The sequence below is a fragment of the Scomber japonicus genome, chromosome 3 (genome assembly GCF_027409825.1).
Source record: "Scomber japonicus isolate fScoJap1 chromosome 3, fScoJap1.pri, whole genome shotgun sequence".
Classification (NCBI taxonomy): Eukaryota; Metazoa; Chordata; class Actinopteri; order Scombriformes; family Scombridae; genus Scomber; species Scomber japonicus.
This window is the reverse complement of record NC_070580.1, coordinates 26,419,619-26,541,514: the sequence shown is the minus strand read 5'-3', so window position 1 is coordinate 26,541,514 and position 121,896 is coordinate 26,419,619. Positions and strand designations below refer to the sequence as shown.

The following is a 121,896-nucleotide window of genomic DNA, read 5'->3' as shown; positions in this document are numbered from 1 at the left end:
CAAATTAGCGTCACATTGTGGATCTAAAGGGCTACTTTCTCGCCTAAAAAGGTTATACATGTGGATAAAGTGGTATATTTACAGAGTTAGAGCTAAAATAAAATCCAGCACCGGACCTGGCAACCCGACTGCTGGAATTACTTTTTGGTTGTTGCGACTACGATCTCGAGACATTAGATGGCGTTGTTCTGCTCATTCTACATATTCTACCTTTAATGCCAACAAAGTATCAAATATATGTAATGCACTTTTATCTGCTTCATCTGATTGATATTGTGTTTTTTATGATTAAGATGACCAAATATATTCCAATGTTATTCATTTTTAAAAAACCCAAAGAGAAAAATGCTATTAAATTTGGATGGTATCTCTACATTGCTGACAATATTCTAATATTATTTATTCTATAATATTCCAAATAATTGTTATAATAATTGGTATACAAGCAGTCCCCTGCAGATTTTTAAGGATTCGATTTTTAAGGTTCAAAGCTTTTGATAAACAAATTAATTTTGTGCTGACATGAATGATTTGTTCCTGGTGATCTTTTAATTATTTCTGGTATAATTGATGACACTAGGGTTATTGTCCTGCAGAAGTACAGAGTCTGAATTTTTGGACTGAAACAATGGAAAATGAGTGAGATCTTAACGAAACACAACATTTCTCATTGTCTGGCCCTCTGTATTTATGTCAAAAAGAAGCCTGTCTATTCTTTAAAGGACAAGTTCACAATTTTCAAAGTCTGCCTTAAAGCAACAGTCAAGTGCCCAAATGAACATTGAAATAGATTGCTATAATCGTTCCTCTTGTTCATACTGATCATTAAAAGATCCCTTCATAATGCTTTCACAATGTAACTGATAGGGTCAAAATCCACACAAGCCTCCTTCTGTCCAAAAATGTATTTAAAAGTGTATCTGAATCTTCAGATGTCCAAATGATCAAGTAGAAAATCAAGTAGATATCTTTCAACTTTACAGTCTTTTTAGTGCCACAGTCTTTCTTTTTGTTACTCCACAACAGTTCATCAGGGAAACCCAAAGAGGGGATTTGATGCTAAAAAGACTGTAAATGTGTCAGATATCCACTTGATGTGATTAACTCAGACTGTGTGATGTGTATCTTTAATGCCAAGAACAAGAACAAACCTTCATAATTTTGATTTAGGACCAAAATTTGATTTAATTTTGAGCAGTCGAAGAAACTAATATGTAACTGTAGTACGTTGTCAATGAACAACGAGTTCCTCAAAGACCAGATCAGACTGTTAAATAAGATTGTCCAAATGTTGAATTGTTGAAAATAACATCTCTTAAGAGGGAAACCTAAACAAACAAAATAAAACAAATAAGATTAATGAATCGAAGCCATCTGCACTGATGAAGTGCTCCATTGAAATTTAATCAGACACAATATTTACTGATGCCTGTAACTACAAAAAAAGTGATTAAATGAAACCAAACAACATCTTAATGAGTAAAGCTCCTGTTTAAATAAGTTGATTGTATTTACCAACAAGCAGGGATCAGAGGAGTGAGGTCTGCACTCTGTTAAGCTCCCAACAAACAATTTTATTCTCTTTTTATGAGACAACATTTCGATCTGTGAGATGAGAGAACAGTAGTTGATCTCTTCTCCTTGGGAAAAAGAGAACAGATGTTTGCCTGAAGAAGGTTTTTTAGGTTTTTTGGGAGCTTAACAGTGAGCGGACCTCACTGCTTCATACTACTTCAATTAATAATTTGTCTTACACTTGAACAGTTTTCCTGGATGTGCAAACTCTTCCTCTCTGTTGTCTTTCTTGTTGCTGAAGAGTTATGTAAATGGAATACATTTAAAAATCTTTATAACCCTTTTAGGCACCATCAACTATCTGACCTATAAATCTAACAGCCACAGAGAGACAAAGATGAACATACTGAAAGAAAGGGTTTTTTTTTGTATTCTCACCAAAACTAAAACTGCCATTAACAATTATTTTCATTACTTCCATTGTCCATTGTTTTCCCAGGCTAATGCAGCATCTTCAATCTAATCTACACATTAACATTTATTCTATATGACCAAAATAGTGTATAGTGAACAACTGTGAAATGAACTTGACTTTGCTGGTGTCCAACTATTGACACTATCAGACCTTATCGATACTAACTGACTGACAAGTTTAAAATGCTAATTTGTTTTTAGATTATTTTTACCGCTAGTGTCCCTCCTCAGATGGAATAAGAAGAACCTGGTTGATAATTTAATAAATTTTTTGGGCACAGGGAGTCTCATAAATCTCATTTTGTTCTTTTGATCAATTATGCAAGTGTTGCGTTACCTTACACAACAGACAAACACGTGAACACACACACACATGTCCAACAAATAGCACAGCGGGCATGACTTCATATTGAACTACTAGTTGCCCTGGCAAAAATCCTCCAATTGCACAAAAATGAAGGACAAATGCCCAGGTACACACATGCAAACACACATTGCAAAGCTGTTCTTGTTAAGACATTGCATTGACTTGGATTAATTGTGGGTGTCTTAATAACCTCAGAAATGACAGAAAGCCTGATTAGGACTGGGTTTTGGTCCCCATGAGGACTACTGGTCCCATCAAGGTCAGTGCCAGGACAAAAATGGATGCACGTGCACACACACTTGATGTCCTAGGTCACTTCTGGGGACATTACGTTCAGACTTATGTTCACTTGCTGGAGACTTACCCTCACCATAACCATAACCACTACTTGCCTAATCCTAACTCTAATACTAATCTTCAAATACCCCAAACCTTAACCACCGACACAAAAATCAACGTGTTAGCAATTGGAAACCTGGCTTGTCCCCGCCCGGACAAGGCGTCCCCAATTAACTGGTCCTAAGTTTGATTTTTTTCCTAAAAGAAGCAGCCAATGACAGACCCCCCCCCCCACCCACACACACACACACACACACACACACACACTGATACACGCAGATGCCAAAAAGTGTAGTAGTTATTTGATCAGGTCATGCTGACAGATCGACCCTTTAATGATAAACAGACGGGCATCTCCTCTGTGCTCTACAGGAGGCAGCGGACCGCAGGGCCCTGACTTCCTCTGCAGGCCATTAAAAGGGAACACAACTCAGGTCAAACAAATAAACATGCTGCTGGCATCACACAGAAACCGTTTTTTTGTTTTCTTACCGTAAACTGACAGCTTGAACAAAATGTTTTTTGACCCTGTGAGCCTCTGAGCCAAAAAGCTTGATAAGCCATTGAAGGATGAAAAAAATCCAATTCAGCCAGTTTTACTCAGGTAGTAAAGCGATGATCATTCAACTTTTAATTTTTATGGACATACAGTGTATTCAGATTGTACAATTATGACTGATTATAGTGACTTTTCAGGGGCAATAAGGCAATTCTAGCAATATTTCAGGGCTATTTAAAACAGAGAATACATCATGCAATTTGGATCTCAGTAGATGTGTTTGCTTTAAGGGTTCTTGTGTGTAGAATTAATTGGCATAAAACAAAATTGAAGCCATTTTTTGTGTGACCAAAAGGTTGATCTGAAGCCTCTCGATGTTCTTCTTTTAAACATTGCAAAGCTAAGGTGTTTTATTTCAGTTTCCTAGACTGAAAAGAAAAGAAAACTAACTTTTTAAAATTTCCATTATGAATTATTAAATTAAGCCTGTTATGTTTATCAGTCACTTAAAGAAATATTTTATCAGCAAATAAGTCATCTATTCTTTTGTAGTCCTTGTATAAAAAAACAAAAAAAAAAACAAGTATGAAAACTCTTGACTCCTGGAAACAGCTACTTCAACTCAAGGTCCACTTACTACTCAAGCTTTGTGCCAGAGCTTTTGGTGGTGGATCTTTACATGTTTAAACTAAACCTTATTCTGAGAACTTGTAGCTCAACCTTTAAAGCCAACATGAAAAAGAAGTATTACATTTTACTCCAAGTGATGGAAAGGTTGAACATCTTCTGTGACAACTTAGTAAACTCAATCTGCTGATGAAGATCATGTGATACAATAGAAAGACCCTAAGATGAGATTTAACTGCAAACATCCCTGTAACCTCCTGAACTCCTGGTTTTCATTTCCTCTAATTCTACATGTCTATCGAACTCTTTAACACACTTTATTTCATACTGTCAACTACACACTGCACCTGAGCACAGTGACAGAGGCCCCACTGAGGTTTAACTTAATGCTGAAAAGAGGCAATGAAGGTTTTACAGCTCTCTTTTGGAGAAAATGACTTCCCCTACAGTGAAATAATATTAACCACCCAATAAAGTGTCAGTGATGCACCTCACAACTATTACAAGACACTTTTACAGCAGTTAAACTACTTAAAATATTCTAGTGATTACAGAAAGGTAGGCCTCAGAGACGTGAGACGCCTAACAGCTTGTTTTTCAACCAGCTGTCCGCAGTTAAAAAAGAGCACAACAAGTTTACAGCAACAAAGTGCAGATCAGAGTCCTCTACAGGGAGACCTTGAGGAGGAGGTTCATGGAGAAATCAATACTGTTAAATGAAATACAGTAGCAAAAACATAGTTTGGAAAGAGGGAGAGAGATGGAAAGAGACTGAGAGTACACACGCACACACACACACACACACACACACACACACACACACACACGCATGCACACGTACATGTGATTACGCAGTGAAGGTTAATGATCAGATGGGCGGCCTCATCGATGTGTAATAACATCTCTGGAGAGGTCAGTCACTCTGTGGCCCCGCTGGCCCCCAACAACCATCCGACATAGACGAAGGGGAGCCTCCACACACGCAAACACCACACACGCTGGACACATGAAGTCCATACATCGATAATTTAAGAAAAACAAGTAGAAGAAGCCCATTATATATATACACCCACTTTTCAAACTGGTTTATATGGCTCTGAATGGTTTAGCATCTCCATATTTGGTCTCCACCTCTGTACTCCTAGCTGCTGCCGTAGATCATGAAACACCACAACAACATTAAATGTACCAATCGTTAACACAAACTGGCATTGAGAGGCAGCCTTTTCTCATTATGACCGAAACTGTGAGACAGTCTACTCATAAATATCCAACGTGCAACTTCTGTTGATTCCTTTTTATTAAGGGATGTTAACAAGTTTAAGAGTCACCTTTTTGTATCTTGCTTCCATGTAACCTGATTCCTCTAACTTCATTTGTATTATTCTACCAAGTTGTATTATATTCTAATGCTTTTGTTTGCCATTTTACTTTGAATTTGTTTATTAGCTTAAATGTTTGAAATATGAGTCATACAATTTGATGTAAAGAACGTTGAGCTGCGTTGTATGTATACATACATGTATAGGTGTTAGGTTTGTTACAATTATTATATCTGTGAATATCCACGCGTACACACACACACACACACACACACACACACACACACACACACACACACTCTAACAGATGATGTGTATATTATGAAACGGGACATTTTTCATCTAGCTGCTTTTATATGTTATACAAACCGGATATTTTCCTCAAAGAGTCTTTTCTTAATTTGGTAAAGCTGTTTTTTTGTATCACATATCCGGGGTATTATTTAAAAGAAAATCTTTTTAATGAAACTCTGCTTTCATATTATTCAAACACCACAAAACATGTTTGACCAAGAGTTTAACTCTTATAAATAGCCTTCCTCTCTCTTGTTCGTGCCTCTCAGGTCCTTTCTTGCTGTGCTTTATGTGAATGTGGTAAATTAATGGTGTGTAGTGTGTTTTATGTGACTATCTAACTGTTAATTGCTCATGCTGACATTTTGGCCAAGTCTATCCGTAAAGAGATAATTTACCTCAAGAACTGTCTCGGTTAAATTAAAGTTGAATAAAAACTGAGAAGAAAATGAATGTTTGTGTTCATAACATTCATGACAAAAACAAGTCTTAGAGGACAGATTTAAAGTAATGATTAACTAACAATGATATTGGTGAGCTTAAAATAAGCTTTACCTACACGATACATGGTAGGATACATGGTTTAAAGCTGAAATCTTTTGATAACACATATGCTAGGCAGGTATGATGTTCAGTTGCACATTTTAGTGCATTTGTTGACATATTGAAAAATTATTTTAAACAGGATTATGTGCATATAAAAAACAATAATTAATATCAACTTTACATGATGAGGTAATCATCTTGCTCTGTACTTCTTAGTAACATTAAGACTCACTGTGTGGATTCATATTCAAGTTGTTCTGAGTTTTTCTTACAATCTTTTTACATCAATCAATTATCCAACCAGTAGCAGTTTATCCACGTCATCTTAAAGACAGTTAAGAAAACATATACTAATCATATTGTCAAAGTGGTTCAGCTTAAAGTTTAAGTGTGAGTATATTTCAGGGTATTATTTACTGCCACTTATTTACTACTAATATGCTCTGTAATATACTATATATCAAACCTGCTTTGCTACTACAAAAGTACACAGTACCTAAAGCTGTGACATGATGCCACTATTATGTTCAGTAAACAATGGTTTCGTTTCCCAATTGAAAAGTGCTTTAATGATAGACAAATGGTCTGTAATGTAGAAAACTTGTTGTGGGGAGAAAAGGAGAAAAGTACACTTAAAAAGCTCTGTGTTGTAAATCTAGGTGCAAATTGATGTTAGGTGTCTAAACGCAAACCATTATTTTGTGTGATTTATTGCCAGTTGCAGCATTAAAGCAAATCCCTGTTTATAGACCGATTTTAATGAGGGGAAAAAAGATCTGTTTGAGCCACAGCTCTTTGTTCCTTAATCCACCAGTTTCTGCAAAAATATTCCTTCCTCTCTGTGAACCCTTAATGTCCACATATCCTTAACCTGACACTGAATCACGGTAATCTGAGGGACCAAGGTTAATGATCTTTACTGTCAAAGACAAGACGTGTTATCAGCTAATTATGACTTTGTAGATATCAGAAAATACTGTAGAGCACTGATAGAGTTAAAAAGGTCTTGTAAATGCTATACATGTGCCGTTTGACCATGAAACACGCAGATAAATGGCTTCTGCCTGTATGAACATCTGTAGGAAATATGATATCTCTCCTGGTGGGTTTATGGAGTGTAAGAGGTTCTCCAAAGCGGGAAGTACTGCATGTTATCACTGTCACATCCACGCAAATAAGTGTTGAGGCCAGTATGGGCAAAGTGTGTGTGTGTTATGTGTGTGCGTGTGTGTTGGGAGGGGGTGAGGGGAGTGAATGGGTGGGTGGGGGGTTGGGGGGCGGGGGGGGGGGGTAAATCACTTTCCACCCTGGTGGCACCAACTGGTTGGCAGAGGCAAGGTCGAACGGTGCATGTTTATTCACTCATTTACTTACCAACACCACCCCTTTCACCCCGCACACACACACACACACACACACACACACAAACACACACTGAGGTTGCAAGAGTTCAGAGCAGGGTACACAAGGACCCCTCTGAACTCAACAAGTTGGCTCCTTTCCAACGAATATCTCACCTCGGTTGCACAGCTCATAACAGAGCAGAGTCTCCATGCCCTCCTTACCGTGTACACACACTGGTTCTCTCTCTCTCTCTCTCTCTCCCTCTCTCACACACACACACACACACACACACACACACACACACACACACACACACACACACACAGTCAGTCACACACACACACGCGCGCGTAAAAAACACAGGTTAATATACTGCCGAGCTTTCCAAAACAACTGAGGTAGCCCTGCCCAAGCGTACTAAACAGCATTTTAAAACCCTCTTTTGATCAGGCAGGATGACCTCGGGGCTTCGTTTCTCTACGACATCAACACATGGCGTCGGCACAGCCTGCACCCTGGCACCAAAGCCAGACAGATGTTGTAACAACCACCGTGAGTGATGAGCTGGTTGAAACCACATCAGACTTTGTAAACACAAGAGAAGATGATAGAAAAAAAACAGGAATGTGGAAAAAACAAGAGGAGAAAGCCTGGGAATGGTGCAGAATCACACACGCAGTCACGCACATATAACTTGCACACATGTTAAAACACGCATGTGTGGTTCTTCATGTTCATGTTCCTCTTCCTACACGTAGCTCTCATATGTACCGTATGACGTAAACAGCACAACCATCACATACATCTTCAGCTAGTTGTGGACAAATAAGCTTTTATTTTTGTAACACTTGTCGAGCAAAACAAGCTTTGCAGGGAGATGGAAATGAAAAGCAATCAAAAGATATATGTTACCATAACAACAAGGAGACAAAACATAAACAAAAAGAAAAATGTAGACATAAATATAAATTAAAACAAATTAAAGAATCATACCAATCCTACAAAAAACAACAACAGCAACAGTAAAAACAAATAAGAAAAATATTAAGACAAAATATACCTTAGCATTTGCACTTGTTATAACACAATTAATTACAAAATGTCATTAAGGCATTTCACAACCCCCCATTAAACATCTCATATTAGCCTAAAAAATGATTTGATTGTTATAACATGATAATGTGTATATGGTTTTGGATCATTCTTAAAGAAAGCTATACAGCATTGGGGAAAAAATGAATAATAATAGGAATAATTTCATTTTGTGAGTGTAATTATCATTATGGAATCAACAAACTATACTCTGCACTAAATAGAGATAATTCAACAGTTTTAGAAAGTTACAAACAGCTAAGTCTTTAACTGAGCAAATCTCCAGTCCACACTAATCACCTCTAAACAACCACCATAGGAAATCATTTAATAGGTAAGACCTTCTGATATTACTGTGATTCATTTTTATTGTATGTAACACAGGTGAGTTTGATCAACCAAATGGGAATCAACTCAGGAGTTTTCATCCTCTGGGATCCATGAGTGTCTCTACACAACTTCATGTTTTTAGTTGTATTTTCAAGAAGATTCAAGCGTGTGTCTCCCGTTTTGGTGCCATCTCCAATTAACCCCGGCCTGTTCCGGGTGTCAAAGTTCACCTTTGTTCAACTTTGACCAGGTGGATGTTCTCAGTCACACAGCTGCACTGAATTATTATTGTAATGTGTTTCATCACCATGTTTAGTATCATCACGACACTGCTGGACTGTAAATTGAGCATCATCTGCATTCACAGTTTGAAGTTTGTAATCACGCTTATCAATATTTGTTCATTATCAGCTTTAGAAATTAATTTTCAGGGCAGAATTTGGGGAGATTTTGTTTGGAAACTTGATGCGACTGTGCCTTTAAGACTGAGGTATGTTCAAAAGGAAATCATTTGAACCTCATCAGACAACAGCAGTGTTCATAGCTGACTGACGCTTCTAGTGTGGCTAAAAACTTTTTCCAAATCTAACTACCAGTGCTGGCTCGAGCATGGGTGGAACACTACAGAAGATCTGACAATGTGCCCAAATAAATTATCTCACTTAAATGTTTGTGGAACAGCTCAGAAGTTAATAACCTGTTGCGCTGGGAATTTAATGATTTAATTAATGAATGAATTCCTGTGTGAGCTGTACATAAAATTACAGATTTTAACACGAGAGATTGCTGTTTGTTTGACAAAGTTCCCCTAACCTTAAGGAAGTAGTCATTTTAACCCAAACCATCCTCTTTCCCAAAACCTAACCAAGTGGTTTTAGTGCCTAAACCTAGCCAGACCTCCACTACAGCGTTGTCACATCATAAAACTTATTTATTGATCAACTGAAAGAATTTTCTTTCTTTTTGATTTAAGAGAGGTTTGAGTGTGTGCCTCAGCCAACAAGCTTTCTGGGTGATGTGAGCAGTAAACATCATCTGTTGACAGCATAGAAGTCACATTTGCTTCTATGAGGAAAAAGAAAATACAATATAGTTTACACATTCATTTGATTATTTGTTGTTTCTCTCGCTCTCCATCTCTGCCTCATCTATTGCCTTCACTGCCTATTCCTAGTGATCAAAAACATTTCCTTGCCATTTTTAACAGTGGTAAAAGTTGTTGTAATAACTTGTTCTTGTTGTCTTTATCTCTGTCCACACGAGAACACCTCCCACATACACACACTCTTCCTGTAACAGCCTCTTTAATGTTAGTGGGAGATTTGTTTGAGCTACTACACTGTCTCAACACGCTTGTTTTGATGGTTTTTATCCCCATTTCCGAGTTACTCTCCCTGTGTTTACTACGTCATTGAGCAATAGTTCTCTTCCCAATGAAACATGATATTGTTACTGTCAGCTCAGGAATGTTTTTCACCCTGTGAGTGGCAGGGTGTGTTCACATCATTCCTGAAAAGCCCGTTTGAGGCTCCCTGCGCTGTTTGCTCACTCTGTCTTTATGAATGAGTGGTAACACATGCCACATGTCATGAATGAGGGTACAACTTTTCCTGGAAATGTGTAAGAGCTTCTCGGGAACTCAGTATCCTGATTGTAACAGATGTTAAATCAGCACAACCCTGCTCTGGGGTAAACAACCATGTCCCAAAACAAGGAGGAATCATTTCTTAACACAGGACCAGTGAAACATTTGGACACACTTTCTATATTGATTGGAAAGAGTTTGTCCAAACCTTTTATTGATAGTGTACACCACTGTTTTATCTTTCTGTGAGTAGACAGAGAGTGAAGTATTCCCATCAATTCAGTGAGCAAACTCACATGAAACAGACTCATTCACGTGAATAATTGTAGATATTAGGCATGTGGAGGCCTGGTATGGATGATAGTAAGTCCCTTCTCCTCAAAACCACATTAGATATAGCTTGTGTGTCTTTTGAAGTTTGTCTCCCCATCAATTTGTGTTTCCCTTTACCTTAATCTGACCTCAAGCATGGTCCAAACCTCAACCAGCTGTTTTCTGCAATGCTCAGTCTCAAACATAACCTGAACTAAACCATTAACCCAACTGCAGAGGCCAGCGATACAAGAAACATTATGGGGGGGGAACAGACTTCTATGTGTTATATATGTAAAAAAAATAGACTGAATTTGACCTAAAAAAAGGAAAAATTAACACAAGGTCTACTTCATTGATTTTTTCCATAGCTTTCCGCCACCTCTTGACCTTCACTAGTGGATGGATTTTGCGCGGTTGTCATCGAGATGGTTCAGTCGGCACTGAATGATTCTTAATATTTGTATCTTATTCCTTAATTAGATAAAAGGCAAGTGAAAACAGAGCTGCTTTTACCTTTATTTCCAACTACAGCTCTTGCTCAGGCAGAAAGTGTGCTGGTACTAATTCTATCTAGTTTAACTGTTTTTTGTATTCAGCACCTATCCCACTGAGGTTTTATGGATGTTCACATGATGTCTCTGTTTTATTACTTATTCTTTGATCAGATATTTCTGTGGTTTATGTCTAAACCATAAAGTTATTTATTCATTTTCTAATTTAAGCTAAGTTTATGTGATGCAGTGAAAGATTTGCTATATTTAGCTTCATGAGAAAGGTGGTTGTTATAGTCCTAAAGTTATGGAAAAATGCTTTTTTTTTTATTGTATTGGAATTTTCCAACGCCACCTCAATCTGGCATCAGTTATGAGAAATGTGCTACTGCAGGTGAGGGTCAGACACCAGCCAACATGTGGCCATACCCCAAAAAAATGCTTCTTACTATTGCAGGAAATATCAGTGCAGATCAAGATAAAGCCAACAACCCATTTGATATACAGCAGCAGGCTAAAATACATCAGCAGCAAAGAATTAATACAAATCATTGAATCTTAAAATAGACATAATACATGTCTACATGACCACAAGGAGTTTGAATGGATGCATAATATAAAAAATGTTTTTTCAAAGCTGAATATGAATATGAAAATGAGATCTGGTTTCAATAAACGTGGCTCAAATCTGACTTCCATGTCCACCTTACATTTGCATCTGAGTCTTTCTAGTTCACCCATTTTACCCTTTGCATTCTGGTATTATCACATTCAGACCTCTCATCACTAATCATGGCACTGTATTAGTATAAAAGAAATACCATCTATGTGTTTCAAGTTATTATCAGAAATGCCATTATTATATTATTAAATCAAGAAATGTTAAACTAATGGTGAGTCGTGACAAAATTACCCCAGAAAACCACAGGTATATGGAATTCATTTATTAAAGGTTAACATTAATTTGGATCAATTTTAATAGTAATAAAACTGGTGAATTTATTGTGTAGTAAGTTCTCATTCAGAGTCAGTTACAGAACAAACATTTTGCTCTCACAGTTCTCATACAGTATGTTCATTGTTATGCTGTATAAGGGCTGGCTGAAGGATGGTTTCTTTAGTCTCTCACCACCATGAAGCTCAAGTGAGGCAATCTGAGGTGTGTTTGTCCACTGCGCTCTGTGAGGCTGACACTAAACTTGGTGTGAATTTTGTTGTGCCGCGCTCTCGTTCTGCCATGCACAGCCTACTTTGAATGCCCACCAGCAGGCAGGCTGACAGGACATTGGTGCATGATGACATCCACCCAGAGCTTCTGTTTATAACGATAAGATAACAGCAGCAGGGCGATGAGTTGATGGGGCCATGGGGGTACACTGTATCTGGGGGTCAAAACTTTGACAAATTTGCCTCTGAGGCTCAGGTCGGTGGAGAGGTCAAAGTGTACCGGAGTGTGCCGACGATGTAATCAACGAGTTGATTGTGGCTGTGGCAGCAAACGTGATGTAACTACTGCAGATATTCAGAGTCATTTTAGTGTTACATTTATTTTCATTTTTATTTTATTTTACCTTTTTACCTTCATCATTTATCACACGTGAAAACAATAATCTACACACATCACATTCAATAAAGTGATCTTTAAAAAAGAAAACAACAACATTTGAAATGATCAGAGATTCAGATTACATTGTTGTATCATAGTAAACGTTGACCTTGTCAAATACTACTGCACTTATTGCACTCACTTACTAACTGGCCTTTAAATTCCATACCTGTTAACCTATTGGCTCCAGGTAACCTGGTATGCAAAAAAAGTAGGGCAGCATACAGTAAGTCAATTTCTTGTAGAATCAGCATAGTCTTCAGCTGCATATCAGATCACATTACCTGTTACCTTTGGCCAGATATTGTTTGTTCCCTCAAGGTGTTTCTGCTCTCTAAACAGCACAACATTTCTGCTATGAGTCCCAGCTCCACTCTCGTGACCCATTTTCCTTTTGAACATACCGGATTGACACATACTGAGCTATATATATGCATAATCATGCATAAAACATGAAGGTTGTATGCTGTTTCAAAGCCTAAGGAGAGTCTAAAAATAATAGCATTAGCTCATAAAACTCCCACAGTGTGCAAGTTTTACTAAATCAATAATAAACACCGGCCAATGATACTCGATGGTTTGTTACACAGAACCATCTGATGGAAACTTTGGAAAACGGCAGCCACTAAAAGGTGATTGGATGTCATCATCATCACCATCTTACATTTCAGCTGGATCGCAACACTGATCCAAACTACCGGTAGTTTGCACTTTTGCTTTCTTGCCAAGAGTTACATTAAAAGATTTATACATTTTTCATTTTTGTACATTAAATATGAAGCTGGAGCTAGGAGACGGTTAGCTTGGCATTACCACTGTTTGCTTGGCTACCTCACAGCACTGAAATTATTCTAGGAAAAAGAAACTTGACTTTTTACACTTTGGGTTTTTTTTTGTTTGATTGAACAAACCAACTGCATGTTAGTTAATGCACTTTAGTAGTTGTTGTTAGGTTGTTGTTTTTTGTACCTTTTGGATACAGCCAGGCTCCTGTTTCCCTTCGTTTCCAGCATTTACACAAAGGTAAGCTAACCATCTGGCTGTAGATTCATGTAAAGACATGTTCATCTAACGCTTTACAAGAACATTAATAAGCAGGATTTCCCAAAATATCTAACTGTTCCTTTAAAGAACAATAACTTCTCTCCTGTTTTTCAAAATACTGTATTATATAACTCAATGCAACAGTATGTCTCAAGGAGTTTTTTTAAACTCTTTTGAAAAACAACCACAAAAGTGAATCATTACACACTTTTATACATTTTTCACATTTTACATTTGATGTGATCTATGTAATAAAAATACTAATGAATTATAATGTGAGGCAAGTAAAAAGATAATAATATGAATCAATTTCTATAATATTCTGTTCTAATTTTCTGTGAGGGGGCTACAGTGGGTTTTCCAGGGCATTTAGTTCACTTAGTTCACAGACCTCTGTTAACTGTACTCTCTCACTGACCTCTGCATCTCTGAATTTGTACTCACAGCCTTTAACCTCAGTCATCCGTGACTCGGCTAACTAATATTTTGTATGAATCAACAGTACTGAAATTTTCAGCATATGAGGTAGGTGGCCATGATTTTTTTCTCAGCTTTGGGCAGAAAACATTTAATTCCAGCATATTTTTGACCCTTTATCTGACTGCACTGCAGCCTATTCAAAATCTATACAATGGCCTCACTCCTAACCCGATGCTTTCCATTTCTTCAGCTTGTTGCTGTCACAGAAGAAGGAGGTGGGTCCCCCTCTATCCAGGGAATCCTGACCCAGATTCTGTGTCGGCTAAAAGCAGCCAAGAGGCAACAGCAGTCTTAGTGTATAAGAGGGGGGTCAACGAGTTCATGGAGATCTCCTTCATCACCAGCTCCAGCCCTTTCCCATCATCTCTATCAATAGGAATGACCTACTTTCTGGCCACAGTCAATAATCTATGGACTATTGTTTGTCAGAATCACAAATCTTTATGTTTCAGGATATTAACACTAGCTTCAATGACTTTTAATGCTCAGTGAATGTCACACAGAACGCACTGAAAAGTGACTAAAGTGACTAAATACACGATTAAGTTATTGAATAGTGACAGTGGAAATCTTTTACCAGTATTTCACCATATTTTACTGACCCATCCGATTCTGTGACCTGCAGTGCTCGAAGAAAGACTCAGATACTTAATTAAAAGTATCAATACCCACTGCAAAATAAAAGTACTACATTTGCAGAAAGTGTGCCTGATTTTCTGCAAAATAAAAGTACATTTACTAGTAGTAGTAGTAAACTTTTACTTAACTTGACTTGCGTAGGACTTTAAATGCAGTATTTTCATTATGTGTTCTTGATACTTTTACTAAAGGATCTGAGTCTATAAACACTGCATATCAGTGTAACACCAGCAACGTTGCTGCTATTTAGGAACATCTCAGTTGACTTCATGGGATCCTCACTGCTGCACTGTGAGCTGGGGCGATGTAGAGCAAAACATGCTGCCAGAAGGTGAAAGGCGGCAGTGAGGGGCTCCTTGCATTACTTCACTCCTGCTCTGTAGTAAATATTTTCATTCTTAGTGTAAGGGTGGGCTTTGAAGAAAGGGGCACCTCACATTCCAGGTCAGTACCGTTATGTGACCAATTATGTGACTGTACAAAGCTTTTACATCTTGACAATGAAGCAAGATAATCTCCTCCTTTGTGGCCTCCGAGTTATTGTCCAGGGATATTAATGCATCTGCCTGCACCTCGCATACAGAGTAGCCTCTGCTTCAAACCCAATCACCGAACTCACTGACCTGTCAGTCAATTTGGACATCAGCGAGTTAGAGTCATCAGGTTTGCCTGCCCTGTGTGCTGATGACTCCACTGCTGCCTATCTCGGTTCATCACTTATCTTTCTGCCTGTTGATGTCCCGACTACAAAGCCTTCACTGATTGTCCCTTTGTAAGAAACAGAGAAAATTGAAGTGCACTGTAATGGAATGATATCTAAAAGATGAGATGATGAGATGAGGTCTGAGTGGGGGTCAAGTATCAGGATTTCAATAAGAGGCATTCAGTCAATTCAGAAAGCTTCAGTTTTATTTAAAACAAAACATCTGGGCCGCACTACAGAAAACAATATGTTTGCTTTCAGAATCAAAAAAAAGTTTATTGCCAAGCACATGCAACAACTCTGCCTTGGTGTTTTGGTGCATAACAATCAAAATATACAAAATCAGAGAATAAATGTTTTATGTTATAGAAGCAGACACCACACGTGAAAATGAAAAAAAAAACAATTTTAATTATATGTATTTTTGTTTACCAGCGAGCTTCATTACCGAAATCAACAAAATGTCCTTAAATAATACCAGAAAAGTTACCATTGTGCCCATATGAAACCTTAAAGATCACAGGCTCTTTGTTTGCACGCACAGCTTCTGCTTTTTACTCCAGTTGATATTTAGATTACAAATAAACCCAAGAGACTCAGACAAAGATTGATCTGCACTAACAGAACCTTTGGTGAACAAACAACATGAACACACACCCTCCGCAACACATTTATTGCGATAAAACCTCTGCCCATCACTAATTCTACACAAGGTCAGAGAGGGGTATTGCGTAGCTCTGTTTGCCTCCAGAGAACATCACGAGAAAACATGTTTTCTCGATGACTTGCAACTTGCGCAGTGCCAGCTTTCAGTGACACTGTTACCTCGTGTTCAATATGCCAGTAAAGACCAGGACACTGTGAGGTTGACGCTCTGGGGTGAAAGCCTTGCTCAACACACTGCTGCTGTCAATTTGGGTGTTTTAATTAAAGTAATTGCAGGAATAACACACAGAGAGAGTTGTTTGTTCATATTATGCACATACCTGATGATAATGCAAGTTTAAAATGTTATCATCTCAGGTTATTATCTCTGTAAAATAATGATGATTTGCTGAAAGTGCTTGAAAATAAACTTAAAGCAGAAAAAAAGAAAGCTACATTTGATTACAATATTCTCCATTTGTCTTTCACTGACTGGGATTTCTCTTCTTTGGTCACTTTCTGTTCAGTTTTACTGCTTAATTTCTTAGTTTCAGTTCTGACACAAAGCTCTCATGTGGGCGGGTGTAACAGCACTGTGTTGTGGCCATTTAACTTCAGGATGGCCAGGTAGCTCCAGGACAACATGACGACATGGGACTGGACACAGGATGGCCTCACTGCCTGCCTAAATAGTGCGTTAGCTTTAGCTTGAGGATGATTAAGGCCAAAACAAACAGAATGTATTACGCCATGTTCTTTAAATTCATGTATTTCCAGCACCCAGTGTATCCCCACCCATCTGTATCTGTATGGTTATTTATAACTAAGCAGCGAAACTGAAAAAAAGAGAATCAGTGAAAGAAAAGTGAGGATAACGTAATAAAATGTAGATCTCTCGTATAGTTTTATTGTTTATTGTTCTGCATTCAATTTTATTTTATTCACTTTAATTTTTTGTTTTGTTTTATTCTTGAGAGATTTTGTTCCATTATTATGATAAAAATTTGATTGTGTACAAACTGAGGGTCTAAGAATAGAGCATATTGTAAAGCCACTTCAGGTAGATGTGTGATTTGTGATATAAATTGCAATATAAATGAAATTGACTTGACTCGAGTTTTAAGGATGGGCATTTATCAGGCAGTGAGGCTTTCTTTTTTTTTAAAATACGCCACTGAATTGCATTATGGGAGGTGTAGGACCCAGTTATTTTTGCAGTTTGAACATAACTAGGGACTAATGATCAGAAAGCTTGAAATGCCAAGTGAAAACAATCAACATGGCTGACCATGAGATTCGTCCTCTCATGCATAGACAGGCAGCATGTGAATATTTGTAATGTTTAAAATTCATTTTGTCATCACTACATAAATAATCATAATCTACAGTATTATTTATAGGAAGGATAAATGACTATATGGTCTTAAGTTGAATACTTATAATTTATTCTGCTTCTCTGAAGTTGGGATGCATGAAATTGACCCAACCAGTCTTCTTCGAGTGTTCGCTAATAAACATGTTAAACAAAAGTTGAGTCACTGTGCTCAGGCAACAAACCCCCGTAAAACTTTTTTTATTTAGCAACTTTTCATCTTTGCAGTCCAGTTTTTGTACGGTTTCAACAAATGAGATGAACTGTAACATGTCAATCAGTGATCTTTACTTTTTGGACAGAGCCAGGCTAGCTGTTTCCCCCTGTTCTCAGTCTTTATGCTAAGCTAAGCTAATCGTCTTGTTGTTGTAGCCTCATACTTAACAGACACAAGAGTGGTATTGGTCAATTTGTCAAACTCTCTACAGTACATCAAGAAGCAAATTTCTCTAAATGTTAAACAATGTCTTTAACTTTGACTGAAACTACTTTTTCAACAGATAGATAATACAAATATATCAGCCAGCGTGCTCTGAACGTGCAACAGTGAGACTGAGACAGAACCACAAAGAACACAGAGTTCGTTTTTGGGTGTGTGGGTGGTGTGTTTTTTTTCTTTCTTTCTTCTTCTTTTTTTTTTTTTGAGGGGTAAGTCGCGTGTGTGTGTGTGTGTGTGTGTGTGGGGTTGTGTGTGTGCTACACCTAGGGAGGTTGACTCTCTCCTCAATTTGTTGCAAACAAGAAATCATGGTTCAAGGTTGTTCTGATGCCACCTGAAAGTCTGTGAATGAGCAGTGTTTACAGGGTAACACATGGGGCCCCTGCACATGTTATTTAAGTCATGCCAGCTTTGAGAGAGAGGTGTGTGTAACATGCATGTGTGTGTATGTGTGTGTGTGAGAGAGCAGGGAAAGAAATAAGCAAGAAGTGGTATAAACCCATCAGTTTATCTGGATAAATCAAATCAGATGTTGGATTTTACAACGTTTGGTGAAACTTGCCATCAAAATCTTTTACTCATCCAGAACTTTTCCATTCTTGCAAAAGCTGTAACAGTTTGGAAAATCTATACTTTTGCCACACAGAACAACTGGAAACCTATGAATTGAGTAACAGGTGTCTTTATTAACATGTATGTGAGGAATTGTTAAAACTTCTGCAGGACCGGGGGCACCTTGCATAACTCAAACTAACCTTTTATGTAATTTTAGAGGTTTTTAAACAGATCTGCATGTGCCACTATTAAACAAGCACGAGATGAGAACTGCACTGAAAATACCCAGTTACCCCCCTTCATCCTTCCACAAAGAACACACACTCCAAAACACAAACAAAGCACACGCGCACGCGCACGCACGCACGCACACACACACACACACAATCTGTCAAATATTTGCCCACGGTGCAGAAGTGTGGCAGTAGTAGCCTATTTGCTTTGCCAAAGTTTCGCTTCTTCCGGTCGTGGGTCGCTCTGAAACACGGTTCAAGCGAACCGCGTCACCTCCACTGTGGCCTGTGTGTTTATTTATAAAGGGGGGGGGGGGGGGGGGGCAAGGGCACTTCCTCGGTCTATCTGGGGTCATACGATCCTCTCAAAGTGGATCCATAAATGAATGGTGGGCTCGACGGCCACACCATGCAGCACCGATCCCTGATTGGTTCAATGCACGGCAGGAATAAACAGTCTCAGGGTATATATATTGCAGCAAGGTGTGACACTTCTAAGAAACGAGAAACCCCCCGAGATAATAAAGAACAGCTTCTGTGAAACATTAGATTACTCTACTACTTTCTTTTTTTTCTTCTTACATCTAAACATTTGAGGATGAGGACGCAGATCCAAAAAGTTCCTCAAATTGTTGAGCTGCTGAAAAAGAAGTCTGTGGGGCTGCAGCACTTCAAACCAACATCCTCAGTGTGCGTCTTGGAGGAGAAGGATGCTGTGGAGGCTGCGCGCTGCCCTCATGCTGCCTCCAGAGCGCACAGCCTGGACGCGATCCCGGGTCCCACCAACTGGCCCCTGGTCGGCAGTCTGGTTCAACTCCTCCGGAAAGGAGGTCTGACAAGACAACACGAGGCACTGGTAGAGTAAAAACTTGTTCTCTAGTTGTCTTTTACAGCCTGTTTTTTCAAGCGTTGCTACAACAAAAAAAGAATTTTAAAGAATTAAAAAAAAACCATTGTCGATTACATTTTATTGTCATTTTCTCTGAGTGATTAATGACTATTTTTATTCTGCTTTAGGTTGATTATCACAAAAAATTTGGCAAGATATTCCGGATGAAACTGGGCTCTTTTGAGTCGGTGCACATTGGCGCACCTTGCTTGCTGGAGGCGCTCTATAGGAAGGAGGGAAATTACCCTCAGAGGCTGGAGATCAAACCCTGGACAGCATACAGAGACCTGAGAGACGAGGCTTACGGACTCCTTATCCTGTAAGTAGGCTTTCGAGTGATTTTATCCCAAAGAAAATGAGCATAACTCGTCAGGACTTGGCTTGAAGTGCATGTAGATCCTGAATATTTTGTATAAAAGCGCGCTGAGTTGAAGCTTTTGGTTTTTTCAGGGAGGGCAAAGACTGGCAGAGAGTGAGGAGCGCGTTTCAGCACAAACTCATGAAGCCCACAGAGGTGGTGAAGCTTGATGGCAAAATCAACGAGGTAAGGCTCTTAAACAAAAGATACTATAAGATTGTTAGATTTGGTTGTTCGTGATTGATGACTTACTATTTCTGCTGGGGGAAAAACAGGTGTTGGTGGACTTCGTCAGCAGAATTGGAAAAATAAACGCCAATGGGAGGATTGAAGATTTGTACTTCGAATTAAATAAATGGTCGTTTGAGAGTAAGTTCATCTATTTTATTATTGATTGAATCTGCAACTAACGATTATTATTTTACTATCAATGTATCTGCTCATTATTTTCTTGATGAAATGTTTTAAATTGAAAAGCTGGAACAAGTGAATGTTTGGTAGTATTGCTTTGAGTGAAACATGAATAGTCTCTGACCAGCTGTAACATGAATAGATTATCAAGATTGTTGCCAATAAATTTTCCACTAATCTGTTAATTGATTAAGTTTTAGCTCTACTGTTAAATATTCTTTAAATCTGTATAATGCTCCTGGAGGTATTAACTGTTTTTATGTTTATGAAATGTTTTTTTTGTCCTAACTTCAAAAAAGGTGATAATTTGTTATGTAGTGTTATTAAGTGTTACTCTTCAAATCTAATCTAAATATAATGTCTTAGTGAAACTGTGTGTACATTCAGCTCAGGATCTGAATCTCATTCTTTGCTCTGTTTTTCTCATTCAGCCATTTGCCTCGTCCTCTATGACAAGAGGTTTGGTCTGCTGCAAGAAATGGTCAACGAGGAAGCCATGAACTTCATCACAGCAGTGAAAACGGTGAGTCCGCCTGTTATTCTTCTTCTCATAGCAGCGGTTTGTAAAGTAGGAGATCTGTGAGACACTGAGCCTGTAGAAACAGCCTAGTTCACCAGGTTCACCTCAGCAGGGGTCAGCTGAGCAGTCAGTGATGCAGCGGACTCTGTATTTACTGGGATTTACTGGGGCAAACCAATATCACCCACAGGCATCAGATAATAAGTGTAGGCTCACAAAGGTCTCACAGGGCAGTGGGTGCAAGAATAGACCTTGAAAAAGATTGCATCAAAGATGTTAACAAAGGCCTCGGGGAGGATGATTAGAACAGCCATTAACACCTAATCTTTTTTTCTCTTTAGATGATGAGCACTTTTGGCATGATGATGGTCACACCTGTGGAGCTCCACAAGAGTCTCAACACCAAAACGTGGCAGGACCACACCGCTGCTTGGGACCGCATTTTCAGTACAGGTACAAACACAGAATTAAAATGACGCTGCGCCACAGAACAACAAGATTACAGCCTCCTCCCTCCACTGATGAGTCTCATTTCACTGAGTTCTAGTACACTTTGTCTCCACTCCTCCCTGATGTTTGCACCCCACACCAGTTTGAGTTCAAATCCAGTCAAATGACAGATAGGGAAGAACAGAGGGAGGGTGAATTTGAACCGGGTGCCTCGGAGCTTTGTGTACTTGGCACTCTGTGTAAAAAGCAGCCAGAGTTGTAGTAAACTGCATGACCTAAGAGGGAGAAATCTGCCAAATATTTGTAGTGGCACGAGGTGGGGGTGAAACACAGAGGGAGGAAGATGATGATGCTGTTTACTTGACTCACACACGCCACACATAAACACACACTTTCCTGACATATGGTCACAAACTTCACAAGACAAAATGACTTGTTGGTCCTGTGAGAGTGTGATTAATAATTAGTTTACTTCAAATATTTTGAGAAACAGAAAGCAGACTGTCGGTCAGGCATTTAAATCTTTTTTTGGGGTGTGTTATGTGTTTTAAATTATGCTCAGGTCTCGTAAACTAAATCAGATAGATAGACGAGGATCAAACAATGTCAAGAGGGAGACCATGAAGTGCAGCATTCAGATCATATGGACAAAATGTCACTTAAAGTTAAAACATTAGACCCGTTTAATTTAAAACTTAGATCAAATAAAAATTGTTTGTCATGCAATTGAACCTAGTCACACTCATAAAGTACAAAAACCATACATAGGATAAACAAACTATAACACACTGCAGAAAAAGGACTTTAACGCTTGAGTAACTTAAGGCTGCTACATCAGTGGAACACATTAGCACTGTTTAATTGATTGGATTTACAATTAATGAGTCATATTTTTTCCCAGAGCCTGGGGTGATGTCTTTAGATGTCTTGTTTTGTATGATCAGCTGTCCAATATGCAAAGATATTTAATTTTAACTTAAACTTTTAAAATTGAGAAAAGCAACAAATCCTCACATTTGAAATTCTGAGCCCAGAAAATGTTTATTCCTTGAAATGATTGCTGTTCACTGTTCTGTTGATTCACTTAGAATATTGTTTCAGCTCTTTGATATATGAGATGTAGCTGCAAATTATACATCACAAAATGTAACTGGATCAGTCGAAATCAGTAATATTGTGTAATATATGATAGAAAACCATCTGTCTGGCATAAGATCTCATTAATCTCCAGATTAACTGCATTTACAAAGAAGAGCAGGGATTAAAGGTGGGAACTGTATGACAGGCAGATACTGAATAAAGGATAAAAGGTTTTTTCATGAAGAGTTGATGCTATTTTGTGTACACCCTGAACCACAACATATTTTAATCCAACTGCTCTCTTTCCTCAGCCAAAGTCTACATTGACAAGAAGTTGAAGAGAAACGCTGTCAGAGCACCTGACGACTTGATCGGTGACATTTTGCACCACAGTTGCCTCTCCAAGAAGGAGCTGTACGCAGCCATCACAGAGCTACAGATCGGAGGGGTTGAGACGGTAAGCATTATTTTGTATTATTGTACACTGTAAATATCTACTTAATAAAGCTACTTCTGCTTATTCTATCCAGTATTTTATTGACACGTTACGCTCTCTATAAAGAAATATTAAAACATGTAGTCTCAGCACACCACTGCGCAAGTGTTTTACCTTTCGCCTATTTCCCTTCGAGTTGAAAAAAGAAAAAAAGCAGTTCAACCTCTAAAACAAACAGGTGCTGCAGTTACAGTGCTTCAAAAGTGGAAAATGAATGTGGTGTGGATGTAACTGAGGAGCCTTTGAGGAACCCCAAACATTCCTTAGCTCCTTTCAGGACCCCACAGAGGAATGCACTTAAAGAAGCTGCCTCACTAAGTGACATCTCCCTCTGCCCTCTTTCTTCTCTCTCTCTCTCTCTCTCTCGCTGTTTTTACGTTTCTCAGACTGCCAACAGTATGCTGTGGGCTATTTTCAACCTGTCACGTAACCCCAGCGCCCAGAGGAAGCTGCGGGAGGAGATAAGAGAGGTGGTGCCTGCTGACCAGGACCCGTGTGGAGAGCACCTCAAGAGCATGCCCTACCTCAAGGCCTGCCTTAAGGAGTCAATGAGGTACAGTCTGATACAATCACAGAAGGCTACTAAGAGAAATAATTAAAAGCTCATGATCAAGTTAAAATAGTTGTAGCTATACATGACATGACCTAACCTTAGATTTACCTAAAGAGTCAGCAGCTTCAAATTAGACTCCCTGGCTGCATCATGATTTCACCGAGTACCACGGAGATTAAGGGGAAAAACATACACACATGACTGAGGCAACCTTCATGAGATATGGTTGCATGACTATTAACAGCCAGGTCTCAACTTAAACTACTGGTCACGTTCAAATCACTTCCTACCCCCTTAAACACCCCACTTTCTCCCTTCATCTCGTGCAGTCACAAGTTGTCTAAAATGTTATTTAAGACTAATACCATAACCACATCACGCAGGGAATGCATATGACCTCTGACTGGAGATTATATCTCACCTCATTTGGCTCTGTGGAAAACATTGGAGTATGTTTAGCTCTCGTTAAACAGCTTAGACATGTGTGTCATGCTATGCTGTAACTTCTCTGTGGCCATATTCCCATGCCTTTTTTTCCTTTCAAATTCTTACAGGTTATCGCCATCAGTTCCGTTCACAAGCAGGACCCTGGACAAAGACACTGTGTTGGGAGATTATGCCATTCCCAAAGGAGTAAGTGGCTTAGTTCTTATTACGATGCACCTAACATAAGAAGATTACATTCCTGTATTTATTTACATTTGACTGATGTCTGAGTGAGGCATATTAATAAAAACAGCTTACACTGTACAACGTTTGAATGCAAGAACTGTATTATAACCTACTGTACTATCTATTTAATTTCTCTGCTCACATTCATTCATTATTTTTGTCTATTTACAGACAGTTTTGATGATAAATACCCACGCGTTGGGCTCCAATGAGGAGTATTTTGACGAAGGGAAGCAGTTCAAACCTGAGCGCTGGCTGCGGGAGAACAGCACCATCAACCCTTTTGCCCATGTTCCCTTTGGCATCGGAAAGAGGATGTGCATTGGCCGGCGGCTGGCAGAGCTGCAGCTGCAGCTGGCCATGTGCTGGGTAAGATTAGTTCAGTTCATACTTTGTTGATATCGATCTGTGAGACCAAATGATGCTGTCACATAAGTGTCTTGAGCCTTTAATTGACATTTCCTCCTCTCTGTCCGACAGCTGGTCAGAGACTATGACATTGTGGCAACAGATAATGAGCCGCTTGACGTGATCCATTCAGGACTTCTGGTTCCCAACAGAGAGCTGCCTGTCGCCTTCATCAAGAGATGAGGTAAGAAGATAGCTAATCTCTGCTTATAGCGCTCTACTTCCTTGTCAGATGTTATCTAGTGCTGTCATTCACTGTTGAACACAAAAGGGCATCAATACTGTGTTCAAACTAATGAATTATTCCTTCTTTCCTCCCCTCTCAGGCTCCATATTAAGCTCTTCTGGACATTGTGACAGAAAGTCGATACCTCTGTTGCCATGGCCCTAATGGTCCTGTGACTCCCTGTATTGCTGCTCTGTAAATAGAAAAAAAGAAAAGAAATGATTATACATGTAATCATGCCAGAAATACCTCAAACCTATTTAAAACTATTACTTTTGACTGTTAATGACTGACCAAAATACCAGTTGTTATGTACAAATTGAATGTTGTACCAAGGCAGCTGCTGTCCTCAAATCTTAGTAAGTGTATGTAGATGTCAAAGTCTAAGTTTATGCTTGTCTTTATTTAGTAACTTATATATATGTGTGTGTGTGTGTGTGTATGTCATATGTTTATTTTTCATTGTGTATATAAAGTGCAATTATAATATTGTAATGATGTACATTGTTTTATGTAGAGACTTATTTTATTCACTGAAGTAAATATATGAATAAATGCATTAAAGCCACATTGACTGTGTTTAATTTCAAACCGGAGCATTGCCAACACTCACAATTGAATTTGTCCAATTTAAAGTTTTTACATTTTGAAGGACTGAGCTAAATAAATATGAAAAAGATTAGTTTTTTTCAACAAAGAATGCGTGCTTGTGTTTCTCTTTTCTTTGTTGAACAAGCTCTATTTTCTTCAGAATTTGGACTTTTTACGTCGAATACATTACTAATTTAAGTAAGTTGAATCTTCAGTAAAAATGTGTTTGGGGGGTGGGGGTGGGGGGGCTTGTAGGTCAGTGGCCTCCAACCTTTCTGTCTTGTGACACCTTAAAATGAGGAGCTGTCTACTTGTGACCTCCTCATCACAGGTTATCACATGCTGAAGTTTTTCTTCTCAGATGGTTTCAGTCAAAGGATTTTAGAGGCCTGAATTCAGTATTTGTAAAACATCTGCCTATGATTAAATCCTAAAAACCAAGAGAGAGAAAGAGTAAGAGAGAAAAACTGCAGATTCAGTCAGAATTTCAATCTGTGGTCAATCTGTTTCTTGATTAAATTAAATTAGCTTCAGAGTCTTGTAACTAGACAGAAGAAGACAGGTTGCAGCTGTAGAATGAAGAAAATTACATTTGATTTTTAAAATATTGAAACCAAATTGATTTACACTGTAAATAAGTAAAAATATTCTCACTGATTCAAGACTCAACAGAACTTTTTTTCCTTTTGCTTGTGGAACCAATCATGCTACTTTTAACTTTTAAGTGGTGGACACTTGTTTTAAGAACTCAAACAACACGCAACACTAACTAAGAAGGAGATGTTTGCTTCTAACCCATTCAGATTTATCTTGAGGAGCCCCTTGAAGGGCCCCAACCCCTAAGTTGGGAACCGCTAGAGTAACTGATGAATTTCAACTGCAAACCGCAGCATATTTTGATGTAACAAGCAGAAACATTAATTTATCTTTCAGCTGCATTGAAAAGCAAAAGCAAAGTCAACGTGCTTTGCTCCCTGCCAGTAGGAAAAGCTGCATGGTGTCCCTCATTATGTCTTCTTTTGATATTTTTTTCACCTTTATTTGACAGTCAAAAGTGCAGGAGACAAAAAACATGGGTAGAGTGAGAGAGTACTGCAGTTTTATGTCTTGACGAGCTGCCGAAACCCCCTTCTGGTTGGATTGCAGCACATGGGCAAATAGGCAAATTCGTAAATTCTAAGAGCACATTTTACATTGAGTGAATTGTTAAAGAACCCGCTGAAGATTACTTGTAATAAGGCTGCAGAAAAATCTTTACCTAGATAGTTAGGCCCTAGTGAGGATTGAACTCACAACCCCTGGTTTACAAGACCAGTGCTCTAACCACTGAGCTATAGAGCCAGGCTTAATGGATATTGTTATCCAATCAAACTCTGAAACAAATATGACACACATGGGGAGCCAATATTTCCATAGTAAACCACTCAGTTGAAGTCAAAATAGTAGAGGAACACAACATGGTGGAGGAAATGGTTTTAAATTGCACATGTTGGGTTAGATCACAAAATTACTGTACTTAAATATAATTAGAAGTATTATACAGTAATTCTGTGGAAAGCTGAAAGTCATTGCTCCACAATTTGATAATAAAATCTTTTCACACGTTTCCTGTATTTCACATGAGTGAAAATGATGAATAAATAACAGATGCTGTATACTTTTTGTATATCCATGTAATCTCTTCCAAGACAAAAAGAAATAATGTTTATTTTAGACATAATCTAATCTATTAGTACGGTGGCCGAGACCCGCCATAGCTGCAAATAAAAGTAACGCTGCAAACAAAAACAAACGCTGCTGCAAATAAAAAGAAACGCTGCTGCATATAAAAGAAACGCTGCAAATAAAAAGACACACCGCAGCAAACAAAAAAAACGCTGCAAATAAAAACAAACACCGCTGCAAATAAAAGAAACACCGCAGCAAAAAAAACAAAAAAAAACCCCGCAGCATATAATAAAAAAAACGATGCAAATAAAAAAAGCCACAACGGAAGTGGATTACCGGGGACTGTTTTTGCCGAAACACCGGAAGAAGAGGCAGCAACAACAGGACTATGAATTGGAAAACTAACTAGAAAGTTTGATTCTCCCCAAATGAGAAAATGAGCGCTCCCCCTCACAGTTTGTCACCGGCAACGTGAGGAACATCCTCAAAGCCACATAAACATTAGGGATGACTAACTGCAAACCAAACATCAATATGGTTTTCAGCATGTTTGAGGGTGACTTGTCTGTGTCAGCCAACATGGGGATGAGGATCGGAACTGCAGACACTTAAAACACGCTGTTCCGCCTACGGGACGGGTCAGAGGTTGGGAGGTAGCCACAAGTCCTTCTGAATGTTTTAAACACCAACCCTTAAACATATATATTCATGCCGTACATTGTTAGAAAGCATAGGTTGCCCTGATTCATTCAAGACCACTCACGAATTATATTGGTTGCTCACAGCCGTAATAGTATTAGCGATTGGCTCGGCTAGCCACTCAGCTAAAGTAAAAACAGCTATAATCTCTACATACCTTCAAAGTCTTCCCTTTATCCACACCGATCATCTTATGACTCAGGACTTTCTGTACAGCTCGCCAAGTATCCATTCTTGTGAAATATGAAATCCGTTTCCATAACATCGAAATACTTTCCTCAATATGTCCATGTATTTAGTCCAACACGTAACGTAGTAACACACTCTCGTTAGTGGTCTCCCCGTGTTAGCCGAAGCTAACAATACACCGGCATTCTCCAGTTCAACTTCAAACCTGGGGCTACATCGCCTGACCAAATAACATATTAAAAAGTACATGTAGCGATCCAATTCGTAGTCCTGTTGTTGTTGTTGTTTCTTCTTCCGGTGTTTCGGCAAAAACAGTCCCAAGTAATCCACTTCCGTCGTGGCTTTTTTATTTGCATCGTTTTTTTTGTTATTATATGCTGCGGTGTTTCTTTTATTTGCAGCGGTGTTTGTTTTTATTTGCAGCGTTTTTTTTTTGTTTGCTGCGGTGTGTCTTTTTATTTGCAGCGTTTCTTTTATATGCAGCAGCGTTTCTTTTTATTTGCAGCAGCGTTTGTTTTTGTTTGCAGCGTTACTTTTATTTGCAGCTATGGCGAGTCTCGGCCATATATTAGCCTTGGTTCATAATCAGTGAGGGCCAATGTTAATATGTATCAAACTAATCTGGAAATCTCAAAATCATGTTACACAATATTATTTTCTATAATTAACGTGGGTGCTTATGTTACCGAAGTGAGTTAAGAGGTTAGGAGCTTATGCCTCATGTTACTATATTTAGAAAGGGCTTAACTGAAATACATGATAAACAAAACAACAATAAGTAAACCAAGGTAACACAGTGGGGTGCTGGAGGGCCTTTTCAGGTCAAAATAAATGTTCATATGGAACAGGTAACAAGGGGTCAAAAGCAAATATTGGTTTATTTTAAGGGGTCACAAGCTAAAACAGTTCACCTGCTATTGATGTAAAGGAGAAGACTGATGGAGATCAACGACCGATGTCAACCTAAAATAACTATCAGACGGGGAGCTGAAATACGATTTATCAACTACAATCAACTAACACAGAAACATTTTATAGTTTAAGTTCAGCTTATGGTTGTATTTGCTCCAATTTTAACCTCATAAAATGTATTCATAGTGACATCTGTGGATCTGTGGATTTTATGAAGTAACACAGAAACTGTTTCTGGGAAAACATGCTGCTGTTTAAACATGAATTACCTGAAATGCTAAAATAAATCTACGAATATGCAAAAGTTACAAGTTTCAGCATCAGACTTGTTTACATTTCATATTGTACCACAATTAGCTCCACACTAGTTATGATGTCTTGTTAAACATCCTGAACGTATAGGTAGAGATTTAAAACTCAGATTTCAGGTGAGAAACTTCCATTTTCAGTAAATTAATATGAAAAACAACCTTTTAGTATCAACTCTGCACAGTGAGCCTTAAACATCCAACTGAAGCAACAAAAAACAAATAATGAGCATTGTTGAGAGGAGAGGGGCTTCAATGCTGTGAGCACCACAAATGATGTTACATTCATCTTCATTGTTTTAGGATGGAGGAAGAAATGTTGAAGACAGATATTTTAAACCACAACTACACTGTCTGTTTGGATGCACACGAGGTAAGTGAGAAAACATGTTTTTTTTTCTTTTAGTTTGTGTGAATTAGCTCTAATATGTGTGCGGGTGGAAGTTGTACAATACTGCCACCTAAAGGCCAAAGTCTGCATGCACTGACTTTTTATTTCATTTTTATTTTATCATTTTTATTGTGAGTACAGATTAATTAGTTTGGGTATGCTAAATAATTAAAAGACATACAATGTAAACAGTGTATTAATATAAAGTCTACAATATTAAATTCAACACGACTTTATTATTCAGTGCAGCTTGCAACACAGGTAAACACGCACAAAAAGTTAAGTCACTTTTAGGGTATTTACATAGATTTAAATTAATTGCTTGAAAAATTATCCTAACCCCAACACTGAACCCAAAATCTGTGTTTTAGCAACTGGGGACAAAAACGTGTCCTCAGTTGAACCAGCTGTCTCCAATGAACAGGTCACTGGAGACAGGTTCCACTGTTCCTCCATCCCCTCGGGTAAAGAGCCTGGACAGCACATTATCTTTCGAAGCCCAGCGCAACAACATTACTCGGTCGGTCTGCATACTTTCACCAACCTGCACTGCTATTGTGGTAAACACCCTGATTAACTACATCCCGTCTGGACTACTGTAACTCTCTCCTCTTCGGTCTTCCGCGGAAATCTCTTCATAAACTCCAACTGATAACGCAGCCGCTCGTATCATAACCAGAACTCCCTCTATTGAACGTATTACTCCTGTACTGCAGCAACTTCACTGGCTCCCTATCAAATCCCGCATTGACTTTAAGATTGTACTCCTCACTTTCAAGATCCTTCAAAACCTGGCACCATCATATCTCTCTGAACTTATTCACATCACCTTCCTCTCCGATCGTCCTCTACTAACCAGCTCTCTGTCCCATCTGCCAACTTAACTACCATGGGGTCAAGAGCCTTCAGCCGATCTGACCCCACCTTTGGAACTCTCTCCCACCAGACATTCACACTACTGACTCTGTCTCCACCCTTAAATCTTGAAAACGCACCTATTCAGAGTGACATACTCTTGTCTCACACTGACTATGCAATCACATTCTTGTTTATTTATTGTTTACTGTTGTTGTGTGTCATTGAGTGCTTTGAAAGGCGCCTTAAAAAAACATTATTATTATTATGATTATTATTATTTTAATTATAAGTCTGGTTTGTGTTCCTGACAGTGATTTAATTCAAAAACCCAGACATACCAGATATAACAAGAAAGAAAGACACTGTTATTCAGAAATAATAACAAAATAAATACAAAACAATGTGATGTGTATTACTGTTCATAGAAAAGGAAATGAGCTGTGCTGGCAGGTAGTGTGCGTGTAGTTTGAGCTGCACACTGTCAACCCCTCCCCAAACACACACACACACACACACACACACACACACACACACACACCCACCGCGCCTCCTGTCTGCTTGTCATCTTCAGCAGTGACAGGAAGCGTCTGTCGGTGCGCGCTTTATTTCAGGTCGAGCTGTTGGATGTTTTATTTGAGCAGCTGTTGATGTTTTAAACGCGTCGTTTCTGTAACTTTTTCGTCCATATATACCCACAGATTAATTTAACTATCTAGTTTGATAATTATCCTAAAAGGCACATTTGTTAAAAGGAAAATCGATCTAACTTATCGGAGTTGGAGATGACTTCTGGAGGTTTGGGGCTCACCGAGAGCCTGAATCAAGACATAGGTCAGGAGGAGCTGGATTTCTCCGATTTATTTCTGTATAATACACCTGGAGACGATTTTAAAGGTGTGTATGAAGCTATTCTTCAACTCAGAGTTATTACATCATATGATTTTCTTAATATTGTATCATTCACGTAGGCTATAAGGTGGTGGCTGTGTGGTGAATTGTAGTCACATGGCTTTGGGATATTTATCAGTGAATACTCAGTTGTCAGATACTGATGTTATGATGTAATCCTCCTCTATCACTGTCTGTAAGAAGTGGGATCAACTAGTTCCCTTTTTTATATACGAGGGAACTAAAAAAGATTATTTAAAAAAAATAGTGGTACAGTTTTCTTAAAATTGATCTCAGCTGGATAGTCAGTGATATAGACACGTGTACACGAGTTCATTCTGGATCTGGTTGTTGACAGATGACACAGGGGCTCTTCTTGAGAATGACACCCACCCTCCTCTGCCGGTGGTCGACCCTAACGCCGCCTACATCTCCAGCTCCTTCCAGAACCCCTCCTCTCACAGCCCCACCTCAGACAACCTGTCAGGGCTGGTGTCGAGACCGGGCACCATCCCTGCTCCCAGCCCCAGGATTGAGATCACTCCATCGGGTGACTCTCTCAGCTCTCAGACCCTGGAGCGCAGCCCTGCCTCCAAAGCTCTGGCAGCCTACCGGGAGTGTGTGAGCCCTGCCAGCAGTAACTCCTCTACAGGCTGGCCAGCAGAGGGGTATTCTCCCTTGGCCTCACCATGCGTCTCCCCTTCCAACGTAGGCGGATGTGGCATGTCCGCCTTAGACCTCTGCCCAGGCCTCCAGGGTATCCACACTTCTTCTGCCCATTCCTCTCCAGGAGCCTCACCTCACAACAGTGTCACTGATGAGACCTATCTTGTGCCTCAGCACCAACCCAATGCCTCGCCACGTACCCACCAGCGTTCCCGCTCTGCCTCACCGCAGGGAAAGCGCGCTTATGACCAGGTCCACCCCTGTCAGGGGGGCACTCCTGTCAAGCAGCGCTCCCGGAGCCCCAGCCCTATCCCTTCACCACATGAGCAGCACTACTACCTCCAGCAGTACCAGGCTCAAGCTGAGTTCCAGCCCCAAGCTCAGACCTCCTCCCCAGTTCTAAAGGAGATTCTGGGTCACCTTGGCACTGATCTAACCAGAGTGGTGCCTTCTGCAGTGGTGCTAGGTGCACATGGGCAGGCCCAGAGACAGGACTGTGTGTATGAAGAGGAGTATGACTGGGTCTCTGAACAGGAGAGGATGGGCAGGGCAGGACCTGAGGTCAAACCTGAGACCCTCTACATGCTCCCAGCTGTGTGGCCTACTCCTCAGGTCCACCATGGAGCCTTCAGGTGTGTTGTTTATCCGTTTTTTGTTACTGATAAAGAATTAACGTCTTTCTAATGAGCTCATACGTATGCACAAGGCACTCAAATAAATGCTGCTGTTTAGACAAGTTAGAAATATGAACAAACTCTGTTTCTCTTTCTCTTTTGTACCCTTTCTCTATGTTTTTCTTTTTTCTGTCAGTGGTCTGTCCGTGACAACGCTTCCCTCTTTAGAGTGGTCGTTACCCAGTCAGTCTGGCCAGTATGAGCTACTGATCCAACAACAGCCCAAGTCTCACCACAGAGCTCACTATGAGACTGAGGGCAGCCGCGGAGCTGTCAAGACACCTAACGGAGGGCATCCGGAAATTCAGGTGCTTTTTTTTACTCTAGTCTGTAGTTTGCTGGGGCTTTTCTGTGTATCTATGCAAGTAGCATTTCACACCTTTGTCACTGTCAATTTCAAAAAATAGAAATGAAGTACAGGGAGAGACTGTAAATGTGGGTTGGTATTTCCTGGATAATGTTGTGTTTATGAAAAGCCGACCGTCATGCAAATAAATGAAAGAGTCTCTCACTGTCACGTCACCACTCCCACAAGGATAAATTAACAAATGCACTGTTGAATTTGCTTAAATAAAGGTAGATAGAGACAAATTAGGTATTAACATGACATACAAATTGATACTTCCGCTTTATTTAGTGCTGTTGTGAGTTCATTTATGAGCTGTTACTATTGGTTTTGATGACGATGATGATGATAACACTGTATTATCAGATCAAATCTGATTTTTTCTTGCATCACAGCAGTTCCATTCGTAACATTACACAAAAGACAAAAACTAAAACAAGAAACAAAGATACATTTAACATAACATTGCAACCACAGAAGACTATATTCAAGGCCCTTCAGCATACATTTATCTGTGATTAAGCTCTGTACTTAATTTTAGAATTGACTGCTGTAGAAAATAGGGCTTCAGTGTGACCTTGTGTCTCCAGTTTGATGCTAGCAATTTATACTCACTGCTCAGGACATAATAGTTCAGAGACAATGTTGTTGGCCGGCCCTAGTATGTTATTATGGTAGATTGATTCATAGAGTTTCTAAAATCTTTGAGCAGATTTTCATTTGGTGGAGCAGTTTTGACTTTCCTTGTACTGTTAGACAAAAGGACTATGCAAAGCTGCTGTGCCAGAAGTGACCGGTGAAATCATCCCCACAGGGAGAACAGATTTACTGTGCAAATTTACTCTCCACAGTCATGGGCGTGAATGATATTACAGTTCATTTAATTCAATTGAAGCAGGCATTTAAGCTCCTCTGTTGCCTTCTCCAGCTCTATGGGTACCAGGGCACAGCTCCACTGATGCTGCATGTCTTCATTGGGACGGCTGACGAGAGGCTTCTGAAACCGCATGCCTTCTACCAAGTCCACCGCATCACTGGCAAAACCGTCACCACACCCAGCATGGAGAGGATGATCAGTGGGACCAAAGTGTTAGAGATCCCCCTGGAGCCAAAGAACCACATGAGTGTGCTGTGAGTAAGACAGAGAAACTGCAAAAAAAGTCAGATGTGAAATCATAAATGCAGTCATTCTGATTATGTGGTAACATTGATCACCACAAGATTTTTTCTAAGTCTAGCACCTCACCATCACCCACTGTAGTATTTTTTTTTCTCACAGAGTTGATAAGTTGCCTGTAGCTTACTGGCATCTGTTTTTATTTGGACTCGCAAGTAAAGAAGTTTGAGTGATCTTTCTCTTCTCAGCTTTGGTTGTGATAAGATTGTCATCTTTTTGTGTGTGTGTGTGTGTGTATGCTCCCAACAAGTTGCTGTTGCTGCAGACGGAAACATTAAATGCATCACATCCTGTGTGCCAGGGAGTTTTTCCAAGAAAGACCAACCAGACACCGGGTGTTTACAGCAGCAAACATAAACGCCTTGACAAACTGGAGGGATGATAAATCTCTGTAAAACTGTTGCTAACAATTACTTTTGATTTTATCTGTCTTATCATTTTAAGATACTGTTGCTATAGTTGGGTTAGGGATACGGTTAGGGTTAGGATTTTGAGTAAAACTAAGGTGACAACATTTGTAGCAAACTCTTAATCTGACTTCTCTTACGTTTCACAGGATTGACTGTGTTGGGATCCTGAAACTGAGAAATGCTGACATCGAGCTGAGGAACGGTGAGACGGACATCGGACGAAAAAACACTCGTGTGCGCTTGGTGTTTCGTGTCCATATTCCACAGCCTGGAGGCCAGTACTTGTCTCTTCAAGCTGCCTCTCATGCCATCGAATGCTGTAAGGAGCCCCTATGAGCTGCATGTTGCTTCCTATTGCTGAATCATTTAGTATTATAGCATTTTAATTTTATCTACTTCTTGTATCCTTTTCTAACTACTTAAAAATGTAAACTCAATGATTTTTCTCTATAAAACCTTTGATGTAAATTTCTTCCAGGGTTTAATTGTCAATATGGCAAAGTTATGGATTTTTGTTTACAAAAAAATGTGCTGAAAATATTTTCTTCTAGATTTGTAAAGTCCTTTCTTCCTGTTTCATCAGCCCAGCGCTCAGCTCAGGAACTCCCTGCAGTTGAGAGGCAGGACCTGGACCGATGCTCAGTGCGAGGTGGACAACAAATGGTCCTGACTGGACAGAATTTCACATCCGACTCCAGGGTGATGTTCTCAGAGAAGACACAAGGTGAGGAAGAGTTGGAGGAACCCTTTTTTAACTTAGTGTTCTGATGTTGGATCTTTATTACTCCTCTAATCCATTACTATCCATCGTGGTACTTAAAATGAGCTACAACTTAAAGTAATATTGTACTTAAAAGAACAGCTCAATATTTTGGGAAATAAGTTTATTTCCTTTAATGCTGAGCATTAAATGAGAAGATTGATACCACTATCATGTCTGCATGGTAAATATGAAGCTACAGCCAGAAGTCGGTTAGATTACTTTAGCATAAAGACTGGAAACCTAGGGAAACAATTAGCCTGCCGCAGTCTTACCTTGCAAGGCAGCAGGATTTGCGAGATCACAACATTAAAAGATCATGCAAGAATCCATCTCGTCAGGCTTCAAGTTATGTGTTTGTGACCAATCAGCATCCTATGAGGATTCTTGTGTTATCTGCAAGGTAAACTGGTAATAAACGGTGCTAGATAGATGGTTCATCCAATCACCTACCTGGTATTTTTTGGAAGTGCCTGCCCTTTTCTGAACTTTTTCCAAGGACGTCTTTTCAAATGGCACAAAGTTCACTGAATTGGCCTACCAGCACCTCTAATGCTATTATTATAATGTTATATTTCTTGACAAGGAGAAATGGTGCAACACACAACCCCCTGTGAAACCTATAAATTAGTGAGTTTTAGAAGTGCTGGTAGATGGATTTTATTACCTTTGGACAGAGAAAAGCTAGCTGTTTCCCCTTTTTACAGTTTTTGTGCTAAGCTAACTAGCTATTGTACAGACATGAGAGTCGTAGCCATCTTTTCATCTTACTCTCAAGTAAATGTTGAACAGTTACTTTAATACATTATACTGTACACCTACTTTATGAAGATTGTTATGTGTATATTATGTTGGCCTGTGATTGTTTTGTGTGCACCTTTGGATTTTTAAAATAGTCTAACACACACCTCTATGGCCTCCCAATATCCGCTGTAGTGTCTCCACCTACTTGCATAGTATTTGTATTTTCATATTATTTGCATATCAGTGGCGTAAGAGCAACTTTCAGTGACTCACATCTTCCTTCAACCCCCACTTTTAACTCCGACAAAACAAATCATTAGTTAAAACTTTTACTGTTTTACTGGAGGGGACAACTGTTATTTATGTCTACATGGAAATTTCTCACCTTGTCGCTGCTTCTCCTGCCCACACAACATTGTTGGGTTATATGGTTTGAGAGCAGGATGGGTACAGTCAACTGCCTGTACAGCCTCTCTGTTGCTTGGTGTGGGGTTTTATGCAACAGGATGTGGTTAGACAGACTGATAAAGATTCAGACCCAGAGCAGAGGCTTTGTTTTTTGTGTGTTTTCAAAGCGTGGGTGGAAAACAGAAACAGCAGGTAAAAAGTGAGTTAGGAATGAAACACTAAACCAGACATGAAGAGAACCCGGTTTTCCACTGTCTCTTCACATGAAAGACATGTTTTTCTGCTTGTTTTCTTTTCTTTTTTTAAAATTGTATTTTTATTTGTATTAGAAATATTTCTCTTTCCGCTGTATCAAATATTAATTCATAAAATTTCCACTGCTTTAATACCTGTAAACTGTCTTCCCTTTGCTTTCAGCTGGGCAGCAGATCTGGGAGGTGGAGGCCACTGTAGACAGAGACAAAACACAATCAGTGAGTTAACACCCAGTGACATGCACATTAAGGCACCATTACATAACCCATGATGTACTTTTAGATATATTGAATCCTTACATCCCCTTTGCATACTCGTGCTCAAAACAGAAAGCAAAACACAAAGCCAATGTCAACATTTTGCTGACTACCTCATCATGCTGATGTATCATGTTTAAATAATTTATTTCTGGTGCTGATTTTGATCTGAAACACAAAAGAGAAGAATTTGGGGCAGCCAGCGCCTCTCTCTCTGCTTCAACATGACAGCTTGTCTGAGGCGCGATCTCTTTCTGTATCTAGAACATGCTCTTTGTTGAGGTCCCGCCATATCGAGACCAGAAAATTTGCCACCCAGCCAAAGTCAACTTCTACGTCATCAACGGGAAGAAGAAACGCAGTCAGCCTCAGCACTTCATCTACACTCCTGTGATAGGTAGCCTATATATTCTTCACTGTTATCTGTCTCCATCTCAGCTGTGTCATTACAGGAAGAGGAGATGAAGTATATTTCTCACTTCTGTAAACATAAACTTCATGTATGATGCATGACACTTAACCTGCATCTGGACTTTGGTTTGACACTTCTGCCATCTATGAAGACATTTAAGTGGGTCTATTTTATTTAAGTAAAAAAGAGGCAAATGTATGCTATGCTGCCCATCTGTGACTAAGTTAAATATAGAAGGTGCAGGAAATTGCAACACTGAAATAAGATTAGATCCAACCTGAAAGCAGCTTTTTCTTCAATCATCATTTTACTCAGATGTCCCACAGTTTCACAAGAAACAAGTCTCAATCACAAGAAATCGCTCAGTTAATCAATTACTGTTAGTAGCAAACTGTGGCCACAACACAGGCTCAGCATGGGGTGGAAACTTTCACTTGTTCTATAAGGGAAATTTTGTCACTCGTGTTTTTGCTGACGCTTTCTCCACCTACATGTAGTACCCAAAGTTGAAATGCAGGCACGTTCTTAGGCATATATTGAAAGATTTTTTTAGGAAACAAACTGATAACTTGATATCAAGGAAAAGTGGGTTCATGAAAACAGCATAAATTACAATCCCTCATCATTAAATATACTGCCATGCTACTGGCTGTATAGATAGTCGTTTTGTCCACCACTTTGGTCCAGACTGAAATTTTTAACCAAACTTTTAAATCAACATATTCCAGCACAAGTCCTGAAATACTATCAACACTGTACTTACAAAAAAACTGAGGATGCAGTTTTTCCATATATGGCTTTAAACTGTAGAACATCCTACCAGCAGACACCAGGTACAGGCCACCTCAGTAGTATCCTTTAAAAAACATTAAATAGTGTATCTTCATACAAACATATCTTTTCATCAATGCATCCGTTTTATGTGCAGCTTTTATATTGTTTTTAACTGGATCAATCAAGTTTTAAACTTGATTTTAAGCTGATTTTATGGGGCTTGTTTTTGTATTTGTGCCTACATTCATTCCTTTCCAATGTCAGATTATCTTTCTTTTTGTATTCCAGCCATTAAAGCAGAGCCACTGGATGACTACCAGTTAAATTCGTACGGCTACTCAGACAATCAGTCTCTGCCTGGCCTTTCAATGAAGTCACTCTACCATCACCTGGAGCAGGACAACAACCTTCAAGCCTTGAATGTGTCTTCAACACTGTACCATGTAGCTAACGTTGACCACAGAGCTCACATGTCAACCCCCGATCCACTGAATGACCAACCACTGTATTACCAGTCCAGAGCCGGCACTTTCATCAATAGCCCCATGCTGTTCCAAACAGCAAACCAATGTTACAGCAACTGCAGTACTGCCTTCCTCAGTGGTTCACCAATGGCTTCCCAACCTGCCAACGCTTCCACTTCCAGTCCACGTGTTACTGCCAGAAACCCTGTGGTCAAACTGGACGAAGGCCCTCAGATTGGCGACTCATTTGAGGCCTGTTTGGCGACAAGACATCAGGGTTTTGTGCAGGCAGCACTGCCACTGGGAAGATCACCACCTTCAAGATACATACAAGGTCAATCTCAAGGGAAGGGTGGCTGCCGAGTGGAGCCAAGCAGCCAACATCTAACCCAGATTGGCAGAGTCAACCATGATGATCCAGGTCCAGAGAGAGTCACAGTCAAACAAGAGAACCTCAGCTATACCTATCTGGAGGATGGTGAGTAGACACAACACAAACTGTTTTCCTGAAGATGTCAGTAGGCTTTAGACAAAGTACTTGTTGTTCGGTCTAAGATCCCCATATCCCCAACTTTATGAAACAATCCGACAAGCACCCCCACTTAATGCAGCAAATATGTAAGCATCTCTTAAAGAGGACACATGATGCTTTTTGGAATTGACAATTGTCAAACTTAACATGAGTGTATGTAAAATTCTCCCTGCAAGTCAAAAACCTCGGCTTTAGCCTGCTATTAGTGCTTCGTTTGCAAAGTCACCTCTACTTCCTCCTTGACATGACATCTTTTGTACATGCCCACAAACAGCATGTGCAAACAATCTGAGCTGTTCATATTGTCCACTTAGCATTTTTTGGATCAGATGTACAAATGTATTTGAGAAGTGTATGTGTCGAGTAAAGAACAAGAAAATGGACCTGAAAATGCACGTTACGTCCCTTTTAAATGCTTATTTTTGCATTCTTCACACAAATAACTACTAGAAACAAATATATGCTTTCGAGGACAGACTTGAATGACAATATTTGTCATTATTATCATTTGAATTATCACATCTCCCACTCTCATCAGCTGCCAGCTTTTTTTCCAACTCGAGTGGCTGTTATGATCACTTCACCGTCAGACACGTTTCGATGAAACTTGATTAGCTCTCTCTTAATCAGTAAGCCTTAATGTTCTGTATTTGTTAGGATCATATTGTGGTGTGTGTAAAACTGTATTGAAAGAGAAACTGACAATACATTTACATGATCTCTCAATCAGTCAGTCACTTTTTGCACTTTACCTTGTGCAGCTTGTGTGATTTTTGAAAGTATTTGACAAGTCAGCAGAAGTTATAGAGAATTGTCTATTAACTGTTTCACAAAAACTGGGAGAGTACACTAATAAAAAATTAAAGAAACAAACTTACAGGTTTGAAGTACAAGGTTTGGGGGATGGGTATTTGTGGTCCAGTCTGCAAACATGCACACAAGCACACTGCAACAGTATGTTTGCAAATCCTGGGCTGTGGTTTCTGTTGGGCCTTTCTATCCACTTTCCTGTCTCATCGTTACTCTATCTTTCACATGCAAACACACACACACACACATACACACACACACACACACACACACACACACACACACACACACACACACACACACACACACACACTCACATGCACATGCACATGCACATGCACATGCACATGCAGAAGCTTCATTAGCATGCCTAGTCTCATTTAAAATACATTTGGACACTCTCTCTCTCATTGAATTGGAAGGTGTGTCCAAACATTTGACTGGTACTGTACACAACCGGCTTATGGTTTCTGATTCATTTGAAGATAATAAAAGAGAAACACTATCATAAATCGTTTATACCTCTGTGATGAGAGACAGAAACAGGAAGTTTATACATAGGCAAATACATGCAGACACACCTGTGGTAAAGAAAGCAACAATGTCCTTTGTTCTAGTTTCTAACAGAGACCGGAGTAATACTGAAAATACGAACAGACTGTTTTATTGAGCATCAGCAGCTTAACCACAGTAGTAAGATCACTTAAATGTAATATTAACAATGGTAATTTTATCTATCAAAAGATTAATATGCAACAGTTTATTCATTGAAGTTCTTATTTTTGTTGAATCAATGCACAGACTACTGCAGATATGTAAATTTGTGTTGAACAAACAGCAACATCTAGTGGACCTTAATATAACTGCAGTACATCAGATGCTCACTGTAGAGATTGCAAGTCATCATTGGAGATTGTTGCTGCATGTCATCTCCCACCCCTCTGATTTGCTGTCACCTCTTTACCGTTGAGCCTGTAATATCCCTTCCAAAAAATCGGACTGGCAAAAATGTAAGAAATTTATTAAAAACATATGCACACAAAAGGGTTTTGAATATATAATGAATGCATTTCAAATCTTTAAAAAATGTTGATTCCTCAAAAATGTCATGAGGGAAGTTTCTCATCGCTGTTTGTAATGTTTTTCAGTGAACGACATCATACGAAGAGACCTGAAAGGCCACAACGGAGAATGATCCTGGAAGCCTTTGGCAGCCCTGATGTCTGAGAGTAAACAATGCACGTAATCTTCCGACTTCAGGAACTATAAATATTAAATCCTGATTGTCTTGACGGAAGCTTCTAATAAACATTTTATCCAGATGGTGGCAAATATTTAAGGCAAACAATAGAAACTGATGCACAAAAGACTTAAACTGACTTTATTTCAAAATGTTTATGTGGGACAAGAAAAGGTGGCTGTTCACTTTCCTTTGTTTGTCTTCAATATTAGCACTTATTTTTCCTCAATTGTATGTAGCCTTAGTAAAGCCTTATACTGTTTATCTATTGCATTGTTTTTCTCTGTTCATATATTTGTACAATTGCTTTTTGTAAGCTTGTATAAAATATTTTATATTAAATACATTTTGTTCATATGAATTTGTGCAATGAGAGCAGAAACAGGCTTAGGAGTAAATCAAATATTCTCAATTGACAAGGCTTTTACATTCTTACATCATTCATTCAATCAATCAATCAATCAATCAAACAAACAAATAAGACAGAACTAATGTGGACTGGAAACAATTGGAGACTAATGCAAAAAAAAAGAAAAAAGAAAAGGTAACAAAATTAAATAGATATTAAATAATTATAATAAAATAGAGTGAAATAATTGTCCCAGCCACTATTGTCAAGATAATGTATGTTATTATTTTTAACCTGAAATAGTGATAATGTTCTGAATATTTAAATGTATCTTATGATCATCACGTGGATACCACCTACCTATTACATTTTGGATAAACACTGATGGAAATTTATAGTTAGATCGTTCAGTACCATAGTACTGTATACTTTCCTCTCACATTGGTGAGAGTGAAATTTTTATCACATCTCCAATATTAGTAATGCTATTTTAGTATTGCAGTGTTCAAATATAAACAATAGGGGGCGACTTTCTCAAACCAATGATCTACTGGGTCAGAGGTGCATCACAAATTGGTGACCTTCATGGTTACCTTCCAGTCATGGATGTATTGTAAGGTTCTGTTTTACATCCATGCCTCCACTCTGTTGTACAATCATTGCTAATCCCAGAACCTGAAGTTGGTCTATGAATACTGAACAATAACAAGAGAAATATATCTGTGGATATAGACAGGGAAGTTAAAAAAATAAATGGAGGTCATATTTACAGATTTCTTCAGATGGCTCAAATGATCCAGAAAGTGGGACAGTGGCATTAAAGTAACCCTTCTTGATATCAAAATTCAGCTCAAATGTCAGTATTCACAGCAGAGATGTTGGCAGTATTATGGACACTTTTGTGGGCCGAGGATTACACCAGATAATTCAGTAATATGCAGTGATTCAACAGCAGCTTTAAAATAAGATAAACCAAATCCAAATCCAGATCTGATATACTGACAGAGATTTACCAGACAATGTACAGAATTCACAAAGCAGAGTATAAGGTGGGTTTCATTTGGGTGTGGAAGGCAACAAGGATGCAGATAACATGGTAATGAATGCTGCTCATGATGATGGAGTAGAATTTACTCTCTGTCCGATAGGCTACAGACTGTCAGAATATTCAGAATATGGTTAAACCAACAGAAGATTTAATCACTGAACTCTACCATATTTGCGAAGACTTCATAAAGGTGGTATAGAGTTCTGTTGGGTACCAGCACATAAGTGGTTGAAAGGGAATGAGTGTGCTGATAAACTAGCAAAAAGGGCTTTGCAAAAGGAAATATTAGACTGGATAACACAGGATTAAATGGTACTTTGGTTGTACTGGGGAAAAGGAACAGTGACACGTGTGAGAGCTGTGGAGTTAAAGAACACATCCTATTGCACTGTACCACATATGAAGTAAAAAGAAAGGTTACATGATAAAGTATGAAAGGTGGAACAGCAGTGGGATCTGATGGGGATGGGGACAGTCACCAGGAAGGCATTCTTTACTTTCTTAAGTGACACAAGGTCAGTGAGTAGAATTTAAGAAATAGGGTAAAATGACATGATGTTACACACTCTTGTGCAGTGGGTGGTGACTTTATGGTTGTTTGCAATGAGCTAGAAAACAAAGAAAGGAAGAATAATATATATTTATATCATTTGTTTTATTTTTTAATTTTGTTTAAATTATATACAAACTCAAGAAGGGTGCAATAGCTCCATACAAACAGTAGAGGGCTCCAATGAAGTGTCTGGTCAGCTTAACCAAGCGAAGAAAAAGATTGCTGACGTCCCTTCCTGTAAGTGCTGATGCCTTTTTTTCTGCTTCATTTGTGAACTAAACTCGCATTTTTGTTTCACAGTGTTTTCCGGTGTTTACTCACCTTTTACTCTACATTTATATTCCTGCACATTACAGCGGAGTGTCGTCGTGGGTAAGCTTTCTGATCCACACACTCATTGAAACCCAGCAGAGCAGACAGATCTCATCTTTGTTAGCTTCAGTGTTTTGCTACGTTGTAAATGTGTCCCAGATTATAAAGACAAAAGATAAGATGAATAACAGTGTTTTTTAAATCAGTATAGGTTTATTCATGGCACCAGAATACATTATTTTCATGCAAAATTGTCTACGTTGTAAGTTAGACTGTGTGTTTATGTTGTGGGTGGGTCCACAGCTGCTAATGAGAGAGAAAAAAGTAAACACATTTAATTTTCTTCCATAAAACCGCCTCAGTTATCCCTGGCATACACATTTACTAAATCAATGGGCAAGAATGTTAGCTTTTTTTCATTTTTGGCAAATTTCATGTACTTAAAATGAATTTTTTAAAGGACCAATAGATAACTGAACTTTACTTTTTTCTAAATGGTGTTGAACAACTTTCTATTTAAAGGTGCACATTTTAAAAAGCAACCAAACCCCCAACATTTTTCAAAACCCATAAAATCATTGACTTACTTGATTAACTTGATCAGTCTGTACCCCTTTATTCATTTTTTCAATTTATGTTTCCTCCTAAATGTGAAAAGCAGTTTGCCCAATCTTATTTTTTTCTTCATGTTTTGATGTTCCTGTTTTTTTTTAATTAGACTATTTACTATAAAGTTTGGTAAAGCAACCAAAGCAACCATTTAAAAAACCTGTTATTGATCTTCCTACTAACTGAGCTTCTGTTTGGTCATTAAAGGAAGCACAACGGACCAAAGGAGAGGAGCATCATGTCTGCAGAACTGGACCTGTCTCCTCCAGAGGTCCCAGAGCCCACTTTTCTAGAGAGTGTACTGCGCTATGGTCTGTTTCTGGGTGCCATCTTCCAGCTCATCTGCATCCTGGCAGTCATCTTCCCCATGTCCAAAGGGCACGAACATGTAAGATGGCAACAAAGACAGGCATAGAATAGAATAGAATATAATAGAATAGAATAGAATAGAATAGAATATTTATTTGTCACATAGAAACTGTACATGTACAATGGTAGTGAAATGAATTGTCACAGTCCCGGTTGTGCAAGTAAGGACTCAGGACGCAGCCTTCGGGGGCGCCGATGTTGACTGTGCGGGAGCTGGAAGTGTTTTTCTTTATCCTCACCACCTGTGGCATCAAAAAGCTCTGGACCCAGGAACAGATTGAGAAGTTCAACCCCAGATCCTTGAGTTTAGTGACCAGTCTGTGGGGGACTATGGTGTTGAGAGGAGAGGAGAGGAGAGGAGCAGAATACACTCCCACACATGTTCTTTATAAAAATGGAGAGACAACATATCTGAGTGATACATCATAGAGCTGAAATGAATAATCTGAAACTGTGATAAAGGATCAGTCATTTCTTAGGAAGGAAAAAAAAATCAATATTCTGATTCCAGCTTCTCAAATGTGAATAGTCTGGTTTCTTAAGTCCTTTATGGGGTTATACTAAGCAGTCTATCCCCATAGAGCAGCAGTTGTGGACTGCTGGTTGACTCAAAATAAGACATTTGAGGACGTCACCTCAGGCTTTGGGAAACGGTAATCAACATTTTTGACAATGTTCTGATATTTTATAGACCAAACACAGATTATTTGATAATGAAAATAATAGTTAGTTGTAGCCCTAATACTCAACAAACATTGCATTTCCTTGAACATCACATCTATATTCTGCTCACCTCAACTTCGCCATTAAGGCAAATGGTGTCAATCCTTCATTGCTTAGTTGTTGTCAGGATTCTCAAAGATTTTTTTAGACCTTCAGTGGGTTTAAATGGTGCTCAATGTTCTCGGTATGATCTGAGGTGAATGTACCTTGGCAGAATAATGGTACAATTATACAGCTGGACAACTAATGGTAGAGCGTCTGCAGTTATATGATTATTAACTCATTTGTTCCCCAATGCTGTTACAGACTGTTATGCAAGTCACTAAAAAGACCAAGAAGTAGTCTCCCAGTCCCTCTCTGTCTCAGTCTCCCTGACAAACAGAGAAATCAGTTGAAAAAGTAGCGGTAGTTATCTAGTTTTTAATGTCCATGAAGACAGAACCACCAAGGGTTACTCCCACCATCTCCATACTTACAATCATCAGGAGAGATTATTTATAGACAAGACCAATTAAATCCACTGCCTAATTATTCTATTTTCAGACATCGTCATCAGATGCACTGATTACTCTCCACAGTATGTCGCCATTTCAGCCTTTACAGCAGCCTGCTGTCATTATTCACTGTCCGAACAATAGGAAAGATTGCAGTCACAAAAACAGTGCTGACAGAGACAGTGCTGAAACATGCCTGAATTTCTTTTATGTGTGACTTCCAAAAACTGTGAATTTCAGTTTGTTTTCTATTTAATTGAGATCATTTTACACATTCTGAACTTTCAAAAGTGATGAAAAACTGAAGTACCAAAATGTATATTCTTGTTATCTATATATAAATCGCTAACCCCCGTGTGAGTATTATATAAAAGACAAACTCTTTCGTGACAAGATTAACTTCTTCAAAACACACTTACCTAATCATGCAAAACAGTCATGTATTTTTAAAACCACATTTCAATGACTCAGAGGATTTCTTTCGAAATGCTGGGTGTCTAATGTTTCCTTGTTTGCTCCACAGGAGGAGATGGATTCTGCTGAAGGCAAATCCACTGAACAGATGAAGAAACCTAAAGGACCAGCACCTCAGATTCGACAGAAACCTAAGAAAGAGAGCAAAAAGAAGCGATAGTGTATATGTGTGTGCGTGTGTTACCTTGTTGTGCGAATGGGCGTGTTAAGTAATCAGTGAGTCAACAGTTACCATTATAGTTATCTCTACAAGCATATGAAACACTACAGTTATATAACAACAATAAAAAACGATGTGTAAAGAATGGGAGACACATCAGAATGACATTGAACCATTCATCCTGTTCACATTCAACAGCATACAAAGAACAAGTGTCATAGCTTTTGCTGACTGTTTAATGCAACTGCATATTTTATGTTTTTTTATAACTCAATGTTGATTGATTGTTTGAATTGAAATTGGAAAATAAATGCAATGTGTTCACCTTAAGCTCACTCAAGTTGACATTGATTGCTAATTTAATCTTGATTAAAATGAGTCATAGTGAACTCATGTCCGGTCATTCATATCTACTCCTTTTGTATGCCAGAATATATACTTTCTTTTCAAACTGGAGTTTTTTTGACACCAGAACAGCCTTATTTCACAGCAGGTAAGCTGTATTTAACTAAAACTTAACTAGTTCCTATCATTGATATTTAGACACAATATATGATACAGTCAGGGGTCACAGACTCAGGAATGGACAATAAAGAGGTTTAAATACATTAAATTGACATTTAACAGACATAAGACGTGAGAGTCGTACGATTTGCCAAAAACAGTATAAGGTTTAGGGAACACTGATAGGAAGCCTTGTGTTTATCAAATGAGGTCATAGATTACAAATACATAAAGATATCGAATCTTAGTACTGAACAGGGGTGGTTCTAGGATCAGACCTTTAAAAGGGTTCAGCTCCTAATAATAATTTGACATACAATGCCCTGCAAGTGTTCAAACCCCTCTGCTAAATTACTCTTTTCACTGGATAATATAAATTACAACAAAAAATATAAATTAATAGTTAAGTGGTCTACTATAGTGTATAATAATAATAATGGTTCAGAATAAAGATTTCTAGAGAGAGGACACTGAGATAGTAAATGAACCCTGAGGGAAAGACTGTAGCCTATTAATGACAACTATCCAAATGACATTACAGCTGTTAAGATAAAAAACATTTGAACCTGTAGCATAATTGTTTGTCCCATCTCTAACAGACACGCTAGCAAAATCATTAAAATCGTATAATACAATAGTTAATAATTAATTTATTTTTAGGGGTGCTGAGATCAAATTTGGATTTGCATGAGCACCCATAAAAAGGGTCTAAAATCGCCACTGGTACTGAACATATGTGAACAAGTGGTTGCTAAGCGATAGTTCCTCGTGTGCATGTGATTGGTTGACACACGTTCGAAAGTTTATAATAGCCTACGGTAGAGTTTTAATGGTTTTAATATTAATACGCAAGCAGAAAAAAGACACTTAAGTGTGAGTCGCTTAGCAACCAATTTTGCCATAGCCAGCAATGGAGCTAACTGGGTTCTGGTAAAAAAAAAAAAAAAGCGAGATTTACTTTGACTTAACATGTGTTGCGTTATAATGAAAAATTAAAAAAAACTTCTGAATCGTGACTCGAGATTATTTTATGAAAGCTAACTGGGGGGGGGGGGGGGGGGGGGGGTGTTGTCGTGCCCTCCAATGCCTCACAGTAAAAAAAAAATACAACGTCGGCTTTTACGCGACTCGACGTGAATGTGGACACCGCCGTTATGTGCGTAGAGAGCGTAACATCCAGGCTCATCATATTTGTATGCTCTCGTGTTTCGTCAGTGATGCACTACTATCCCGTGCCTTTCCCCTTACCGACGAGGCATGTCTTCTCCACACTACACCACTCCTGCTTCGTCGCATGAATTAGCCGCGCCGTCGACTCTTCCCAGCTGGTCAGGCTCCTTCGCCATTTAGGTTTTTTGGTGTGTTGTAGTGAAATCCCGGCAGCTGTGCCCTCTGCTCCTGAACGCATCACCGTCATGACCTCCTCTCGCTGCGATTCCGCCGAAATTCGCTAAATGGGATTCGTGGCTGGCCCGACGTTTCCACAGCAACTGGCCATCCGCTTCCATTATTCCCCTAATGAGGACAGCCACAAGGATTTAACACGGTGCAATAAGACTGTGCGTCTCTGATTTTCGGGCTGAATCTCAAGACGCCTCAAAGGTGAGTTAATTAAGAGTTTATGGCGTTTTTTAATGGGAGAAAAAAAAAGAGATTTGTGGCGGAGCTTTTGGGTTAGCTACTGCGTATTTTCTCACACGGGTGTTTTCTCAGTCAGCGTTATGAGACCCCCCCCCCCCCCCCCCCCCCCCCCTCCAACACACTGACTTGTATTTCATTGTTGCACACAGGCCATTCAGTGTTGCTCTGGCACATTTGGCCAGTGCCACGCATAGTCTGTGTCAGGGGCTATACGTTGTTGACGATTTACTGTAGTACCCACACTGTAAATGCGCAGCCGGTGTGCAAATGTCACATTGCTGTCTTTTTCTCACAGCGATAAACGCAGAGGAAAAGACGCAGAAAATCGACGGCATACATAAAATAAAGCCAACAAGCCATCGAAATTCAAAATGGAGCAGTGAGAGCACCTGTTTTGATTCATCAGGCCGCATATGCGCTGTATGTGAGCCGGAGCCCACGACTGTCTCAGCAGCAGTGTCGCCTTTTGTCTGTGTTCCCATTCACAAATCGCTGTTCGCAGGCCTAACATGGATCACGTTGGCAAGCGTGGATTTTCAGTGTTTTTTTAAAATTTATTTCATTTTTATTTATTTGTTCCTTTCCCAAATTCTCTTCCCTAAGCAAAGACGTTATCATTTTGACAGCTGCTACTCCTGTAGGCAGCTACCCCACCCCTTGCTTCTTTGAAAGCAGCTTTACTGACAACAACTGGTGTTTAATCCCACGGAAATAGAATTTTAATTATGTGGCTAATCTATTTACAGTCGGTTTTGGGGCTTTGGACAAGTTCCAGCTAATTTCCATAAGGCAGGTTTGCTGTGAATGAGACACATGGATCATGGGAAAAGCTCAAAATTGTGTCTTTTTGGTTTTTTGTTTTTTGTTTTTTTTACTAATTGGCAACCTTAAAATATGTATTGATAATCCATCCCTTGTTGATAACTCTGAGCATGAACAATGCATATTTGGATTTGTAAAGTCATCAAAATGACTTCCTCTGCCACTTTAAACACACTTTAAAAAGAGAAATACATGTTTCCTTTTAGAGGGCAGTAAGAGATTGAAGTTGGCTTTAAGGGTGAAACAGGCTCTTGTGGTTCTGTTTTTACCAGAACATGTTAAAATAATATATTTACCAAGATGTAATATAAACATATCAGGAGGAAAACAATTTTTACAGTACTCTAATATTAAAGAGACAAAGTATATTGTGTCAACCAGTATCTTGAGCAACTTGATGCCGTCATTAATGATGATAATAATAATAATAATATTAATAATAAATATGTGTGAGGTCATTATTTGCAAAGAGTGTGGCACCTCTGGAGTGAAATGCACCCCACCCTTTGACCTCCTCCACAGAATTAATCATGCTGTAGCAGCCGTCTCTCAGAGGCTGGATTACTTGCTGCTAGAGCCACCAGTTAAAGATGGACAGAAAACGGAAGTAGGGTTTTATCCTCCTCTTCTTCTCCTACTTGCCTGTTCTCTATGAGTGGAAGAGGGGAGATGAGATGGGACAGCTCGACACAGCCACAGACTTTCTTAAGTGTTTGGGGGTCAGTGAAACAAAAAAGGAAATAGAGAGAATCTCATTTCGGGATTCAGAGTGCTAAATTGGGACACGACTTGTCTTTTCTTTATCCTTTTTTAAATCAACTACCCATTCTCTCTTTCCCTCTCTCTCTGTCTTTCTCTCTGACCGGGCTATATTTAGATGATCTGTGTATTATACATGTATGTTTCATGTTATCGTCCAGCGTATAGCAGAATAAGACAGTGACGCTAATGTGCACATTTCCTCTCGTTTTGATCTTGAGGAACCATCATTGCCCACTACCCCTCACCCCCCCCCCCCCCCCCCTCCTTCCCTCCCTCTCGTCCGCTCCCCTGGGCAAACTGTAATTTTCTCATTCGACTGAAGCATTGGCTCGAGCTCCTTCACTCTCTGCAGCACAGTGGCAACTGTTACCGTCTGTTGTGACTCAGTGAGGTTCGTCACGGCCAAATGTGCTTATGGGCCTGACCAGAAATGTACAGCTTGAACGCTGATCGGGAAAGATGGGGGGGGCGTGAGAAATTGTCGAGCTTGGTTCCTATCTATGAAACATCAGTCTGGAACTTTTTAATGCAGGCAGTAGAGCTGGAAAAATGTGTAAGGTAATCGATTAGCTGATTGAAAGAGAATGGATTACCTAGAATAAAGCTTTTCAATAATAGAAAAATGCCTAAAAATGGTTTGTTTCTAGCTTCTCACATATGATGATTTGTTGTTTGTCTTATATGATTATCAGGTTGAATCTCTGTAGTTTTGCAGACAAAATAAAACATTTAACCCTCACACACTGCTCATATTCTAACCTGTTACAGTATTTCCTCACATAATTAGTCACAAACATGATTAACCCTTAATGACGCTTTCAGAGATCAGGGAGAGTTTTTTTTTTTAGTTTTTTGAGAAACTGTATATAAAACACTATATTATGGTCCAGTGTTACATAACACAGAAGAACAAAACTATTTCATATTAAATTAAATGTGAAGAACACTCTAGATTTCAGTTTTTTGTATGTTCTGGGTCACATTAGGGAAAGTAATCACATTTCAGGATTGAAGAGAAAAGTATTTTTAATGGTCTCAGATGTTTTTAAAAAATGGGTCATATTTGACCCTGAACAGTATGTAAGGGTTAAAGACATCTTGGGCTCTGGGCTCAAGTTTATAGACTAAATTGAATCACTGGCGAATTGAATCTTTGCAAAAAATTACAGAATAGTAAATTCATTAGTTGCATCTTTATCAGTTAAACAGCATTTCAAAACAGAAGCCAGTCATTTAGTGACAGAACTGTAGTATTAAATGAGGGTTTTTTTTTCTTTTTTAATTTTTTTGTAGAGTTACAACAATTAGTCCATTAATCAAGTAATCTGCAACTGTTTTGATCATCAAGTCATTGTTTGGTAGTCTTTTTTTAAGTTAGACTGCCTAATTATTCATAGTTTCAGCTTCTTAAATGTGAGGATTAGCTTTTTTAACTTTCTTAACATTTTAGACTGTTAGTCAGACAAAGCAAGCAAATTGAAGACATCAGTGTGGACTTCGAGACATTGTGAATGTCATTTATTCCACAATTGTTTAACATTTCATAGACTGTGAGTGAAAGTGATTCACTGTCTAATTGAGAAACTAATGTGTAGATTAATTGAAAACATTAATTGCACCTTCACAGTTTTCATTATTTTACTGTTATTTTAGATAGTTGGGCAGCCTGAAGAAAAGGAGCGAGATACTGATGACCTCAGATTTTACCAGGGTTTATATCGAAGAGTCAGGTACGACTTTGTAGGTTTATACCATTGTCCGAGGCAGAAATAAGCACAAATACTGTCAAAGATGCAGTTTCCTTACCGTTAAAGGTGTCATAACGTGCCTGCTGTATTAACGCTAGTTCCTTTCAGGTATCTTACTTTTACTTTCACTCTGTCTCCTGGCAGTATTTGTCCCTCTGTGCCCAGTATTCAGTTCATGCTCAGAGACAGTTTTATAGATTTAGTTAAGACTCAGTCAACACTGAGACTATGAAAAAAGACACAGGTTAGTGATAAATGTACTGCGGATAATGAAGTGCTCTTGAGCTCCATTGCGGTTCTGAGGTAAATACCACTCAGCGAGCAGCCTTTTGAACGGAGCCTGTATTTGCCGAGACTCATATCTAATCCTTAAAATCTCTTTCCCCAAAACACAACCGAGCATAGCGTTATTCACACAGTCGGCATGTCTGTGCCTTGTGTCACTCTGTTAAGGAGTTATGAAGCCATATGTTTTGATACTTCTTCACATTCAGAGAAATATTAGAAACAGAAAGCATTTTTAACTTGCATAAACACCAATACAGTAAAATGAAAGAGGAGTAAAAATGTGTTAATTATGATTTTAAAATGAATTAAGTGATTTCTGATGTCAGGACAAGCATGAAAGGGGAATGCAACAGGAGTTAAAGTTGGGATTGCTGTATATCCTTGGAAACTAGAGCACCGGTACTCCCTCCTCCCTATTCCTCTTCTTCATCTCCCTCCTCGCTTCCTTCCTCCCACCCCGGCCTCCCGCCACTCAGGTGCCTGCTCTTGTTGCAGTCGCTGGCAATCACAGCCGTGTGGCGCAATCTGGCTCTCCTGCATTCCTCTGTGCTTCTGATGAATGGGGAAAAAAACTCACAAAGGACTTGAAATCTCCTCATCTCTCATTCCTCATCATATTTGTAATTCTCTTTTATCTTATTTATCTCTTTTTTTTTCTGTCCGGCATACTTTTGTTTCCTTCATCATCTTCACTCCTCCAGTTCTCCTCCATTTCATATCACATTGTTAAAAAGGAGTCACATGTTAGCACTTCTTGATATTAGGGCACTCTGACACCATATTAGGAAAAGGCGTGAGGCTTAGCTGCGTATGTAAGCTGTTGTTTACATACGTAGGCTCTGAGGCTTTCAAGGGTGCTCTGGTGTGTGCAGACCAGCAGTGGTGAGCGTTGGCCAGTATGTGCACCGTGACTCTGGACGAGAACTCTGCCGTCACCGTGTTGGGATATGTTTTCAGCGCTGGTCAAGGATCATTACCTCTCCTCATTGGTGTTTTCTTCATTCTCCTTCAACTTAATGATAAGTCAGCTTTCCAAATCGTCTTGACTTGTCTTCAATCAAAGGATCAGGGTTAAAATGCTACTTTCTGCCAATTGCTTGCCTCGCTGAACTGTGTCCAAATTCCCCCATGCTGTATACTAATAATCTGGAAGTTTTAACACATGCATATTTTACTGTAAGAAAAATGTGAGTGTGTTCATATGACAGTGAGTGTGGAGGAAATGATCCCTACAGGATCAAAACTGGGCCATAATTCTGTGTGCGTTTTTCTAAAAAATCACTCCAGTTAGCGCTGATTATCTGAACAGTATGATGGACGGAGAGCAGAGAAAACGTTTTGTCACCAGTTAAATAAGACTGCAGAAAAAACATTTGAAAGGGCACTTCTGCTTGATTGTGAAAGTAAAATTGTACACGGTGCATACTTTTGTTTTTTAATAGTATTTTATGTGTTATGTAGGAGCTTATGCTGTTTTGTAACTCAATCTGAACTCCTAGTATCACATCAATACTAGATCAATACACAATTATTTTCACACATTTGCACATAAATACATAGTAACTCACCTGTTGGGATCACATGTTGACATCACATCTAAAGTTGTTTTTGGTTGCTCAAGGTATATCTATAGCAACATGATAGTTTGATATGAGGAAGGAGTACTTTTAGTTCCTGTTTTTGCATTTTATGTGGATTATTTTAGCCTTTTTATATCTCTTGCAATGTGTTGAAAGTGGATTTTTGTCACAGAGTATTACTGAAGAGCAGAAGAAAGCTTGGTACCAGTGATGGTATCAGAGAGTGAGAAACTCGCCTGGAAGCCCTTTCCTATTATTAAGAAAGGTATTATACCAACTATTTGCAGGATGGTGGTATGTGTAGAACTAGAGGATGTTGATGCTCCAAAAATACACATCAGACGCTGGTTTTTAAGTAGACTTGGCTGTCGGTGATAATTTACCAGGAGTATTTGTGCAGATTCAAGCACCTCAAGTATCTGCTTATGTACGTATATTGACAAAATGGACTTGTAAATGTATCTGTTGCATAAGTGCCTCCAGTACTGTTTAAATCAATTGGTATTGCATTCCCGTCGGCCCGTGCTGCCTCTGTTGCCTTTTAAACCACAAGGTGAAGTAGTAGAAGTTTACAGCCAGACTCAAAGTCCAAAGTCCAGACTCAGCTGTCAAATCAAGCGCTTACCCTTCACACAATTCACGCATCCCTGTCAGTCTTTTTCCGCCGGGCCTATGGGTTTATCGCTGTGTGACTCAGTGTTGCACCATGGGATACGTTAACCCCCAAGTGCGCCAGATTACATCCTGGCAGGAGTTGAATCAAAGCTTGTATGACTGTATGTGTGCTTGAAATCACTCGTGCACATTCACGCACACTCAGCAGCTTACACGCCCACACAGCTCCACAGTGGGATCCTTCCATATCTCCGAGAATCCCCATACCTGTGTAATTATGTTATGCTCGCACATTACACTTAAAACACCCACTAAGCCTCAGCTGTCCGAGCGGTACACAACAACCACCTACACGATCTTTTTACAGCTACTGCCAGTTCCTTCCTCCTCGTCTGTTAATAACCCTCTCTGTCCTGTCTGTCAGACTCACTCAAGTGTGTTGGAAACACTCACAAGGGATACACACGTGTTGGAAAAAGGATGTGAGACACAACTGAGGTTGGGGTGTTGGTGTGAGATACAGCCTTGTTCCCTTGTTTCCCAGAGACCAAAGAACAGCTGCTCAAACACACACACACGCACATATACACACAGACATCTACACACATGGCTCGTACCCTCTGTCTGGAACTGAGAGTGCCTTTATTCACAAAGGAACAAGACTGTTTCATGTGTGTATGACTGTATCTGTTTCAGCTGGCCTGAAATAGCCGGTCTCACAGTGAGTCACTCTACAGCACCCTAAAGGGAGGATTGGACTTGGTGTGTGTGTGTGTGTGTGTGTGTGTGTGTGTGTGTGTGTGTGTGTGTGTGTGTGCGCGTGTGCGTGTGCGTGCGTGCGTGTGTGTGAACGCAGCATTCTTAACTTTCTGTGGGTGCACTTGACTGTCTGAGCATGTTTGTCTTTGTCTGCGGCGCTCACGGTGACGGCGCGCTCTTGACTTGTTGCAGATGTAAGATGTATTCAGCGTCGGGGATTGAATGGGGGAGAGGTGGTGGTATGACAACCTGTAGAAGACGAAAACCGTTACTGTCCTTGTCAGCTCGCACAATAATAACACTCGGCTTCATTACAGCTCGCTGCTTCTTCTTGTCTTTTTTTTTTTTGAAGCTTTGTTTTCCTCGTAGATGCTTATTGATTCAGAACTGATTGAATCAACAGATAGGAATGACCTTGAATGCATGTGTGTTGACTGTTTCAAGGTGTCCTGTTCTCACAGCATTTGCATACTAAACAATTCTGACTGAACCTGGAACAGCTCCAAGGCTACTCTGTGGTGGATTTGGAGGGCCAAAATGACTTTGAGGCTCACACAGCACAGCACACACCGCTTAAAGGGAATTTTTGTTTGACAAAGGTGAATGAATAGAAACTGAAAAAGGGTCAGTTCCTGTTCCTGAAGGAAGAGTATTTTGGGATGGGTGGATTAAAACTGTTGCATACAAGTCCTTTTTTACTGATGGAATAGCATCCATATTTTTTCTGTCTGGGGTTTGACATGTTTCCATATAAAATATACATATTTTAAAAACATTAAATATTATCAAGAGTTTAAAAGCAGACTGACATCCAAAAGCCCACATCTAAGTCAAGTTGCAGCTGCCAGAATGAAAGTAGGCCTGTGGGTTTTATATGATGGCAGAGGGCAGCTGAGTTGCTCCATAATTTTTAACCACATTTTATGAGATGAAATAAAATGTACAAGGTTTGTCATTGCTGCGGTTTGACTGGGAAAGGGTGAGATGTTGATTTATGTGTAGCCTATATGTTTTTTTCATTTTAAACATATATTTGCCATAATAATGATAGATAGAAATGTTAGCAGCACAAAAGAGGTTTTTTTCACATCCTTTGGGACATTTAAGTGCCGCATCCTTACTCATCATTGGCTCTCATCCTAGGTCTGCACATGGGGGCGGGCAAGAGCAAGCCCAAGGAACCGGGCCAGCGCTCCATGAGCCTGGACGGCACCATTGGCACAGGCTCAGACAGCGGGCACTTCCACCACCTGGGCCCTGCCCAGCAGACCCAGACCCCTAACAGGAGCCCTGCCGTTGGGACAGGCAGGAGGGGGCAAGGGCAGCACCAGCACGCCCCGACGAACACGCCTGAGCTTGCTCTCTTTGGAGGGGTGGACCACACAGGCACCGTCACCTCACCTCAGAGAGGACCTCTGTCAGGTAGGTAACACCAAATGATGATAATAGTCAAGATTCGTTCCTAAACTTCATGTTTCAGATATTGACCCAGATTACAGTGTTCTTTAATAGTTTGTGTTGCTAAGAGTGAAATGAGAAGATCGATACTATTCCCCGCCTGTACACCAAATATCAAACTACAGTGAACAGCCAGTTAATTTAGCATAAAGGCAGCCTACTAGTACTTTTATGACATCATGTTAAATATATATTTTTTAAATCCATACAAAAACTGAAGTAAAATCATCAGACTGTGGTTTTACAGGGGATATTTCCTCACCAGGCATTGTGACTTCGTTGAGTCTCTGCTGGTTGCATGACAACCTCACAGTGATGACAAGACTGCATGAAGTCACTGCTTCCAGCTAAGAAAAAGTCCCTCACACGTATTCTCTTATAAAAGCACAAATTGTAGTTTTTACACTTTGTACAACGAACAAAAGATAACATCATAATTAGTGAGCTTTTGAGGTGCCTTTTTAAAGCAGATTTTTGTTACCTTTGGACAGAATTGGGTCACCTGTTTCCAGTATTTTTGCAAATCTAAACTAACTAGCTGCTGACTCCACTGTAATATATAAAGCACATACATGAGTTGTATCAATCTTTCTTATTTAACTCTCAGCAAGAAAGCAAATATATTTATATATCAGAATTTCAAACTTCTGTAAATGTGTGTTAAATGTGAGCAACAAAGCAGAAGCAAATACATTTTATATGCACAATGACCTGAGAAAGCACCACATATTCAGATTTAAGTTGAATGATAAAATCTAAAATAATTTCCAAGAATCCAAAAAACTGTTACAACAAGTCACATCTAAAAATAAAGCTGTTTCTTTTTTTTGCACCATCAACTGTCAAACAATCTTAAAACCTGCCCTTTGACTTTGCAGTCCGCTGTGGCCCACCATCCAGATTTCACTTGACATTAAGCTGTAATGTGTCTAGACTGGCCAGATGGTTTGGTTAATGTTGCTCCACGCAAACAGCTGAGAGCTCCTGGTGTTTCAGGAGCAGCTCCTCTGGCCACCTCTTCCCATGCATGTAATGAGCCAATCAATGATTAACCGGAGAGTTCCCGAGTTTAGATCACAGTTCATTAAAAGGAGGCGGCAGAAAGCTGCACACACAGACGCTCAGAAAATAGAAAGCCGCTGTTATGATGACTTTGTCCTTCATGGCCTATCGGTCACAGCAGTCTGAATGTCGATATTTCTCATTAAGGCGGAGCAAATTGCTACTTTTATACAGATATATAGAGAGGGGGGGGGGGCAAAATAACTAGATTTATAGCTTTGCATTGTATAGAGCAAATTATCATCAAGGGTTTGACCTGCAATATGGAACTTAGATTACAGAAGTTAATGTGGAAAGCGTTTTAAAAGGAAGTACAATTGTCTTTAATTACATTGTTCCCTAAATGTGTATTTGTGTGGGTGTGTGTGGGTGTGTTTTTCTTGCAGGAGGTGTCACTACATTTGTGGCGTTGTATGACTATGAGTCACGGACAGCATCTGATCTGACCTTTAGGAAAGGCGACAGGCTGCAGATTGTCAACAACACGTAAGACACAACAGTCATCTATCTTTCTCTCCCTTCACAAAAAAATCTAAATGAACAGATTTGTAGACGCACATGTGAGCGTGAGTGGGCACAATGTGTATATGAATGAACGCAGACAAACACAGCAAGAGTCAGAGCTGGTAACTGCCGAGTGATCCAGACAGTGGAGTCTGATCCTCCCCATCTGTCGACTAAAAACAGAGCAGAGCCACATTTTACTCATTCTGTTCTCGTCATTATCATAACCTTTAAGACACTTTATAGAGCTTTTCATAGCAAGATTGACACTCACGCTCCTGCCCTCTGCACAGATACCAGCTCTGAAATGTGTTTAGGTGTGTCTGTGTGTTGGTGTGATTTGTGTGAATTGGAATAGCACATAGATTTCAGTAGTAGGAAATGAAAAAGGGGGAAATTACATGCATTTTAAAAGCTGCTGTTTCCGAGTCAAATCATGTCTAGTAGTTTCCCTGCAGGTGTTTAAAAATCAGAACAATGGTGATTTTTTTTTTTTTTTTCCTATGAGCTCTTTCCATAATTTCCTGCCATAAGTCTGTTCTGTTGTTCTTTATCTATAGTCTGGCACTACACAGTAGGGTTAAGATGTTATGAATTCATACTTTATTTATACTGCATAATAAAACAGTTCCAGTATCTACACTACAAAACAGTATTTGGCGAATGTGAGTTTTTATTTAAAATTTGAATGTAAATAATGGATTGGACGCAGCGAGACTCAACAAGCGTGTCCAGAAATCCCAAATGATATGTGGATTTGATCATTTATGGAAAATAAATGGAGATTATTCCATAATTCTCTATTGAAATTATTACAAACTGAAGTGACATTGAAGACGGAGCTTCATGCAGCCCTACTGTGTAGTCCCACAGCATATTCGGCTCTTCCACTATCTGTCTGTGCTACGTTGCTTTGCCTTGCTGAGTCTTCTTGCCACGTTTTGATGTGTCTGCTGTGTCTGTTATCTCTCCCTCTCTCCTTTCTTTCTCATGCTTCATGGTTTCTCCTAGGAAAAAGTACAGCTTCAGGTCAGTAATACTTAATGCAATAAAAAAAAATCTTGTGTTCACTGTCACTTTCCTGCTGCACTGATTTGTCTGCACCAACTGTAACTGCATTGAAAGATTTTACATAGGAGATGTAGAGTAGATAACGTATTGTAAGTCACTGGACATAGAGCATCAGCTAAAGGTCCAAAATGTAAGCTGAAGGACTGTAAGGCTACGTTCACACTGCAGTTAAAAGTGACGTGAATCCGATTTGTTTGCTCAAATGTGACCCATATCTGAATTGTTTCTGACAATGTGAACAGCACAAGTCGCACTGAATCGGATGATGATCGGAGATTCCTTCTAGGACCTGTAATTGCAATACCGCAATACCGTGAAACCGTGATATTTTTGCTTATGGTTATCATACCGCCAGAATCTCATACAGGCCCATGCCTAACCAGTGTAATGGAAATTCTTATTATTCATCTTTGAATAAGATCAAAAGAGTAGTTATGGTATATGATTAGATGTATGTGTGTGCGTGACGTCATTAATGATCAACTGAGCATGCGGGTCACTTCAGGAGTGTGAGCTGTTCACATCGCAGTCCGCAGACAGGCCACATTTAAAAGTGTAATATGAACAGTCAAACAAAAAAATCAGATTTGAGCAATGAATCAGAATTGAGCATTAAAGCCTGCAGTGTGAACATAGCCTAAGTGGATTTAAAGGCTGCTTATGTTTCTGTCTGCTTCCTCTCAATTAGTTTTTCCTCACATCACTCTGTCTTGGTGTGGGATGAGATGTGTCAATCGTTAGGCTTCTTTTATCTTTTGTAAAGAACATTAAAGGTCTTCAAACAATCTGAGGACACAGTCTGAAGCATCCTGTTGTGCAGATGCTGTAATACATTAAGGATACACTGATAATGCTCTTTATTTTTCTGCACCAAATTCCATCAAAAGACCAAAACGTGAATGAATTGATCTTATTACAAGTGATTTCCCTGATAGCTCATGCCTCTTAGCTTACGTGACTGCTGGATTAATGAGATCACTGCATCACAAGATCACGCATGAATCAATCTTATCAGGCTTCAAGTTATGCGATTTTGTACGACCAATTAGCGTCCTGTAAGGATTCTCACGTGATCTTGCTGATCCAGCTGCCTCGCAAGGTAAGACGGTGATAGACAGATGGTTCGTCCAATCACCTGCCAAGTATTTTTTTTGAAAGTGACTGCCCTTTTTCTCGTTTCCAAGGACAACTTCTCAGACGGGTCTCTGTATCAAACCATCTGGCGCGTCAGGTTAATAGACCTCCATTAACACCCAAAAACTATTAAAAACACATCAAGGAGCCACACTGCTGCACCGAGTGGCATGTTCCTCTGTTTTGATGAATGACAGGCAGCGTAGTTTGTCATTTGAGTCAATCACTCAAATAACTTATGAATGTAAATAGTGACCAGCAAGCTATATTAATCCATGACTAAAACTAGCCTTTTTTATTAAATGAAATATATTGTATTTTTAGGACCCACTTTTAAAGATTGACTGCTTCAGTAGAAACCAAAAAGCTTGAAGTCAATGTATTTGAGACAAACTAATGCATTTTTATTTTTGGTCACCTCATGGAATTTGTTGACAAGTGAAAAATGTACAATAGCACCAGCCGTATCCTTCACGTGTTCTTTCACCATCAAATATCTCCTCTCATAAGTGGGAATACACCATAACATCTTTATATTAAGAAATGCTTTTGTTGCCCATGTCAGCTTTCTGTTGATGATTCACTCTCTTGGTCTCGTGTGTTTTGTTGCTTCCTCTCCTCTCTCTCTCTATCACAGAGAAGGGGACTGGTGGCTCGCCCGCTCGCTGACGACGGGAGAGAGCGGTTACATCCCCAGCAACTATGTGGCTCCATCCGACTCCATCCAAGCAGAAGAGTACATAATCCTTCTCTTATTTCACTATTACAGTTTATTTCCCCCCACAGCTTTCAGGCAGTTTTCAGTGCAGAATTGGAATGTATTCTTATGCAAAGCTGTTTCTACAAGCTAACGTTAAAGGATAGAGATTTTTGTCCTGTACATTTCTATATGTTGCCAGAAGTAACTCTGTCTGCTCAGCAGTGCTGTCATGTCTTCTCACTGATCTTTTTCTCTGTGGCCCACTTTGGCAGGTGGTATTTTGGGAAGATCACTCGGCGTGACTCAGAGAGGATCCTTTTGAACTTACAGAACAGGCGAGGAACCTTCTTGGTGAGGGAGAGCGAGACCACTAAAGGTGAGAGAGCAGACGTCTGTGTCTCTCCAAAGAGATCCAATTAGCTCTTCTGCTTTTTTCAGTGTTAGTTTATAATGAGCTATCAAATCTGTGATTCTCAGCCTTTTTGGAGGATAAAAAAATCATGTGTGAAAACAACTTGCCAACATTAGCCAAAGAACTGAAAGAGTCTGGTCTTTATTGAACCAACATGTTTTCAGCACACATGCTTTCATGAGGTAGTTTTTTGAAGGTAGTTTAACCAAATTGGTTTTTCACTTTTTGTCCTTATTTCAACATGTAGTTTATTGATGAGTTAGTGATGGTTAAATGGTTAACAATAGAATAGTTAAAGAAAAGGTTCACAATTTTTTAGCCAAAATGAACATTGAAACAGGTTTTGCTCACTGTAATCATTCCTTCTGTTCATATTGAGCATTAAATGCTTCCCTCCAAATGTACTTGGATGAATAATTCATTCATATTATGTTCAGATAATCTTTTAAATACATCTTTACATAGGAGGGCTGTGGATTGTGTCCCCCATTTCTTAAAAGGGCATTATGAAGGGCTCTCTTAATGGACAGTAGGAACAGGAGGAATGTTTACAGCAAGAAAAATATGTCAATGTTCATTTAGTAACTTGACTGTTGTTTTAAGACACACTTTAAAAATTGAGAATCCATCCTTTAAATTTAAATGTGTGGAAATTATTTTAAGCTATGTCACCCATTCTAGGCCACACTACTTAGATAATAGCAAATATTACTTATTTATCAAAAGAAAACATTTGTGTGAAAAACAAGAACGAGATGCAGTTATGAGATTGTGTTGAAATATTCTCAGAGATCATGATAACACGCTGAGAATAAAGTTGTATAATGATTGTAATGTAACAGCAGACGCAGCCTTTGAGATGTGTTGTTGGAAAATGCACACAGTATCAAAGAAAATTATGACTCCAAAACACATTTAACAGAAACCTGACCTTTCTATTTTGCACTTGTTGGGTATTTAAAATGTGTAAAAAGAGGAAGTAATGACACTCTGTGTCTCAGGAGCTTAGTGTGCACCGCAGATGAGATGTTACTTTGAAATAAGCAGATCTTTGGGGACCTAATTTGAAAGAGGCAGAACCTCGTAATTAAGTCATTTGTTAACTTTCACACACGCCTGTGGCTCTGTATCTTTGTTCTCTGGGCTTGTGGCAGAGTTTTACATCTTTCTCAGAAAGTATTAAGTCAGTTCTGGTCCCTATGACGTAGGTGAGCTCTTCAGGGGGTTGTTTTGAAGGAAGTGCAGAGAAAAAGGGAAAGAGCGGAGTGGATTGGGGCTTGTGAATGGATAGGGGTGAATCACTCTGCCAGAAGTAGGTCAACCTATGAGGGTGCTGGATTTCCCCCCGGCTATAAGTCTCTGTTCTCCCAACACACACGCACACACACACTGAGAGAGAGGGGGGGGGGGCATGAAAAGAAGGAAGAGCAGTAACAGAGGGAGGGGGGCTCATAGAAAAAAGGGGTAGGATCCGGGGGAGTGGGAGGTGCTCTGGCAGGAGGTGTGTTGGCCTCTGGGTGCGTTCTGTATTAGATATCAAATGTGAAGTTCATACAGCGTGACACAGATGAGCAGATCTTATGTTGTATGAAGTGTAAATTATGTCATGCTGTGCAAGTTAGAGATCATTTATGGGACTAGGAGCACAGAAGTGACCTAATTAAAATCTTAAAACATGGGAGGTGAAAATAAATCCATCCTAGCTCTAGTTAGAGGTGTTTGTGTGCCTGATCTGTTGTATGTGAGTGGAAAAATCGCTGTGAAATGGATTAAATGTTGTCATTGTGTCAAAACATAATGCAGCATTATATTCTGCACACATTTTAGGAAGGTTTTAGTAAAGGGTTATAGTTGTCTGTCAATGTTGATATCAAGTGGTACATCAGGTGGATTTACTGTCAGTGCAGTGGCTAAAATCTTTGGGATGTGTGTCTTTACTCCACTGGATTTTCTTTCAAAGAAAGGGAAGACACACAGTGAACATCAGTCAGCAAAACCCCAGATCAAAGTGGATTGATTTTTCATTTTCCTTTACTGTGAAACCTCCCTGTCGAGCTTATATTTGCTAAGTCTGCTCAGTCTTTTGAATCAGTAGGATTCCTGTCACATCTGCAAGGTTTTAAATGCTTTATGTTTATTTTTACTTTATGTATTGTTTTAATTTAAGTTTCTTTTTATGTTTCATGTTTTAATGCTGATTGAACACTTTGCGAATGTAGTGTCCTGTACAAAACGATAAATTAAATTCCTGAAAGCACTAGTGAGTGAAAACGTTACATAGTAGTGGGCTGTGGACAAGGACAGACAGGCTTGGTTGAATTTCCAGAGCCCTTAAAGAGGCCAACAGGGACTTCCCAGCACAGCTGCTAGGAAACACCAGAGAGCAGCTGTCACACAGGCCTCGATATGCCTGGTTTTATTGTCTAACCTGTCTCTGTCTGTTGTTTCTTCTTCACAGGGGCATATTGCCTGTCAGTGCTGGATTATGATAACACCAAAGGCCTGAATGTTAAACATTACAAGATCAGGAAGCTGGATAGCGGAGGTTTCTACATCACTTCCCGCACCCAGTTCACCAGTCTACAGCAGCTAGTCTTCCACTACCGCAGTGAGTACTTAGACACATCTGAGGTTTAACCTTTTCTAATGCTGCTGCAATTACCCTGACATTTTATCTTTCTCTTCTCTTTCAGAGCACTCTGATGGGCTGTGCCACGCTCTAACAGACGTGTGTCCTGTGGCCAAACCACAGACCCAGGGACTAGCCAGGGATGCCTGGGAAATCCCTCGAGAGTCTCTCCGCCTTGACCTTAAACTAGGACAGGGCTGCTTTGGAGAAGTCTGGATGGGTAAGGACTATTCTCCATATCCACACTATTGTGCACAGACATTACTGTCAACAGGGGTTATACACTTAATGTACAATCTATAAAGTGTTAATGAGGGAAATCCTGGTAAAAGTTACTAAAACTCCTTGATATCTTTAATAAATTGATAAAATATCAGTCTTAGAGAAGGAAACAGAACACCTTATGCAAGAAGTTAGATAGTGAAAGCTGTTTTCTGTTAGGTACATGGAACGGTACAACACGGGTAGCCATCAAGACCCTGAAGCCTGGCACCATGTCTCCGGAGGCCTTTCTACAAGAAGCGCAGGTCATGAAGAAGCTCAGGCACGAGAAGCTGGTCCAGCTGTACGCTGTGGTGTCCGAGGAACCGATCTACATTGTGACAGAGTATATGAGTCAAGGTAATACAGGATACAGGCTGTAACAAGAGTATCGAACCTCTGCCTCTACTATACTATTTGCAGTCAACAGTCAAGTAACAAAAGTTGGCAACACATTATCTTATTACTATAGTAGTTTGTTTATAGTAGTTTGTCTAAATATTTTTTGTCTTGCATTCACAGGTAGCTTACTGGACTTCCTTAAAGGAGATGCAGGAAAAATGCTTCGTCTGCCTCAGCTGGTAGACATGGCAGCTCAGGTAATAATATTTGATTATTTTGCAGCCCCAATATGATTTATTGTGCTCCAGAGTCAATAGTGCCTCTTACAACAATCCATAATCTACTGTACACACTATAATGTATTCTTTCCTGAAAACATTGTTTTTAATGTTTTAAAATAATATTTTAATTTTCTCTAAAATCTGTCATCAGATTGCTGCAGGAATGGCCTACGTGGAGAGGATGAACTACGTCCATAGAGACCTGCGTGCTGCTAACATCCTGGTGGGAGACAACCTGGTGTGTAAAGTGGCCGACTTCGGTCTGGCAAGACTCATTGAAGACAATGAGTACACCGCGAGACAAGGTACGTCCTAATTACTCTTTCATTTAAAACTGGTATTACTGTTGTTAAAAGAGCCACAGAGAGAAAGAGAGATTTGTTTACCGAGATTCAAGAGATTCAAATTTGTTCTGAAATGTAGACATATTTTTATTTCACAGTATGTTGCTTTTAAATGTTACTTAAATGTAAAGTTTAATGTCCCATAATTCCTCAGGGGCTAAGTTTCCAATCAAATGGACAGCACCGGAGGCAGCTCTGTACGGTCGTTTCACCATCAAGTCTGATGTCTGGTCCTTTGGTGTGCTGCTTACTGAGCTGGCAACTAAAGGCAGAGTCCCCTATCCAGGTGACGCCCCAACTAACCTCACATCACATAATGTTCCTAAAGACTTGATCAAACAAACTGTTGTTTGATGAATTGATAAAACTATAGAATTCATTATTTTATGTTTTAAAAGATATAAATGATGTAATTTCAGGCAATGGTGTCTTTTATGAATGTACAGTTATTTTCATTCAGCACACATAAAATGACCCTTGGTTTATTTTCATGAAGATACTTTGTCTTAAGTCTAACTCCGTGTTTCTCTCTGCAGGCATGGTAAACCGTGAGGTCCTCGATCAGGTGGAGCGCGGCTACAGGATGCCGTGCCCGGCAGAGTGCCCCAGCTCCTTGCACGAGCTCATGCTCTCCTGCTGGAGGAAGGATCCAGAAGAGAGGCCTACATTTGAGTACCTGCAGGGCTTCCTAGAGGACTACTTCACCTCCACAGAACCCCAGTATCAGCCTGGGGAGAACCTATAGAACCACACACTGAACCAACCTGAGGGAGGACCTCAACACAGAACGATCTGCACTAACCGACCTCAGAGGAGCGCCTGTGGGAGGATCTAAGCCTGTGAAACTCATCTGGGAGGAACTTGTCATTCTTCTGTGGAAGCAGAACCAAGATAGAGAACTGTAGAAGTCCCCTCTGTGCCATAAAATAACTGCTACAGAAGAATGTGGAGAACCTCCTTTTTGCTCACTGTTTACTGTAGGTTCTCCATAGTGCTCACCACAGTGGAGAACTTGTTCTGCAGAACTGAGGTTCAAGGCTATAAAAGGAGGTCAGACTCTGGCTATCAAAAAGATTCATTTGAGGGATTAAACTTGCGGGTAAATGTCTTTGAGCGGTGCGACTGATGTGGGAGGAACCGAATCAGGATCTACAGATGGAGCGAGAGGGAAAAAGAATAAACCTCCGGCCGAAGAAAGGAAGTCATATGGAAGGATATTTCAGTCTGGCATGAGCTGTTAAGCGAAACCTCCCTCTTTACCTACTCGCATTTCTTTACCCTCGTCTGGTACCTTTTCTCGCCTCGCCCACAGAAGAGCACTGCCACTGTGGCACAGGTGCCAAAGGAAAGTCTGTCTCTCTTAACTTCCTTTATCTCCCCTCTGCCTCCTTCTTCCTCTATTTCTGGCTGACTTTCAGTATCTCTCTCCAGTTTTCTCAAGTGCTGCTTCTTCAAAGTGTCTCCAAATAACTCTGCTCTGGAACTCAACTTTGCATCTTTATTTATGTTTACTTGGACAGTACGCGTCCTGTGGTTTATGGTTTTGTTCAGTGGCAGATTAAGATTCCTGATTTATTTTTTTGTTCCTTTTTTTTTCTGTGATTATCAATAGGCAATGTTGTTAGAGCCACTATCATGGTAGTGCCAGGGTACAAGTACTCAACAGGCAGGTTCTGTAATGCTGAAAATTGGGTAATCTGAATTCAAATTGAGGCCTTTATCTCTTCTGTAACTGTCCATCTTTTAGCCGTCGTTCTTGGCACATGCTGAACAGTCATCACGGCCTGCTGGATCCAACCTTGATGATTAAAAAATGATTTTGATGCAGGTACTTCTTGAATGCTTGTTCTTTTGATTGACTTTGATTTAACTGTAAAGTCTCATTGAAATAATCAGCACTGTGGTGGTGGCACTAAAGAGCAGTTTGAAGTTCCTTGGAGGCATGAATGGGGTAGCTTTCATCAAACATTTATGTGACCTACTAAGAGGAAGTAATGTCTATGAAACCAATCATATTACTAAACTCAACTCAAGATGGGAAGAGTGTTTTTCTGTGCCAAAAGAGAATCACATTTCTTTACTGCTGTCCATGTATATAAGGTTTTATTATCAAGGGGATTACTTGGGTTTTAGTTCTTCTTGCTTACAATCTACAATAAAGCACTGCACCATTTCCCCAGCTAACTTCCCATTAGTGAGTAAACGGGACATATAAACCTGTTACTGTACGCTGAATCAGGCAGAAGGTTTTCATTTACTTGACTGCTGTGGTGTCCATATAAAATATGCAATCACGCGGCCCTAATGAAACTGTAAACCTTTGATCAGGTAACTCTAATAAAACTGTGTTTATGACTTGCTATAAGAGTTAATTTTGAATCCAGTTAGCATGCTTTTGTGCCGTTCTTCTCTTGACCATTGGCTGGGTTTGTATTTATGCTGTACTGTACATCAACATGTGTATGTTTACTTTTCCTCCAGGTTTCAGTAAGACGAGGGGATCAAAAACAGACTTCTGAACATTTGTGCCATCAACCTATAATGATTTTTTTGAATATCTTATCCACTGCTGCCAGTTCTCACTGTCCTACTGTACATACTGTAGCTGTTTAGGGTTGGTTTTGTATCATGTAAGCCACTTTTAAATGGCAGATATTTATGTTGGGTGTCACTCATTTCACAGTGGTTTGGTTTATGACGTAATCAATACAGCAACAGTAGATATAAAGTTATAGATTGTTGCCAACAAATACTCTGAAACCAGTTATGACAATATGAGCCAAGCAGCAATAAGAGAGATGGTCGTCCATGCCCACTAACACCGTGAAATTATTATCAAGTAATGAATCATGATCGCTAATTTAATCAATAATGTGGATGAAAAAGGAGTTTGGATGGTGATATGACATGAAAAATGAGGTCAAAGATGTAAATAGTATCTTAAATGACTGTGACTATCATGTAATTTTTTTTTGTATAGTTTTTCTTCTCTCCAATGAATTTCACCTCCATGCTGAGGTTTTTACAGTGACACACGCCTGCTCCCAAAATGTTTTAATGATTAAATGCTACTGTAAATCAGGCTTAAGGAATGTTTTTTTTTAGATATTGGACTCAATATAAAATCAGTCTTTACCTCTTTTTCTGCAAAAGACAATTTAAAATTAGGCTTGAATATATAAATAAATGTGTTTCCGAGAACATATTACCAGTGCTTTCCTCTTAAGAATGGGAATTGCCCCATTTATCGTGACACACTGAACGCCTGTAAGTCACTGGGACAATGTGGAAGTCGATGGGCTCATGACAAGTATGAGTAACGCCAAGGTCTGATTGGATTTCCTGTGCCATATTAAGGAAGTGTCTCGGTCTTTTTTTTCTTTTTATGTTTCTTTTTATAAATCTATGCAGTTTCGGTCTGGCATTCCTGCAACCTAATGGCGATTTTGTTCTAAAGTCAAAAACTAATATCATAAACCGAAGGTGTGAGCATTTTGTAAGGACTTCTTTTGTCTCTTTTTTTCTGATGTAACAGGATTGAAATGGGTATCGTGCCACTTTATGTTGATCTGTAAATGTGCAATAAATTATATTTCAAATGTGTTTTGATAAGAGTGTGTGCTGGTGTGTGCTGTCCTTCAACCTTAAAATATGATGGAGATTGATCATGACTCAGTAACTTTGTAATGAAGTGATTAAGCATGCTGCATCACAAGCATACTCTTTAGAGAAGTGAGCATGTGATGATCATCAGTTCAACTGGCTAGAATATACAGAAGAGCAATGTGTTTCTTAGCCTGGGGTTAACCACTTAACACACGCCCCTGTTTTTTATGCTGTAGCCTAAGCGACATGCCCAAGTTGTGAGCATCACAGATCCCACATAGTTTGAGACTCAGAGATGTGTCTGGTATCATTGGAAAGGAAACACTCTCAGGATTCTTGTAAAAGTGTGTGATTCTGTGATTTACTGACAAAGAGTGGCAGAGGTTACAATGATGGGGTTGTTTACTCGCCCATAGGTTTGCCTTTACAATGACATGTGTACAGACATTCAGGGACATCTCAGCAGGATATAGACACTATGAGGCCACAGCCACAGGTCTTGGCTTCATGCAGTCCAAATTTGGAGTCAAAAGACCAAAAGATGAATTTTTCAGAATTATTTTTCCACAGGTATGTCCATGCGTTTTCCTCAGGTCCTTTTTGGAGACTCCAAATGGACACTTGGTTACCAAAGCTGTATAACCACAATCAAACACCTATAACTTCACATCCCCTTTGCCTACAATCAAAATCTTGGTCTCTAATGAAAGCTGACACCATATTACTATTATTATTATTACATATAACCATATTTTTTTGTTTGGCCATATCTAGCTATCTATCTATCTATCTATCTGTTTATTTTGGTATGAGTCATATGTCAAGTCACCGTGTACCAAAATGCCGTGTGCGTAATGATATATGGTTCAACTCTTTTACGCACAGGGCGCACGCCGGTTACGCTTGGAGTTTGTTTATGGACAGCCAAACTTAATAGCTCAGTGTCATACACCGTTGGATACCTCTGACTATTGGCTAAAAGGTTATCAACTTCATTTCACCGATTATTTCCATAGGCTAGAACAGCAGTCAATCAAAGCCATGTCGTCATTGTTGTCGGTCACATGTCCTCATTGGCTTTGGAGACATGTACTGCCTAATCCTAAACACTGATTGGCTGGTGAGTGGTGTCGTCAGAAGCAGGAGAGGCTCACGGTCGTAAACATCTAGTCACGTGTACTCTGAGATGGTCGTGCAGGTCAGGAAATGACGTAAACGGACCGCATATGGTTTGTTATTTGTGTGTATTACGTTACGTGTTGGACTAAATACATGGACATATTGAGGAAAGTATTCCGGTTTTATGGAAACGGATTTCATATTTCACAAGAATGGATACTTTGCGAGCTGTACAGAAAGTCCTGAGTCATAAGATGATCGTTGTGGATAAAGGGAAGACTTTGAAGGTATGTAGGCATTATAGCTTTTCTTACTTAGCTGAGTGGCTAGCCGAGCTAATCGCTAATACTATTACGGCTGTGAGCAACCATATAATTCGTGAGTGGTCTTGAATGAATCAGGACAATCTAAACTTTCCAACGATGTACGGCATGAATATATATGTTTAAGGGTTGGTGTTTAAAACATTCAGAAGAACTTGTGGCTACCTCCTAACATCCGTCCTGTTCCGTAGACGGAACAGCGTGCGTTAAGAGGTTAAAGGATAATTACCGTTTTTTACAACCTGGACGATACTTCTAGCATAAAATACGATCATTTACTCACCCAGACAACTTTGGTGTCATTTGGAGCATGTTATCAACATCCGGGGTCTTTAGGATGACCTACTAACCTCTGATCTGGATGATGTCATTTCCGAACCTCTCTACCACAGCCCGGTTTATCATTGAGCAGAAATCCTCCAGTATTGTGATACAGACGCTTATTGACACATCCAGACGCGTATCTCCTGCCCTCACATGCCACCACGGGCTCGGAGGGGAATAGCACTAACGTATCATAACAAAATATTGGTGAAATGAACTAGTTTCGGGGCAGATAATATAGCGGCGTTATATAGAGGCTGCGCTTCGGTGCCCCGTGTACTCGCATTATACAGATATACGCAGCATAACACTGGAGCTAATTTCGTCCGGAAGACTCAAAATGACACCAAAGTTGTCTGGGTGAGTATCGTATTTTATGCTAGAAATAAGGTCCAGGTTGTAAAAAACGGTAATTATCCTTTAGCTTCCAAAATTTACCTGAGTGGTGAGAAGATGATACAAGACATAAAGAAAGACTCTTTGCTAGCGTAGTCTTTTTCATCACATCTCTAAAAGTCTTTCAAATAAAATGATGTGAGGAAGAATAAGAATAATTTATGATGTTGGATCACAAGTAGAAGAGCAGAAACAATTAGTAAATCAACAAACATTTTTGTCTGCAACTATTTTCATAATCTTGCTTAAATGTAGTTTTTAAGGGAAAAAAACAAATTGCTCATTGAACAAGACATCTGAAGATCCCAAATTGAGCTCTGAGATTTGATGTGATTGGATTACAGACACAAAATCAAAATTCAAGTGATGTTAGAGAAAGCTTAAAAGAACAAAGTGATTTCTCCCGTTTCCCCTTTCGAGCCCGGCAAGTCCTGGCAGGAGAGGTGCCACTAAATATTAGAAGGAAGCAGTTAATGACTAACTAAACACGAAGGGCACGAAGAGCAACATTCAATAAAAGTAGTAACCCAGGAGGGAAGAGAGCAGAGGACAAAGACCGAGCTTTAGGCAGGCTTTCAAAATATATGCAAAAGATTTGTGGGTAAATAATATCAAGATGAACCCAACAGTATTAGTTCTGGATATTGAGCAAAGGACACACGCAGCAGCGCAGACAGAGTTGTACCTGCTGGAATTCAAGAAGGCAGTGAGAGGGAAAGTGGACCTGCTAACAGCATTTTCAGTTGATGTTAGAGAGCATTACTCTCAGTACACACAAGTATATACAGATGAGTCAAAAGATTGAGAGCATCAGACAGCTGGGGCTGCTTTTTCAGTTCCAGACAGGAAAGTTGTTAGAATAAAGTGGCCTGCAAATTATCTGGGAGTCTACTCAGTGTAGATGCTGGCAGTACTCTTGGCTCCGCAATGGGTAGAGGAGATTAAACCAGGAAACACTTGAATCTGCTTTGATTCTGTTTCAGTTCTCAATAGCCTGAGATCCTTTAGCTCCAACCACTTCTGTTCGAAGTAACTCCAGACTCATTCAAAAAGGTATGTCCATTGGGTTCATGTGGGTTCTGGCACATTTGGGTCTATGGGAAACGAGGATGTGGACAGATTAGCAAAACAAGCTCCACATAAAGACACTATAGATTTACAAGTCCCATTAAGCAAATGAGAGGTTAAGGTAATAGTTAGGAGAAAAGCAATAGATGAGTGGCGAGGGAAGTGGAACACTGAAATAAGGGGTATAGTTCTATAGAGCTTAAACAACAAAGTCAATTCAACAGTAAGAAATATAGGTAGGTCAAGGAAAGAGGTCATTTGCTACAGAATAAGGCTAGGTCATTCCAACTTATACAGCACAGTATAATAGGAAAGCATCAAACATTTATGTGAGTACTGTGAGTCTAAGGAGACTATTACGCATTCAATCATAGATTGTACTAAAAATGGAAGAACTTAGGAAGATTGGAGTTCAGACTCAAACTTGAATGGACCTACCAAGTGGGTCAACTAGTAGAGTTGTCTTTGAGTTTATTAGACAGACAGGATTCATGGGTAGGAATTAATCATTTACACTCTGTAGCAGAAGCTGGTGGTAATACACCTAATATCCTGGTTACAAAAAGAAGAAGTGCCTCCCTCTTTTGTCCCCTGAAACTACTGTGAGTATGGTGTGGATTCACGTGTTTTATACTGAAGTCTCGTTAAAGAACATAATGGATGTAGTGGATGTGAAACAATAATGGACGTATCCATGGTGATGTCAAAGAAGCGGCAGCAATTTAAAAAAATAAAAAGTCCTGTGAATAAAGTCGTATTGGCAGTAAGGAAGCTTTCAGTGCTCTGTTTGTTTGCTTAATGTGTTTTGCATCACTGTGGTGTGTGCTGCTGTAGGCCTGTGTGTGGGAGTTGATGTGTCAAGTGCATTATATGTTGGCTTTTGCAGTGTGTGAAGTTACCTCGCTCACTTAGTGCCTCTTATTATGAAACCTGCAATCAGCTGTGCTGTGTGGATCTCAGGATGGCATTGTTGTATACTCAGTCACATGTATCAGTAATAACTGTTGTGCTGTCTGCTTGGGTGGTTTTCAGTGAACACTAATATTACCATCGTCTTGAGCCATACACTGCCTTGAGATGATTTAATCCACTGTATCCTTGTCTTGTGATTTGTGAGTGTATTTCAGCACTTGGTTTATTGAACTGTACAGGTAGACCTGGTCTCAGCTCAAAATAATAAAGGTGGATTTTAATGGCCAGGGTCGGTGGCATCGGGTGGACATGATTCGTGCTGCGAGATAGTGTCAGGGGTCCAAGAGCGTCAGTGCCTAGGGGCCCCAGTGGTTACTAATCCAGCTTTACTGTAGACACATGGCAGTGCAACAGAGGACCTGCTCCCTATATAGATATAAAATGCTCATTTTAAAGTGATTATATACTAATTGAAACATATTTATGAATATTATATCTCATTTCTGCCAAGTCTTTTCTGCTAGATGCCACCAAATTTTGCACCTTTAAGTTAACTTATATCTCTTGTCATTTATCTTTTCTCTTAGGCTCAACTGGGAGCATGAGCACTGAGGTTCCCTGAGTTTCAAATAAATCAAGGATTATTTTCTTGATTAATCAATTGAATATTTAGTATATAAAATATACAATTGTAGGAAAAAATACCAATTTTAGTGTCATTTAAGAAGCCCAAAGTAATGTCTTCAAATGTCTGGTTTTGCCCGTCCAACAGTCCCAAACTAAGGTATTCTATTCACAGCGATATAAAATAGAGACAAGCAGCAAATCTGCATATTTGAGAATCTGGTACCAACACAATTTTGGCATTTTTTCTTTATAAAAATATTGAAACAATTATCAATTATCAAAATACAATTGCTGATTCATTTTCTTTTAATCAAATTAAAGATGAATCGACTGAACAATGGAGCTCTATTTCAAACCCTGATCATAATACATTTTTGACATTTTTACTTGGCTGTTATAATTAGCAATGAGATGATGAAATATAATACAGGAAGTCCAGTTTGAGGAATAGGTCCATTCATTTTAAGACTAATGAAAACACCCCATAGCACTTTATAATACAACAAGTCAGTATTTTAAAAACATGTAACGTTTGTAAAGTCTGGAAACATGGCAGAAAACCTCTTTATATATATATAATTTTGCAAACCATATTTTGGAATATAGTTGCTAAAACCCACGTCTGAAGTGTTTTTTTGACCACATGGGGGCAGTATGAGTTAAGAGTATCAAGGACACTTAGTGGATGAGGAGCAGCAGGCCACACTCAGCTGCAGACCAGAGGCAGCAGATTGTGACCCACCTGCTGTGGTAGCCTCCATTAAACCACATTAACCTTTGGTCGTCATTAACAGACAGCTCGATGAATGAGAGCCAGTGACACATTTTTCAAAAGAAAATCTCACTTATGGCTCTCTACTGTAGTTAAAAATTCATTGCATATGGGGAGACCTCACTGGTACAGTTTTCACATTTTCCTCTCTCTTCTGCTTTATGTCACAGTCATAATCCCCTAAAAGTAACTGCAGCTGTTAATTGATCGCAGATGAGCTTTGCTATATTGGCTTGAATTGGTGGCCATGTTGAGCCAATCGGCAGCTGACTTTTCCCCACTAATGAGCAGCTACTCTTTCTTGCGGTTTTTTTGCTCTGCTGTGATTAGGAGCAGAAGTATATCAGTTGATAAACTGCTCCAATTTTAATAGGAAAGTCTGTTTCAGTGAAGGGAACTTTGATGTGGTATTTGTGCCAAATAGGAATTAAGTGGCACCCAGGAATACCACTTAATAATCTTTATTCATCTACTGCATGTATTTGCATTTGTGCATATATTTACAGCCTTGCACGTGTGTATCCATGAATACAAATACATGCACAAGCACATACAGCATATATATGTATGCGCGTGTATATGTGTGTGTGACTAGCTGTTGTTTTTCCCATCTGCTGAGCTGCAGTGCGAGTCATTTATCTCAGTTATCCAGACAGTGTCAGAGCTCCATCTGTGAAAACAGTAAACACACTGACTCACACTCTCTAAGTGACTGCCATTGATACCAGACAAGAGAGCACTGCGGATACACACAAGGATATACGTGCACACTGACACACCAACATACACACACACACACACACACACACACACACACAGGGCTACAGTTACTGTTTGTTTTCATCTCATTACAGTGACAGGAGCATGGCAACCCCAGAGAGAAGTTGGATAATAGTGGTGTTTTGTTTTTCTTTTTTTCCTCCCACTAATGGTCGAAGTTGCCCGTCTCCTTTACAGGATCCACGATTTTTTTCTGCTTACAGTTAGAGCAGATGAGGATATCAGAGCCATTTTCAGTTAGATGATCCATTACAAGAAAATGACTCCCTTACTTGGTTTCATCTGGGTTTCTGCTTCATTTGCAGACTGTTTATTTTTACTTGACCATCACATTAAAACAAATTAAATCTGTATCAACAGACACTCATTTATACTGATGCTGCTTTACAATTTATATTATCACACCCACGTCTTCCTTGTAAACACATTTTAAAGTCAACATACACAGATGTTACTGTGATATCAAGAATCATGAAGTTTTACTTGTTTTGACACAAGAAAGTATAATCAAAAAGACACATATTTAAATATAACATTTTAAATGCAATTAATAATCAGATAATCCATCAATTATTTTTAATAACCTAGTTTAGTCTGTATAATATGAGAAAATAGTGAAATGTGCCCCTTCAGGGGAAAGTATTCAAACTGCTTCTTGTGCTGCTTCTGTCAAAAAACCCCAAAGATATCTCATTTCTAATGACATTAAACAGACATGAGCAGCAAATCCTCACATTTGGGAGTGAGGAAACAGCACATTTTTTCCCTGATAAACTTACTTAAACTATTAAGCGATTATCAAAATTCCTGTTTGACTCATCAGCTAAACGATGTGGCAATCATTGCAGCATTACTCTAATAACACCAGTACTTGTTTTAAAAACTCTCTCTGGACTAAGTGTCATGTTGGGTTTATACTATAATTATCATGATTGCAGCTTCCAAAAAAGAAGACAAACAGCAAAATGAAGGTGTATGTTTCAGCAGTCAGTACACTGGGTGGATCAGATGATGCAAACTCTTTAACTACACTTCACCACAGGGACTATTAAACAGTAAAAAGAACTGACTCTGTATCTCACTGCTGCTTGTGCTAATGTTGGTGTAAAGTTTGCTGTGGTGACCTGTCAGGAATAAACTGGAGGGATACATGGGCAAAAAGATATGAATAAGAGCTTTTTAGCCATGCCAGGGGTGTGGCAATGTCTTTCCTTGAATCAGTGGGTTTGTTGATCCTCCCTTTTGGTCCAGACTGAAATATCTCAACAACTATTTGATGGATTGCCTTAAATTTTGTTGAGACATTCACTATGATGAGCCAAAGGATAAATACTAATGGTTCTGGTGATCCCCTGACTCTTCCTCTGGCGCCACAAGCAGGTTCACACTTGTGATTTTGAGTTAAATGTCTCAACAACTATTAGATAGATGGCCATACCATTTGTTTTGCACATTCATATCCTCCATCAGGATGAACTGTAACTACTTTGCTAATCCTTTAACATTTCCTTCAACAACATTTCCATCGACCTCAGCTGTACCTGTATGTGTTTAGCACATATTAGCAATGACAACATGTTAAATTAAGATAGTAAACATTATACCTGCATGAGTATATTAGTACTGTTAGCTAGAGTTTAGCCAGATTTAGTCTTATATGTAATTTTAACCTCATCCACTTTTTAAAAAACTCCTATTTAACTTCCTTCTTATTCCAACGTATCATCTTTGCCCAATTTTTCTTTCCCCTTCCTAGATAGTCTCAGTTTCAAGGTAAGACTGACTCCAGAAGGTGGAAACAGACCCACATGTTCTCCATCATCAACTAACTACAAACACCGGGAGGATCACTCAGCTGCGTGTAAGAACCATCCATTCAGTTTCCTCTCTGCTCGACCGCTCTTAATGACTCTTACAGACTCAGAGGGATATACAGTGTACGGCCCACGAATAGAAACGAGAGATTATTTTTTGATATCAGGGAATGAACAGGTGTGCGGACGCCTCCAACTTTAATCAGTCTTCCTTTGTTGTGAGGTGCCGAGCTGTGTTGACAGAGCTATTTGGAGCCCAACCTGCATGACTGCTTGCCAAGTTGCCACAGGTTATGGAGCTCTTTGTGGCATGAAGTTGCACCCTGTAGCTATTACTGATATCAGTCGCCTTGGCAGGAGAAGTTACGCCCGTGGCTCAGTTCTGACTTGCCAGAGAGAAGTGCATTGGGACAGTTTTGATTCGCATGAAAACCTGTGCACACACCTTCAAGAGACCTGAAAACATGCCCCATGTTTTCCACTGTTTTGATGTCAGAATGAGCGGAGGATTTAATCTCTCGTCAGTGTATAGACTCAAAGATTTAATACTTTATTTTCATTGTTGTGGTCTGCTTTGGGATGTTTTGGGACCTGGATGACCAAGAAAAGTAATCTTGTTTGTGATAATCTGTTTGCAGGGTTGCCAGGCAAATTTGTCTGCTTTTATTCCTCGCTTCTCTCTTCTGCAGCTTGCTTGTAGTATTGTGGTGTAAATTAATCTGTACACACTTCAATGAATCACACAAGTAATCTGCTCAATGCATCATCCCATCATCACTCCCTCTTTTCTTTTCTTCCTGTCTTTTTTTTTGCCTTTATGTCTTTCTTTATTTCCACTCTCTCTGTCCACCTTTCTCCTTCCTCATAAATCCTCCCTCCCTTTGTCAGCTCTCCTCCCCTTGCTAACACTTTGTCACATTGCTCTTTCCCACTCTCACTCCTTTTTCCGTTCACTTATCACTGCACACACACTTTACCTTAATCTGTCTCCTTTATCTTTTTTTAATCTCTATCTCCCTCCCTGTACTTCCTTCTTTACCCTTGATTTTTACATCTTGCTGCTACATTCATGTTTCGGGCCTCATTGAGACCATCCATTTGCTCCGGTGTTATCCATCATCCTCTATTGGTCCATTCATCACATAGCCAGGACGCTATTGGTTCATTCATCAACCAGCCAGCAGCCCCACAGCTGCAGTCAGCAGCTAGAGCACAGGTCCAGGAATGTACAACCTCAGAGTTTGGTACCTAATGTTGCACGGCACTTGAAACTGTGCAGTAAGTATCCTGGGAAATTTTCCCAAAGGCAATTTCCCTTTGATGGAAACTATTATAAAGTACTCAATATTTAGAAATGATAGTCCAATAAAGAAAACAAAAGTGTCTGTTATGTTCAGTAGTTTTCTTGATTTTTCTATATAGGAGTTCAGAAAAGAGAGACTTGTGGCTGATGAGTTTGTCAGATATTAAAACCCTTCCCTTTCCCAGAAGCCACCATGGGTGAGTGTATAACACACTGTGAATCCATCTGTATTTATAACGTGGACACGAAAATACTTGCGGTTAGCTGCCAGGCGTCTGTTATAATCGTCTAACACCTCAGATATATATTCTGCCTTCAAGAGGAACATGTGCACTTACAAATAGGTATTACTGCACAAGATTGTTAAACCAAGATGTGATTCCATTTCTCAGCCGGAGAGGACACATCTGCTGAAACAAGAAAAAAATAGATGGGTGATTGTGAAGCCTCTGAAAATATACAACAATTGAAAGTAACATAAATCTCAGCAAACATTACTGAGATTCTGGTTCATGTCACAAAACACAAATTATTTATTTGTGGTGCATCAGATGGAAACTCTTTATTTCAGATGGTTTGACGTACAGGGCTCCAACAAACTTCAATTATTTTCTCTATTATTTTGTTTGAAAATTGTTCCCAGAGCTCAAGGTGACGTCTTCAAATGTCTTGTTTTTTTCAATCAGCTGTCCAAAATCTTGTAAACTTCAATTATAATGACACTAAAAAAGAGAAAAGCAGCAAATCTGCACGTTTAAGGAGCTGAGAGGAACACTATTTCTGTTAGAAAAGTAACTCAGATGATCATTTGATGATCAAAGTAGTTGCTGATTAATTTTCTGTAATTCTTTCAGCTCTGACTTAAATAGTCTTCAAATGTCCTGGAAATACAGTGGTGTTTTAACAGCCTTTTAAGGTAATCAAAGATCTATCTAAAAGAAAATTGGAAGCTTAGTTCTGTCTCGAATGTGATGTCTTACATGACAGACACTAACAGGTGATAGCTACAAACATAAACCAGTGGGCAACTAAACTTTTGTGTAAAGGGAAAAATCATCCACATATACTTAAGAACTTAAATCTGAGCTTGAGGGCACCCATACCTTGATGCCCAAGTGTCCACCATTAAGTAACCATAGCAACAGTACTATCTGTTAACTCTCACTGGTAAAACAGACCTAACCTGAAGTCTTTTTTAATGAATGACAATTTGAACACAGCTTATATTTCAGCCTGAGTTAAGTGGCCATGGTATAAATGTAATAATACACTCTGAGGTATTCTGATATATGAAATAATGAAATATCCTCAGCCTGGTTCATTATTTTTGTATATCAGGACAGGAGGACATATTGTATAACTTCAAGTGAGGCAGGTTTGTAGCAGTTGCCAGTTCAATGGAGACCCATCCTCACTGAAAACTTTCACACCACTAATACACACGTGTACACACACACACGCACACACGCACACACACACAAACCCTGACATGGACAGAAAGGCGGACCTCTATAAGAGGCACTGCTGCATTCCTCTGGTTACACATAAATGTTTGCATGTGCTGAGACCAAACAGAAAAACACACACATGCTGGCACATATACAGAGGTTCAGGCACACACACACACACACACACACACACACACACACACACACACACATGCGACAACTGGAAGTATTAGAAGAAATGGACAGGACTCCTAACAAGGTCCAAACCCAAGTTTCACACGCTACACACGTTAACACACACACAAACAGAAACTAAACAACCCCAGCATCTCCACATGATATTAATTAAACTGTCAACATTTTTATGCATCTATTAACACCACCGCTCTCAGAGGATGCAGCTGTCTGAGTCTCTGACAAATAGGCTCAAGCTCATTTGCCAGTCGCTGTCCTCCCCTCGTTCACCAGCTAAACCTTCTGCCTCCCCAGAGAGCACGAACGAAAGATGGACAGAGAAACATATACACGAGAATGTGGTTCAGGTATTTCTCACCAGAAATGTGTCATTCTGGAAATTTGGTTCATATTGTCACTGTCAGCAGAAATGTTCCTAACCTCCTCGTGACCTCATTATAAAGTTTGTATTTCTTTCAGTTAAGGCTTGCATTGTTTATTATTTCCAGAGGATAGCCGATTAGAATAAAAACAACCCAAAAAAGACTTTCTGGAAAGCTGACATTTTGGAGACTTTTCTTTTAAATCCCATGGCAGGGATACTTATCTGTGATTACATCACTGAGTGACTCCATCAGTGAAATAATAATATTTACGAAATTTTACCACTTTGTGACGTCTTCAAGCTTAAAGGGTCAATTCACCCAAATAACAAAAACATATTCCCTCTCTTACCTCTAGTGTCATGTTTTTGATTGGTTTTTTCTTTCTGCCTACAAAACAGAAGAAGTGAGAAAATTAGTTTTTTTCTCAATTTGGGAGTACCTTTCCTTTAACACATGCCTTCACAGCATTGCTTCAAGGTAATTAATCGGTTGAAAACTCTGAATATGGTGACATATCAGGGTCAGTACTTGCTGTTGACACTTGGAAAGAATACAGAGTTTGTCTGTGCTCACTCTGACACTTACTCCACAATGAATGAATGTGATGGCATGTCTGTTTCCATACAGTGGCCCATATATCAGCCTTTGACCACACAGCCTCCAGTGGTGCGACAGGGCACAGCTGAGAGTCTGGTGCCAACGTTAACAAGGGCCTCCTTCAGTGCCACGTACTCTCCTGCAGCGCCGCACCTGTCGCCATGCATGCATGTGTGTGTGTGTGTCTGTGTGCGTGGAAAGCATGCAACTGAAAAGACATATGGTGCTCATACACATTCCTTCTGCCCCGCTCATGAATCACTCTGCCCCCACCTCAGCAGCCACCGACCGGGGTCCTCAGAGGGGGAGAGGAAGAGATGGGGGGGAGAATGAGGAGAGGTGTAGGAGGCTGTAGTTTGAAAAACTTTATGTACAGTACACTTTCTGCTTATCTGGGTGTAGGTTCACAGCTTTGATGCGAGGTATATATATCGTTTATGCAGGTCTGTGAGGAAACAGACAGAACAATCTAATTAGTGACAGAATTCATAACACATATGCATACCTACAGTATGTTTGGGATTTTCACCGTGTGTTTGTTGTGGATGACAGATGAAAACCAGCTGGCTGGGATGATGCCTGAAAATATTTCTTAACTCCTTAATGTCCACTTTCCTTTAATTTCCCTTGAAGGTAGCCTCAAGTTTCTTATCCATGAAACCCAAGACTCCACAATTTTTTCATTGTTACACTAAATAAAACTTTCATATAGATCAAATCATTTTGTGCATCATTTTAAAGACAATTTCACAAAATTCATCCTGACATATTGAGTACTTTTGAGACTTGGGTATCTCTGAAGTTAGGTTGACATTGACTGTCCCATCGGTATGGAGGCACTGAACAGGTTAAGCATTCATTTGAAGTCACTACACACACACACACACACACACACACACACACACACACACACACACACACACAGGTTGTGCATGTGTGTTGTCATGTGCACATCCAAAGGTTAAGTTCAAAGCGGGTGCTGGAAAGTAGATTGAGTAAAAGGAAAACAGAGAGTACCCACGCAATGGGTTGTAACTTTACTGAAGTCGCAACATTTTGACACTGCCACATATTCAACATACATTTTCCTCTCAAAAAGCACATTTTAATTAATTTGAGATGTTTTTATTCAATATGCAAACATTTTACATCTATATTAAAAATGGACATGAATAAAATATAGAAATAAAAATCTTTAAATATATTTAATGGGCAAAAAACATCCCAACAGATGGAAAATAATTTTAGAGGAGGAAATGAGGGGGTGAGGGGTGGGGGGGTGGGGGTTAGAAAATGTAAGTTTATTTTTTTGATAATGTTTGTTTAGTGCTTTATTGAAAGTGTTTATATTAATGCCTTTGCTTGATTTGTTGACCATGAAATCAGCATCTTTTTACATTTTTTTTATCAAGAAATATTCTGAAGAGGAAAAAAGTGATCCAACATAGTTTTATGCAGATATCAGAAAGAATTGCAGCCTCACCCTAAATCTATTAAATCACAAAGTCAATTAAAGTCAAACACAGAACCAGTCATAGGTTTGGACTCACCTTCACATTCACTTGAATGAGAAAGTGAGTCCAAGATATAGTAGATGTAGTGGTTTGTTTGCGATTTACTCCTTCATTATAACGCAATTTAGGAGAAAGTCTTATCCTTGAAGTTGCTGTAAGTAGTGTTGAGATGTTTTTCTTGATAAAACTCATCCTGACTGTGTACCTACTTTGGAAAGCCTTGACACTGGCTGCATCCCGTCCACTCACACTCTCCCTCTGGGGGCCCGACATGCCCCAGGACACAATGTCAAATTCCACATGGCTGAGCTACCTGGCCGAGCTATTATTGGACCGCATGCCTGACAGGGCTGCAGGAGCTCGGGACCGAAACGAAACAAAGAGCAACTGTAGGGATGATTAGTTAGGTGCTGGAGACAGACAGGGTGACGAGTAGCTCCCTGATCAGGATGAGAGTCAATATGACACAGGGGAAGAGCAACCAAACCACAAAGAGAAAATACAGATGAGTCAAATACAAGCGAAGACAGAACAATCCATCAAAATAACAGCTTCCATAAGTAGGTACAAAATGATGAAAGACATGCAGCTACTGAAAGATGAAGATAAAACCATGGTGTGAGCTACAAAGTAGATCTGGCTGCTATGCTAACCTGCTAAAATGCTTCAGCTACTGAAACCAGAGTTTATGAGTGATGCTACAGCAGTATGTCATACAGTATTTACAGTATACAGTATGAATGATTAACAATACGTGAGTGGAGCAATTTAGTTTTAAGACAGAAATTAACTAAATTAGCTACGTAACAAGGTGAAAAGACAGTGTGTTGGGCTACCAGTGTTAGTGTCAAGTAAGGTAGAAGTCCTCTCAGTTGCTTTGGAAAAGTGTATAGTGTTAAACTAAATGTTCTAAAAATAACAAAGGAGTTGGAAAAAGTTTAAGATGATGAGATGAATGATGATGAGAAAGATGATTTATAAACCAGGACTGGTGATAAAGTCAACCTAGTCTCACAATCTACATACAAATAACAACTTTACTCCTTCAAATTGTGTGCATATGCCAAAGTCCATTTTTACAAGTAAGTGATAGGCCAAGTTGATGCCACATTCCTTTTTGTGTGTCTTTTAACGCTGTTGGAAAGACACAAAAACACCACTGGTAAAGTTTAGGCACAAAATCCACTTGGTTAGGGTTATGGAAAGATTGTGGTTTGCGTTAAAACACTAAAATGTAGTTTAAAAAAAAATCAGATATAATAGTATTTTGTCCCAGCTGATACCTTCACTAACCTGTCGCACCCTTACTGTAGGCTATTCCAGATAATTGTCAGATTTGGCTCATTGTGAATACTTATTTCAACTGCTTGGAGGTTAAAGGAAAAGTCTGAAGCCTTATATTTCTTCTCATTTATTGATGTACACATTTCTGACTTGTCTCATCTTTTAGATTTACACACGTCAGAAATGTGTGAGTTTTTCATTAACAATTAAACTGCCCACAATCATGTAATAATCCACAAGGAAAGCATTTTGAAGTCCCACTTAGGCGCTTTCAAAAATGTTTTCACTGGACAGATTGTTAATTTTTTGTGCTTCATGTGTCCAGAAAAACAAGAATCTGAGATGCCATTTAGGACGGCTGGAAGATAATCTACTGCCAGAAGAGCATGAGATCATTACTGAATCAGCAAAGCAACGATCCATAATAACCACATATTACAGCCAGACGCTGTTGTATTTGGAGAAATATGTGATGCTCTTGTTTCCGCAGGGCAGCTTCTTCTCACAGTGAAGCTCATATATTTGTACCCCCTTACCTCTCACCCCCCCCCCCCCCCCCAGGCCTCTTCCTCCACCTCTTCATCCTCCTCCCAGGTCAGGGATCTATATGCAAGAGATGGATAAAAGTTTTTGTGGGAGGGAGAGTTAAATGGTTTGTTGGAGAGGTCGGTTGGCTGGGTGGGGAGAGGAGAGGAGCGGTGGGAAGGCTGCCACGGCCAAACACAACAGATGTTCGGCTGTGGACATTTGCTTTTCAGCTGCAGTGGGGTGTGAAACAGCAAGATCTCAATATGATTTACTCCCAGATTTTCCTCTCCTCTCTTCTCCTCTCCTCTCTTCTCTTCTCCTCTCCTCTCCTCTCCTCTCCTCTCCTCTCGTCTCTTCTCTGACGAAGCTCTTTCATTAGTGGCTGCAGAAATTATGTGTTTGAGCTTTGCACGCATTTCCTAATCTTATTTGTGGAGCAAAATCCTCTGTCATTGCAAAAACTAGTGGTAAAAGAAGTATTCAGATCTTTTTTTCCATTGCTCTGTGAATCATTTTGTAACTATTGTTTTGAACACTGCTGTACAAATAAAGTTATTATTATATTTTACCACTTTGCCACAAGTCAGAGTCCTGCATTCAAAATCTTAGTCAAGTATAAGAATTAGCATTTGATGTTGTAGCTGCATGAACAGTTGAAGAGAAATGAGTGAAGTAAAAGTTCATGTGAGCTACTTTTTACACTGTTTGGTACTTTAATCTATAGAAATGTATCATATTTTCAAAGTAATGATTAATTAGAGCTGACAAATAAACATAGTGGAGTAAAAAGTGCAATATTTCCTTCTGAAATGCAGTTCAATAGAAGTGTAAAGTAATATGAAATGGAAATGACATAAAACCTTGAATATGTATTGAGTAACTTTCCACCTCTGGCTAAAACAATTGCACATTATTATATTTCTGGGATGAAACTCTGCTACAAACAAACGTCTTGTTTATTGGTTCAGATCAGCAACAAAAAAACAAGTTTGAGACCAGTATTTATTGAACTGAAGTTATTTTGGGTCCAGTCTGGGGAAATTATTTGTGTGGAGATAGAAAAAAATCCTCCCTTTGCCTGCAGCAAGCAAATGGAAATCATTATGTGTGATTGGAGGGTTTGGCTGCATGTTTTCTTCTGTCTCGGCAGGAGAAAAGCCGGTCTGTCTGAGTGACTGACACACTGGACTACCCACCAGCTCACAGATGGAATTTGTGATAAAGCAATTGGCCCTGAGGATTATAAAGGCCTCTACGCTCAATATCGACCTGGATCACAGCTAAGTTTCAGTATTGTGTTTGGCTGGGATTTATCTGTATATATCCCGAGAGCAGGAAAGCCTTGTGTGTTCTCGCTGAAGATTCCCATCGTGCAGACAGTAACGTCTACATGGGTTTTGATAAGGTCTGAAAATGAGATAATTAGCTCAGACCTGTTGTTCTCTTGTCATGCAACCTTGTTCCTGACCTATACTTTCTCTCATTCCCCTCCATCAGTCTAATCTCTGTTTCCCCTCACTCCTCATCCCTCCTCCCTCTTCCCCTCTTAGCTTTGATGTTCCTTGTCAGCATCACTCCTCCCTGTCAATACCCTCCTGCCTCCCCCCCTAAACACCAGACACCCTGGTTAGCACAGATTACAGGGTGGTGGAGTGAAGCAGCCACAAAACAATCATTTTTTCCGCTTTTGTCTATACATGAAAGATCAGACATGTGCTTTTAGGGTTGGTTCATCCAAATTACGAAATAAATTTACAGTTTCTCTCTTACTTCTAGTGGTACCAGACATGCAAATAGTTTTGGTTTTACCTGCAGCTACCTTAATACAAAAGAGGTGAATAAAATGTATTTTGCTGTGCTGTTAAAAAACAAATTAAAAAATAACTACGTCCCGCTTACTCTGGATAACCCACAGATCACCTTGTGAATGTTCTTCAGTGAACCTACAAATAGTCCATTTAAAAGACAGTTATAAATAATGAGCATAATTTGAGAAGGTTATGTACAGCTGTTAACAGACGCTCCCTCGTTTAGGGTTAAAAGGTCACAAAGGGTGAGATTCAGTAGCACATGGGGCAAAAAAGGAACTGAAGAAAGTTGACTTACTGGAGTGTGTGTGTGTGTGTGTGTGGTTTTCTTTCCTGTGAGGAGATTGCTTTCATTTCTGTCCTCTGCAGAAATGAGTCACATAGTTTTGTACTTTCATTTATGATTTTCAGTAGTTAAGTTTATCATATAGATACAGAGCAGAGACTTTAAAGGTAAATCTGATAATATTCTACTGTATATTCTTTCTTATTGTCGACAAATCCCATTAAAAGTCCAAAACCTACAGTGAACTGATGCTTTTAACAAGTATTTCCTGTGTAGCCAAAGCCTGATATAGCTTCTGTGTGCCATAAAGCTCTATTATTGTCCAAAAACTAATTAAAAACACATGAATGAGTCACATGGTGCATTCCAACACCTGTTGCAATTTCAGATTGCACACAGAAAAAAACCCTGAGAGCATGGAAACGCCATAAATTTGACAGCACAAGTCGAGACTACTTGCACTGTCCTGAAGCCATAATTACTTGCCAGCGTGCGAAATCCACAGCTCAAAATAGTTCTCAACAAATGAACTCCTTCACTCCTGTTTGAATACTGTTTACTAAAACTGCAGTGACCTGTTTTAGAAAACTGTTCAGCCATTTTTTGTTTAATGAAATATTCATGAGTTTTCAGTAATTATTCAGGTGGAACAAATGTGCTTGAGTGCCATGGAGAGGATGTAGAAAAAGTTGGAAAGTATTGAGAGACAGTTTAACACATTGATGGTTTTAATCTTTTCCATGGAATTTGCTGAAAATGGAAAAAGATCAAATATTACAAATATTACCAGCCTTATCCTTTAACTGCAAACAGACTTTACACGTTTGCAAATTCTATGTCATAGGTTATATAAGTTGAGTAGATCACTTACTGAATCAGCTGTCCCCCAAGATGCAGGTGCATCAGCCAAAAAATTCAAGATTTTTTAATATATCAAACTTTGAACACCAAACACAGACAATGTAGCCGACAAAGAGAAACACCAACCAAAACCTCCACAGATGCTGATAAATGCCAATAAATATAACATGATTCACCTCTGTAGCAATGGTTCTGAATGATAATCTTATTCGAAATACCTTTTTCATTAAGTGTTTACCATTTTCTGTCTCTCTGTGTTGTTTAGTTAATTAAAATTCCTAAAATGTGGCCTCCTACATCATCCACACAAAGCCTTGCTCTCAAAATCTCCTTGTAATAATGCAAAGACTTGTAAGAGATTTCTTTAGCAGCTAGACCGCTACCATGGAGCCTTATCCCCCTAAAACCCCACAAAAATCTCCTTATCTTGAACCAGCCCTTACCCCACCTTTGTCTACAACGTGCACTCTACCCCAACACCCTAATCTTGACCCCAGCTTGCTCTGCCCCACTCCCCTAATCCTGACCTCCCTCCTCCTCCTCCTCCCCCTGTCCCCCCGGTCGTGTCAGCATAACGAATGCGCCGCCATCCTGAAACCCAGCATGCTGCCGTGCCGTGATGGATGTGCACATCACAGCCGCAGTTTACAAAGCCTCCGTGAATACAGTGCAGCCACCCCAGATCCTGTCAGCTGAGTCCCCCACGCTCAGCCCTTAACGCTGCACGCAGAGGGGCTCCCTGCTAGTAACAACTCTTAAAACCTGATAGTAGAGATGGTGGAAAACCTCATCCATAAATGTCAAGCCGTTCCCTCTCCAGCCCCCACTGCTAATACCAACAGCAACCATGGAGAGTTTTAGTTCACTCGAGCACCACTTTATGGGGGTCTTACACGGGAAAACTCTGGTGTGAAATTGAAGATGAATTGTCGTCACTTAAGAATGTGCTGCACAGAAGTAGAGAGAGTGATTGCTTATTTTGTTTGTGCTATAAAAAAATTTTTTCACCCCACTTTTTCTTCTGTAATGGCATTATTCATTTCTCCAGCAACAGGCCGTTAAACTGTAAATCAAATAGGAATCCTGAGGCGGTCAGACATATTCCTCAAACAACAAAGCCCCCATCAATAACCCCTCACCTCTACACGAACTGGCAGAATATTACATTGACTATCTATTTCATCCCGTTCCTAACTCTCCACCACCCTAGAGCTGTGCACCCGGACAGTAACCTGAGCTCTGCCATGATATTGCAACTTCCCGGACAGGAATTGTGTTTGTGTAGCTGCGTATGTGTGTGTGTGTGTGTGTGTGTGTGTGTGTGTTTGTGTGTAAAGAATAGGAAGTGGTGGATTGAGGGACAGCGTCAGACTCTAAACCCCAAGATCAGCCACCTGTGTGTTATCAAGGGCAGCCTGATAATCCTCCCTGCCCTGCATCTGCCCTCTTTGCCTCCCAGCCTGCACACACACACACACACGCACACACCAGGCATACTCGCTGTTTGATCTCACATCACCGATTTACTCTTCTACACACTCCTGCACAAAATATCACAATAACTCAACTCTGGAAACACGCTGCGAATGATGAATGTGAATTATCTTAGCAGCAAAGAGTCTGCTTATGCGATCTATTATTGCAGGGTGTTATTACCGAATGCAATCAAAATATTTCTCATGTGTGAAATCTGAAGTTCAAAACCTCCACCTTCTCCCAGGCAGCAGAGATAATAAACCCCACTTCACTTCTGATGAGGGGGAATTTCTCTCACCACATAATTCAAATGTGAAGCACAGAGAAGCATGAGAGCAGGTGGAGGTTCAGATCCAGATTCATTCTTTATGATCCTCATCAGTTCATAGAGGAATTTGGTCTCACAGTCTGTAGACAAATAAAACTAAAAACAGGATATAAACAAACAAGAACATGACTAAAACGCACTATTCACTACTCCCGCGCTATTTAAGGCAATGATAGCTGAGGGCACACAACTGAAGACCTCAGGATGCGAATCAAGAGAATATGAGCCTCGCCGTAGACTATAATTTCCTCATCAAGAAGAAAGACATACTGTCACAAGATCTGCTTCAATCCAAACCACATCTTAAAAGGTAATTAAAGCAGCCGTTCCCTTTTTAACCAAAACCTTCAGCGGGGTCTTTTCGAGCACAGACGCAGGAGCCAACATGTCAACCACATGCTGCACCCACAAACCACCTCGACACTTAATTTGGAATTTTTCACTTGTTCCCTCCGACCTGTTTTTGCCATTTACTCCTGCAGCCCTTTCCAAAGGGGGAACTCCATTGCCGAAACATAGGTAAACCTATCCAACAAGGGAGCCCATTCTTTTGAAGGATCACTAAATTTCGGGTGTAATTTAATTCCTGCATGCCTCCTGTCCGTATCACGGCTGCGTGTCTCCGAGGTAAAACACCACAGTAAATAATGGCCGGGGGCTCCACCTCTACTTGCCAGGCTGTTATTCCTTTACAGTAGAGAAATCATAAAGGGACTGCAGTCATAAATATACATCCTCCAACAGCTCTATAAAGACTCCACAGATGGGAATTATGGCCATGCAGAAGCGTCAACATAAATTAAATAACTATAAACCCTTGAAATGAGATGCCGATTGTTAAAGTGAAGTGTAACTTTGTAGAAGAAAGTGGATGCACTGATCATCTGTAAGATCAGTGTTGGAGAAGAAGAAGACACATACATGCAGGCATCATGGAAAGAAGTCAAGTAGACTTGCCTTACAGTGACAATAAATGCTTATCATTGAGTTTGGGTGATACATTTATGTGCTCTCTCTCTCTGAGTGTTAGATGAGAAGATATAACTCATGTTTGTACAGTAGTGGTTAGGTTAACTTAAGGAAATAATTAACCTGGCTCTGACTAAAGCTCTTAAATTAACACCTTTGTATAACAGTTACAAGTTGGAGAGTTACAGAGAGTTTTGTGCTGGCATATTATTTTGACCAGCTGCAGCGACTTCCTGGAGTCTCTGCTGGTTACCTGGCAACCTCAAGGTGATGAAAGGACTTCATGAAGTGACCAAGAAATAAATTGGCACAAAACCCTTTGTTAAACCCACTCAACTCGTTTTTATACTTTAAATTTTGTACAAATCATGATTGAGTTTTAAAGGTGTTGTAGGCAGATTTTGTCAACTTTCTAAAGAGCCGGGCTGAATGTTTCCCTCTGTTTTTATACTAAGAGACTTTAAATTTACCATGCAGATGACAGTGGTATCAATCTTCTCATGTAATTCTAATATAAGAGTAAAATGTAAGTGTATTTTTGACTATCAAACTATTCTTTTACATCAGGTCAATATGATATATTTATACACACACATCTACCCTTAGACACTAGATTTAGAAAAAGATAATTACCACAAAAAATGTTGAATTGGAGAAGAGAAAGGAAAAGGAAGAGCAACAAACATTTCGAAAGTTACCCAAAAAGTTTTAGTGCCTGGTCTAAATGAAATGCGAAATGGAAAATTTATAGGAGAAATGTGGAATTCAGCTGCAAGACAAAAATATTTAAATGACATTATATTTCACAATATCAAATCAGTCAAATCAGTAAATGAGGAGTTATTTATTATAACGGAGACGGAGAAATCACTTCCAGGTTTGCAGACGTGACACTGCTCACTTTTGATGTGTCTGTCGTGACTAGCCAAACAAGTCCTGAATTCTGGTCTTAGTTCCACATCACATCCTCTGGCCCCACCCTGGTAACGTGACACCACTTCCCCTCTTCTTCTGGAGCGAAAGCAGGAATGAAATCTATCGTTTCCAGATCAGTGGAGGGGGGAGAGCGGGAGGGGCGAAAGGAATAGCGTGACCTTCTTTGATCCCCTCTGAAGGTCTTGCTCTCTTCCTCATTCCCACCCTCCCTCCACCCGCCTCCTTCCCCTCTCACACCCATGTTCTGCCCTGCCAAGCACCTGTCTGCAGGTATGAAATTAGAGAGAAAGGGATTTAGGTTTTTTTGCATGCACACAATGTCTTCTCTAGTCTCACCTGGCCATCTTCACCCTTGTCTCTGTTTATCTCCTCATCTGTACCTCCACTCCCTCCACCGATGCTCTCACCACGTCTGTCAGCATCAATATCTCAAACTAAATTACTGACTTGAAGCGCCACAAAATAGAGGCAATGGTGATTACAATCAGACAAGGGGATCTGCAATTCAGAGGTGTTAATATCAAACATACACTCCCTGTTCTTCCACTTTTTTAGAGTCTTTAAATAAAAAACACTTTACACAACTCCTCTGCACTAAAAAGTCTGTATGTTCAGCAGCAATCTGTCTGTTGACTCCTTGTCACTTGCTGAGTAAGAAGAAAATCCATCTGAATCCAGATGAAGAGACTGAGAAAACCTCGTCCAAGCTGAGTAATTAATGCAGGTTGTAGCTGAAAGAGAAAAGGAGAGCTGAACCTGGACTGCAGCTCCTCAGTATTATTGTTAATGTCAGAGTTAGTGATTTGCTGGTGTTTACATAATTCAACACCAGCAGGGTCGATTTATCACGTTTGATAAGGTTTGCATGTTTTGGCAGATTAAAGCCACGGTTTGACATCATCGCTGATTTTCAGGATCAGGGCAGAACCATGCTCCACTGGAAATTATCCGTGTGTTTATTTTTCAGTGACGTTTTCTTGGAATTGATTATTGTTGATTGAGATTTTCTTATTCAGTCATAAAATAATTTAGCCCAAAGTTTTGTTGTTTGTTTGAGGGGAACATAACTAGATAGAAACACTAAGAACTGTGAGGTGCTTTTTCATATTTGCCTGAATTGAATGAACTGAATCAGCCATGTAGTCATGAATGAGTTGTTGCTTGTCATGGCTTTTTTATTTCATTGTTGCTTCTGTTTTTTTGCTGTTTTATTTATATTTCTTATTCATTTCGTGTTGAGTTTGATGTATTTTTAAGGACCACCTAGGGACAGACATTGCAAAGTTGTGTGGCATTGGTGCATTTCATCCCTGTCAGAACACAAATGAAATAAAGTCAAATAAAATGTTCCACCTTATAAAGTTTTTATTGCATACAGGTGTGCATTTAACAGCCTTTTTATACACCTATAGCAGACACCAGGCAGTGTAAGCATTCATTTTGAGGATTGTTTCTGGTCATTTGATGAATATAAGAGCAATATTCACTCTTCTTTTTAGTCTGTTTTGGTTTTAACTAACTCTAAGTTAAATGTCCCAATATGTGCTCAAGCTACTCACCAACTTTTTGTCAGCCTTTTGTTTTAGTGCAGTACAGGTAACATATAATGGCTTTTTGGCACTTTTTAAAGAACGAAAACAACTGCCTGCTGTGGTGGGAATCGAGGTTGATGAGAGTGTTGAAAGTGAGGAAAAATTGCAGGCTGTAAAACAAAAACAATGAGCTGAAAGATGCCAAAAACGAAAGACCTGCGAAGAACTGCAGAGTCAGTTAAAAAAAAAAAAGTCTCTGGTGGTTTGTCACTATGGGTGACTCCTTCCACATCACATTGATTTGTGCAGCTTTAATTAAACACACAAACAGAGCTTCGGTTAACTTTTTGGATAATTGCTAGCTGAATGAACACCGAAGATGGAAAACACATCATGACGCTTCTCAACAGACCACCATCATCGGTAGTGAAACTGCCCCCAAAGGTGCTATCTGTGGTTGGGATCAGCTCTCACCTCAGCTGGCCTCCTCATGTCTTTCTCTAATCTCTCATACTGGGTCCAGAAGCCCTTGCAGAGACCTCCAGTGGAATGTGACAAGTCATGAGACCGCCACTACTGCATCCCACCCTCCCCTCTTGCCCTGTTTTCCTCCCTCTTTCTTGCACAGACTGTGGAATAAAGCTATAAACCGGAGGATATGAGACACAATAGTAGCTGACCCAGGTCACTTGAAATACCCGAGGTGTGTTTGATTTACCACACAAGGTACAATGGCATCGCTGTAAAAGTAGAAAGCCTGTGTGCCAGGCAGGATAAATCAAGGAGACCTTACCAAGGGGATCTAAATTGAAACACATGTTCAATCGAGGAGCAGACCTATTTTTAATATTTGTGCTGCACACATTACATAATGATCCACTTCTGCTATTTCATGGGAGGTTGATGCTTACAGAATGTGATGATTACGTGTTACATCGCTCATAAATCATCAGCGGCGGCGGGTGGGTGGTGTCAACATCTCAAGTTAGCCTGTAAAAGGTCTTGCTTGGCCCGTGGATATAATCCAACATGACTTTTGCATGTCAAGATACCATTTGCAACCTGGGACCAAATCTCTTCTGCCGGCTGAGGTCGAGTAAAATAATATGTGGGCAGATTTAGGACGGCAACTGATATGGATCCAAATGGCAGATGACAGCAGCAACAGAGAAGAGTGCTAATGTGCACGAGTCTGTCTAAAAGAGCAAGTGTGTGTTTGTTCAAGTGTTTCCTTTATATGTGTCTACGTGCTTGTGTCCGCACATTCCCTGTAGCAGGAGATCCATCATCTGGGTCATATTACAAAGCGGTGGGGATCCTCGGTCAATTCCGGCTGACGGATGAAAAGAAGACCTAAGATGGCAGCTATGTCAATAACAGGCGCGGCCTCTCCTGACATCTGCCAGCCTCAAACCCTCACCCTCTCACCCCATTAGCTCCATTTTGTACGCTATACCAACCCCCCTACCAACCAGATGTGACTCCTGCCCACATCTGTCACAGCTATGACCCCTCACCCTTAATAAGGTTTGAGTGGGTCGAACTTTAATTCATTTAAATGTATTGCTGAATTTCTAAGCAAAACTGTCCTCTATTTTGTTGAGGAATAATATTAATTATATGCAAAATATACCGCTAATCATCTCATGCACACACAATTTTCACTTTCACTGTCTCCTGCCAAACAAGCCCCTAAAATAGCATCAGTGCCATAATTACATTACATTTGCAGAAATACTTTATTTAAATTACACTTTCACGAATAGTGTTTGTGCACAACATGACTTGATTGTAGGGGGACGAGGACATAGCAAAGTGTGTGCGCAAAGCAGCATAAATCAAGAAAAACCTCACATAGCATAAATTGAAACACATGTTTAATCCAGGCACAGGCTCATTTAAACATTAAAATAATAAGAAACACTTGTATTCAGTTACAGAATGCTGCATTCATGATAATGTATTTCTGCTATTTCACACAGGCTTAATGCAACTTGAGATATGATGATTATATGTTAAAGAAATAACCTGGTTGTCTCTGCAGGGAACATTGTGTGTGTGTAGGAGGGGAGGGGGGGGGGGGGGTGGTCACGTTTTCAAGGTAACACATTCTTGTACAAGAGGAGGACTTTGCCATTATCTCTCCACAACCGAGAAGATACAGGCAGTAAAGCCAGAGATGTGTCACATGCCAAAAGATTATCCAACTCTTGAGAGGTGAAGATGCTGATAAAGAGAGGAAAATGTTTTCACCTCCTCGTCCTCTCAATAGTTTCACTACACATTGTTGTATATTTACTCCTACGGTACATTAAAAACAAGGAGCCATTGTATCATTGTGTACTTCAGGACGTATCACAGTCAAAACAAACAAAGGAAACAGGTTAGAGGTTTGATTTTTACTGGGGATGCTTACATTGAACATGTACAGACCCATACTGGAAAGAAATCTTTAAAAGAAGTGAAGTCTTTATCAGATTACTAAAACACAACAAAGTGTCCTTATATGCACAAATAACAAGAAGTGAACTTTCCTGTGCAGTTTGTTGTAAGGAGAATTTACCTTTTGAACACTGATGGTGTCCTGGTGGTAAACACTCTTTCTCCTTATGTGTCCTGTATATATCTATCATAAACCAGCAAATAAAGGTGAAGCAGCTCTGCAAAAAACCTAAAACAAAGATAATATCCTGTGTTCATTTTTTTTAAAGGTGCATTCATCCATTTTTTGTCCCTAGAAACAAAAAATATATCTAAGTTGAAAGATAGACAGTCACTGGAATATGAAATTGTTGTGGTTAGCATGTTAGCAAACAATTCATTAGTTTCACATCCAGCAGACTCAGAACAACATTAGCATTTATTTAGAGATATGTTTCTGCCCATTATTTACTAGCTCCTTTTAGTTCTGTTCTACCTTAAACTGGTTATTTTAGTAAGCTAGTCACTTACTTTGTCTGTCTTGAACTGACTGAGGTAGTGTTCAGTCACACTGTTTAATCCTGGAAGGGTTCAGCCTCAGTAATGGTAAATTGGGGGCCGTGAAGCCAAAACAATAAACTGAAAGAGGCTAAAACGTTCTTTCGTGCTGCAGAGTTGGGTCATAATTCTGTGTGTGCTCACCGCTGCAAGCAAAAACATTCACTGTACATGCTGATATCAAAAATACTGATGGCGGTTGCTGGTTTGAAGTTTGTTTGTTGGCATTTTTGTTTCGGTCTGTTTGAGCAGAAAACAACACTGTTGCCATGGTCACCTACAGTTTAACATCCACTGCGCTGATTTTAGTGATTAAATGATATTTGAGTTGCCATGTTATATGATTTGAACTGACAGCTGCTTTCAGAGATAAGTTTTCCCTATAAATCAGATCATCTCATCTTTTTTTAACAGAGACACACAGAGACTCAAACAGCCTGAATTATTATTGATTTTGACAAAAAATGAACAAATCATTCCCTTTTGACCTCATGATGGTTCAAGTGTTAAAGGCAAAACTTCACTCATTCTGATACTTTTCATTTCACTAATGGAGATGGAAACTTTGCAGATGTGAATTGACAGTGAAGCAGTTGTGGCAACCTGCATCCTGGGAATAAAGAAGCCTGTGGCTGATTATCATCTGGTAGCGATCAGTGCTTCTCAATCTTTGCTCAACTTTTCCCTGAATGTAAATAAATGCCAGAGACACTCCATCTGGCTCACACTGTCAGTGTCATGAGACACTTTGCTCCGACACACAGACACTTAACCACCCTATCTGAGTCTCAGCTGCCAGTGCTGCTCTTTGAATGGGTGTTTGTGGTATGTATATGTGTGTGTGTGTGTGTGTGTGTGTGTGTGTGTGTGTGTGTGAACTCTTGTGAAACTGTTCTTGATTTATGCACACGTCTGAATGCATGCCTGTATATTTCTGTGCATTTTGTGGTAAGGACACCGATAAGGACATCAGCATACAGGAATATTGTGGACAAACCTCTCAGGAATCCAGTCAGCTGGTTAGTGAGAGCTGTGATGACAGATCAGCGTGTAAAACCAACACACAGCTGCTCCATATGCCAACCTCTGGACTCTCAGTGATTTGTGTGTTTGCGTGGAGGGTGAGTGCAACGCAGCACCATAACACAAATAACAAGGTCTGCCACAAACAACCAGCTTGTCAGCAGCTGAATGCCTGACAGCTTTTTTTATGAACTTATTGTCCTTCAATTGAGTCACAAAGACGTTTTTTGGTTTACAGATGTTGTTGAGCACCATGCTCCTCTGAGGGAAAAGTACAATTAAAGCCAAATCACCCCCCTGGACTAACCATCAACTAAAAGAAAAGGATGAGGCAATAGCTATAGCATCTACAGGAAGATTAGATTCAGACGTTATTTAGAAATGCAGAAACCTTGTTGTAAAATTGAATCATTAGAAAACAGATATGACCTGTGAATGGTTTCTTGGTGGGTCAAATAGTCTTGTAAGTGTGGCGGTTGATGGAAAGATTAGCGGTATTGCCACTTACTTTGCTGACTATTTTAAATAAAGATAAATGATCTTTGGTCCAATAACCCTAACCCTAACCCTCAAATTAATTATTGGTAGGTGTAACTGACAAAAAGATTTATGAAGGAGAAAATTTCAGTTTTGTGTTACCACATTTTGATTTCACTTCCTGATAATAAATCCTTAGGGTACAACACATTGCCCACAAATAGCAGAAATCTGCAGCCCTCATATTATTAGACCAGTAAAATATCTATTTGATCTTTCTTTGCAATAGAGGAAACTTTTCGCACAGAATGGAAACATGTAAAAATTTGCCCCATTTCTACAGTTAAAATGCTAAAATAGCTTTTACTGCACCCAGCAGTCACCCAGTTAGCTTACCCTCCATGCAAAAGTTTGGAGAGAGTACGTGTGTTCACATTTGTAAATACAAATACATAGAAAATAATAACCTTCTAAACTATGCTCAGTATACATATTCTTCTGAAACTGCTTTGATACATATGACGGGTGAGTGGCTGAGTGTATCAATTGGATTAAATCATATTTAAGTGGTAGAAAGCAATCGGTCTACTGTATGTTAATGGCTCCCTTTCTTCCCTGTGTTGTACCATTATACACAGATGATCTTCCTTTAGTGTTAACCAGCTCAAATGCATGGGGGGATGGGGATGCTGCAGTATCGCTAAAAAGAAGTCAGACAGAGCAAAAAACTTAAGCAGTCAGAAATACAAACACATTTTAAATGAACCGACACAATTTACCAAGAATGCAGGAACAGTGAGGCAATTTCAGCATTTTTAGGTTTACATGTATTGACTACACTCTGATATAGTTTTAAATACTTTTAGTTTTAATAACTACCTGGTGTTTTTTTTCACAGTCCATCAAAACAGTAGTGGCCACGGTTGGTATTGCAGGTCACATGATACACGCTGGGCAAAATATACTTTTTTTCCCATATTTAATCATTGCAAAAGAAACAGCTGTAAAAGATGATAACTACGTTATTCTAAGCATCACAAATGACTTCCTCCCAAAAGAGAAGAGAAGATGGTGGGTGTGGATCACAGTCTCTCAGGTGATGCAACTCCAACCTTCCAAAAGAAACATACGTAGAAACCGCCAGATCTTTGTCTTTACTTACTTACTTATCCCCGTTGCGCCGGTTGGCGCATAGGGCAGCAACAAAGTCCCTCCACTTCTGTCTGTCTTTAGCTGTCTTTGCAATGGTTCCCCAGCTCTGGTGGTGCTGTTGGAGTTCCTTCTCTATGGTCCTACGCCACGTCGTTTTAGGCAGATCTTTGTCTAAGTTGCAATAAATATATCATCATGGTTGTCTCTTCTATGGAGGCATCATGAGCTGATTTAAAGCCTAATAACAAATCTACAGATGATTACTTTTCTGCCTATGTGGAGAAGCTGGTTTGCAGCCTCAACGTGTTCTGTACACTACCCTGAGAGTCCAGGAAAACCAGCTGGTTTCCTCGACTTATGTAGCCAATATATTATATACTCTGTTATTTTGAACAATGGGCAGGCTATGGCTCATTTCCTAAGTCTGGTCACGTTTGGAGCAGAACTTTTTTAGTCTGTAAATGAAGGGTTTCCTGGCTTTTTGTTGAGTGACTCTGCTTCATAGTGAGGATAGTCAATCTAAATCCTGGCCCTGGACGCGCTTTGAAAATGCCGAGAGACGGTGTTCAGGATACATCCATGCTCTGTGAACAAATGGTGTGCTCGCCTTGAAGCCGTTTAATCTTCACTTGATGTCCATTGTGTTGACCAAGGTGGTGTCTTGCCATTGTAGAGCTTTGATCAGTGCCCGAGCCTCACATGACTGTGCTGTGATCAGAGAGTCCCCAGTTCTGACCTGCAGACCCACGCTTCGTACAGCACTGCCCCTTCCTCCTTTCCATTAAGGATCATTTCAGTTCTACTATACTACTAAGTAACCCTGTCATTAATCCTGAACTCAAATTACAAGAAGCTACTGATGAACAAGTTTAAAGTTAAGTTTAAAATTTGCAGAAGTTCAGTTGGTATTCAAGATAATTGACATTGCTGCTCCACCACCATTAAAGAACTTTATTCAGCTCTGTGCTGAGCAAATTAGCAGAAGCTCTCGATCTGCTCTAAACTTATACATCTTAACTTAAACAGACTTACACATCCCGCTGCGTCAGACTGCATTTACACAGTCTGCTTTTGCATTTACGGCCATTAAACGTTGGAATATGCTTCCAGCTGAGCTTAAAGCTCACGCAGACTTTCATTCTTTTTCTCATAGTGCAAAAAAAAAAAAAGAAAAAAGGATATTGAGCAACCAGTCGAGTCAATATTAATATCATTGTGATTCAGATTTTGAATGGTAATGAAGCGTAATTTTACAGTGTTGCTGAATGAATATGCTGGTATTTATATGTTGATGTGTATTTTAGTATTTTTGTCTGTATAATTGTTAGTGTGATAGAGACCGTGTAATGGTGTTATAATGTGTGTGCCTGCCCAGGGACAGCAGATGGAAATTAGCTAATAGCTAAATCTGGCATAGATCATCTCATCTTGTCATTTTGAGATTAATTGTTTCTTTTTTTTTCTTTTGGCATGATCATAAAATTCTTGTGTAGCCATATCTGTAGATGATTTTTACACCATGTATGTGAGCAATATTTGAATGAATGGGTCACCATCTTGGAAGAATCATTCAGTTTTCTTACTGTAATGCAGTTAACAGATCAACTCTGTTTCAACTTTGGTCTATCTACTTGCAGTAGTTATGTGCTCACACAGTTTTAAGGGATTATTGCAGACATTTAAAAGTGTGTCCTTCAAATAAAGTGATTCAGATAATCCCTCTGAACATCTGGCTTGTTTAAAACCTGTCTGAATTTTTGTAGTAATGTCACTTTGTTTGCATCTCAGTAGTGACTTTGGTGAGTATAACTTTATCACAAGCGATATAAATAATGACTCAAACAACAGAAACGCTGTGAGATCCGAGACATAATAAAATGTAATTATCCTTTCCAAAAGCAGCTATGGCACAGATGTTTACACCCAACAGTGATTGGTTGTAAAACCTACAGTACCACAGTGGTCGGATATAATGAAGTACATTTACTCAGTAACACTGTACTTCAGTACAACTTTGACTTGTACTTTACTTGAGTATTGAGTGAAACATTGTTCTTTTTTAACCCACTACATTTGTTTCATGGCTATAGTTAAAAGCACTTTTCAGATCTAGACTTTTTGTTTTATATCTATATTTTTCATGTTTGTTATGTTTTCACTTTTAAAAGAATAAATCTACTCTGATTAAATAATGTAATGTTTACAACTAATACTTTTGGAATGTAGGTGTTATGAATGATGTGTTATTTGTAATACTTCTTCCACTGCTGCAGTACCATTGCAGTAAACTAGACACAGACTTACTGGTCTCTCTGCTGTATTTCTGCCTTTGAAACAAAAGCGTGACCAGAAGTATTTGTGCCGCAGTAACGATGGCAGACATGGTGGCATTCCTTCTCTTGCTCGCACTGTAACGTGTTCAAACATCTGCAGCGGGGTGGGATTACAGCATCAGACTGAAAGACTGTGCCTATCGTCTCATCAGCACATTCAGGAAACATCAAAACAGTGTCTCAGACCTCACCTGGTTACACCACCCGGCACTATCAACAAACTCAGGGTCCCTGAATGTGATCTACAGTGTTTAGCTCTGGGTGACAGATGGAGCAACTCTAACTCCGGTGCACTCTGGTTTAGTTTTTTCGGCACAGTGAAATTTCATGGGCAAAGGGCAAAGAATAATGTGGACGTGATGTGGGTGTCTTCTTTCTTTGGCTGTGTGTTTGCAGGTATGCATCTTGCAGATAAGAAGCCGGGATGTGAATGTGTGATGATTAAAGACCAGACTCCTATCTGCAGCAAGCTTAGCATGTGTGTGGCTGTGTGTTGTGGGGCTGGTACGTATCCTGTTTGTTAACCCAACGCAAACACACACACACACACACACACACACACACACACACACACACACACACACACACACACACACACACACACACATACACACATACACAAAAAGAGTGGGGTTTCCATCACTTCAGAGGACACAACACTGATTTGCAATCATGTCATAACCAAACCCTAAGATTACCTTAAAGGACAACTTCACAATTTTTCAAGTCACTCTTAAAACAACAGTCAGGTGTCATTGAATGAACATTGAAAAGATTTTGCTTGTTAAAATAATTCCCTCTATTCATGCTGACTTCATGTGCTTTCAATGTAACTGATGAGGGACAAAATCCACAGTTCTCATTTTGTGGAAAAATGTATTCAGAAGTTTATCTGAAGCTCTTCCAAACTTCTTTTTAGTCTTTTTTAGTACAATGTTCCCTCTGTGGTTCCCTGTTGAGTGGCAGTGGAAAATAGTAACAAAAAGCTTCACATCAGTTTCAGATAAAGTTTTGAAAACATTTTTGCACAAAATGAGGACATTGAGAATGGATTTTAACGGTCAGTATGAACTGGAGCATTGATTAGTTCTTACAACATTCATATGTTAACCTCAGTTTTCATACTTATCTTTAATGATTTATGTTATGTGGACTTTTATTCCCAAAATGAAGGTGAATCCCCACAATGTGACTGTGTAAACAGGTTTATGTCCCCACAACATGAGTAATAACTGGTTCACACACACACACACACACACACACGTACACACACCCAAAAGCACACGTAAACACAATTAGACCCACCATCCAGCATCAAATACAGTATAGCAGGATGTTTTGCAGGATTTGATTCTTTGGGCGAAAACTGACTTCAAGAGTAGAGGAGACAAAACAAAACAAGAGAACAGAAGAGAAGAGAACAAAAGCAAGAAAAATAGAGAAAGAGCGAGCAGAACAAAGAAGAGAAGAGCGAAAGTGAACAGAGCTGCAACTAAAACAGAATTGATGAGAACAGAGGAGAACATGGTAAAGACATCAGAAGAAACAAAATAAATTGCTGCGTTTGATGCACAGAGAGTTTCAGCCCTAGTGGGGGCGCTGTTAGCTTGTACAGGGACCACAAACCATCTCGGTCCAAGCAGCCATGAACACCAAATGACCAGCATGAATGAACCCAGTCTAAAGTTGTGTGTGAATATGCAGTCCACGCGTACGTATATGTGATTACTCAAGTGTATATCCACATGTGTGAGTGTGTGTTGACGTGTAGGATATGTGCCCAAGCAAATACACACCACACACATAGCCCACCATAGTTGATAGCCCGTGCTTGGTAGGGAGGTATTAGTTACAGGATTGAGAAATTATTTGATTATAAAATAGGGTCGACTGTGTGTTCTTAGGCACTCATGCCAGCTCCTGTATTTGTGCGCCAGGAGGCTGGGCCCAGTAGTGTGTGTCCGTGCGCATGTGTATGTGTGTGTGTCTGTGCATGCATTCCAGAGAGGACCCTGAGTGGATCAAAGCTACTGACACCCCAGGCAGTGTCCTCCTGAGGGAGCCAGCTGTCAGATCTGGGATCAGAGATCAGCGGCGTCTGTCCTCCCTCCTCTGCGCTCTCTGTGGGGTCTGTCACAGCAAGTTAGCACTTAGCCAGAGGCACTGATCAACAATCAGATTAGCCTCTCCCAAAATAATAGCTGTGACGACTGGCGGTGAGCATCATCCAAAGAAATCTGCCTTGTGTTTTTGGATAAGAAAGAGTAGCCAATAATGATGATGTTGCTTATGTTCAACATTAAAGAACAAATCCAGTTTGTTACAAGTTTTATGGAGCAGCAAGAAACACAAAGAGACAATCAGGAGGGCTGGAAAAAAGGCAATAGTATAACCAGATTATCTAGACATGTAGTTCTCATTTTCTCAAATCAATATATCTGACATTAGTCACCATTTCTAACTGTTGTGCACCTGGAAAATTAATGTGCCAGAAATCATTGTGTGATGACAACTAGCTGCCATGAGCTGTCATGTCACCAATCTCAACAGAAAACCTGCGTATTTACCAGGGTTTTGAATATGATGATTTCCCTGTATACGGCATGTTTCTGTTTAAAAAGGCGATATACAATTTATAGAAACAAACAAAACTTGTGGCACCGTCTTTTACAGAGTCCTGCTGCACCCAGTTTGGGAAATGCTCATCCTGTTTTTTCACACTCTATTTCTGTCATTTTGCTGTCTTCCTTTTTTCTGGCATACATTTATTGCATATCTGTCCTGGAAGTACTCTTTTTTGGGCTGATGGGGTTTCCTTATCAGAATCAAAGGGCTAAGGATAGAGGATGTTCTATTGCTGTACAAATTGTTAAGCCCCCTGAGGCAAATTTGTGATTTGTGATATTGGGCTATAAAAATAAAACTGACTTGACTTGATCCAAACCACTTTATTTGGAGGTAAAATGGAAAATAAGTGCGCCCAAAATGTCAGTAATAATCTCTCACTGAAGAGGAAAACTTTATGTGCAGAGTTGCGAACAACTACTGCAAGTATGTTACATCAATTCTGAAGCAGGAAGCCAGTCTGTAAACTTTTTGGATAGTAATTTTACAGTTTGCCCTTGTTTTCTCTCATCTGTCAGATCATCTGACTGCTCCTCCTTCTCGCACTGTTGACTTCTTTTTAGAGATGTGGCTGTATGTCCGGACATCAGTAATTAACTTTGTAGTAATAACAGTGATGTTATCACTACACATATGGAAAATAAGTACTAAAAAAAAGACAAAAGTTTATCCTTATGACTGTACCTGCATGTTGTGATTCTTGTCTTGTGAGAAAAGGTGGGCTACTGCTTTGAACATGTGGCTCATGAAGAACAGATTCAGGCGAGCTGACAATTGGCAAATAAATGTTAATATAAGCAAAATGATGCATTAAAAATTTGCCATATAAAACACTACACCGGCGGTAAAATTGCTCAGCCCAATTGCATTGGCCATTGGCAGTGTGTGTAATGGTGTCAGGAGTGTACGCACCCCTGATTGTGTGCCAGGGCTCTGGTCAGCCCACCCGCCGTAGATGTGCTGCCAGCTCTCGCTTGGCAGGCACTTTGAAACCCGTCTTTACCTCTGCAGCGGTCAACAGTGTCAACAGCTCCGTCAGACCACATGTGTATGCGGAGCCTATGAATCAGTGTGACTGAAGCGTTTGTGTGTGCATGTGTCTCTCTAATGGAGGGTGATATGCATTTGTGCAAACTGTGTGTGTGCAGCTGCTGCACATTTGAGTTTATACTTTCTTTTACTTTCTTTTTTTTAGTTTTAAAGGGTTGGTTCACCCAAATGACAAAAAAACATATTTTCTCACCCACATCCAGAGGTGTACAGACATGTAGATAGTTTTGGTTTTATGTGCACAAGTTTTTAGATATCCGTGTCTAGGATGTCTGCCTTCACCACAATAACTTGGAGCTGAATGGAATTCAATTTATGGTGCTCACATCATTCAAAAATTACATAAAACATATTCAACAGCGACATTTCTCCAGGAACAGCATTCCCATTACTCTCAATAAGCCACAGACCTCACTGTCAACAGTTTTCATTGGGACTATTTCTTTGGTAAAACTTAGTTCCAATGAAAACTATCTACAGTGAGGTCTGTGTATCCAGAGTAACTGGAACATTTATGTTACTGTTGACTTTTTAACTTCTTCAATACTGATGAAAAGTCATGATGTGCAATCAAACATTGTTAAAACACAGAAAACTATATTTTATATTTTAGTGGCGTTCCTAAAGTTTCCAGAGTCCAACTAGGTCAGGCTGACGTTTGGGGAAATGTAAATAAAGTGATGCACAAAACAAACAATATTTGCATTGGATGGAATAAAATCATGGAGTCTTTGGTTTGAACACGTCACTCAGTGTAAACATCATGCAGCTTCAGTGAAGAGCTAGAACAAGATGATGAAGGATGTAAATGATGCCATCAGATATTGTGGACTTTTTTTTATGCGCACATTCACATATGTACATTGAAACAGGCTTTTGGGAATAATGCGCAAAAATGTATTTTAAAGTGGAGGTAAGGCCTGAATTTGTTTAAGCAAAAATAAGTCTAGGTTTGATGTGTAATGTGTATCTCCAAGACTTGTTCCAAGAACATGTTTTTTGTATAATTCATATGATCTGTATTAAAATGATCCCATTTGATTTGGCTAATTCACACTGCTGAAGTCTCATTTTTGTTGACATTGGAGTTGTGTTACAAAGGGATCTCTTGCCAGTTTGGACGATTAAATGGGAGTGTGAATATTGTTGTAAGAAAGACTTTGCCTTTAAGGGGAATTAAAGAAAACTGGATAAGGGTTTACTTTTTTAATGCTGGAAGCACTACAAACTAAATTCCATTTGCCAGCATTGTATTAAGGTGGAGGCAGAAGTCTCAGAGACACGTATCTAAAGACTTTTGCAAAAAAAAAAAAAAAACTACCAGCATAGCGAGATGCCACTAGAAGTACAGTCACTGAGGAAATCTGTTTTGAGGTTTACTAACTCGTATTCACCACTGCCCTTTTGCACCTTGCTCTAAAAAGCTCCCCAGAGATTTCACTTTAGGAAGTTTGAAGCTCAAATCCCCTCCTCCACACACACACACACACACACACACACACACACACAGAGACACACACACCCTCTGAAACTTTCTCTACCTCTGCTTCCCCTCCATCTCTCTCTCTCCTCAGCTCAAAACCATAAGAGCCAGACAGGAGTGCACACACAGACACACACTCATAAACACCCTCACAAAATATTCCAGCTCACATGCACACACACACTCACTGCACATGCATCGAGGGGAACCAATCCACAGTGCTGCACAGTAGTGAGGCAACGGTGTGTGATTGAGAGAGGGGGGAGTGGAGAGAGAGGGAGAGAGAGAGAGAGAGAGAGAGAGAGAGAGAGAGAGAGAGAGAGAGAAGGGGGGGGGCATTTACTCTCCCTCTCGCCAACTAAAGGAAAGCACCAGTTTGGAGAAGTTGCATGAAGCGAGTGGTTCCAACTGAGGACTTTCTTATCAGACCATGGAAGCCAAGAAGTGGAGTTAGAAGAACAAGAAGAGAGGGAAAACCTTCCTGCTGGCTGAACAGGAGATCAGAATTTCATCTGAGGGATTACAAGACACTTCATATGTGCTCGTGTGATGGTGATATCCTGCATGATCGTCTCTTGTTGACAGCAGGAACCTCCGTGTTTCTTGGATTTCCCCAGGATCAAAGTTTGTTTTCTGAGCAGAGAGTGTGAATGAAGTGTGCGGAAGCAGGAAACATGTCAAACGGACATTTCAGTCACCTGTTGAGGGGAGTCTGGTTGCTGTGGCTCTGGCAAGGTGAGTTCAGGCACTTTCTACAGGATGAAAGTGTGGTGTTTTTTTTTTTTTACTTTCCAGCTGTCTAAACAACTTTTTGAATATACAGTTTGTCTTTACTTACTTCCAAAAATCCAGACTTCTCTTCAGTGAGTTTTTGCAGGTTTTGCCTGATTAAATTAATAAGAAGCATCATTTTCAAGTCTGATTATGATATAAATTTTGAAAATAGATTTTGTTTTACAATATTGGTTTAAGAAAACTTTTTACTGATACAGTGTTGCGTAATCATATGTTCCGTAAGAGTAAAAAATCCCAGTCAAATTCATTGTACATTTTAAGTTATTACTCCTTAAGTAAGAGAATAACTTACTTCAGTGTAAATCTTGCATTTAGAATGTGATCTTAAAAGATTGTTGCAGATTTCCTCCTATAATCCAAATCTTTTTCAGTATGAAAACAATGAGATAAATGCTCTCTCATGTGAGAAATCAGCTGAACACTTGGGGATTTAGCTTAAAGAACACATGGCAGGACAGGCAGACAAAAAGGAAGAGATTATAACACAAAAACTCATAATTATGAGGAAGTTATTATGTAATTTGTCACAATTCAAATGATTTCAAAAGTTCAACACCACTTTGAAAAATAAAAACACAACCTCTGCTGATGTTAGACTTATGAATAGCCGGTCTGTTTTCCCCCTACTCCTCGGTGTGTCTTCAAAGCATCAGTCGGATCTGTGACCAGTGGAGGAGTCTAAAAAAAGGGCTCTGGCTGGTGCCTTTAAACAATGGTTCCCTCGGAGCAGGGAAGCGTGGCCCTGGAACTAATGTTGCCATTATGTTAATGGTTAGAATAACAGTAGACATCCATTACTGACCCTACCTCAGGCTGCTGTGCAGAGCTGATTGTCCAGCCGCCACAGCCTCAGTTGCGGAAGCGCTGCGTTTTGGCCATCAGGGCCAGTTAGGATGATGGGCGGCCGGAGACAGGAGGAGGCATCTGCCCAGTTTTAATCATCATCCACCAACTCAGGGCCAACCCCTACCCCTCCCTTCATCCATGGCTGATTCAGTGGTAGACTGGTAGTGAATATCTGTGTTTTCTTTTTCACCGCTCATGTCTAGTAGAGGAGACAGACAAGGTTGAGTTACTGGCCTTAAGCAGATACCATGAAGAACTCCCCAAACTGATCAGAAAAAATGAGAAACAGTGATATCAAAGTGGAATTGTTTGGACTGTAAAATGTATCTTTAGGCGTAAAGTCATTTTTGTGAGAAAAGTTTTCCATCTTGTCTTCCATCTTCATCTGTATTTCATGCTGACTTTGACGAAATATTGATTTCAAGTTCAGAGTTTTGAACAACTATTGCCTTTTTCTGACTTTTGAACCCAAACTCTGACTTCAAAGCTATAAACATTGAGTTCTTGGAGTTCTGCCTCACTATTTAAATTGTTGAGAAAGATAAAAGTGAACTATTTGCTGTACGTAAGAGACCGCAGTAAATATTTGGATATGGTCCTTGGTGGTTCCACCCTATCACTACTTAATTTGACCATACACTCCGAACAAAAAAACCTCAATCAAATTCATTTAAATTAAATCTTGGATGTAGTATTCCTATTTTTGGCCTAGTCCTGTTTCAACTCTCCAATTTTGTGGAACAGCGAATGACAGATCCCTCAAAACTTCTCCAAACCGATCATTTGGATTAAGGTGAAACCGATGTAATCTCAGCTCTAAAACATCAATGGACCATCAACTTCCCTTGTCTGATATCTACATCTCGACTGCCTCGACTATCCACCAGGAGAAGACACCACAATGTCAGTCTGTCAGGTGCAATCAAAATCAAACATACAATTACACTCAGGGATAGTAGAACTGTCTACTTGCTCAAAACCCAAAACCCCAACTGCTTAAAACGTAGAATGTTTACGAATAACAAATTAACAAATAACACATTTATTAATAAAAAAGAAGCACGATAGGCTTCATGTAACAGCTTTTTTATTCATGGTGAAGTTGTGGGATGCAGCAGGACGATCCATGAGTTGTTGCGTGTTGAACAGGAGCCAGAATTCGCTAACCACAGTCGAACTGGCAGCAGTGACCACTGGGCAAACCCCTGTAGATCCCTTGTCTAAATAAACAAGGCTGCTGGATTAACCAGCTTATGCAGTGATGAAAAGACAACAGTAGCCATCCATTTACTGCCCCGGGAGCAGGGGGACACTCCTGGTCCGGGAGCATGCTATGAGATGCTGGGGTTAAAGCCCAAAAAAGGAATGGGGGCTCTGGGTTACAATAACACAACAGACCTCATGTTCTTTGAAAAACCTCTAAATCAACTTGACCCTTGCCTGACTTTGACAAAAAGGAGGAGGTAAAGAAAAGAGACAGAAGCAGGGGACTGCAGTGAGCAGGTAAGGGTTGGTGTTTGCCTTCATTACCCCTTGACAGTTATCATAATGTGATCATTTTTTTGTACTAACGAGTAGAGTAATGGATTACAATTTTAAATTTAGCAAATACATTTCAGTTATAAACCCAGCAACGCTCCAAAACCTTGACAATTTTGGGGTCGGCGTGTTTGCGTTCCAACTTGGTGTTTGATGGAGGGTCAATGTCAGTTTTTATTCTGTGCATTCAGACTCCTATGAGACATGTTAGCTTAGCACAGGGTCGAAGGGGGGAGGTCAGCATCCATAAAAAATGACAAATGTTCTTCTCAGAAAGTCAAAAGTTTTCTTATTTATATTTGCAGACATTTGTTTGCTAAGCCTTCAGTGGAGGACAGGACTTCTCTGGAGTGTTGCTTGGGGTCAGTCACTGGGGCTAAGCTAACATTCGCTGTTGATGGTCAGTAAACACCTCTAAACAGTGCTTACTGCTTGTTGGAGCACAATGTCTCGTTTTTAACTTTGAATACACAATGTGACGAGTGTGGTGGTCTAGAGATTTTCATAGCTGTTTAAACACCTTTAATGGAGTCAGGCTGAAAAATGACAAAGTAACAAGCGAGTTTGGAACCTATTGGCTACCGTCTGATGATGATTTAGCTTCTGGGAGCGATGGCTGAGGTTTCAGGTATCCAGGCCAAGACTTCCTCTAACGCACACTAGCCCATTTTTACAGTCCGATTAGCGACTTGCAAGTGATTTAGAAGCAATTTGTTCTTTTATAACACGAGATGAACGTTTCTCCACACAATACACAAGCATTGATACGTCTTGTAGGTGTTTTAGGTGCAGAAGACATTTCGGCCAAATCATTCCGTCTCCTTGACACCCATTACAGACTGTTGATGGAAATCAAAATCTTGTCCCTTGCCTGCTCATAGAGATTAAGTAACTAATAGCATCACTAATTGCTTCTGTTGTTGAGTAACAAGTACAGTAATGTAATAATCAATTTCAAGTAAAGCGTAATTAATTACATTTATTATACAACTTTCCCAACCCAAGCACAACAGAACTGATCTTGAGCTGGTCCACAGTCACATGAGAGAGAATAATCAGAGTGGTCCAAATGTGCCAAACATTTGTCCATCCTAAAACCAAAACTAATAATAATAATGGTTCCACAAGATTGAGCAAGAGAGCTACAGCCTGTCAAGGCATCCAAAATGGCTTCCACTGTAAAGCAGCTTGCGTGAAAAAAAGTCAGCAAGATATTTATATCCTGTGTTTGTGTGTGCTGACCTTTGAGAAGAAAAGCAAAGAAGAAACTGCAAATCTGACAACTGCACAGAAGTATGCAGCTCTGCAGTCGTATTTCATGATGGATTATAGCTAATACTGTCAAAAAATAGATAATTTAAAGGGAAATAATTTTATCCATAAGTATGTAGGAGGCAATATATTTCCCATCGTATTAGAGGACCAATCCAGGTATCTAATATCAGTGTTTCTCAACCCTCTAAGGAGCCAAAAGATAGAGTTGAGAACTGGAAGATAATGAACAGGATAAGGCAGAAGAAAAAACTAATTTCCGCCAGAGAGATATTTTGTGTTTTTTATTTAGACTTTTCTCTAAACTTTGTTTTTCCAGCAAAATGCTACTGCGTCTTTTGGCCTCCAATAGTTATACAAATTAGGCAAGTGGGGAAGTTGAGAAGGGAAAATCAGTCTTTGGTAGCCACTGCTCATGACTTATAGACATATACAACTTGTGGCACGAGGTCACAAATAAACAGGTCTTCACTGTTCGATTTCACCAGCCAAAAAGAGTTTGGGAATCGCTGTCTTATAACAACTATCCAAGATCTGGAGGACAACTCAGCAACTCAGAGTGGCTGAAAAAGCAGCTGTGAACTGTGAATGATGTGCAGCAGTCAACTAAATATGTGGACTTGGGGAGATCTCTGAGCTACTGTAGCATTTCATATTTCTACTCACACACAGAAAAACACACATTTCACCTCACTAATCATGTGTCATTCCAGCACACGAAGAAGCCTCACCCAAATAACCTCCACCCCTCATCCTCCTGACTAACTTCACTCACCTCATCAAATACTGACAGACACACACAGAGAGCGAGAAAAAAGAAACAAAGGCAGAAAAAAGGAAAAGTAGGAATCTGAAATCCATCCAGGAGAAATGAGCCGTAAACATCATGGCTTTTTCATCAGGGGAGGGGAGCAGTAATCAGTAAAGGGGGGGTGGGGTGGGTGAGGGAAGGCAGGCCAGCGGGGCACAGGCACTTCAGGGACAGTTTAGAGGGTTTTGTCCTGCAGCACTGAGGCAGAGAGATGAGAGACAGAAACTGACTTTACATGAAAGGGGGGTAACCACATAAAAAAAGGAAACATATGAGGAAGTGATTAAAATACTGGAGGGATTTGTCCGCTTGACCATAATTTTAGCATTCAAACACTCTCTCTGCAACAAAAAAAACAGATATTGTCTATCACCTTCACTGCCTCCACTTCGGCAGGTTTTAGTGTTTCTCTGTTAAAAGCTTGAACAGAGGGAGCAATGAAACTGACAAAGGCTTCTCTCTCTAATGAACGGACCATCACAGGACTTAAACGTCAAGCACTTGATTCCCCCTGCAAGCCCTGAATGAAAAGTGGCTGGATCTGGTTCTTGTTTTTTCAGGACAACCTCTGAATAAAGAAGTACATAAAGCTGTATTTTGACTTTGGCGCTGTAGATGAGACATGAGAGAGGGGAGCAAACCCTGCCAAACCGTAATCACAAATGCAAACAAACAAACAGAGTGCAGCCTGGAGGTCCTTTATAAATGGTATCCCTTCTGCACTATAAATCAATGTGTGCAGTGTGATTTTTTGTGAACATGCATGCATGCATGCGTGTGTGTGTGTGTGTGTGTGTGTGTGTGTGTGTATGTGTGTGTGTGTGTGTGTGTGTGTGTGTGTGTGTGTATAAACAGGATGAGTAAGGAAGCTCAAAGACAGGTAGATTATTTTGGCCAGTCATCAATCAGCTGAAGGGCAGGCCGCGGTGCTGGTGATGATGACAGACTGACCGTCCAGACCACACGCAGGTCACAGGCTGCTGCACTGACCCCTTGTGGTATAATCATGATACTACATGACACCACATATCTGTGCTTGCTTGTAACTCAGTGTATGTGATGTGTTGTTCAGGTGATTTTGACAATGAAATCAGGTTCACTAGCAGAGAGGCAGGAAGATAAAGACCATCTTATCCAGTGTTTAATTGAACATGAATCAGTTGGTGCATCTTGCTATGAATCAACATATTAATAACACTTCCCCTCATAAGAAAAGAGAGCTGTGTGTGTCATTTTCCTTTGTGGGCAAGAGCCTGTAAAGAGTTAATTGATTATTAATTATGATGCATTTATGAATTATGCATATTCTAGGTGTTGACCCTTGACCCTTAAGAAGTCACAGAGGTTCGTCACATGTTTGAGTAAAACCTGAATAAAATTTGAATTAGGGCTCCAACAAACCATAATCTTAATTATCAATTAATCGGTTGGCTATTTCTTCACTATTTCAATTTCCAGATTAAACAAGTATTTATTTGCTCAATAAATCAATCAATCAATCAATCTTTATTTGTATAGCCCCAAATCACAACAGTCATCTCAAGGCACTTTACACATAGAGCAGGTTCTAAACCGAACTCTTCAGGTTTTAATTTTAAAGAGATCGAACATTCCCACATGAGCAAGCACTTGGCAACAGTGGCAAGAAAAAACTCCCTTTTAACAGGAAGAAACCTCAGAACCAGACTCAGAGTGGGCGGCCATCTGCCTCAACCAGTTGGGGTAGAGAGGAGAGAAAGGAAGGATAGGAGAGAGAAGCACAATGAAAATCAACAATGAAGCTAGTAGGTCTGGGACTGGAATCTGTCATCCGGATGTCGACAGGCCCAGATTACTTGTGAGACGAGAAAGCACAGACAACTCTGGGGAAGAAGTTTAGGTTATTTAATGCATTAATAGTACATGAATGTTAATGGATATAGATAGATGGATAGAGAGGAGGAGAGAGGAGGAGGGAGGAGGAGAGAGGAACATCGTGGGAGTCCCCCGGCAGTCTAAATCAACAAAAGATGGAGAAACAATTTAAATTTCTTTCCTAATTTTCTGTTCAAATTGCTCAAAACAGTTTGAAAACCCAAATTTATTCTGTCCACATTTTTTACTTTCTTTTACACTTTATTGTGTAGGCTCTGCAAAGCTACATTCTACATACATAAGTAATCCATTATATACTTTGAATGCAACTATTCACATTGTGGCTAAATCAAGATTAAAGTTTGGGGGTTTTTTGTTTTTCAAAGACGCACCAAGCACGTTACTGTGACAGGCTGACAGCAAGGTGCAGGCTGCATTAGAAAGAAGTTTTAGGGGCCATAATGGGAAAATAAATCAGTGGAAACCTTTGCAGGGTAAGACTAATGATATTTGACTGCCTATGTAGGAAGTGAATCAACTAAAATAGTTCCCCATCTCCTCCAAATTGAGATGGGGGTTGGATATTATCATATGTATTACAACATCGCCTCACTTGTGGTCGAAATAGGCTCTTTTGTAGAAGAATACTTAAAACCTCACGATGAGCAATTTTGTTTTACTAAGCTCCGCTTTTATGAGTACTCTTTTAGTAAATGCAACCATATGCCAAACTGGAATGAGATCCAAGAAAGGGAAAGGGGCTGAATGACAAGTGACCTCAAGAAACACTCTATAGAAATGCTTTGGCAAAAACAGAAACTCAAATATAGCAACCCAAATGACTCCACATCACATACTGTGACTTTTGCCTCTCTGTCCATTCATTGCGCTGTGTGTGAGTAACCACTTAGGCAGTATGTTGCATGCAGCTACAAAGGGTGGATAACACAAAACAGACCGATTGGATGACTTGCAAAGAGCAGTGGAAATTAATTAATCCTGATTAGTATTTCTGCTTAGAGTTCTCCCGTGGGAGCGCAGCTGGGTCCTACTGACCGGGTTCCCCCTCCAGCTGCAGTGACATGGAGCATAAGCAAACACATCAGTGCATGGGGAAAATTGCAAACATGTTTCAATGCCTGTGACAGGAAAAATAAGTATTAATCATATAAACAAATTGACAGACTGCTTGAAGAAGGAGAAATGTGCCCTTAGTTTAAATTTGGTTTCGGGTCTGTGACGGTGCACTTCAAACATTTCAAGATGTACACGTGTGCGTCCGTCCTTGTGTCCGTGTGTCCGTGTGTGTGTGTGTGTGTGTGTGTGTGTGAGCATCAGGTGGAAGGATGCTAGGAAATGACTGAGCCGCACACATGTCTGTGGTTGTGGTCAGCATATGGGATGCATTCCAAGAGTCAGGGGAACAAAAAATCTCCTCTCTGTGACTCTAACAAGGTTAATAAATGCCGATCAGTCAGGCTCCGTCTTGGAGCTTTTTACAGAAAAAACCATCAGCAAGTCACATCACACACTTTCCCTTTAAAAGTCCTCAGTTTCCTTAAGCTCCATCTGCTCAGTCATAAGAGAACAAACTGATCTGTGGCTTAAACTGTAGTCTTAACAGTTGATGCTTCAACAACTAAATCTTAACTCAACTGGAGGCTGAACAGGTGACGTTCTCCCCATGTGCATCCAAAGTCAAATGAGAGAAAAGTAGGCTGAAATTACACCCATAAAGCTGTCTAATGCAGATGACCCTGAGAAAGTTGAGAAAGTGAGATGGAAGAATGCAAGAGCTACAGGAATACCGGAGACCATGAGGGAGAAGGAAAAAGGAATTAGAGGAAAAAGTGAGCTGGATATGCTGACCTGAGAATAAAAATGAGTGGACGAAAATCTGTGAGAACTCATCCCCCTCGCTTTTTGACATTTGTTTTAGGAGGATGAAACTAGAGCCATTATTTTCATGCACACAAAAATGCACACATTGCCCAAACCCCCCGGTGTTGCAACCATGAGGGTGCAATCAGAAAATCCTCCTGCCTTTGTCCCAGCTGAAACCAGATCGGAGCGATCTGCCTTGCAGTGTTGACAACTCACACATCTCTGTGCAGCAACAAGTGGACGGAGCAGAAAGTGCAGTTATGACCAGTGACAGGCAGACAGATTGCAGATGTGCACGTGTCAGATCAATAAATGTTACAAAGTGAATAATGCTTTTATTTGGATTAACTTCACTGTCAGTGTTTGGGAAAACTCAGGAAAGACCATTCATCATCATAAGTGTTTCTCTTGAATCATATTATCAACAGATGTTATTGGCTCGGCTTGGCTGCTGCTGTCAGTGACCCGCTGTTTGCTTTATCTCAATGATAGAAATATATATACAAATATGCACACAAACTCACAATCACCTACACACACACCTTCTGCTTTCAAGCAAAACCAAAACCAAGAACTGTGCGTTGCAGCTGCAGAATGATTGGAGTGACAAGCCAAAACTTTCTGCACCATGGCCAACATCCTGATTCACAGCTATGTATGGTTTCTATAGCACCCACTCACCGCTCATTACATGGAAAATTTACCAAAATTACAGCCCTGACACAGCTTCCAGTCAACCAAAATTGTGTTTATATGTAACAGGGAGAAGATGTGAATTTTCCCCTATGGCTATTATTTGTTCCCTTCATTTTGTGATGACAGAGGCTGATAATGAATAATTTTAGTCTACATACACAATTGTAGCTTAGAGAATCAGCCTGGAAATCTAAATGAAGGGTAATGGAGCCTCTGTGTTTATCTGATTGGATAAATACGATTGTTTACTCACTGTTTTCTGACTTTCATTTCCTCTGCAGTTGTGTTTGTTGCTGGAACTGGGAGTAAACTATGGGAGGTGCCCTCAGTCTCCTTCACTTCCTCCTCCAATCTCAGTGAGAGCCTGCAATGGGAGCCCCACTGTCAGTACCGCCACCTACAGGACAGAGTGAGAATCACAGCAGACATCCCCCCAAGACTGGATGGTAGCTGGGTGTCAATAAGGTAAATTTTATAGTAAGTAATAATGACGTGCCCAAGCAGCGAAGGATTAAATCAAGGGCAAGCATGTCTTTTACCTCACTGACTGAATCAGAATATGAATCATATGCCTTCAAAGTCAACAAATTTCAAGACTTATTAGAACCTTTTTGACTAACATATTAGACAGTGCTCCCCACCACCACATAAACACCAAATGGGGAGACATCTTTTGGAAGGGTTAGATGGTTAGGTTCAAATACCTCCAGTAGAGTCAATCTATGCCAAAGACCTTTCACATATTTTTTTCATATACAGGATATAATTGTTCTGTCTATATCCTGTATAGATTAGTGGTACCATCTGTTTAAATAAATACACTTAAAAAAAAAAAAAAAATTCAGAATGATTTAAATTATAGCCACAGCTGTACTCAAGACTTGGACTTCAGTCAGACTTGAGTCACAGAAATGAGGAGTGAAGACTTCACTTGGACTTGACTGCTGTGAAACTTGGATTCTGAAAGGCTACAACTTGACTTGAGACCCAAAGCAATACCTCAGGTTTTCAAGACCTTGCAAAATCCCAGAAAACACAATAAAAGGAAGACAGTATCAGGCTGACCTTACAGAGCTAACACCTTGACTATTTAAAGCAATTATGATTCATATTTTTATATTACAAATGAATCACATGAAACCTATATGAAAAGTGTTACTCGTATAGAAAAAGCCCCAAAGAATTATCACCTGACTCCACAGGTCTCCAGAGCTTTATGGTGTCTTTGAGTTCATTGTTTTGGTTTGCCACTCAACTATACAGTTAAGGATGAACTAGTCAGATCTAAAGGGGAGCGAAAATCAGACTTACATTCATCAGGTGGACACAAAGATGCATTCAAATGAATAAAAATATTGCACTGTGTCTGCTGGATGTGCCAATGGGAAACTATTTGTTGACGAATTTATCATATCAACTTTATAAGCTGTCTGGTTTAATTACTAGGCCAAAATATTGACAGGATTTGGTTTTAGTTATGTAAAACATCATTAACAACTTTGAATGAAAAGACCTGAAACTCTTTTGCTAATGAAGACTTGTACTTGACTTGGACAAGTGTTGACGTGAGATTGGCCCAAAAAACCTCTCTAATCACTAACCCTATTTTAAACTTTTTACTCCTTTCCCGCTGTGTTCAGATGTGAGGTTCGGCCTGGTCCAGAGTTCCTCACCCGCTCCTACACCTTCCACCCCACCCGCCACTTCGAGGCCCTGCAGCACTACTACACCGACAGCGGTTGCGAGGACCCGGCCTACTCCCTGATGATAAAGGGGAAACTTCGACTGCGCCAGGCCTCTTGGATCACCCGCGGAGGCACTGAAGCAGAACACCACATCAGCAAGGTTGGCATTGTGATCCACAGCCTGGCAGCCAAGCAGAGGCTGGCCTCCAGGCTGCCTCCATCCTGTGTGGATCTGACCCTCAGCCATGTGATGCCAGGGAAGCTGTATGAGCTGTACAACACCCGGGCTGGGAGGGGATGTCTCGCAGCACTGGGCTTCTCCATGATGGAGATGGGTCTGATACGAGTGGAGACACAACACCACACCCATGGAGGGAAGGTCCAGGAGTTGTTCTTAGGGGATATACACACTGACTGGACTCAGAGGACCCACTACAGGCCTACAGGGTACCAGCAGCCACTGCAGAACGCAATGGTGAGACATGAGAGTGTATTTTTGTTTGTTTGAAAAAAAACCTGAGAGATTAATTATAAAAGTAGGCATAGATACTCCTATTTTGCTGAGCCATCTTGGTTTTAGCCTTCAGGACACTTCTTGACCTTGCCATTTTGACAAGGTGAAATTGTTATAAAGTAACATTAAGCTTAGTTATTCCACGCACAAAAACTAAGGAAGGGGAGGCAGCTTTTTGTGTTTATGCCCCATGCAGGTGGAATACTATGGCTGAAATAGTGGCCACTTTTAAAAGCAGGTTACATTTTTTTAATGACAGCGTTTGGTTAGGTGTGTAAATGTGTGTGTTTGATTGGACTTGTTTATCTTGTTTTACACTTGTTATTTATTTTATTATGATTATTTGTTGTGAAGCACATTGAGTTTACCTTGTGTATGAAATGCACTTTATAAATAAAATTTGACTTGACTTAAACTTACCAAAATATAGAAATCAAAGCTACTATAACGAAGTAATAATTTAATAAATGAATCTCAGAGCACAGAATTTAGTGGTTGAGGCCACATTTTAGTTGAAAAAAATTGTTGACTTACCATTTCTGGAGAGAAGATGACACTTTTTGAATTGGAGTTAGTTGGATCCAGCATCTAGTGGCTGTTGATAGCATTGCACTTTTAGGTGGCACTGGCTTCTTTCTCAAGCTGTGGTAGTTGCTGCTTGGTCAGGGATTTATTGGTAACTTTTCTTCAGTTTTTGGACATTTGGGCAAACAAAAATTGACATTGACTTGGGCTAAAATTTAAATTTTTTTGCAATTCTATGAACAATTACAAGACAATTACGCAGTTAAACAAAGAAAATTGACAGATTAATTGATGAACACATGTCTCATCTCTCCTGAATCCTTTCAGCATCACATCCACCCCTGTCCTGTGTGCGCCTTGGTGTACCGCTCCACAGAGCAGCGCCCCCCAGTGTTGCCTCGCAGCTCTGTAGCTCCTCTGTCTCTGGCAGGCCGCTGGACCAGCCAGCACTGTGAAACCCGTCCCAACGTCCTCTTCCTTACCAGAGACTTCTCCTTTGATCCTGACCAGCATGTGTGGGAGGGTGTCTACCGGCACTACTCTGACCCTACCTGCTCTCAGCCCACTTTCACCCTGAGAGCCTCTGGCCACTATGCTCAAGGAAACCCCTCCGCCAAGGTGTCAGGAGCCACTGAGTTTGTCTTCAAGGTCATCCAGGTGAGTGTTACAGCCATAGAGGAGTCCACCGCTAAGTTGTTGAATGGGACGAGGCCAGGAAAATGTGGTCAGGCTGGAGGCTGGGAAGTCGGGGTGGAGCAGGATTTGACTTCCACAGATGGGTGCACAGTGCTGGGCATCAAGCTGCCACACAAGGAGTATGAGCTCTTCAAGACTGAGCTGGACCACAGGAAACACCTGATGCTGCTCATTGGTGAGAGGCCAACTGACGGTTCCAGCCCTGACCGACCACAGAGGAGACCCACTTCCTTTCAGGCTCCTTTGGTGCTTTGCGGTGGGGGGGAGACAAATCCCTTGCATCGCCATGGCTCAGGTTTTAACAGCAAGCAAGTCCAGTTAGCTGCCAGTGGGACAGAGAGGCTGGCACAGGTGGTGTTACTGGTGCTTGGATCTGTGCTGTGCAGCTGGATCTGTGTTTATTAGAGACATTGTTCATGAATCAAGCTTGTTACACAGCTGAAGTCATTGATGGACATTGTCTTCTGGCAGCTTTCCCTCACTCTCCCTGCGTATGATGTTGACCACATGTGCGGTCAAGAAAAATCACGAGACATTCAGGAGAGCTTGTTATGTTGGATTGCCAACTCATTTTCATATGCTGCCTGTAAGTTCACTTTAATGACTCTTAACTTTAGCTCAATCTCTACGTAAAACCTATCTGTATATAAACCACCAATATACAAGTGCCATCATTTCAGTATGTAAAAATATATTCTTTTGTACAATTTTGATCAAACAGATGTTCTCACTTCACTGATCAAGCCATTTTTTCATATATATCTTTGTAAAAGCTGTTTTCTTGTAACGCTAATATTACAAAGCAAGATCACAGTGTTGAAATGGGGATCAGTTATTTCCACATCAAACTGCAAGCCATGGACATTCCAGCAGACTTCACAAGAGAGTTCATTTTCAGCCAAGATGCGATATAACTAATGCACTTTGAACATTGTTGTCTCAATATACTGGATAGAAAAACAGCCCAAAAGCAGAAAATGTGTAATCAGCATGTGTAATTGCTACCATCTTCATTGGTCAAATGCCACTGTGGTGTGAAATGTTGCTTTATCTCCTCCTCTTTTAAATCTCATGCAGTAGCGTGCATCTCTATCAACAGTCAACCAAAACAAATTTAATTAATATTTATTTTATAATCATTTATACATAAGATGTTGGTCTAATATTTTAGTTAGTTCTGTCGTTTAAAGGACCAGTGTGTAGAATTTAGTGGCAGAAATGGAATATAATATTCATAAGTAATGTATTTAATTAGTGTATAATCCCATGAAAATAAGAATTGTTGTGTTTTTATCACTTTAGAAAGAGCCCTTTATATCTTCATAGAGAGCAAGTTCTCTTTCACAAGGTCCACCATGTAACCCAGACCCAAAAAACTAAACTCTAGCTCTAGAGAGGGCCTTTTGCATTTTTCACAACCACCAAAGGTTCTCCTAGGGGAGGGTGAGGGGAGGGGTATTCATTTAGTTGCAATCTGCCACCTCACCACTAGATGCCACTAAACTTTACACACTGGTCCTTTAAGAAGTGATTATTTTCTATGTATTAAAATGGCTTTTCATAACATCTTGTGTTTGATTAGTCTTTAGAGTTTACAGCCACTATGAGGCTGTACCTCTGCACAGTAATGTTTTAAGTTAAATGCTAAAATCATCCTAACATGTTCACAATGACAAGGGTAGTTTGTTTGGGACAGTGAGAACCAAATACAAGTCTGAGAGGTTCATTTAATAAATTTCCACTGTATCAATACAAAAAGTATTTTACAATTATTCTACTGGAGTCTTGATCTCACAGCTTCAGTTGGTTCCGTTTGTGGCTCTTACCTCCATGTTTTGGGGAAAGTTTTGTTCAGATTAGGCATGTTTGGTGACATAGTGCCATTATGTGTTCCCACTCCAGTCATTCCTAAAAGCATATTTTTTACTGTCCACCTTCCTTTCTTTGGTACTGGCTAGTTTTGAACACGCCATTTTACTCTATCAACCAGAGCTCCTACACTCCACAACAATGTTGGTAACTGCAGCGACTAATGGAAGACACGTGAATGAAGACATGTGAGGTGACCAAAGTGTTTCTCAAAAGGAGTCCACATCAGTCTGAGGTTGAATTTGGTTCCTGGTCTGAATTAAATTGTTATTTGGTCTGGATTGGAATCTGCCTATTGAGTATGTGTGGTTTAGGAGGTGATGTTTGTTCACCATCTAGTTTAGTGCAGTGTAGCAGAGGCTGATGGGAATATCATTAGTTTTGCAGGTATTATATAAACCAAAGTATGGGACAAATCAAAAATTTGACCTTTTGAACCTGTTGATGGTGCTCGATTAAAGTCAGAAGATCAGCAAAGTCATTACAATTCATCCTAATGGGAACATGAATGTGCCATCTAATAGCTGTTGAAATATTTCACTCAAAAACACAAATAGCCTCAGCCTCATGGTGGTCCTGTGGAAACGTAAGAAGGTCAACAAAATCAGTAGGATCCATCCTCTGGGGAACGTGAATGTCTTAACAAAATTTCATGCAAATCCATCAAATGGTTGTTGCAATATTTCAGTCTTGACCAAAGTGGTGGCCAACTGACAAAAGTGAAAATTAAAGTTTACTTTTGAGATGTTCCAATGATGCTGTTTTATCTCAAGAACCAAACATAAGTTGGGACTGTATCCTCAGGGAGGAACCAGGAGCTGGATTTTGTCTGTGGTCTGATTCAAAGCCCAGATAGTGGGTGAGTGTACTGCCGTTTGATAAATAGCTGTCATATGGCTCACACATTACACAAGACATTCCAGCACAGGTCCAAGTGCTGAAAACACTGTGAAGAATATCAGATTGGATGCACAATGTATCACTAAAATGCACAGCCGTCAGACAGAATAGATTTTGCAGTCGCTCTGACAATAAATGAGCCAAGAGGAACAGCAGTGAGGAGGAATATATACAGACGGGTGACAAATTACGGTCTGTACAGGTCTGGATGCTTGACCCCGACAGTGAGGGGATCTGGTGACTCTGTTAAGATGTGAAGGTGCATTTTGCAGACATGGTTCACTTATCCTCTTAGAGGGAAGGGTCACTGCAAATCAATACAAAGTTGTTCTGAGTTCTCTTCTGACCTTTAACCCA

The 121,896-nt window shown here is 39.8% G+C and overlaps 5 protein-coding genes and 1 non-coding gene across 8 annotated transcripts; 5 read left to right on the top strand and 1 right to left on the bottom strand.

The window, feature by feature from the left end:
• Positions 1-19,291: 19,291 nt before the first annotated feature.
• On the top strand, positions 19,292-25,487 carry LOC128355486 (1,25-dihydroxyvitamin D(3) 24-hydroxylase, mitochondrial). Its single transcript, XM_053315746.1, has 12 exons — positions 19,292-19,712; positions 19,874-20,064; positions 20,196-20,289; positions 20,379-20,472; positions 20,946-21,037; positions 21,376-21,487; positions 22,876-23,021; positions 23,447-23,613; positions 24,168-24,246; positions 24,457-24,654; positions 24,766-24,877; positions 25,020-25,487. The coding sequence occupies exons 1-11, from the start codon at positions 19,455-19,457 to the stop codon at positions 24,874-24,876; spliced, it is 1,542 nt and encodes a 513-aa protein (XP_053171721.1). The 5' UTR covers positions 19,292-19,454; the 3' UTR covers position 24,877; positions 25,020-25,487.
• A 1,291-nt stretch (positions 25,488-26,778) lies between these two features.
• On the bottom strand, positions 26,779-26,851 carry trnat-ugu (transfer RNA threonine (anticodon UGU)). The gene has a single exon. It is a non-coding gene; the product is annotated as a tRNA-Thr (tRNA).
• Positions 26,852-31,179: 4,328 nt separating this feature from the next.
• Positions 31,180-41,636, top strand: LOC128355495 (nuclear factor of activated T-cells, cytoplasmic 2). The gene is made up of 10 exons (XM_053315759.1): positions 31,180-31,429; positions 31,782-32,721; positions 32,900-33,071; positions 34,038-34,240; positions 34,843-35,015; positions 35,280-35,420; positions 37,026-37,081; positions 37,385-37,517; positions 38,595-39,248; positions 41,261-41,636. The coding sequence occupies exons 1-10, from the start codon at positions 31,318-31,320 to the stop codon at positions 41,305-41,307; spliced, it is 2,631 nt and encodes an 876-aa protein (XP_053171734.1). The 5' UTR covers positions 31,180-31,317; the 3' UTR covers positions 41,308-41,636.
• Positions 41,637-43,537: 1,901 nt separating this feature from the next.
• Positions 43,538-46,773, top strand: manbal (mannosidase beta like). The gene is made up of 3 exons (XM_053315945.1): positions 43,538-43,674; positions 44,431-44,611; positions 46,333-46,773. The coding sequence occupies exons 2-3, from the start codon at positions 44,462-44,464 to the stop codon at positions 46,441-46,443; spliced, it is 261 nt and encodes an 86-aa protein (XP_053171920.1). The 5' UTR covers positions 43,538-43,674; positions 44,431-44,461; the 3' UTR covers positions 46,444-46,773.
• Positions 46,774-56,313: 9,540 nt separating this feature from the next.
• LOC128356292 (proto-oncogene tyrosine-protein kinase Src-like) lies at positions 56,314-66,351 on the top strand. Of its 3 annotated transcripts, none has more exons than XM_053316787.1 (11): positions 56,314-56,584; positions 58,072-58,168; positions 61,029-61,127; positions 61,364-61,467; positions 63,962-64,111; positions 64,197-64,352; positions 64,574-64,753; positions 64,916-64,992; positions 65,168-65,321; positions 65,515-65,646; positions 65,897-66,351. In XM_053316787.1, exons 1-11 carry the CDS (start codon positions 56,314-56,316, stop codon positions 66,103-66,105), a joined length of 1,629 nt encoding a protein of 542 aa, XP_053172762.1. In that variant the 3' UTR covers positions 66,106-66,351. The 3 variants fall into 3 exon arrangements, with proteins under 3 accessions (XP_053172762.1, XP_053172761.1, XP_053172763.1); XM_053316786.1 differs by having other exon boundaries at positions 58,069-58,168; XM_053316788.1 differs by lacking the exon at positions 64,197-64,352.
• Positions 66,352-106,129: 39,778 nt separating this feature from the next.
• apcdd1l (adenomatosis polyposis coli down-regulated 1-like) lies at positions 106,130-119,298 on the top strand. The gene is made up of 4 exons (XM_053316252.1): positions 106,130-106,388; positions 115,632-115,815; positions 116,991-117,510; positions 118,402-119,298. Exons 1-4 carry the CDS (start codon positions 106,304-106,306, stop codon positions 119,173-119,175), a joined length of 1,563 nt encoding a protein of 520 aa, XP_053172227.1. The 5' UTR covers positions 106,130-106,303; the 3' UTR covers positions 119,176-119,298.
• The last annotated feature ends 2,598 nt before the right edge of the window (positions 119,299-121,896 follow it).

Excerpts from the sequence above, each read along its gene's own strand:
- apcdd1l (XM_053316252.1), top strand. The coding sequence starts at position 106,304 with ATGAAGTGTGCGGAAGCAGGAAACATGTCAAACGGACATTTCAGTCAC. Across the intron at positions 106,389-115,631 it reads GTTGCTGTGGCTCTGGCAAG|TTGTGTTTGTTGCTGGAACT; the intron begins GTGAGTTCAGGC and ends TTTCCTCTGCAG. Across the intron at positions 115,816-116,990 it reads GGTAGCTGGGTGTCAATAAG|ATGTGAGGTTCGGCCTGGTC; the intron begins GTAAATTTTATA and ends CGCTGTGTTCAG.
- manbal (XM_053315945.1), top strand. The coding sequence starts at position 44,462 with ATGTCTGCAGAACTGGACCTGTCTCCTCCAGAGGTCCCAGAGCCCACT. Across the intron at positions 44,612-46,332 it reads TGTCCAAAGGGCACGAACAT|GAGGAGATGGATTCTGCTGA; the intron begins GTAAGATGGCAA and ends TTTGCTCCACAG.
- LOC128355486 (XM_053315746.1), top strand. The coding sequence starts at position 19,455 with ATGAGGACGCAGATCCAAAAAGTTCCTCAAATTGTTGAGCTGCTGAAA. Across the intron at positions 20,290-20,378 it reads TTGATGGCAAAATCAACGAG|GTGTTGGTGGACTTCGTCAG; the intron begins GTAAGGCTCTTA and ends GGGGAAAAACAG. Across the intron at positions 20,473-20,945 it reads AAATAAATGGTCGTTTGAGA|CCATTTGCCTCGTCCTCTAT; the intron begins GTAAGTTCATCT and ends TTTCTCATTCAG.
- LOC128356292 (XM_053316786.1), top strand. The coding sequence starts at position 56,314 with ATGGGGGCGGGCAAGAGCAAGCCCAAGGAACCGGGCCAGCGCTCCATG. Across the intron at positions 61,128-61,363 it reads GACTCCATCCAAGCAGAAGA|GTGGTATTTTGGGAAGATCA; the intron begins GTACATAATCCT and ends CCACTTTGGCAG. Across the intron at positions 64,112-64,196 it reads GCTAGTCTTCCACTACCGCA|AGCACTCTGATGGGCTGTGC; the intron begins GTGAGTACTTAG and ends CTTCTCTTTCAG.
- LOC128355495 (XM_053315759.1), top strand. The coding sequence starts at position 31,318 with ATGACTTCTGGAGGTTTGGGGCTCACCGAGAGCCTGAATCAAGACATA. Across the intron at positions 32,722-32,899 it reads GTCCACCATGGAGCCTTCAG|TGGTCTGTCCGTGACAACGC; the intron begins GTGTGTTGTTTA and ends TTTTTCTGTCAG. Across the intron at positions 34,241-34,842 it reads AAGAACCACATGAGTGTGCT|GATTGACTGTGTTGGGATCC; the intron begins GTGAGTAAGACA and ends TACGTTTCACAG.